Source organism: Lithobates pipiens, unplaced genomic scaffold (assembly GCF_037356315.1).
Source record: "Lithobates pipiens isolate NorthernLeopardFrog02 unplaced genomic scaffold, aLitPip1_a1.2 Scaffold_19, whole genome shotgun sequence".
In the NCBI taxonomy this organism is placed as follows: domain Eukaryota; kingdom Metazoa; phylum Chordata; class Amphibia; order Anura; family Ranidae; genus Lithobates; species Lithobates pipiens.
This window is the reverse complement of record NW_027507764.1, coordinates 500183536-500327714: the sequence shown is the minus strand read 5'-3', so window position 1 is coordinate 500327714 and position 144179 is coordinate 500183536. Positions and strand designations below refer to the sequence as shown.

General features: G+C 42.3%; 1 protein-coding gene across 1 annotated transcript; it reads left to right on the top strand.

The window, feature by feature from the left end:
- Nucleotides 1-36799: 36799 nt before the first annotated feature.
- Nucleotides 36800-111449, top strand: GDF6 (growth differentiation factor 6). The gene is made up of 2 exons (XM_077493063.1): nucleotides 36800-37146; nucleotides 103977-111449. The coding sequence occupies exons 1-2, from the start codon at nucleotides 36846-36848 to the stop codon at nucleotides 104846-104848; spliced, it is 1173 nt and encodes a 390-aa protein (XP_077349189.1). The 5' UTR covers nucleotides 36800-36845; the 3' UTR covers nucleotides 104849-111449.
- The last annotated feature ends 32730 nt before the right edge of the window (nucleotides 111450-144179 follow it).

The window sequence follows — 144179 nt, the reverse complement described above, 5'->3', positions numbered from 1 at the left end:
TGCCAAAAAAAAACCCAACATGTTGTTTTTTTTTCGCAAAAACGATTGATTTTCGAACAATTAGTAGTGTAATCGAACTAAAATAGTTTGACAAATCGACAGCGCATGAGCATGTTAACTGGTTCCCGACCGGCGCACACCGATGTACGTTGGCAGAATAGCACAGGCAGGCATATTGGCGTACAGGTACATCCAATCTTCAATGCCGCCCTGCCGGTTGGGACCCCCGTGAGTCCGGTCGCGGGTCCCGCAGACTCGATCGCCGCGGGCACACCCGCGATCGTCTCACGGGGCGGCTGAATGGAGGAAATGCCGTGTAAACAGCATTTCCCCATTCTGCCTAGCAACTAGTGATGCTGATCTCTGCTCCATGTGATTGGAGCAGAGATCAGCGTTCACTAAATGAAAGCCCAGCCCCCACACAGTTAGTAACACACCCCTAGGAACACTTAACCCCTACACTGCCACCCACTGGTTAACCCCTTCACTGCCAGTGTCATTGACACAGGAGTCACTGCATTTATATAGCAGTGATTACTGTATAAATGACAATGGTCCCAAAAATGTGTCAAAAATGTCCGATGTGTCTGCCGCAATGTCGCAGTCACAATAAAAATCGCTGATCGCCGCAATTACTAGTAAAAAAAAAAATAATAAAAAATTATTAATAAAAATGCCATAAAATTATCCCTATTTTGTAAACGCTATAACTTTTGCACAAACCAATCAATAATCGCTTATTGCGATTTTTTTTTACCAAAAATATGTAGAAGAATACGTATCGGCCTAAACTGAGGGAAAAAATTTTTTTTATATATTTTTGGGGGATATTTATTATGACAAAAAGTAAAAAATAATGTTTTTTTTTCAAAATTTCTATTTTTGTTTATAGCGCAAAAAATAAAAACCGCAGGGGTGATCAAATACCACCAAAAGAAAGCTCTATTTGTGGGAAAAAAAGGACGTCAATTTTGTTTGGGAGCCACGTCGCATGACCGCGCAATTGTCAGTTAAAGCGACGCAGTGCCGAATCGCAAAAAGTGGTCTGGTCTTTGACCAGCAAAATGGTCCGGTCTGTAAGTGGTTAAAATCCAACCCCGGAAGTAATTTAGTAATTTAGCCTCCTTATCCAATGCCATTATTACCAGCATAGCAATTGCTAGCTTTCTCTTCCTCTGAGCATCCATAGCTGGACCACAATCCACGACTATTGCAACAACTCCAACGACAGATGTATCGTGCACGGCAAAAATATCTGACGGGTTTCCGCTGGAGGATTCTCAAAGGTCGAAACCTTGTTACATCATTTCCGCTGCTTATATAATCGATCGAGGACAATTGTACTATTTATGTTGTTAACAATCACTAATATGTTGAATATTGGGCGACATCTATTGATACAATGTTGGCGTTCTCGCATGCACGTTCAACAAATTTTACAATTTGCGAATGTTTTTTCCGAACGATATTCTAACCGTGTATGGCCAGCATAAGAGTAGGAATAAAAATAGAGAATACATTGAAGGGAGAGGAAAAGGGGGGAAGGAACAAAGAAAAAGGGAGAGAAAGAATAAGAGAAAGAACGATGGCTAGAGCGAGGGATGGGGGAAAAAAAAACCAAGAAATTAGGATAGAGAGAGATAAAAGGGAAAGAAAGGAGAACAAAGAGAAAGAGTGGTACATCCAAAAATGTACCATAAGGGGTTTTAATACTGTACGAGTGGAAGGGACTCAGGGAACGCTAAATGTCCGTGGGTTAGGGGCGCAAATTACTTGTCTTGACTTGGGTGCTGACAACCCAAGCTACAAAAAGAATTTTACTGTTAGGGGTCCCCACAACTTGGGAAACTTTATCAAGGGGTCACAGAACTAGAAACCACTGCTTTAAACATTTTTAGTATGAAGTATGAACCCTCAACTAGGGAAGACAAACAGTACATACATTTACACACATAAAGAGATACTTAATGTAAACATCACATTGCAAAGGGGAACATTATGCTCTAAAGTTGAGACACTGGTATAGAATGCACCAAATGGATATAGCCCAAAAAGGCCCACTAAATCTCGGAAAGGTTCAATGTTCTTGCCCCATCCTTATACACACTAATGTCCCAGGAGTGCAGGGGGCGCTGTCTCTAACTTATCTCTCCACTCTATCAACTGTATTCAGACACCCCTTAGGTTATCTAGATGGCTGGGATGAAACTTTGTGTGTGTCACTCTCATTATCCTGTATATTGGTTATGGCCATCACCATTGGAATACACAACTTAGCTGCTCAAAGTCTAGATGGAAAAGTTTGGACTTACCTGAGTTGTCAGGTTTATAGCAGCACTTTCAGTATAGATCAACCCCATTCTCCTAAAGTCTTCACTGGGCAGCCAGCCTAACCTCTGCTTGACATCTTCAGTTGAAAGCTTGTTACACAATTGTCAATCTATCACAGGAACCCTGTTTACTGGAGGGGAGGGTAGAGGGATGGACTCATTGATGTTCTGCTCCTTCACTGCCCAGCCTCAGATGAAGGTGGTTTCCTAGATCAGTGTAGCCTGCAGAGAATTCCAAGGGTTGGCTCAGCTGTTTGGCAGGGGTGTCTGGATTACAGGATGGCTAAACAGAGCCACAATTCCATTGTCAGATAAAACAGCTCACATACAGTGGTTATAGAACAGAATCACCCCCTGTAAAATAAACACATTTTGTTGCTTTGCAGCCTGAAATGAAGACAGCAACAGTTTCTGTTTTATCCAGCTGAATTGACATCCAAGTGAAAGATATAAAACCAACATGACAGAAAAAAGCAAAAACAGCATCACAGAGTTGGAAAAAGGATCACAATCCCCCCCGCCCCCTTTATATGTTAGTATTTTGTTGAACAACCTCTTGCTTTTAGTCTTTTGGGATATGTACAGTGCCTTGAAGAAGTATTCATACTCCTTGACATTTACCACATTTTGTCATGTTAAAACCAAAAACGTAAATGTATTTTATTGGGATTTTATGTGATAGACCAACACAAAGTGGCACATAATTGTGAAGTGGAAGGAAAATAATAAATGGTTTTCAAATGTTTTTACAATTAAATATCTACAAAATATGGCGTGCATTTGTATTCTGCCCCCTTTACTCTGATACCCCTAACTAAAATCTAGTACAGGGATATGCAATTAGCGGACCTCCAGCTGTTGCAGAACTACAAATCCCATGATGCATAGCAAGACTCTGACAGCCACAAGCATGACACCCAGAGGCAGAGGCATGGTGGGACTTGTAGTTTTGCTAATTGCATATCCCTGATCTAGTGGAACCAAATGCCTTCAGAAGTCACCTAATTAGTAAATAGAGTCCACCTGTGTGTAATTTACTCTCAGCATAAATATTGTTCTGTGAAGTCATCAGAGGTCTGTTAGAGAACCTTGGTGAACAAACAGCATCATGAAGGCGAAGGAACACACCAGACAGGTCAGGGTAAAAGAATATCCCAAGCTTTGAACATCTCAATGGATCCCTGTTCAATCAATCATCCGAAAATGGAAAGAGTATGGCACAACTGCAAACCTGTCAGGTGCGAGTATGAAGACTGAGATGCTAAAAGGGCTTCCCTTGTGGCTAAGCGCAGCGCGCCCCTGGAGCTGGGAACAGGAAGCGCGGTGCTCAAAGAAGGATGGTTTGCTAGGTGCTTGCTTGTATTCAGATGAGCTGGTCACCGGGGGATGACTATAGCAGGCTGGTAGTACTAGCTGTACTTGTGGTGCTTGGTAAGAGGAGAAACCAGGAGCCAGGCCAGAGATCATACAGAGTTAATCAGTCCAGAAGCATAAACAGGGGCAAACTAAAGGTCATACACAGGAGACAGGAACGGAATTAAAGTCCAGATGCAAACCAGAGGTCAAGCCGGGATATCAGGGAGCGAGGTCAAGGCAAGCCGGGTCGATAACGGCTAGTCCACAGATCAGGATACAGGAATCATAAGGAACACAGAGAAGCTAAGATAATCCAGCAATGTCCTGTCTTTAGTGGCTGGTTTAAATAGGGTAGTTGGCGCCAGCATCTGTCACGCTACTTGTGCGCTAACGCACACACTTCATATTCATTAGAGCGTGCGCCAATCCGCAGTGCACGCTCACGCACACAACTGGACCTGGACGCACCTGGACTCTCTGTGGGCGCCCATGTTGAATCCAACATGGGCGACATTGATAGTCCTGCGACGACCGTGTACCTGACAAAACCTACCAAGACATGGCTTTCCACCTAAACTGACAGGACGGCCCAAGAGATCATTAGCCAGAGAAGTGGCCAAGATGCCCATGGTAACTCTGGAGGAGACCCAGAGATCCACAGCTCAGGTGCGAGAATCTGTCCATAGGACAACTATTAGTTGTGCACTCCACAAATCTGGCCTTGATGGAAGAGTGGCAAGAAGAAAGCCATTGTTGAAAGAAAGCCATAAGAAGTCCCATTTGCAGTTTGTCAGAAGCCATGTGAAACATGTGAAAGAGGATCCTCTGGTCAGATGAGACCAAAATTTTACTTTTTGGCCTAAAAGCAAACCACTATGTGTGGCGGAAAACTAACACGGCACATCACCCTGAACACCCCATCCCCACCGTGAAACATGGTGGTGGCAGCATCATGTTGTGGGGATGCTTTTCTTCAGCAGGGACAGGGAAGCTGGTAAGAGCTGATGGGTGGCCAAATACAGGGCAATCCTAGAAGAAAACCTTAGAGTCTGCAAAAGACTTTAGACTGGGGTGGAGGTTCACTGTCCAGTAGGACAACGACTCTAAACATGCAGCCAGAGCTACAATGGAATGGTTTAGATCACAGCATATATAGATCCAATTGAGAATCTGTGGCAAGACTTAAAAATTTCTGTTCACAGATGCTCTCAATCCAATCTGACTGAGCTTGAGCTATTTTGCAATGAAGAATGGGCAAAAAGTTTACTCTCTAGATGGGCAAAGCTGGTAGAGACATACCCAAAAAGACTTGCAGCTGTAATTGCAGTGAAAGGGGGTTCTACAAAATATTGACTGGGGGGGGGGGGTCTTAATACAAATGCACGCCACACTTTTCACATATTCATTTGTAAAAAAAATGAATAAAAACAATTTATCATTTTCCTTCCACTTCACAATTATGTGCCACTTTGTGTTGGTCTATCACATAAAATCCCAATAAAATAAATTAAATTTTTGGTTGTAACATGAAAAATGCGGAAAATTTCAAGGTGTATGAATACTTTTTCAAGGCACTGTATCTACTAACTTTGCACATCTAGACTTTGTAATGTTTGCAGGTAAATTTGATGGGGACTGTGGACTGCAGTAATTCCATAGATTTTCAATGGGGTTTAAGTCTGGGCTCTGATTTGACCATGCTAAGGCCATAACCTTTTAATCCTTCAACCACTGTGTGGTTATTGTTGCTGTGTGCTTTGGGTCATTCTCATGTTGGAAGGTAAACCTTCTTCCCTTTGACAACATTCTGGCAGATGGCAGCAGATTTTCCTCAAGAATGTGATGGTATTTTGCCCTCTCCATTTTTCCTTCTATCCTGACAAGTGATCCAGTTTCTGCTGCAGAGCAACGTCACCGTAATAGGATATTACCATCTCCATGCTTTACTGTAGGAATGGTGTTTTTTGGATAGTAAGCTGTATTGGATTTCCATCAAACATATCGTTTGGTGTTGAGGTCAAATAATTAAATTTTAGTCTCATCTGACCATAACACTTTTTTCCATATGGCCTCAGAATCTTTAAGGTGCGTTTTTCTTACTCAGTGATTCTGTTTTTTATTTAATTTTTTCTGTCATGTTGGTGTTACATCTTTTACTTGAATGTTATAAGTTGCAGTAGTAAATACAGCTGGATAAAACAAAAACTCTTTCTGTCTTAATTTCAAGCTGCAAAGCAACAAATTGTAATTTTAAAGGGGCAATTCTTTTCTATACTCACTGTATATGTTATTTTTAGTTGTGTATGAAGCAGTTGTCAAGAGTTTAGTTTTAATTATATATTTTCCGATGTTTCCACATCTTATTTAGCTGGTAGCCATGTAGTCCATTTACAATTACCTATGGTTCACGATATCCCATTTTGACTCTCCGCTTAAGATTTGCTCTTTGTTTGATCTTAGGACTCTTGGGTACAGGTTCAAAAAGTTCATCCTCAGTTAGTGTAAGATACAAAATATAAATGTTAACCACATTCCAATCTGTGCTCTTCTGAGTTATCTTATTGGATCATCCATAGTAGATATACTGTAAAGCCATCCAATAACGTTATTCAGAAGAGCACAGATTGGAGTGTGGTTCATATCTATTTATGTGCATCGTACAAATACTTATGACTATGAAATGCTCACTACACACAGGGGTTGATTTACTAAAACTGAAGAGTTCAAAATCTAGTACAGCTGTGCATGATAGGCAATCAGCTTCTAACTTCAGTTTGTTCAGTTAAAGTGGTTCTGCACCTTTAAAAAAAATATTAAAAGCCAGCAGCTACAAATATTGCAGCTGCTGACTTTTAATAAATTCACACTGACCTGTCCCAGGGTCCAGCGATGTCGGCGGCAGATGACGAGCGATCGCTCGTCTCTCTGCTGCCCCCGCCGCCATCCTCTGTCAGGGAATCGGAAAGTGAAGCATTGCGGCTTCACTGCCCGGTTCCCTACTGCTCATGCGCGAGTCGCGATGCACGTCTCTGCTTGTCCCCGCTGTGTCCTGGGAACTGTGTGTTTCCCAGAACACAACGGGGGGGGGGTCTGCGGCGGTCTGCGGGGGTCTTGTCCCGGAAGTGGGTGCAGATACCTGGATTATCCAGGTATCTGCACCCCTTCCCCCTTGAAAGGTGCCAATTGTGGCATGGGAGGGGGGGAGGGATCAGATGAGCGGAACTTCCACTTCAGGGTGGAGAACCGCTTTAAGCTTTGACAATAAAACATTGAAGCTGATTGGTTTCTATGCACAGGTACACCAGATTTTTCACTCTCTAGTTTTACTAAAGCAACCCCTCAATCATACCTTTAAATAAAACAATATAACATTTTCCCAACTAATCACAATATAAACTTTTATAGGTATAAGACAAAAAAATAATGAATCATATATACCGGTAAATGGATGATCTCACTGTATTGCTCTGCACTACTACTCTAATGTCGGATCTGTAAGATAGGTTGAATTACACAAATGTTAGAGGTTTATCTAGAGCAATCCTATGCACATTTCCCTTAAATGTGCAATTAGCATACACTATTAAAACTGTAAAATAACGGACAGTGAAAACGTCTTTATTGTGCACAGTCTAAGGTTTTAAATGACTTATTTCCCAAGTGGACAGTGGTTTAACTCTGAAGAATTTGTTTTGAAAGGTTCCTTCATTTAGAATCCATCTAGAGCTCCCTTTAACCCAACAGTGGCTCTATATAAAGAAAACAACAGTGGCAGATCTTAAAGAAAACCAGATCCGTCTCCTGTGACAGATCAGCTAATGGTGGTCAGAGAGGAACCAAGGCGGTTTCAGACTTGATGGGAGACCTTGTAATCTATCTATGGCTGGGCCGCTTCACAGCTCCACAAATTCATTACCATGTGAAAGGTTTCCTTCGACATTAGTTAAGACAAAAGCCACTTGTAAGAGCACATGAGCATGCTGCGGTCACTTAAATTAACCTGTTTTTCCAGCAAAGTGCACCCCATACAGTGCGTACATGTGCCACCCATGGGCTCGGGGTAGTGATGTGCAAATGCATGTTCTGCTAAAGTCAAAACATTTTAGTGGCTTTGCTTCTGCCTAATCTCACATTTATTACACCAATTGAAGGCACTGGGTCAATGTCTACCCATTGATATTACGCTGTAGATGATCATTGTCTGATCTGGCTTGCAGGCTTAGAAAAAGTCATATGACTGTGGACAATCAAGCCGATTGTGAACATTAGGTAGAAGCTGGCCACTGGGTGATTTTTCTTTCAAAAGAACTTTCTATAAACATACAAGTTCACTTTGCTTAAATGTGCATGTTTGCGGCTACAGTAGGGATGGAATATTGTGGGTGCTGGGCAGTCTCCGGGGGGACATTTGGAATCAGTTGGAAAATATCCTCAGCCTTCATCAACTTTTCCCAAGCAGGCTTGATCTGGGACAGGAAAGGGTTTAAAAAATATCTCACTCAGTATACCCACTAGGCTTGGTTTTGTACAACTTATGCCCCGTAACCCGTACATACGATCAGACTTTCCGACAAGCAAACCGTGGATTTTTGTTCGAAGGATGTTGGCTTCAACTTGTCTTGCATACACACGGTCACACAAATGTTGGCCAACAATTACGAATGTATTGATGTACAAGACGTACGTAACGTGATATCTCCATTAAGAACGCTAGTTATATCTCCGGCTCATACTTGAGCATGCGTGGCCTTTTGTCCGATGGACTCGTGTACACATGATCGGAAACTCCAACAACAAACATTTGTTGGTGGAAAATCAGGGAACCTGCTAGCCAACATTTCTTGGCGTAAAGTCCGACAACAAATGTTCGATGGAGCATACACACGGTCGGACTTTCCACCAACAAGCTCACATCCAACATTTGTTGTCGGAAAATCCGATTGTGTGTACAGGACATTACACTTTTCTAAATTCAATAAAAAGAATTAGCAAAAAAGAAAGTCATTTCACAATCTGAATGTAAATGGTCAGATTGGGCAAATATTCTCTAAAGTCTGTAGACACCTTGACATCAATGCAGAGGATCATGATCTTGTATATATATTAAATAGATTCTCTCGAATTATCACAATGGTCTCCCTGAGATAAGGAGAGCACAAAGCCCTTTTGACCAACATAGTTGTACATTCTTATGCCAAGAACAAATTGTATGAAAATCAAATATTCTCTTTGCCATCTAATGTCCTTGGCTAAACATGTATTCATTAAAATGTTTAAGGAGATGAACTGTCACAGACAATCAGTAGTGGATATAGTGTTTTACCTGCCAAAGGATTTGCGTATCTGTCAAATTTACATAGCCCTGACAGACATAAGAGATGGGTTGGTGACCTGACAATTTCCTACTGAAATTAAGTACTACAGGTTTGCCAGTTTCTTGCTACAGCTTGTGACTGGACAGTTAAGGAGCAGCATAAGCTCATGATTCTCCCTTCTCCTCCTGTTAGCATTTTCCTTGCAAATATATGTGCACTGCAGAATTCATGGTTAGCTCTTAGTACTGCCTTTACTTCTCTCAGAGTGCTGTTGCACAAGCTGATACCCCAGATACAGGTACAAAAACACTCAAATAATTATTACATTTTTAAATAATGCTTAAAATAGGTGTTTATTAAAATATCTGCCTAGAGTTCAGCATTAACTTTCACTTTAAATTAATATATATATATATATATAGGGAATAAAGAAGAGTTACGTGACTTTGAGCATGGCATGGTTGTTGTTGTCAGATGGCCTGGTCTGAGTATTTCAAAAACTGCTGATCTACTTGGATTTTCATGCACAACCATTTCTACGGTTTACAGAGAAAATTCTGAAAAAAAGAAAATATCCAGTGAGCGGAAGTTTCTGACACACAAAGTTTGAGGGCTGGATCTAAAATTTTCCAACAACAAAATCTGATTCTTTAAATTCCGATCATGTGTAGACGTCACCTCATTCTGTACGATCAGATTTTCCAACAACTTTGTGCGACCGTGTGTATGCAAGACAATTTTGGGCCAAAATCAGTCGGAAAAAAATCCAACGGATTTTGTCGCCGGAATGTCCGACCGTGTTTAATGGCCATTTGAGTGAAAAATCTGAAAGATGGGCAGAAAATTGTTGGCTGAACAGAGTCTACATCCAATTGTAAGAAGCAACTAACTATTTAAAGTGTAAGTAAACCCCCCTATCATTTTCAGCCAAGGAAGCTGCCATCTTTGCCTCTGTTTAATCTACAGCTACCATGATGCTGCACATGTGATCAGTTATGACACCAGCCATTGGATGGTTTGACAGTTTGGTTGAGAGCACAACCAACGGGAGTGTTACAATTCTGGCACGTGCCGGAAATGAAACTGTTTTATGGATGGGTTTACTTACACTTTAAGTATTCTGACACGCATCTGCTGTGGTTGTCAGAATACAATAGCCCGAGCAGGAGGTTTCTCCATCAGCACTGTATAGTGTGAATGGGGGAATCCGTTCCATTATTGTATGCAGGTTGTACAAAAATAATCCGTGTTTCTCTATTCAGCTTGTCTGCTGATCTTTGCTGCATGGAAGAGAGATCCGCCGTCATGAAATCTTTACAAACCAATATTCTACCATTCTTTCTAATGACAAAGTACGATTTTTTACAGTCTCTAATATTGTCATGCATCCACAATGTCAAAACAGAGACCAGGTTTGCCTAAGTAATAGGAGTCATAATGAATATCAGAACAACATGTGTATTTATATTTGGACAGGTGCATCTCAAAACTTTAGAATATCAAAAAGTTTATTTATTGCAGTAATTCAATTAAGAAAGTGAAACTCATACATTATATAGAAGTGATACACACAGAGTGATATATTTCAAACATTTCTTTCTTTTAATATTGATAATTATGGTTTACAGCTAGTGAAAACCCAAAATTCAGAATCTCAGAAAATGTGATTACATAAGGCTAATAAAAAAAAAGGATTTTTAATACAGAAACATTGACTTACTGAGAAATATGTCCACGTATAGTATAGTATGCGCTCAATACTTGGCCGGGGTTCCTTTTGTATGAATTACTGCATCAATGCTACGTGGCATTGAGGCGATCAGCCTGTGGCACTGCTGAGGTGTTATGAAAGCCCAGGTTGCTACAGTCCAGTGCCTTTTCTCCTCAGCCCAGGTAAGACGCTTCTGACATTGTCTCTGTTTCAGGAGTTGCTTGACACAAGGAAAGCAACAGTTGTAGCTCATGTCCTGGATACATCTGTGTGTGGTGGCTCTTGAAGCACTGACACCAGCTGTAGTTCACTCCTTGTGAATCTCCCCCAAAATCATGAATGGCCTTTGCTTCACAATCCTCTCAAAGCTGCAGTTATTTCTGTTGCTTTTGCACTTATTTCTACTACACTTTTTCCTTCCACTCAACTTTCCGTTAATGTGCTTGGATACAGCACTCTGTGAACAGCCAGTTTCTTTAGCGATGACCTTTTGTGACTTACCCTCCTTGAGGAGGGTGTCTATGACTGCCTTCTGGACAACTGTCAAGTCAGCAGACATCGCCATGATTGTGTAACCTACTGAACCAACTAAAAACTATATAAAGGCTCAGGAAACCTTTGCAGGTGTTTTGAGTTAATTAGCTGATTAGAGTGTGACACCATGAGACTATTACACTTTTTCACAATATTCTAATTTTCTGAGATACTGAATTTGGGGTTTTCACTAGCTGTAGGCCATAATCATCAAAATTAAAAGAAAGAAATGCTTGAAATATATCACCCTGTGTGTAATGAATCTATATAATATATATGATATATAAATATATCTCACTTTTTCTATGGAATTACTGAAATTAATTAACTTTTTGATGATATTCAAATTTTTTGAGATGCACCTGTATTTATATAAACATACCACAGTTTTTCATTAAAAAAAATATGTGGATTAGTAAAGCTCACTAGTCCTACTGACTTATGTAAAGGGCGAGTTTTAATGATAGGTCCACTTTGACTTGAGTATAGGCCTTTTAGGGTGAGGTTGCATGACAGCTTTCAGGCCAATGATTATTTGAATTGAAAATCACAGCGTGCAAATTCCTGAGTTGATAACTAATGTTGCACTGGGGTGCAAAATTTGGTGCAGCTCCGCATAGAAACCAATCAGCTTCTAGGTTTTATTGTCAAAGCTTAATTCAGCAAGCTGAAGTCAGAAGCTAACTCAGAACCATATATATATTACATCGCTTGCAATAGTGCAAAACAATCATCTAAATATAATTAAATAATGAAAATTGATTAATAAGAGAACATCCATATATTAGTGAATGGTGTACTACAATCAATAAAATTCAAAAGTGCACCAAAATTTCACGGTGCGCCACACCCCCTCCTGTGTCCCCACTCACCGGACAGAATGGCCCCCTAGGTTTTCACTCTAGGGGTCATTCAGGTTTAGAATGTTGGCCAGGGCCACTACGTGTGTTCCACCGACAACCAGCAGTGACGTTGTTTGGACTCGAAACCGGAAAATGTTGTTGTTTTTTGCCACATGAATAGCACCTTGTGTATAGCAGCTGCAACACATTTTATTCACAATTTCTGACTTCTAGCGTGAGTATATGTATTCAGAATATATTAATTTCACTGAAGTTAGAAGCTGATTGGCTAATATGCACAGCTGCACCAAATTCTGAGTGCTCCAGTTTTAGTAAATCTCCCCCACATTGCATTTTGGGACAATGTTCACATTACATATTTAACTAACGGCTATTGAAATCTGGTATTTCGTTTTGACTGCTTTTCATCACACTGGATTTACTATCAGTGTTTGAAATGACAGGTGAAATACTAAAAATAAAAGAAACTAAAAACACGAAAGAAAAAAATAATTCTTGAGTTCTTAAAAATTTTTTGGAGATGTCTCAAATCTGAAACTTGTAAATTTTTTTATTTTTTTTTTTAAATCAGTTTTTATTAGAAAAGGAGGTATATACAATACATACATCGAGATCCTATGAAAATACAATTACCAGCATACATCCAGAGGTCGCATATCAATCACCAATGCAATAGGAGTAGAAATGCCATGTTTCAACCAGCACATAAGAATGTATGCCTCCCTTCTGGTTTTACAACAGACAGAGTAGAGAGAAGAGCAAAGAAGCAGAGCAGAAAAGAGGGTAAAGAGTCAACGAAGAGGGAGGGGAAAAAAGAGGGGGGGAAATGTGGTTTGGGGTTTGAGGTGTGGGGGCCAGGGTATAAGAAAAGAAGTACCGTGAGCAAGTAAGTACAAATATATATAACCCCCACACAGCAGAAACACGTACAGTGCACCTTGTGTTCTCGTTGTCTCGAGGACAAAACAAAAAAAAAAAAAAAACATCAAACATAAGCGTAAAATACTTAAGTCACTAAAAATTACTTAATTAATTTACTTAGGCAGGTTGAGCCATAATTTCCGCGTATGCAGAGGTATATTTAAAGACAAACCAGCCGGACCATATCTTTGTAGACAAATCTGCCTTGCCTCTAAGGGAGAGTGTCATATCTTCCATATGGTAAATGTCGTCCACTAATAGAAGCCACCGGCGTAATGTCGGTATGGTTTTGGTCTTCCAATAGCATGGAATAAGGGTTTTGGCTGCATTAAGGAGATGCGGTATAGCAGAGCGCTTGTATGGTCCCACTGATTTACCCGTGCAATGAAACAAAACACACCAAGGATCATTAGGAATAACACAACCTTGAATCTCCTTAATCCAATATATAATAGCAAGCCAAAAAGGGCGTAACCGTGGGCAGTACCACCAGATGTGGGCATGGGTAGCTGGTTCTCCACAATCCCTCCAGCAAAGAGGGGATTTTTGAGGAAAAAACTTATGGAGTAAATCTGGGGAATAATGCCATCTAGTGATGAGCTTGTAGTTCATCTCCGCCACTTTAGAGGCTCCCGACGAAGTGTGGGTCAAGGTGAGGATATAAGTGATTTGATCCGAGTCCAACTCATGATGAAGGTCCCGTTCCCAGTTACGGATAAATGAGGGGGAGGCGGCAGACGACAGCGAGATCAGAGCATGATAAAAATACGATACAGGTTTTTCCACTGGTTGTGTTTCGGAGAAAGCTGCTTCCACAGGCGTTAGGTCAGACAGAGGTCTCAAAGGTTTCGGCAAGGAATGGACAAAGGCAGATAATTGCTGATGTCTCCACTGATCCATAAAGGAGATAGGACGATCTGGCACCATGGAGGAAAGGGGTAACACCCCTGCTGGCCCCCGGACCTGGTGTAGGTGAGGTTTCGGCCCCAGATTCCAAAGGTGGGGGTTAGAGTCCATGTTCCCCGGGGGAAAATAATTATGACCAGTAAGGGGCAGTAAGGGTGAATTATACAACCAACCATATGTCTTGCACAGCTGATCCCAGATCGTCAGGGAAGAGAGGGTAAGCGGTGAGGTATCGGGTGAAAGACGTCGGAATCTCCTTGGTATCCACATTTGCGTCGAGGGATCAGACCCACAAAGGTCCATTTCCAGCTCAACCCAGAGCTTAGTGTTTTTACAGAATGTCCAGTCCGAGAGCCTGGCCAGCACTGTTGCGCGGAAGTAAGATGTAAGGTCTGGCAAAGCCAGGCCACCAACGCGTTTGGGCCTAATAAGTAATGACCTGGGCAATCTAGGTTTCTTCCTCCTCCACACATACTTCGTAATTAAAGAGTTAACAATTGTGAAGAAACCTGGGGGGATTCCAAAAGGTAACATCTGAAACATGAATAGTACCCTAGGCAGCAGGTTCATCTTAACCACCCCGATCCTTCCCAACCATGAATGAGCAAGTTGTGTCCATCTCTGTATATCGGCACGCAATGTGTTGAGCAGGGGCATGTAGTTAGCCCTGAAAAGAGAACTTGAGTTAGACGTGAGGAAGATCCCTAAATATTTCATCTGCCTTGTTTGCCATTGAAAAGGGAAAACCCGTTTCAATTCTAACACTGTGCGCAGCGGGGTAGACACATTTAGGATTTCCGACTTAGCCATATTAATCTTGAAGTTGGAAACAACGCCATAAGCGGAGAATTCCGACAACAGATTGGGGAGAGTAATTAGGGGTTGCTGTATGAAAAATAAAATATCATCCGCATACGCGGCATATTTGTGTTCAGTACCACTATCCCATGAACACTCGGGTTCTGTCGGACTACAGAAAGGAAGGGCTCTAGGGAGAGCGCAAATAGAATTGGGGAAAGGGGGCAGCCTTGACGTGTGCCATTATACAATGTGAAAGGGGCACTCAACATACCGTTAACACGTATTTGGGCCGTAGGTTGGTTGTAGAGAGCGTAAATCTGGGACAATAGGGGGGCATTAATACCTAAATGGGAAAGTGTCGCTAGGAGGAACTCCCAGTCCACCCTGTCAAATGCCTTCTCAGCGTCCGTTGAAAGTAGAAGGGTGGGCCGGGAGGTCCTGCGCGCATACGCCATCAGGGACAGGGCCCACAAAGAGTTATCACGTGCCTCCCTCCCGGGAATAGAGCCCGTCTGGTCAAGTGACACCCACCGAGGGATCAAAGGGAGCAACCTACTAGCAATGGCTTTAGCATGGATCTTGGCGTCAACATTTAGTAGTGAGATAGGGCGGTAACTCCCACAGTCACAAGGATCTTTCCTGGGTTTAGGTATGACAGTTATATGAGCATGCAGGGTCTCTGGGCGGAACCCGCCACCAGTCGAGGTTGTGTTGGCATACCTAGTCAAATGGGGGATTAGAATGTCTGCAAATGAACGATAGTAGGCTACCGTGAAGCCATCCGGACCCGGTGCCTTCCCAGTAGCCATGGCTTTTAAGGCTGCATGTAACTCCGCAGGGGTGAGCTCCCCCTCAAGGGAGGCCAATGCGTCGGGAGACAATTTGGGCAGATTGGCGCGTTCCAAGTACTCCCTAATAAGTCGTGTTTTTGACCCCCTGTCCATGGTAGAGTGCTGAACATGGTAAAGGTGTTGATAAAAGTTGCGGAACTCCTCGGCAATCCCAGGCGTATCAAACACCGTGGTCGCCGAGGAGGACTTTATTTTAGCTATAAACGAGGCAGTGCGCCTCTGTTGGAGGGAGCGCGCCAACAATTTACCAGGTTTATTGCCCCATTCATAGAAACTATGGGCCAGTCGACGGAGCCAGTTTTTCTGGTCTAGGTGTAAGAGGGCCTTCAACTCTTCACGCCTCTCCGTAAGGGCACGGAGTAGCGCCAGAGTCTGAGAGGCTTTATGTTGTTGTTCTAAACGTTTAATTTCCGCGAGTAGGTCAGTCTGTCGTTGTGTGCGTTCCCTCTTCTTCCTGGCCCCTAACTCAATGAGTTTACCCCTAATATGAGCCTTATGGGCTTCCCACAACGTGCCCGGGGAGACATCAGGGTTCAGGTTATCTCTAAAGTACAAGGTAAGTTCCTCCCCTAAGCCCCTAGCGTCCACGTCGTCCGCAAGGAGACCCTCATTTAGTTTCCAATTCGAGGACTTAGGTGGCAGTGAGTCCACACGAATGGTAAGTGCAATGGGCATATGATCAGAAATAGGAGAGGTTTCTATTGTCGAGGAAACCAGGAAAGGGAGGTGTCGGTGGTCAATTAACATTAAGTCAATTCTGGAAGTCTGATGGACCGACGAGTAATAGGTGTAGTCTCGATCGCGGGGGTGCATGAGCCTCCAAGCATCCATGAGCTGTGAGTCATGCAACTGCTTACGTATAAACTTCAACCGTTTATGGGAGGTAGCCGCAGAACCCCTGGAAGTGTCCAGGGAGGGTTCAAGAGGTGTGTTAAAGTCCCCAGCAAGTATGACACACCCATGGGAGAAATCTCGCAACTTTTGCAGGGTGGAAGCTATAAAACTAGCCTGATCCCGGTTGGGGGCGTACAGAGTGGCCAGAGTACACGGCATGCTGCCCAGGGTACCCTTCAAGAATAAAAATCGCCCAGCTGGGTCACACAACATAGATTCAAAGATAAATGCGGTTCCCCTACGGAGTCCAATGGCCACACCTTTTGCCTTACCCGTGTCAGATAAACTATAGTACCACGTGGGGTAGTAGAGAGAGCTTAACTTAACCGTGGATGAGTGCGTGAGATGTGTCTCCTGCAGGAAGACTACATCTGTCCGTAGGCGATTCAGTTCCCTGTAGAGGGTATGCCTCTTTCCCGGGGCGTGTAGCCCCCTAACATTAAAGGAGATTAGGTCCGTCTTGGCCATTGGAGCAGGCACAGGGAAACCGCAAACATCAGCACACTACACAGGACGTGCTGCACGGGGCAGAATACCGCTTTAAACAATATTGGGAGGGGGGGGGAAGAGAGGAGGGGGGGACAGAGGAAAGAGTCAAAGAAGAAACAGAGAGAAAGAGAAGAGAAAGAGAGTGAACACAAGAGACAGAACGCAGACCCAACCACGAGGCTGGCCGCCTGTGCACGCAAAATCCTGCAGTGCCAAGCAGGGCACAAACCCAGCGCGGTGCCCCCACCCCCGAAGGGGCCGAGGTATAGGGACAGCGCGCCACGCAGCACCCCGCAGGTGTGCCAGCAGCCCATAACACAAATGAACATACGAGTGGTGAAATTGTGACAACTGTGACCACACATCATTAATCTTAAACCATGAACAACTAACAATAGCCATATAAGAACTGCAACAAAACAAATCTAAAATAAGTGTTAATATGAAAATGCAAATTAAAGTTGTAAGAGAATCAAAGTTGTAGAAGGATTACCCAGTCCCCAGGCCAACCGGGTATGGGCTGCACAGTTCATCCGTCTGGTAAGTATGGAAACCCAGATCAAAAACAGATCCAGGACTTTGCTGAAACCAGTCTCCAAAAACTCCTAGAAAACAAAACGCAGTAACAGTGTGCAGGTTGAGAAGTGCAGCCATCAAGATACCTAAAGGTAGGTAGGGACACCTGGGTCAACATCAAAATGGGGTAAGTTTAAACGCCTCCGCATGGAAAGAAAGGAAGCACGCCTTAGGCAGGGTGCATAGGGAGGCCGTCAGAAGATGCACGGTGCTTGCGATTCGCCTTATGCCAAGGGGCCTCCAGGCCATCTGCCACAGATGGGAGACATTCCTGCCATCCTGGGAGGTCCGGGGGGGTGATATTCAAGGATGCGCAGAACTTCTCCAGGTCCTCCGGGAACCTAAGGACCACTGACCTGCCGTCAACGGTCGCAATCAAGGCTGCAGGGAAACCCCACCAGTACTTAATAGATGCAGCACGTAACAATTCAGTGAGTGGACGCAGGGCCCTGCGTCTGTCTAAGGTTTCCTTAGCTAAATCCGGGAAGAAAGAAAGCATAGCGCCATCAAAGTCTAGCGGGGAGGCCACTCTGGCCTTCTGCATGATAAGTTCCTTATCCGGGAAATGATGCACCCTACAGATAACATCCCGGGGGGCGTCCGTGCCAAGGTTGCGGGGACGAAGGGCCCTATGGACCCTATCAATTTTCAGCGTATCTCCAACCGGGCGACCAAGGAGAGTGTTGAATATACCTGTAACGGATGGAAGCAGGTCCTCGTCTCCCGTCGCCTCGGGTAGGCCTCTAATCCGAACATTATGGCGGCGATTGCGGTTTTCCTGGTCCTCGAGTTTGTAGAGCGTCATCCGGTGCGCCACTGCCAGCCGGTGCGTGGACGTCTGCAATGCTCTAATGGCGGAAGCGTGGCGATCAAGTCGTTGCTCCGTCTCCTCAACCCTGAGCAGGACCTGCGAAAGATCCGAACGGACCGCCGACACTTCCTTCTTAATAACTTTTTCGAGATTCAGAAGCATAGCCGCCAGGTCCGCTTTGGTTGGAAGGTCGCTTACCCTGGACGCCACTCCGGGGAGATCAGGGTCTCCATCTTCCCCCTCCGAGCCACCGGAGAAATCCGGCGAGCCGGGCCTGCGGTCAGATCTGGGCTGGGAGGAGGGGCCTACTCCACTCGGCGTACCACGCGGTGTGCGGCCTACGCCAATCCGAGTGTTCCGTGTCGGCCGGTTCAGCGGACATGTACCGCTTAATCGAACTGCCAGTGCCCACTTTTCGGGACAGGGGCCTCCCCGATCTCTTCCCCATCATCCGCGGAGGTCGTTGTGCGGTATATTTAGGCTATAGATGCCGATAAACGAATGCCGGCGGCGGAGCTCCTACGGAACACGTCCGCTCTAGTGCATCGCCGAGACCACGCCCCCTGAAACTTGTACATTTTAGCATTTGTAGTCTACCCTAATATATTAGATATTTTGTTTTTTCAGGACTGATAATTTAATAGTAGATTTGGATACATATATTCATTTTTATTTGGAAGAAATTGTGAAAAATGTGAAAAAAATTAATTTTCCGGTAATCTTTCCCTACACAACTTTTATGTAATTTACCCACATTTATAACAAATTTAACTGACAAATTCTGCTTATTGAAATATCACGTGAGTGCGATTTTTATGTAAGGTGACAGAATAGTAAACCTAAAAGTGGAAGTTTGTATTTTACTTTTACAGCCTAGACTTTGGCAGATTAAAAATATCAGTACATTTTTAGTATAACATTATTAGGGTCAAGTCAGACTGGTGAGGATGCAGATTACCATGATGGTGGGATTTTCACACATTTGCAACTGTTAAAATTCTGAATGACATTGTATGGTTACATAGTCTGGTTGAACACAAGTGCATCTAGTTCAACCAATAAAAGGGGAAAAATAATGATACATTAAAATATACCAGGGGTCTCCAAACTTTCTAAGCAAAGGACCAATTTGTCCTTCAGGCTTCATGGGACAGGATTGTGGCCAGTGGGGGTTAGAAAATACCCCAGCATCAGTGCCCCATTAATGGTTTTAAAAAGAGAAATGGTGCCCCACTGAGAGTGTCAGTAGGAGGAATGGTGCCCCATCATTGGTCTTAATTGGTGGAATAGTGCCCCAAGGGCTAGATAAAGGCAACAAAAGGGCCAGATCCAGCCCCCAGGCCATAGTTTGGAGACCACTGCAATATAAACAATCCTATACCCACAGTTGATCCAGCAGAAGGCAAAAAAAACAGCAAAACATGGTCCAATTTGCACCAGCAGGGCAAAAGAGATTGTTCCCGATCCCCTGAGGGGAAATCAGATATACCCTGGATCAACTTTACTTATAAATATTAATATCCAGTTATATTATGTGCATTTGAGAAAGAATCCAGGCCCTTTTTTTAAAGCAATCTACAAAGCTTGACTGTCCCAGCTCTGGGGAGTCTATTCCACATTTTCACAGCTCTTATTGTGAAGAAACCTATTGGAGAATAAATCTTTTTTCCTCCAGACATAAAGTGTGCCCCCTTGTCCTCTGTGATGACCTTAAAGTGAATAACTCAACACCAAGTTCACTATATGGACCCATTATTTATTTGTACATGTTGATCATATCCCCCCTTAATCTTCTCTTCTCAAGAGAGAATAAATTCAGTTCCTCACATTTTTTTTAAGGATTTGGATAGATTGGTATGGGGTTTGAACCTATGGTAGGTTTTTATTGCTGTCGGTGTGCCCACGAGGGGGATTCACTATCTTTGTCCCAGTATTGATGTCAGGAAGCTAATACAGCTAGTGCTCATTCTCATGCAGCTAATGCTCATTCCCATGCAGCTAACACAGACAAGCTCGGGCTAATATCCAGTGTACACTGACAGGTATGCGGCACTGCGCACTGGCACACGCATCCACACACATTGGCGCCAAGCTACCTATTTAGAGGAGACTCGGTGTGTGCTAATTGCTGGATGTTCTTCAGCTTTCCTTGACTCTTGTTCCTGTTTGCCGACTGATCTTTCCATTGCTGACCTGGCTTGTTCCTGACTTTGCTCTGTAGATTCTGAATAACAGAAGCCAGACTCGAGTGGGAAACCAGCATTCGACTCGTCGCTGCAGTGCTGATCAGTGCATTATCACAGGGGGGGCTTTTCATGCACTTCTGATTGGTCCAATCCAACCAAAAAGCTGCATAGAAAATATGGAGATGAGCGAGGATTTCAAATCCCCGGAACGCTGCACCAATTGTCTGGGGCACTGACAGCTCAGCACCCATAAAGGTGAGTACAGCTGGGACTGAGAGGTTGGATGTACAGTGTTAGTTTTTTTCTGAAAAGGTGAACTAACCCTTTAAGGGCTTCAGATACGTGATCTGACACTTCCAGGTAGGAGGTGCGCATGCGAGCAGCTATCGGCTTGCTTCTGCTGTGACTACACGTAGCGGAAGCCGATCGGCGGGTGCAGGGTACTTGATGTCCTCTGGTACCCGCCCATTATCAGGCAGAGACGAAAAACTGTGATCTGCTTATGTAAACAAGGCAGATTGCCATTCTGCCAGCAGGGAAGGGATGGAGCAGTGGTGGACCCTCCATAGAGGGTGCACGGTCGCCCCCTCCCCTATCCATGCATCCAGCCCCTTGATCTACTTATCAGTGATGCCGGACCATGGATTCCAATGTGGTGGGGTGTTTTTTTAAGCACCTGATTAGAGCTAGGGGCTCTAATAGGCTTCAATAAAGGGTGAACTTGGAGAGCAGAGCATTGCGCTCCGAGCCCACCCAGAAGTGTGACCATAGCAAATTAATTTTCACTATTTTTACACTATAGTTCTTCCCCGCCAATCAGGAGGCAGGTCTGTGAGACCTGTTTCATGATTGGCCAAAGCATCAGGCGATCCTATTGGATGCCTAGTGCTTTGACCGAAAACACACGGCGGAGGAAGCTGGAGGAGCAGACATCGGACCACCTGCAGAGGGGTGGGTGTTGTTTGTTTGCTGCCCCCCCCAAAGAAGAACCCACCAGCCGCCACTGGGATGCAGTTTCCATCTCTTCCCCTAGTAAAAGCACAGCCATCATTACTAGTAAAAAAATAAATAAATAAAAATATCCCATAGTTTGCCAGAGGATTTGCTGGGGCATTTTCTAACCCCCACTGGCAACAGTCCTGTCCCCTGAAGGGGTTCCGCAGGTCAAGTGGCTAAATATTAAGGTTAAATACTGAGTGGTAGATTAACAGTAAAAGATTTACCTTCTGTCCTGAAAAGTAGGCTACTCTCCTGTTTTGTTTTGTTTTTGAAAGCCCGCGGTGTGTGAACACACTCCAAAAACTCCACCCGGTGCCAAAAAAAAGTGCACACACATAAAGCGTGATATACAAAACATGCAACCAGGGCTGGTGCAAGGATTTTTGACACCCTAGGCGAAATCTTATTTTGACGCCCCCCCCCCCCCCCCACTTTGCCCCTGTAACACATGTGACTTTACACATACACTGACCTACCTGACACATATACTTACCTACCTGATCAGGGTCAGTGATAGCCTATTTTGTGCCCTAGGCAAGACTAGCTAATTGGGGGGAGGGGAGAGAGGGGGCAGGAGGCAGGGCTGAGAGAGAGGGAGGCTGTGAGAGAAGGGGGGTAGGAGGGAGGCTGTGAGAGAAGGGGGGTTGAGAGAGTGGGGGCTAAGAGAGGAAGGGCTGGCTAATGGAGGGAAGGCTAAAGAAGGGGGCTGAGAGTGATAAGTGGGCTGAGAGGGAGGGGAGTTAAGAGAGTGGGGGCTGAGAGAATATGGAGGTCAGAGAGAAGGGAGGGGGCTTGGAGAAAGGGGGGCTGAGAGAATAGGGTGGGCTGAGAGAAAAGGGAGGGCTAGGAGAGAAGGAAGGGGGCTTAGAGAGAGGGGGCTGAGATGGGGGTGGCTGAGAGAGAGGGGGGGGGCTGAGAGTATAGGGGTGGCTAAGAGAGGGGGGATGGCTGAGAGAGAAGGGGGGGTGATCGAGGGAGGAGGGCTGAGGGGGGCTGAGAGAGAAAGAAGGGGGGCTTGGAGAGAGGGAGGTGGAGAGAGAAGAGGGGGAGGGCTGGGAGAGAAGAGGGGGGGGGGCTGAGAGAGAAGAGGGGGGGGGCTGAGAGAGAAGGGAGAGGGGGGCGGAGAGAGAAGGGAGAGGGGGGCGGAGAGAGAAGGGAGGGGGCTTGGAGAGAGAAGGGAGGGGGCTTGGAGAGAGAAGGGAGGGGGCTTGGAGAGAGAAGGGAGGGGAATTGAGAGAGGGGAGCTGGTAGAGAGGGGAGGGGAGCTGAGAGAGAAGGTAGGGGGGCTGAGAGAGAGGGGGGAGGGCTGAGAGAGAGGGGGGAGGGCTGAGAGAGAGAAGGGGAGGGCTGAGAGAGAGAAGGGGGAGGGCTGAGAGAGAGAAGGGGAGGGCTGAGAGAGAGAAGGGGGAGGAGGGCTGAGAGAGGGGGGAGGAGGGCTGAGAGAGGGGGGAGGAGGGCTGAGAGAGAAGGGAGGGGGGCTGAGATAGTGAGGGGGTGTTGGGGCGAGATGAGAGACCCCTAGCCCTGCTCCTGCAGTCCCACCTCTGTCCCAGTCTCTGTCTGCAGGTGTGTATGAGGACAGTACCTTCCATACCATGATGCCAGTCTCCTGCTTTGATCCGTCCATTTCCAGCGGCTCCTGCAGCAGCCTGCGCCTCCCATCCTCTGTGACAGCTCTGTGCCCCCAGCGAGCCTGTCCTCCAGATTCGTGCGTACGGCGTGCGTGCCTCACATCAGAGTGTGGAGAGGAACTTTGAGCAGTCCATGCTCCGGAAGCATAGGGTACGCTGCTCCTGGGGGAGGCGGGGTCAGGGGGCGAGGTCAAAGAGGAGGCGGTGCCACGGTGGAGCTCTTCTCCCGAGTCCCGGGCTTATCTGCCCTCGGCCAGCCCCTTGCTTTTCACTGGCATTAGCGATGGATGCCCGGTCGCCCACACCTCCCCAACTTCACACGTGACATCAGAGAGCGCCTTGGGGGTTGACATGACATGAATATGACATGGCTCTGTGGAGGACAGTGCGGAAATAAAATAGCCAGCGGCCGGCGCCCTAGGCGGCAGTGCGCCCTAGGCGGTTGCCTAATCCGCCTAGTGGTAACGCCGGCCCTGCATGCAACGGGGGTACACATAGTCCTCCAAATTTGAAGGACCTTGTCCTGATCCCCCGGGGCTCCAGACAGGGACTGGGGTACTTACACTTGGTCCATCTGGCCAAAACCAGACGGCCCTCATTCTTTGGAGGGTCTGCTGAAACAGACCCACCCAAGTACTAGGTGGGGCTCCCCTGAAGGGAGACACCATGAGAGAGGGTGAACTAAGCCAGAAGGCCATGTCCACCCCTTCCCAAGACCTTCAGGGCACGCTCGAGGACCTACACCCTACCAGTCACACGTGCAAAACCATGTACAAACAAAAACATGGCAAAGTGGCTCAAATAAAAGAAGTGGGGGAGAAGGAAGTGGAGAGAATAAGTGAAAGTGACTATTGTGCAATACAATGGCCAGCCCTTCGGCCAGGAATAGAAAATTCCTCTGGTCCCAGCCAAAAGGCCCGGCCCACGAGGCAGGTGTGAAAAAAGTGTGTGAAGTGCAGTGACCTTGGTGCCATAATTCAAAGTGACCCTCTCTCACAGTGAAGTTGCAGCACCCATGGACTGCCACTCCAGGGGCACACCACCGGCTTCTTTCGGGCCCGGCCCTCAGCTGGACCAGTGCTACCTCCGTCCCTGCCAAATAGTGAGCCTTTCTAGGTTTTCTCGGGGAGAGCCATAGACACCAAATACGGCCTCCACCGATACCAACCTTTCCAGGCCCCCATCTTTCCAGTGGATTTGCATGGCAGCACCCTGATCTCCTGGTCAGGGTGACAGCTCCTCCACCAGGCACTGACAGGAACAGAGACCAGACCAGTCCTAGCCAGAAGGCCGGGTGACCCAGCCTTCAGCCAGACCAGTGCAGCATCCATCCTCACCAGGAGCACCCTTCTGGCTTTCTCGGACTCAACCGAGTACTAGCCTCCAATACCAATGAGCACTCAGGTTCGGTCTCTGCCGATACGAACCATCTAGATGCCATCATGCCAGAGGATTTGCATAGCCCTCCCCGCTAGGAGCAGCACAGCACCTCCCCTGACAACTGATAAGAACAGATACTTAGCTTGATCTTATTCTCTCCTGTAGTGAAATGAACTTCTTATTCTGATTTCACTGCACATTGTGAGTTTCTCAAGCAAGTCAGACAAAGCCTGCCTCATTTCCTAGCTGGAGGATGTCCTGTTTCATCTAGCCTTGTCTTCCTAGCCTGACTATCCATGGTTCCCCACCCCCTTTTTAATTGTCTGATTTAGGTTCTTTCTTATAAAATGTGTCCATTACCTAGGACAGTTTGCATGCAAATACAGAGTGCTTCGGATGGACATCTAGATATAACCCCCCAGACTGCCCCCATGAGCCAGCTCACTGCTTGCATCAGGACTGGCTGAAGACCCTTGGGAGGAATATTAAAGGAGAGAGCTGTAATATTTTCAGAAAGCTATGTACGACACCCTGACAATCCTTCCCACCAGCCATGATCTGCCTGCATTGCACAGAGAAGCACAGAGACCCAGTGATGATGTCACCGGGACTAAAACAAGCTTTAGTGGTTCTGGGGCTTTGATTAGTGAGTTTAAGTTTTTTTTTGTGGTACTCTGCTAAAGATTTGGTAATGTGATTGTATTGGAAAAGTATTCAAATCATTTAACAAAAAAGTTAAAGTTATTCTAACAGAAAGAATTTTTCATTTAAATAATAACAAATATGTTATGCTTACTGGTTTTGCACAGAGCAGCGCTGATCCTCTTCTTTTTGCTTCCCCCGCCGGCGGTCCTGACTCCTCCCCCTGCAAGCCTCTTGCTATAGGAGCATTCGAACAGTCTTGTACTGAAGCCTGTGTCCATTCACACACAGAGCGTGGCTCCAGGAGAGCTTCTGCTCTAATGCACATTGCTGGATGGAGATGGGGCTCAGGTAAGTATATGGGGGGCTGCACCCAGAAGGTCTTTCACCTTAAATGATAAGTTCACTTTAAGAAAAAAAATAATTAATGCAAATTTTTGCCTGTTTTGAGCCTGTAATGCATTGCAGCAGGCATCAGCATATCGTGGGTGCCATGCAGAACTCCTACAGATTGTCAGTGAAAAGACAGGATGACTCAATGAACTACTAGAGTGCTCAACAGCAAAGACCGTCAGTACTTGTAGTTTATTCATTTACAGATCTCTGTGAATAAATGATACAACCATGTGGGAGGAGCCCCACACGGTTTTGCCCTTTTCAAATAGTGGCAGCAGGTAACGGGTGAAGATCTCTGGCCTGCTGTCACAGGGAGTGCGGAGAGCGGGGAGCTGCTGCAGGATTGGGAACATGATACATGTACCACCCTAAAAATGGGTGAAACATGTAACTTGTTCCCGAAATAAACTTATTCTTTAATGCATAGAATGCATTATGATGAATAAAACATTGAGCCTGCTGAGCCACTTTCATTTATTAATATGTGATTAATAAAGTGTGATCTATTATGAAATAGGATTTTCTTCTGCAATAATGATGTGGTAGAGGAACATCAGGGATAACAAACATCTCTAAAAGGCAGTTAAAGCAATTGTAAATGATCACCTTGTAAAAAAGAACATTTAGTTTAAAACAGAAGTGAAAGGCAAAACATTTGTGTATATATATAAAAAAAACATAAATACTTTCTTAAACTTCTTTATAAGTGATCACATTCCCTCTGTTCTCAGCTGCATAAGAGCTGGGGGAGGAGTCTGATCATTTGAGGAGAGCATACTGAGTTACCAGCACAGCTATGACCATGGCGTGGTCTGCTGCTTGGTGTGGTCAGTTTTTAATAGGAAAGCAAGGGGACTGGCAGGAACACCAAGGATGTCTCATAAAAAAACCAATACAAAGAGAACAGGATACTTTGTCATACAAGTACATACATGGTACAGCAGCCACATATCAGGAATATGAAGTGTTGGAGTCTGGCTACCCCCATGGGCATGTACTGGGGTAAAATTGTTTTAAAATCCACAATTTTTTTGGACAAACAAAACAGATAATGATAGAACATCCGTCCTATTGTTGGGGAGGATCTCCTGTCCCAATGACAGTCACCATTAAGACAGGAAGTTAGTGGAGGTCTCTCCAATAGGGAAACAAGGAGCAACAAAACACTTAAAAAGTGGAAAAAGGCTGCAACCACTGTCAGGATTTTATTGCTATCTGTGTCATTGTTGGGAGGAATGAAAAATGGCGGGGGCTCCCTTTAAACTATTAATATTCACTTAAAGCGACAGTTTCCCCTGTCAATTTCAGGTACATTGTAGTTGTCTGCTGCTAGACACCCTTGCAGCAAGTCCTACTCACTCATCTGTGCCATCTCCCCATCTCCCTGCTCCTTCTGAGGCCTTATTCTGCTCTAATGGGGTGGGGCTTCCAAGTACAGAGAAACATGTGACCTCTCCCATGTGACACTGTGCAGCCAATCGGCATCATTCAACACTGGGGCTCACTCAGGGTTGTGGTTGGCAGCTGCCCATGGTAAAAGAGCTTGGAACCATGAGTTCCCGAGGGTGGGGGTATTGCCTACCAAAGGGCATCATCACTCCACTCTAGATGAGTCTGTGAAAGCCTATTTAATTATATAATTGTAGCGCCGGTATTTTCAACACTGATGCAAGTATTTTTCTAAATTTAAGTTTGTCTAAAACTGCAGTCTGGTTCAGATTAATTGTGCTTAGGTTCTGACTTCTGTACCAGTTTGGCTGGTTTGTGCTAATTTCCACTTGACCGTGGGTGTCACTGTCACCACCAGTAAGTGTTGGAAATATAACAAGCCAAATGTATTGGGTACCCCTTTTACTCAGAAACAGCCCGGTGGGAGTGGTCTACCCACTGTGCATTCTGGGTTAGGGTATTTAAGGTACTGATGCCATTTTGAGGGGTCTCTTTTGGGGTTCATTTTCCCCCGACCTCGTGGCTCTCCTGGCCTGAGGTGTATGCTGCCTTAATCAATGTCTCAGGGCTGGCTGGCCTGAGGCTCCGCAACTGAAGGGTAGGCCCAGAGGCTCTGGGGCCTACTGATCCAGAGATGATCCTGTGCTGCCTTGCCTGCGGGGAGAAGCCAAGCAACTGGAGGATCCAGGGGAGGACTTTTCTGGGGAGGACTGAGCAATAAGGCTGGTGCCTCATGGATAAGCCTGGAGACTCAGTTGGAGGATGCATCCTGAGTTGCTTACCGTACAGTATCGTCGGGCCTGCTGAAAGATTCAGGTACTGTGGGGAAACTCTTTAATCTTTGCAACCACAAGCTTATCGTGCCTTCCTGTGGCAGAGGATTGCATGACAAGATCACTAAACTTATCAAGTCTGTGGCAGTGACTTTGTTCGAGCATCTCGCTGGCTGCTAGGTCAGTGAGAGAGGCCTATTCGGTGATTGCTGGATCCAGCTTGTGGAAATTGTTGTCATCTGGATCAAGGAGATACCTATAACCCGCAAAACTACGAAGATACCTGAATCCCCCTTACCCTCTATCTCTCTATTGCAAAAGCGTGTGTTGTTGTTAAACACCCAACAAAAGAAAAAAAGACTAAGTATCCGAGACATATTTTTTAATCCATTCTACGACGGTACCCCTAAGACAGATACAGTGAGCAGGTGAGGTAACGGTAAGCCTAATAAAAATTCAGCAGCTCCTTCGGTCAGTGCTACATAATAAATGTAAAAAGACTACAATTTACTGTTATATACAGCTTATATGGACTGGACTGAAATCAAAGAGCAACATTTCATATGTGACAAATTGGGTGAGAATTCTTAAGAGATCAGTGGGAAGCTCTTCGATCCAGCATATTTGTGAAGAGGTTTTTTTATGTTTGACAGGCTGGCAGGCACAAAATAGTCATGTGCACATTTAGTGTGGATGTGGCGCTGCTCAATCAACCACCAGGTGTGATATTTACTTGTGTGTATTATGTCTATAACTAAAAGGACCCCCAACAACAGAGGTCCTCTCAAATCCCTTCCTAGTTATACAGACAGTGGAGAAGGTATACAGGACAAATCATTAATGGCTGTGATGTGATATGTATTATCATAACATCATATAATGATGTAATTCTGACGAAACGCATAGGATGGAGCCTCTTGCATCATCATGTCACTTCTGGTTTCAGTCCATTGAACGCACAGCGTCCTGGATGCTACCTTTTACATGCTTGTCATTTCCCAGCATATGTAAGTTTATATTTAACTCTTCTTTATTAAAACTTCTTCTTTGTCTATTCACTTCCTGCATGAGCCTATTAAGACAGAGGACCGAGGGGAAGAGAAGTGATGCTGCATTCACCTAGGTAAATATTATTCAGAAAGACAAACTAACCCCATACTTAATCCCAAAAGCAAACATTTATCTTATTACAGTCTACCAGTTGTTAAATGTGATGACTGTATTACTTTTCTTTTTTAGGCTTTCTTTCCTTTCTTTACACTTGGTGATTCTGTCCGTAAGTCTTTCTTTTTTCTTTTTTTGCTAGTGCATCTAACACTCCCCTACACCAAGACAATGCTGCTGTCGAAAGGTGTCTCTGTTGCTCCTTCATCCAGAGTGGAGGCACTCTAATACAAGAGGTGTGTCACTGGCCAGATCACCAGGTGAAAACCAAGAGGAAAAAAAGCCTAAAAAAAAGAAGGAATGCAACCACTGCAAGAATTAGTAGACTGCAATATATTACATCTTTGGTTTTAGGTTTATTACCACTTTAAGCTGGCAACACACAGGGCACATTTTCTGAGTGGGTGGCTCCCAACTGATATCTCTCAATTGAAAAAATCAAAGGAGTCAGGTGGAAAATCTTTAGCCAGACATTGCTTGCATTCAATAATTTGAGGGGAATTTTCAGGTATTTTGACAGCTGGTGGGGCTGGCTGTGAGAATACAATGGCTGCAGTGGGAGATTCATCCATCCCTGGCTGTACAGCATGAATGGTAGATAATAATAAAAATAATAATATCAATTATAATAATAATAATTAAAAAAATTGAAAGTGCCATGTCCACCCATGCTTGCACAAAAAGGCGAACGCACATGTTGGTCCCGCACATACTTAAACAGTGATCGTCTCACACATGTGAGGTATCACCATGAACATCGGATCATGGACAGTAATTCTAGCACCAGATCTCCTCTCTAAATCTAAAGTGGTAACCTGTAACGGTTTTTAAAGCATCACCTATGGATAATAATATTGATGTTATTTGTCGATGTTGCATGGGCATGCACAATTTTAAAGCGCCCAATTGTAGTCTTGCCGAGGGCAGCACATAACTGAAATACACCACTGATGTATGGTATAAGCCCCATACAGTGATCAGGATCTATGGGGTATTTATGGTATGAGCCCTGTACAGTGATCAGAGTCTATGGAGTATGTATGATATGAGCCTGGCACAGTGATCGGGATCTATGGGGTATGCATGCTATGAGCCCTGCACAGTGATCAGGATCTATGGGGTATGCATGGTATGAGCCCGGTACAGTGATCGGGATCTATGGGGTATGCATGGTATGAGCCCTGCACAGTGATCAGGATCTATGGGGTATGCATGGTATGAGCCCGGTACAGTGATCAGGCTCTATGGGGTATGCATGGTATGAGCCCCGTACAGTGATCAAGATCTATGGGGTATGCATGGTATGAGCCCCGTACAGTGATCAGGATCTATGGGGTTAGTATATGGACAGTATAAGGCGTGAGCCCTGTAGAGTGATCAGTATATGGTATGAGCCCCATACAGTGCTCAGTATATGGTATGAGCTCCATACTGTGATCAGTATACGGTATGAGCCCCATATAGTGATTAGTATACGGTATGAGCCCCGTACAGTGATCAGTACGGTATGAGCCCCATACAGTGATCAGTATACGATATGAGCCCGTACAGTGATCAGTACGGTATGAGTCCCATACAGTGATCAGTATATGGTATGAGCCCTGTAAAATAATCAGTATACGGTATGAGCCCCGTACAGTGACCAGTATATGGTATGAGCCCCATACAGTGATCAGTATATGGTATAAGCCCCGTACAGTGATCAGTATATGGTAGGACCCCCATACAGTGATCAGTATACGGTATGAGCCCCGTACAGTGATCAGTATACGGTATGAGCCCCGTACAGTGATCAGTATATGGTATGAGCATCGTACAGTGATCAGTATATGGTATGAGCCCCATGGGGTGGTATGTATGGTATGAGACGCGTACAGTGATCAGGGTTAGTATATGGGGTGGGATGTATGGTATGAGCCCCGTACAGTGATTAGTATACGGTATGGGATGGTATGAGCCCCGTACAGTGATCAGTATACGGTATGTATGGTATGAGCCCCATACAGTGATCAGTATACGGTATGGGATGGTATGTATGGTATGAGCCCTGTACAGGGATCAGGGTTAGTATATGGTATGGTATGTATGGCATGAGCCTCGTACAGTGATCACTATATGATATGGTATGGTATGTATGGTATGAGCCCTGTACAGTGATCAGTATACGATATGGGATGGTATAAGCCCCGTACAGTGAGATCAGTATACGGTATGTATGGTATGAACCCCTTACAGTGATCAGTATATAGTATGGTATGGTATTTATGGTATGAGCCCCGTACAGTGATCAGTATATGTGATAGTATGTATGGTATGAGCCCTGTACAGTGATCAATATATGGGATGAGCTTCGTACAGTGATCAGTATACGGTATGGGATGGTATGTATGGTATGATCCCCATACAGTGATCAGTATATGGGATGGTATGTATGGTATGAGCCCCGTACAGTGATCAGTATATATGTGATGGTATGTATGGTATGAGCCCCGTACAGTGATCAGTATACGGTATGGGATGGTATATATGGTATGAGCCCCGTACAGTGATCAGTATACGGTATGGGATGGTATGAGCCCCGTACAGTGATCAGTATATATGTGATGGTATGTATGGTATGAGCCCCGTACAGTGATCAGTATACGGTATGGGATGGTATATATGGTATGAGCCCCGTACAGTGATCAGTATACAGTATGGGATGGTATGAGCCCCATACAGTGATCAGTATATGGGATGGTATGCATGGTATGAGCCCCGTACAGTGATCAGTATATGGGATGGGATGGTATGTATGGTGTGAGCCCCATACAGTGATCAGTATATGGCAGGGGTGTTGCTAGAGGGTGGCTTTTAGGGCTATAGCCCCGAATCTGGGGCCCATAGCCCTGAGTCCCTGCCTAACCAGAAGGTTGCAGTTGTGACTGCTGCTGCAGGTGAGCTAGCTGCATGAGACAGGCGGAGGAGAGGAGAGAAGTGAGTGGACGGACAAGCAGAGATGACATCTCTCTCCGCCCGCTCCACATCAGCGCTCTTCACAGCCGGGCCCCTTCAATGTGGGAGCAAGGCGCTGCAGGGAGCAGAGAGATGACATCACCTCTCACTGCCCGCCACACATCAGCGCTCTTCCGCCCTCACAACATGGTGGAGTGTAGGTCACATGCTTCCTGTCATTGTGGAGCTCCACTTTGCAGCCAGAACCCCTGGCTTCAATGTCGGAGGTGCGGCGATGAGCAGTAAGATGACATTATCTCTCACTGCCCACCCCACATCACCACTCTCCTGCCCTCACTAAATGGAGCAGTGCTGCCAGCCTGCCACCAATGCAGCGTCAATGCACATTTGGTGCCACTGGCTGGCATGGCAAGTGACAATCCACATCAGTTGGCAAGTGACAACCCACATCTAGTGGCCGGTGACATGGCAAATGACAATCTGCAAATGGTGGCAGGTGACGTGGCAATCTGCAAATGGTGGAAGGTGAGAGCAAGGTGACGGCAAGTAACAATCCTGCAAATGGTGCCAGGTGACAGCAAGGTGACGACAAGTAACAATCTGCAAATGGTGGCAGATGACAGCAAGGTGACGGCAAGTAACAATCTGCAAATGGTGGCAGCTGACAGCAAGGTGACGGCAAGTAACAATCCTGCAAATGGTGGCAGGTGACGGAAAGGTGACGGCAAGTAACAATCCTGCAAATGGTGTCAGGTGATGGAAAGGTGACGGCAAGTAACAATCTGCAAAAAGTGGCAGGTGACGGCAAGTAACAATCTGCAAATGGTGGCAGGTGTCATGGCAAGTGACAATCCACATCTGCTGCCAGGTGAAAGTGGCAAGTGACAATCCACATTTGGGGGCAGGTGATGGTGGTATGTAATATGTTGCATCTGGTGACAGGAAATAGGGCAAGTGACACGCCCAGGCTCCCACAGATTCTGCATTATGGTGAGTTGAACCACTTCATTATATATTAGAATGCAACAATAGAAACAATGCGCTTCAATCACCCTGACACCATGTTAACCATGGTGCCATGATGATTGAAGTGCCAACACCAGCCATTGCCCGTGAAATATGGCTTACCACCGGCGTGGGCCTCCAAAAAGGTTGGTGACTATGGGCTCTAGCCCCAGATCTTTTGCAGATCTAGCAACGCCCCTGGTAGGGTATGGGATGGTATGTATGGTATGTATAGTATGAGCCCCTGTACAGTGATCAGTATATGGGATGATGGTATGAGCCCCATACAATGATCAGTATATGGGATGGTATGTATGGTATGAGCCCCGTACAGTGATCAGCATATGGGTTGGTATGGTGTGAGCCCCCGTACAGTGATGAGTATATGAGATGGGATGGTATGAGCCCCGTACAGTGATCAGTATATGGGATGATATACAGGGCTCAAGTCCTGCGGGAACGCATGGGAACGGAGTTCCTGTACTTTTTCCACAACAAGAACTCAGTTCCCAGTCGTGTCCTGCAAGACTTTGAAGTATGCGAGCTGTGTCGCAGGTGCTACACCAGCAGCTGCCAACACAGCTCCCAATAGTAAGTGCCGCACACCTGACCATTCAGGCATTGCCAGTAGGGGGCCCCATGACAGCTTCCGCTTCGATCTACCTGTCAATCACAGCTAGTTGACGGATAGATCAGGTCTAGGTCTAGCTGACGGGAAGATCAGCTATTCTGCTCACAGGACATGCAGGGAGAGAGGTGAGCTGAGGGAGGAACATCAGTTTGGGGTGGTAAGCTGAGCCCAATACCTGGCAAAGTTTAATGCCAGGAGGGAAGTTTATGTGGAAATATGTGAAGGGTTGGCATAGCAGCGAGTGTGTGTTGGAGCCCTGCAGAGTTTGCAGCCCCCCAAGCTAACATACATCTCCTAAGCAAGAACACATCACTATCTCCCCAAGCATTCTGTCCAGATAATGTGCAGTTACTTTATGACCTTTCCGTTTAACCCTGTGTTATCCAAACTCTGTTCAATGAAAAGTGTAAACTCACCACATAAACACTCTATATACAAAATAACATTCCCCAATAAAGATCGGAACATGATCACATTTGCATGGAAGCACAATTGAATGAATGCTGATTATTCAGAGAATTACCGTATTTATGTCTATTGAGGACTTTTTTTTATGTACTAACAGTTAAGCTTCATACACACAATACGAAAATTGGATGAAAAATACCACTTCTGAAGCATTTGTGCATATGAGCGTATCATTTTTTATTTATTTTTGGTGGGGGAGTGAATCTTGGGTGGGAGTTCCCACACTTTTTTCCCCAGGACTTGACCCCTGATGATAAATATGATCAATATATAGGATGGTATGGGAAGGTATGAGCCCCGTACAGTGATCAGTATATGGGATGATATGGGAAGGTATGAGCCCCGTACAGTGATCAGTATACGGGATGGTATGGGATGGTATGAGCCCCGTACAGTGATCAGTATATGGGATGGTATATATGATCAGTATATACGGGATGGTATGGGAAGGTATGAGCCCTGTACAGTGATCAGTATACGGGATGGTATGGGATGGTACTAGCCCTGTACAGTGATCAGTATATGGGATGGTATGAGCCCCGTACAGTGATCAATATATGGGATGGTATATATGATCAGTATATATGGGATGGTATGGGAAGGTATGAGCCCCGTACAGTGATCAGTATACGGGATGGTATGAGCCCCGTACAGTGATCAGTATATGGGATGGTATATATGATCAGTATATATGGGATGGTATGGGAAGGTATGAGCCCCGTACAGTGATCAGTATATATGGGATGGTATGGGAAGGTATGAGCCCCGTACAGTGATCAGTATATGGGATGGTATGGGAAGGTATGAACCCCGTACAGTAATCAGTATATATGGGATGGTATGGGAAGGTATGAGCCCCGTACAGTGATCAGTATATGGGATGGTATATGATCAGTATATATGGGATGGTATGGGAAGGTATGAGCCCCGTACAGTAATCAGTATATATGGGATGGTATGGGAAGGTATGAGCCCCGTACAGTGATCAGTATATGGGATGGTATATGATCAGTATATATGGGATGGTATGGGAAGGTATGAGCCCCGTACAGTAATCAGTATATATGGGATGGTATGGGAAGGTATGAGCCCCGTACAGTGATCAGTATATGGGATGGTATATGATCAGTATATATGGGATGGTATGGGAAGGTATGAGCCCCGTACAGTAATCAGTATATATGGGATGGTATGGGAAGGTATGAGCCCCGTACAGTGATCAGTATATGGGATGGTATATGATCAGTATATATGGGATGGTATGGGAAGGTATGAGCCCCGTACAGTAATCAGTATATATGGGATGGTATGGGAAGGTATGAGCCCCGTACAGTGATCAGTATATGGGATGGTATATGATCAGTATATATGGGATGGTATGGGAAGGTATGAGCCCCGTACAGTGATCAGTATATATGGGATGGTATGGGAAGGTATGAGCCCCGTACAGTGATCAGTATATGGTATGGTATATATGATCAGTATATATGGGATGGTATAGGAAGGTATGAGCCCCGTACAGTGATCAGTATATGGGATGGTATATATGATCAGTATATATGGGATGGTATGGGAAGGTATGAGCCCCGTACAGTGATCAGTATATGGGATGGTATATATGATCAGTATATATGGGATGGTATGGGAAGGTATGAGCCCCGTACAGTGATCAGTATATGGGATGGTATATATGATCAGTATATATTGGATGGTATAGGAAGGTATGAGCCCCGTACAGTGATCAGTATATGGGATGGTATATATGATCAGTATATATTGGATGGTATAGGAAGGTATGAGCCCGTACAGTGATCAGTATATGGGATGGTATATATGATCAGTATATATGGGATGGTATGGGAAGGTATGAGCCCCGTACAGTGATCAGTATATGGGATGGTATATATGATCAGTATATATGGGATGGTATGGGAAGGTATGAGCCCCGTACAGTGATCAGTATATGGGATGGTATATGATCAGTATATATGGGATGGTATGGGAAGGTATGAGCCCCGTACAGTGATCCGTATATGGGATGGTATATATGATCAGTATATATGGGATGGTATGGGAAGGTATGAGCCCCGTACAGTGATCAGTATATGGGATGGTATATATGATCAGTATATATTGGATGGTATAGGAAGGTATGAGCCCCGTACAGTGATCAGTATATGGGATGGTATATATGATCAGTATATATTGGATGGTATAGGAAGGTATGAGCCCGTACAGTGATCAGTATATGGGATGGTATATATGATCAGTATATATGGGATGGTATGGGAAGGTATGAGCCCCGTACAGTGATCAGTATATGGGATGGTATATATGATCAGTATATATGGGATGGTATGGGAAGGTATGAGCCCCGTACAGTGATCAGTATATGGGATGGTATATGATCAGTATATATGGGATGGTATGGGAAGGTATGAGCCCCGTACAGTGATCCGTATATGGGATGGTATATATGATCAGTATATATGGGATGGTATATATGATCAGTATATATTGGATGGTATAGGAAGGTATGAGCCCCGTACAGTGATCAGTATATGGGATGGTATATATGATCAGCATATATTGGATGGTATAGGAAGGTATGAGCCCCGTACAGTGACGATCCTGCGCTCCGCTCACCTCCCCATGCAGCAGCTGGCCCGGGCCGGCCGGTGTGCGCAGTGTGGGGCGTGCACTAGGGGGCGTGCCGCTCGTCGCCCTCCCTACCAGCAGAGCCCGCAGTGGTGATGGTCGGAGGAGTAGGGCGCGCTCCCAGTCATTCCTCCGCTGGAGTCTAATGCAATGGATAAATCCCGGAGCACCCTCCATGCAGCTCTCCTTCTCTGCTTCTTCCTATGGGACATACCTTGTGCCCAGCAGGCATCCATCCCCAGCGGACTGACAGGGCAGCGCAGAGAGGGCAGCAAGGTGCTGGCAGCAGAGAGCCGGGAGATGGCCCGAGCAGTGCCAGTGGTGCCCCATGAATACATGATGTCCATTTACAGGACTTTCTCCACAGCTGAAAAACTTGGGATCAATGCCAGCTTCTTCCAGTCCTCCAAGTCTGCCAACACAATCACCAGCTTTGTGGACAAGTCCCGGGGTAAGCCAATAGCTAGCTGAGCTTTACTGCTGTCATTGTATGAGGATGTCTACTTCCAGGAGGATGGGGCACCTCTCCTAGGGCACACATTGGCATCACATTATCACCAGCTCTGTGCCTGATAGGAGTGAACTACAGGTCTCAGCAAGGCTGCCACCACAGCATGAGTGCCTAGAGTTCATGTATTGTGAGTTCTGCTTCTATAGAGGTGCGCTGCACTTATCATTGTGATCAGTCACTTACTGATTGTCTGCTTCACAAGCCCTGAGGACTACATATCCCAGCATGTCCTGCTGAGTCTATGCTAACATGACAGCTGGGAGGACAGGCTCTGACTGCAAGCGATATACTGTAATTATTGCTACTGTGGGCAGTGACAATCCGCTCAATAGGGGCTAATAGGTGTAGCACTGATCTTATATAAGAGCAATGTATACATGGCACAGAAATGGATGACGGATTCTATACCTGAGACACTCACATCACCTGCATCTGTAGAACTGTAAGTCCAAGCATTTCCATGCTGATCCCTAAACAGCAGAACAATAAGTGTGGATCATAGAGCTGCACTTTGTTCTATAGGGATTTCTATTAAAGTTACCAGGGGTAGATTGTGCAGCTGCACAGGGGCCCTATGGGACAGGGACCCATAGGACAGGGGCCCTATAGGACAATGACCCTATAGGACAGGGACCTGTAGGATAGGGATCCATAGGACAAGTACCCTATAGGACAGTGACCAATAGGAGAAGGACCCTATAGGACAGGGACCCGTAGGAGAGGGATCCATAGGACAAGGACCCTATAGTACAGTGACCCTATAGGGCAAGGACCCTATAGGACAGGGACCCATAGGACAGGGACCCCATAGGACATGTACCCATAGGACAGTAACCCATAGGACAAGGACCCTATAGGACAGGGATCCATAGGACAGGGACCCCATAGGACATGTACCCCATAGGACATGGACCCCATAGGACATGGACACATAGGACAATGACACCATAGAACAGGGACCCCAAAGGACAGGGACCCATAGGACAAGGACCCTATAGGACAGGGGCCCTATAGGACAGGGACCCATAGGGCATGGACCCATAGGACAAGGACACCATAGAACCCAGACCTCAAAGGACAAGGACCCATAGGACAGGGACTCCATAGGGCAGGGGCCTTTTTATATCAACGGGTGAAGGAGGTGTATGCTGTCTAATCCAAGCTGGAGAGAAAGGTGTAGCAAAGGATCTATCTATCTGAACCTTGGCATTAGTTGAATAGCAAATATTCTATCTATCTATCTATCTATCTATCTATCTATCTATCTATCTATCTATCTATCTATCTATCTATCTATCTATATATCTATCTATCCATATTCTATATATCTAAGGCTGGCCACACACTATACAATTTTCTTGTTCAACTTTCCTTTAGATTTATCAAAACCATATAATATGAGGTCAAACTAAACACTTTTAATTTGTATGCAATCAGGCAGGCCCTTGTGCTACATAGTTGAAGGTAAATCTAAAGGAAATTAAGTAAGAAAATTGTATAGTGTATGACCAGCCTATCGCTCTCTCTCTCTCTCTCTCTCTCTCTCTCTCTCTCTCTCTCTCTCTCTCTCTCTCTCTCACACACACTCTCTCATTATCTATCTATCTATCTATCTATCTATCTATCTATCTATCTATCTATCTATCTATCTATCTATCTATCTATCTATCTATCTATCTATCTCTTATCCATTCTATCATGTACAACGAATAAGTGTTTGCACCCTGGCATTAGTGTAATAGATTTGGAGGGGTTATGGTACTTGTACAAGGCTCCTTTGCTAACTGCTCCCCCCACTGACTTACTGTGTAGAGATCACATGAGATCCTTTCCATGAGAATGTACTTGTATGATTATAAGGGAATATAAGATTCAATGCAATATTAGTGAACTATTAATAAAAAAGGAATAAGGCATAACTATTCTAGTAATTCTTGTAATTCTAGTATACTGCCAGGTAGCTGATACAACACTGAATATTACTGTAGCAGCAGCACGGATACAATACCAGTATGATTCTAATACAAAGTGTAGCACTGATACAATACAATACCAGTATGATTCTAATACACGGTGTAGCACTGATACAATACAATACCAGTATGATCTAATACACAGTGTAGCACTGATACAATACAATACCAGTATGATTCTAATACACAGTGTAGCACTGATACAATACAATACCAGTATGATTCTAATACACAGTGTAGCACTGATACAATACAATACCAGTATGATTCTAATACACAGTGTAGCACTGATACAATACAATACCGAATACTAAGGCAATAACTGATACAATGTAATTCCAGTATACTGCCAATATAAAGTAGTATTTGATACAATACTGGATACTACTAAGATAAGAAGGCAGTAGCACTGATACAATGCAATACTGAATAACTACTAATATAAGGCAGTAGCACTGATACAACTGAATAGCAATATGCTACAATGGACTGTCCTCACTCCAACCCTGTGCCTTTGTTCAGAGTCTGACAGCTCTGTAATTGTGGCACTACAAATCCCAGCAATTCCACGCCTGCTCAGTATCAGTAGAAGCCAAGCCTGCCTGCATTCTCCAAGCTGTCCTCCCAGGTCCGATAATGCAATCAGCACCCTATGGTTCCCCAGCTCCTAGCAGGGTGATGGAATTGTCCCCGGCATGGCACAACCACTGTGCCGGCTCCTGATAACCACAAACAATGACTCTGGAGGGGAGGGAGAAGCTGATTGTTTTGTGCTTCACTCTTATCCTGCCGGAGCCCAGAGAAGTCTTATTTTTTTATCTAGTCTGGCTTTAAAACAAATAAAAGAGGTTCAAACCGAATAAGAACAAATATTTGCCAACTAGACGTATCTTATCAGTGAATTCATGAAGATTATGGGAGAATCAGCCATAGGAAATATAGAGGAGAAAAAAGGATTAGAAATAAATCTCCTTATATATGAGAAGTGATGATAAAATGTCATTATTACACAGGTGACAATAGAAGGAGAAGTTTAAAGGGAAGTGGTTCTACATTTTGCTTTACTAGAGATAGGAGATGATTTACTAAAGGATTGTGAATGCTCATATAGTACTGAATTTTCACTTTAATTAATCAATCACGAGTAGAGGAAATACAGAGACAGGAATGAGCTTTTCACATAATTGGCTTTTTGAAGTGAATATATTGTGTGAATGAATATTCCCAACTTCTTTTGCCAGTGGGCCCAATAGTGAACAGTACAAGCATACCCCACTTTTAAGTACACAATGGGGTTTATTTACTAAAGCTGGAAAGTGCAAAATCAGGCTCACTTCTGCATAGAAACCAATGAGCTTCTAACCCCAGCTTGTTCAATTAAGCTTTGGTAATAAAACCTGGAAGCTCATTGGTTTATATGCAGAAGTGAGCCTGATTTTGAACTTTCCAGCTTTAGTAAATAAACCCCATTGTGTACTTAAAAGTGGGGTATGCCTGTACATAATATTTTGCAGTATCATAAAGACATAGGGGGAGATTTACTAAAACTTTGTACAGTTATGAAAAGTAACCAATCAACTTCCACGTTTTTATTGTCAAGCTGAAGTTAGGAGATCATTGGTTACTACGTACAGCTGCACCAGTTGTAAATCTCCCCTATGAACTGTAAGTGATTCAGCAGGCATTGTGGTTGATTTACTAAAGGCTGTTCACTTTGCAAGAGAATTTTCACTTAGCTTAAATGAGTTAAAGCTTTGTTGACTTCCATCGTCCAATCATGTGCAAGCAAAAATGCAGATTTTTTATTTTGCACATGATTGGACATTCTTTGCAAAGTGGATTTTCACCAAATTTGACTAAGCTAAGAGAAAATTTCCTTGCAACCTTTAGTAAAACCAACTTCATATTTTTAAATTGAATACAGCAGCCAGCATGGGATTATAGAGTTTAGCCTGAAATAGCTGATTAGATAAAACAAGGAGGTGCATTTCGTTTAATAACAAATGTAAAAACAATGTAACAGATATTGTAACTTTGTAACAATATTTTACAAGTGCAACACTTAATATAGAAAAGAAATATTGTGGCTGGTTTGACAGTGAGCTCTCCTTGTAGGGAAGCAAGCCTTGCTTGTGTAAGCTGTGCCTGCAGCTGTATTACAAATGTGATTTATGTACAGGTCAAACGTTCCCAATGTACACAGCTCCATAAAGTACACACCGGATCATCCGAGATGCGACAACTCTTACACAGCCACAGACTTTTGATTTATAGATTCTGTTCCTAAAGTGTTCAGAGATTGCATGGTATCCGAAATTAATTCTAGGAGTGATTATATTTTATTATACTCTAATCCCAGTCGTAAAATGTGATACTCTCCATTGATTTGTATTTATTTCGTTGTTTTTTTTTTCCCCTGCAAGTCATTATAGGCAGACTAATTAACAGAGCTGTAATAAAAGTTGTAAATTCTTTCAATGCCCCTCTCTCCAGCCCACCTCTCCATAGGGGCTGCCCAGGACAACCTGATGGTCTAGGTGCAGCAAGCTGGGCTGTGTCAGTGGGGTTCATTAGCTGCTGAAAGCTCTGGAGAGCAAATTAACTTACTATATTTTATGTTGATTTTAGGACAAAACTCTGCTTTGAAAAGCCACATGGTTTCTTTGTAGTTATATGAGCCGGTTATTTAGTCTCAGTTTCCATTAAAAAAAAAAAAACTCAGTTAAGACTTGTTTGCCCAAAGGGCTTGCTTTGTGATGTGCTGGGAGACAGCCATTATCTTACAGGGGTAAAAAGGCTGAGACTACAATAATGTATGGGATTCGTGCTTCAATCAAAGGACGTCTGAGCATTCTCTTTTTTTTTTTCAAGTTTGTGTTTACTTTTCTTTTGTTTTTTGATTTTTTTGTTTTTTGGAGGCAGATGTATTTTTTTGACAGATGTCTTTTAATTGACCTATCATCGTTTCTATTCAGACCTAGTATAATATAAATCCGTTATGGAAGGATGCGATGTGTTATAGTAGGTTTTATTAAGTTGGGTTTTTCTATTGAGCTTTGTGGGTTTTAGACTATTGTGCAACCTCACAGAACTTTTTTTTTTTTTCTTTTTTTTTACAGGGCTGTAAAATGTCATAAACTTTGATTCATTATTTCTTAGATCGTTATAAAACGGTATTGAATGTTGAGATTTTTATTTTTTTTTCATAGAACGCTGAAACGTCCTAGAATGTTGAGTTTAGAACGTTATCAAGTGTCATAGAACGTTGTTTTGGTTTTGTTTCCGTTTTTTTTTCTCTCTCTCTTTTTTTTTTTTTTTTTTTTTATTGAATGTTGGGAAACCTCATAGGAGGTTGCAGATGTTGATATTTTTTAAGGGTATGAAATGTAACAGAACGTTTTCTTTTTTTTTTAATGGAATCATATGAGATGTAATAGAACTTTGTTGCTGTTGTTTTTTTTTTTATTTTTTTATTTTTGTGAAACTACGTGAGATATAATAGAAACTTCAAAGTACTTTATTTTCACAGACATGTTCTGAATCGTTATAGGACATTGGTAATTTTATGAAAAGTTGCAGAACATTAAAATCGTTATGAAACGTCCTAGAAACATCTAGTAACACTATGACATTTCACAACGTTCTATTAAAATATTTAATAGTTCTATGATATTTTATAACGTTCTATTAAATATCGAATAGTTAGTTCTATGATATTTCAGAACGTTCTATTAACGATCTAATAGTTCTATGATATTTCAGAACGTTCTATTAAAAGATTAACACTTCTATAACGTATCATAAAGTTAAAAATAGCAATTAGTTCTATGACATTTCAAACGTTCTATTATCTACCTAATAGTTCTACAACGTATCATTAAGTTCTATTAAATATCTAATAGTTCTGACATTTCATAACGTTCTATTAACTATCTAATAGTTCTATGATATTTCATAACGTTATATTAAAAGATCTAATAGTTATATGACCTATCATAACGTTCTATTAAAAATAGCAAATAGTTCTATGACATTTCATAACGTTCTATTAAATATCTAATAGTTATATGATATTTCATAACATTATATTAAAATATCTAATAGTTATATGATATTTCATAACATTATATTAAAATATCTAATCGTGCTAAATTTTCCAAAAAAAAAAAAGTTCCAAGACATTTCACAAAGTTCTAGAAAGACAACTAATCGTTTCAAAGCGTTGTATAAAAAATTGCATTGCATAACGTTCAATGTATATACAGCTAATTGCTCTATGACTTAATTGTATGAAAAAGCTATTTTCGTGCACTGGTATATGATGTCATAGAACTGTTTAAGATGGCTTCATATAACGTCATGAAACGTCATAAAACGATTCGGGTTTTTTTAGCACGTCATGGAACTTTTATTTATTTTTTTGTACAAAGTTATAAAACGCTATAGAACGATTTTTATGATTTATTTTAAACGTCATACACAAGAGGTTTACAAATAATATTATATGCTGTCATAGAAGTCTTTAGGTAGCTTCATAGAACGTCATCAAACGTCATAGAACGATTAGTGTTTTTTTAGAACGCCATGGGACTTCATTTTTTTTCTTTTTACAAAGTTATAAAATGTTAAAGAACTTTATAAGATGTTTTCTTACAACATTTTTTAAACATCATACACCAGAGGTTTACATAGAATGTTATATAATGTCACGGAACTCTTGGATCATTTCACTGAATGTTATGAAACGTCATAAAATGATCTATTCATAGAACAGTATGAAACATCATAGAACTATAAGATTTTTTTCTCTGGAACGTTTCAAACGTCATACAATATATATAGAACGCTATGTATTGTCATAGATTCTAGATCGTTTCATAGAACGTTTTGAAACGTCATATGACTCAATCAGATTAGAGTTCCTCATAAAACGTCATAGGAAATGTTTTCATAGAATGTTATATAATATCATAGAACTGTAGATGGTTTCATAGAAGGTTGTGAAACATCTCAGAACAATAACATTGTCATAGCTGGTTATGAAACATCATACAACTATTAGGAGTTGATTTACTAAAACGGAAGAGTGTAAAATTGAATGCAGCTCTGCATAGAAACCAATCAGCTTCCAGTTTTTTTTTTTTTTTATTGAACAAGCTGAAGTTAGAAGCTGATTGGCTACTATGCAGAGCTACACCAGATTGTGCACTCTCTAGTTTTAATAAATCAACCCCTTAGATATTTTCATCGAATGCAATGAACTGCCATATAACTATTAGATATTTTCATAAAAGTTATTGCATGTTATAAAACTATTATGCCCTGTACACACGGTCGGACATTCCGACCACAAAATCCGTCAGATTTTTTTTCGGGCGGATTTTGGCCGAAACTTGTATTGCATACATACGGTCAGACAAAGTTGTCGAAAAATCTGATCGTTCGGAACGTGATGACGTTTGTTCGTTGTGACGGGACTACGTTCAGGCTAGTAGCCAATAGCTTTGGTCTCGTAATTTGCTCTGAGCATGCGTGGCACTTTGTCTGATCGGAATTCTCTACAAACGATCGGAAAAATTCAGATCGAATTTTGTTGTCGGAAAATTTGAGGTCCTGCTCTCAAATTTTTTCCGTCGGAAATTCAGACGGAAAAAGTCAGGTAGAGCCCACACACGATCGGATTTTCTGACACTATAATCCGATCTGATCTTTTCCTTCGGAATTTCCGACCGTGTGTACGGGGGCTAACATTTGTGTAATTCAACCTATCTTACAGATCCGACATGTCGGGACTATAAACGGGCCAGTAGCCAATACCTTTCGTCTCTTAGTTTTTTCTGAGCATGCGTGGCACTTTGTCCGTCCTAATTGTCTACACACGATTGGAATTTATGCAATGGAATTTTGTTGTCGGAAAATTTTAGATCCTGTTCTCAAACTTTGTGCGTCGGAAATTCAGACGGAAAAAGTCAGATGGAGGCCACACACGGTCGGATTTTCCGACAACATGATCGATCGCACATTTTCCATTGGAAAATCCGACCGTGTGTACAGGGCATTAGGCTGCAATCACATTTTGCTTTTCTGTGAATACACACATTCTTACGTTTTTATGCCATACACATAGGGCAACACAGCATAAACGCAGAAAAATCACTCATGTACTTGTTGGAGCATTAAACTTTGTGTGTTTTTTAAATCATGAATTTTGCTTTATTACCAGTGTGCAGCAAAAGCACATTTTTATTGCTGAGTTTGGGGTGGCATTAACAATGAATGGCAACACAAGTGCAAAAGGTGTTTTTGTGCGTTTTTGTAAACACATGCAAAATCTCGTACTTTTATGTGTCCTCACAAAACGCTAAAGTACAAATTCTGCTTCAGACGTTTTCATAAAATGGTATATACAGTCATGGAACTACGGTGCTAGATTTTTTTTCGTAGAACATTATGAAACATCATAGAATGAAATGAAATGCCATAGAGCATTGAAAGTTTTTCCTCTGCAAACCAACAAAACATTGAGCTTATTTACTAAAACTGGAGAGTGCAACATCAGGTGCAGTTCTGCAAAGAAACCAATCAGCTTCCAGAATTTTTTGTGAATGCTTGATTGAACAAGCTGAAGTTAGAAGCTGATTGGATACCATGCACAGTTGCACCAAATTTTGCACTCCCCAGTTTTAGTAAATCAACAGTTTTCTTTTTAGAATGAGATTGGAATATGTGGTGTTGCTTGAGAGAATGTTCTTCTAGACTCTGCACGGCCACCACGACCCTTAAGCCAAAGCCTCACTTTAGCTCCTTGATTGTGATTTGATGTGTCACAGGCTGTGACCTCGTCCCGGACCTTCTGAGTTTTGCTTAGCATCAAGCCACTGATTGGACTATTTGAACTCATGATCTAATTGAGTGTTCATGTCATAACATATCAAATATTGTCTAGTCTTCCGTAATGAAGGGGGGACCAGCCTATGGCACGTCCCCAAGAACTTCAAGAGGACTTCGGCTGCTGTGAAGTCCTGGCTTCTTACTGCCCACCTCCCAGCTAATTGGTGAGGCCAGGATGCCTCCTTCCTGGATGGGGAGCTTCACAGGGAGAGGTGGCTGTCAATCCGTTTGTAGACAGATTAGCCTCCAAAAAAACGACTCAATTAGATAGGTTTCTTTTTTCAGGATGAGATAAAAGCTCTCTTGCATTTTTTTGATGGCCTCAATGAGCATTCTTTTGGCTGTGGATGGAAATGGGTCAGTTGCATGTGAAAATTGTCTGAGCATAAACATTATATCTGCTGCATGATTTGTGTGTTCTATGTGCATGAGCCCTGCCTTTGGCTTTATATTGCATTTTAGTTGATTATGTTTATTATTGGATTTTAGTTGATTATGTTTATTATTGCATGGTTGCCAAGTTCTTTCTTCAAGATGGTTCCTTCATTTTACAAATTGTCTCCTGTCCCATGTGTCTCACCGAATGTGATGTCAGGTAGGGGATACACATAAGTGGCACATGCAAGGGCACCGCTATTATTTCCTATGGTAGATAAGCGTCCTTCCAATTTTCCTGTAAATGTTCACAATATATTATCATGTAGGCAAAGTTAGCAGATGCCTACAGGCAGGGTTGTATGTAGAGGTCATGGCAATTTTAGCTTATTTGAAGATTAATGCTAATATTACAGGTGTGACCCCACAATAAAGTGGAACTATGGGGCCCATTAGAAATAAATATTAAACTTAATTATACAACCACTTTCTCTAAGTCCCAAAAGCCAGCCAGTGAAGTCCTCCTAATTCAACTTTCTGTGATGGGGTGCCAACTTAATGCTTCACTTCCTCTGGATTCAGAGTGGAGTGGACACTCTTATGTTGACTGTGCTTTGGTTGCACCACATTGTGATGAAAACTGTTGCACTGCCTCGGTTGCTGAAACCCTCTCACTGTGAGCTGCAGTGTCTGGGAAGAGGGGGCATTTAAGGGACAGATTTGTTTAGACCAGTGGCAGAACTGCCAGGGTCGTAAAGGTCACACTTACGACTGGGCCCTGGTGCTTAGCCACCGTGGGGAGCCCCTGCTGTGGGACTTTGAGGCTCTGTTCACACAGATGTGTGCCCAAGGTTGTGCAACTTGCTTGGGACTTGTTTACAACTTGCCTGCCACTTTTGTGATTTAACATTAAATGGCACTTAAATTGCACCAAAGTTGCAGAAAAAGAGTGCGGGAACTTTTTTTTTTTTTGTCGCAGAGACTAGAGTAGCATTGATTAAGACAGCACTTGTTGAAATGAAGGACCCTTGAAACAAAGCAAAGGGCCAGGGACCGATGGTCTGGAGGCCCTTCATGGTTTCTTCATCAGGGCCTTTAACCACTTGCAGACCGGACCATTTTGCTGGTCAAAGACCAGACCACTTTTTGCGATTCGGCACTGCGTCGCTTTAACTGACACTCCCAAACAAAATTGACGTCCTTTTTTTCCCACAAATAGAGCGACAATTTTGAAAAAAACGCATTATTTTTTACTTTTTGTTATAATAAATATCACCCAAAAATATATAAAAAAACATTTTTTTTCCCTCAGTTTAGGCCGATACGTATTCTTCTACATATTTTTGGTAGAAAAATAAGCGAATATTGATTGGTTTGCGCAAAAGTTATAGCGTTTACAATATAGGGATAGTTTTATAGCATTTTTATTAATAATTTTTTATAATTTTTTTTTTACTAGTAATGGCGGCGATCAGCGATTTTTATTGTGACTGCGACATTGTGGGGGACCCATCTAAATTTTTGACACATTTTTGGGACCATTGTCATTTATACAGTAATCACTGCTATATAAATGCAGTGATACCTGTGTAAATGACACTGGCAGTGAAGGGGTTAACCAGTGGGTGGCAGTGTAGGGGTTAAGTGTTCCTAGGGGTGTGTTACTAACTGTGGGGGGGTTGGGCTTTCATTTAGTGAACACTGATCTCTGCTCCAATCACATGGAGCAGAGATCAGCGTCACTAGTTGCTAGGCAGAATGGAAAAATGCTGTTTACACTGCATTTCCTCCATTCGGCCGCTCCGTGAGACGATCGCGGGGATGCCCGCGGCGATCGAGTCCACGGGTCCCGCGACCGGACTCACGGGGGTCCCGACCAGCACGGGAGCGCGCCGCCGGCGGCGCGCTCCCAATGGCAGGGCGGCATTCAATATTGGACGTACCTGTACGCCAATATGCCTGCCCATGCCATTCTGTCGACGTACATCGTCGTGCGCTGGTCGGGAAGTGGTTAAGGGTCTAGTTACAGTTGAGACTGTCATACAGGGGGCTTTAATTGTACATTAATGTTACTGCAAAACCTAATACCAAAATGTGCAGCTGGGAAGCTATCATTAAAATGTATCTAAGGCTATATTTTTTTTGTAGATTTGACTAGATTAGGGAAGGGTTTTATTGCTACCTGTGTCCCCACTAGGAATATTTACTCTTTTTGTTGCTCTAGTGACCATTTTCACCACGACTGAAAGTAAGGTATATGCTAAACTTTTGAGTTGTCTCCAGAACAGGAATAGAGGGGACACTTTCTAATGGGGACAACTATTTAACAGGGGATTTCCTTCTCTTTAGATGGAAATCCTTTCACTTCCTCTTGTATTGCATGATAGGAAGTGAAGGGATATTTTCTGAATGGGACACAGATAGCAAAATAAAACCCCAACAGGGGTTTCAACCATTCCATACTCTATCCAAAAAAAAAAAAAATGACTTAGCTTTAGATGTAGTTCGCCAAGAAGCAAGGGAAGAGCATGCAGAGGATATTGGGATTTTTATTAAAAGAGAGTCTTGTGACTAATCTCAGTAGATCATGAAATCCTTCTTTTTAGCTCTAATATGAAGTATTTATAGGTGGGCAGGCAAGAGAAAGAAAAGACAAAAATGCCAACGTTGTAAATGTTGTGTTTTGGTGATGCCTTAGCTGGGTACAAACAAGTGCCTTATGGTAAACACAGCCTTACCTAAAGGAACTTTAAGGACCACATTGGACAATGATAATTGACAATGTTTATAGGCACCGTGAGATTAAAATAGGTACCCGCATCTGATTGTTCTTTGGGGAAAAAGTAGATTGACCAGGTTGGATCTGTACATTTAGTTGATATTGGTCCTTCAAGATAAGGGAGGCAGCAGGTATGTATTTTCAAGGCATAGACCCTTGGGCCATTGCAATGCTTATGCAACTGTGAAAAATACGGAGGTCAGTGAGGGTGTGCATGATATGTCATTACTGGGACTGAGCGTATTCAAGTTTCCTTATAATAGAGATAGTATGCTGGAGAATGGGTGACTGAAATCCTTAAAGTGGTTGTAAACCCGATTTTTTTTCTGGCACAATATAGAGTATGGGATTTCAGCTCAACTGTGCCCAGTCTTGCCACAAAGAGTTAATCCATCTCTGAGCAATCCTCATATCTTTTTTCAGTGAAATAAAACGAACAAACTGTGAAAACTTTGTCCATTCTTCCCACTTGGTGTGATTTACAGGTGATTTACATAACTTGTGCACTAGCATAAGACATGCATTATTTTTTAATTCCCACCCTCACTCCTTTCTTCAGCAGCTCTGCAAGGATTGGTTGTTCCACACCTCAGCATGATTTGTCACGTGGGGACTTTTCTGGGTTTTGACTGGATGTTAGTGATCATAGCAGAAGTTCAGTGTAAGAAATACACAGGAGAAAATGCATGTTGATAAGGGGAGTGTAGAGGTGGGCGGTGAGTCTACTGACATCACAACTCCACCCACTGAGCCCTGGAAAACAGACCCACCCACAGAATCTGCAGTTTTTCGGGTCTCATAGCAGACAGAGGGGAGACATCTGACAAATAAGTATACATGCAGGAGGCATGTATATCCTTCTAGATAACCAATATTGCAGTAGTTTAGAAAGGATGAGAGTGGGTTTACATCCACTTTAACAAAAACGTATTCTATCCTTTTATTGTACATGTGTTTTTCTCATCACAAGAACTGAAAACAAGAACCACAGTAGCATCTGGCTCTTGTCTACTCCAAGGAAAAATGGGCCTTATAGTTGACTTTGATTTGTGTCCATCCATAGCAAGCGTTAAAAGAAGGGAGGGGCTGATTGTTTTTGGCCTTGAAAATGTCTGAATAAAGAAGTATAAATTCAACTTGTACTTTATGCTGATGAAGATCTATTTTCTTGCTTCAAATTCAAATGGTCCACTCCATTCAGGATCCTAGAGACTATTGGGCACAAGTCTGTATGACGTGTAACTAATGGCTCTTCATCTATATAGGCCCAGCAGGCATGTGCCACAGAGGCGGTAAATGTTTGAGGGAGGGCTGTAGAGTTTATTATAATTGGATGAAGTTTTCCCTATCATTACCTCTTCCTTGTTCTCTAATAAACGTCCAATATAGATCCAGAGATTGGACAAAATAGCAGAAGAGAACCTTACAAATATATAGAGGTCAATAACCTAACGTGTAGGACCATCATTTGCTTTAAAGTAGAGCTATAAGCAAAACTTTTTTTTTTCATTTTGGATAGAGCAAGGAAAGATTTTAACCCCTGTCAGATATTTTTCCCATTTCAAAGATTTCCCTTCACTTCCTGTCCCATAGCCAAACAGGAAGTGGGAGGAAATCGCTGCAAGTTAAGGGAATTCCTTGGGGACTCTCAGGCCACCAGAAGTATTCTGTCGCCATTGGAAGATTTCCCCTCTATTACTTTTCTGGGGACAACCCAAAATTTGGGATTTTCTTTTAATTTTACTTTTAATGATAATAGTAAACAGGACAAATAGAGACACGGACAGCGATAAAAACTGACAGGTGTCCTAATTCCTCTCTACTCTATCCGAAACTAAAAAAAAGTTTTGCCTTTAGTTTTACGTTAAACACTTGAATCCTGGAATGTTGCCCTACTAATTCTAAACTATATTTAGTAGGATTTTGCACAATTATTCAAGAAAAATGTCTACAGTTGTTTGATGAGATTAAGGCGGTAGAAATCTGCTTTACATTGAGCTCTTCCGAATGCTCTTAACAAAGTTTTCATGATGTTTAACTTCATTCAATCATTCAATAAAACGCTACTTATTTTATATAGCTTTAGCTACGGAATATGAAGATATCACATCAAGCGGTGTTGACACCAGTGGGTACAGTTGATTTTCTAAATTGGCTTAATACCTTTAGGGAATTCTATCACCATTTACAGCAATCATGACTCCTATGAGATGCTTGGCTGTCGGATTGTGGATCCCCCACCATATCTAATAATTGACAATGAACAGTGATTTAAAAGTGTACTTTGGATTTTTATTTAGGATGAACACATCTGGATGTTAATATCTGGGTGAAATGGTTCAAGTTCCTATGCAAAGTGGTGCACGTTTTGTTCTTCTTACACCCGAGTATGCATCCTTTGACACTGGCAACATATATTCCAGTTTTGTAAAGGTCATTGGATACAATTATTTTGGGCTACAGGGGTGCTCTTTTCTATTTGGGGTAATGTTGGAGGCTTTTCTGTGCGATTGACCAGCTTTTCCATAAGGAGACTGATATTTTGCACTTTTAATGCAAAGTGACAGGTTCTCTTAAAATAACATCTTCCCCCACCACCTGCATATTCTCACCTTCGTTGTGCCCTCTCACTACACTGCCCCTCTGGTGGAACCATCAAAAAATACCCTGTGCTTTTGGGTATAGGGACCACATGACCTCCTCCAAGAATGCAGCTCTTGGGCCTGAGCAGCCAATTGGCAGGCTCATATACTGTCACATGAGGAATTATAAGTCACATGTAAGTTTGAATACCATCTGACATGGAGCTTACACAGTATTAAGACTCCTGCCTCTGAAGTATGAACATGATGGTAGGGGAATGGGGTTAACGTTAGTATCAAGTTGCCCTGAATTATCAGTGTCCATCCTTTCTTATTGACGAGTTTCAACCTGCAGCCACTGTCCCCCTTTTGCTGATGCAATATGTTCATGTAAGCATATGCCACCATGTTTCAGAGGGTATTACATTTGACAGATTATTGTGCTGTTCTTTGATTTAACTAACTATTTGGAACTCTTTGGAACTTAATAGTATGTTGCCTCATGTTGCCTTGAGAATGCTCATGTCAAACTGCTAACAAATGCTGCCAGTTGGTAATTGATCTAACATGGCTGATACTTGCAGTTGTATGAATAATTGTGATTTCATTCATTAAAGTGTTACTAAACCCGAGACCCTGCTTCCACTATATCTGGTCTCCCACAGTACACAGAACATAGAAATGCAATCATTCTAGTAAATGTAAACTGTTAAATACCTTTTATCATCAGCAGTATTTAGCAGTCTTGTGACTTCTATCAGTGCCTGATTAAAGTTTGTAGGAGGAGTTTTCATACTGCACTGGCTGTCCTATCGGGATGCAGGACCCCTGACCCTCTGTCTGGACAGTGCTGATTGGCCCTGTGCTGATCACATGCACTCTTCCATTAAAATAAAAATAAAAAAACTCTCTAGCTTTACACACCAAACTGAGCATGTGCAGCCTGACTCCAGTAACTTTCTCTTATCCAGACATGTTTTGGAGTCATTGGAAGGAGAGGAGGATCTGTGCATACAGGATCACGCAGCCTGTTTACACAGTGCAGACGATTAACCCCTTAGGTTCCACAGTATAACAAGCATGCTTTACTGTGTATACAGACTGTTTTTTACTGTGGGTTTAGTAACACTTTAAAAGTAGAATTTCTTTTTCACATGATGCTATTATATGTCCCATGTAAAAACTGTGAAAAACAGTCTTAGTAGGCCCCATAACCTATGGTGGTTCTAATGCCTAGTGATGGGGAACTTTGGCACCCCTGATGTTTTGGAACTACATTTCCCATGATGCTCATGCACTCTGCAGAGTAGTTGAGCATCATTGGAAATGTAGTTCCAAAACATCTGGAGTGCCAAGGTTCGCCATCATTGGCCTAGGGCATGATTATTGCAGAATTTACACCTATCGATAGGAACCCTGCATTCAAAACTCATGTTTCTGCCTGTGTGTTTTTCATAAATTTGTGTGTGTTTTTTCACGTGACAGTGTAGGGTAGTCCATTTACTTGAATGGGCTGCTCTGCGTGTGTAAACATTTATGAAGAGTGTGTTTTTACTTTTTTTGTGTGTGTTTTGTTGTGTGACAAAATGCAATTTTTTATTTTATTTTTTGCATTTGGGGTGCCATTAAGGCCCCGTTTACACCTGAGCATAGTGGAAACTTGCATTTCTGCTACACTAAAAAAAAAGAGGCAAATTGAAGAACTCGCAGTTGGGTACCATTCATTCTAATGACACCCTAAATGTGCCAAAAAAATAGCCACTTTGTCACAAAAGTCAGCTCTAAAAAGGGGTACTGGCCCTTCATTGCTGCAATTTTCGTGCATAGAGCAGCCCGTTCAAGTGAATGAACTGTACACAAAGGAAGTTCTGCCTTTTGCTGCGGTTTTTGAGTGTAGCAGATACATGCACAAAAAAATATCTTTCTGCATGCATTTCCGCTATGCTCAGGTGCACCAATGGCCCTCCGGAGAAAGCACACTAGGACTGACAAGGGGAGCGGCTGCCCATTACAGCTAGTACAATCGGGTAGAAAATGGAAATGCGATTGGTCCATATCCTAAGGTGTCTAGCCAGGGTCATGTGATGGTGGTCACAAGATCTGCTGACCAAAAGCATGATCCATGGAGATGCTACGGCTTGTGAAGACACTAGTAAAAGGGCAGCACAGAAATAAAGTGGTTATCACTTCTGTGTAGCATCACCATAACTCCCAACTTTCTGAGATGGGAATGAGAGACACCAATTAGCACAAGTATGTAGGTATAGAGTACTGAGCATGACACCCAGGTGAACAGCATTTTCAATAAACCTTTGAGAAGGAGTTTCCAATGACATTTGGATCAATATGGACAGGGATAAATGAGCCCCAAAGGGTTAGAGTAACCCTGTTGCATATATTGCTAGGGATGGAAGGTGGAAATATTACTGATGTGTCAGACCATCACAAGTTTTCATCCACATCCTGATGGAGCCCTTGTTCTGCAAACTGATTTATTTGAGGGATAAGTATGACTTTGCTCTGGTTAGTTTCCCTTACATGTTAGATTTAATGAGATCATTTTAGGGGATATTTAAGTGCTGTTTTGCTTGTCTCCAAGCGTTTAAATAGGGGGAGGAAAACATGTTTGTACACCAGTTTGCTTTTCTTGTTATGGTCGCAAGATCAGACAGGACTTTAGCTTATTGTAAGAAAATTACTGTTGGCACATGAAGTAACTCATTAAAACGCAGATGGTGTTTGCTTGCTGGCCCCGACCCCCAGCAATGGAACTTCAGAGCAAAGCAGGACAATTAGGGGCTGCCAGAAGAAGGGGTGTGCAGGCTCAAGGGGAGCAATCTGACCATGTGACTGTCTAGTTTTGGGGGGCCCCATATGACACCCAATGCAGAAAATACTCTGCAGCTTCCTGATAATGGTAGGAGGAAAACTGTATACAGTATCAAATTAACCATAGTTATCAAGAAATCTGAAATAATAGACGCATGTAAACTGCATTTAGAGCAAAATATGATGATTGTGATGATTAATATACCAACAGTGTTTAAGTCCCAGAAAAGACTGACAAAATTATATTATTATTTTTTTATTATAATTACAATGATGACGATGATGATGATGATTATTATTATTATTAGTAGTGGTAGATGTAGTACAATTTTTATTATTAGTATTATTATTATTACATTTTTTGCATTATTATTATTATAATTGTCATTATTACTACTATAAACATCATCATCATCATCATTACTGACCAGACTGAAAACTATAGCTGAATATATTGTAGTATTAGCTAGATCACTTAATTCTGACATCATTATTTTATTAGTAATACGCCTATTTTTTAAGAAGTAATAACAACGATAAATATTAATAACAATAATAATAACAATTATTCATACTGCTAACAGTTATGGTCTGGCGGAGCCCTATCATCCCAGGTAGGTCGGTGTGTGTAGTGCAGTCAGAGGATCTGCTCTGCATGGAGAGGCAGGATGGATCAGCACACTGGACAGTCTTGTGGAAGTTTTGCCTATGGACTGTTGTGGTTGGCAGGAGGAAAGTGAAATAAAAGCGATGAAGTATTTTAATGGGCGAGAAGGGAATTCTGTACTGTTAATTATCCAGCAACCTTGTATTTAATTTGTTTGAGGCTTTATAAAATTACTAATGCAGTCCAGACGGGTGAGGAGAAGGAGCGGTCAGGAAGCTGCATAGTTTCTAATACACTAATGAGCGTACTGTACACTGTCAAATCATACTGTACACTGTCAGATCAAACTGTACATTGTCAGATCATACTGTACACTATCAGATCATACTGTTCATTGTCAGATCATACTGTACATTGTCAGCCCATACTGTACATTGTCAGATCATACTGTACACTATCAGACCATACTGTACATTGTCAGATCATATTGTAAGCTGTCAGATTATACTGTACACTATCAGACCATACTGTACATTGTCAGATCATATTGTACACTATCAGACCATACTGTACATTGTTAGATCATATTTTAAGCTGTCAGATTATACTGTACACTATCAGACCATACTGTACATTGTCAGATCATGCTGTACACTATCAGATCATACTGTATGCTGTCAGAACATACTGTACATTGTAAAATCATACCAGGGACATGCAGTCAGGGGAGGCAGGTGAGGCAGAGCCTCACCTGTCATGAACATTAAAAAACTAAAAAACAAACAAAAAAAGATCAAATTTGAGGGTCGTAGCTCTACGACCTGGGGGTAGGTAGCCGAAGACCTATACCACCACTGGTCAACATTTGGGGCTACTATCATCTATGGTTTCGGAGATGCAGGGCACCTTGTGCAGCCTGTCAGAAGCTACATACAGAGTGGCCAGTTGGCACACTGTTTGCAGCAGACTGAGAGGATAAGCTTTTGTTAGAGGCACTGAGCTCAATGGACAGCTTGGAGCCTTGGGCCAAAGGTAAAACACTATTGGTCCAAGTTGTCCAATAGAAATACTGCAGTGGAGGCTGTCCTCTCCCTGCAGTGTCATAGAAGGGGGCATGTGTCTATAAGACACATGCTTCCTTCCAGTCTAGCCCTCCTAACTACAAGGAAAAACATGGGTTTATGTATATAACATTTACCCACAATCCCATGTTTTTCTCACACAGTTAAGAGGCAGAATGAGAATCTGTTGCTGTTGAAAAGGGACTGTTATAACCAAGGTAAACCATATATTATTATGCTATATGTTATAAGATAATAATTTATTATTTATCTATTTACTGTGAAATTACTGGTTTGAAGTTATAATGTCAAACTTCAGTAATTAATCCATTAAGCCACCTGCTTGAGTAAAGTTTTTGAAAATATAGTAAAGTACCTTAAAAATAATATATAATAATTATTTGTATATTACTTACTTATGGTAATGAACCCCTTGCCACCCAGGCCAATTCTGACAATTCTTTCCTACATGTAAAAATCATAATTTTTTGTCAATAATGTGATACCCTTATGCAAAGATACCTATATACATAGAGGCTGTCCAAAAAAATATGACATGGTCTGGTCTAAGCGGTTGGCAGAACCCTCCACTGCGGCAGCAGATTAGGAGGCTTCTCTGAAATCTGATGACCTCCCTTGAAGTCTTGATGAACCAACCCTTGCTAACACAGCAACTTAAATGAGCTAGTTAACTATCATCCTACCCCTGGAGCATGAGCCAGACCAGCTCATTGATGATGGTATATTATGGTAGTCGCAAATGCTCTAACGTATCTTGGTTCTGTAACCATGCAACCCCTGCACGGGTCCCACCCCCGATGTTAGGCAGATGTTGGCTGTGCTGTTGTACGTTTGTATTGTCTATGTGTTTATAAAAAATAAAATAAAAAGATTAAAAAAAAAGAAATCCAAATTTTTTTGCTAGAAAATTTACTCAGAACCCTTAAATATTATATATAATGTTTTAGCAGACACCCTAAAGAATAAAATAGCGGTCGTTGCAACTTTTTATGTTACACAGTATTTTTTTTTTTGGAAAGAAACTGTTTGATGAATAATAAAAAAACAAAACACTAAAGTTAGCCCAATTTTTTGTATACTATGAAATATGATGTTAGGCCGAGTAAATAGATACCTAACATGTCACGCTTTAAATTTGTGCACACATGTGGAATGGCGCCGAACTTCAGTACTCAAAAATCTCCATAAACAACACATTTTTTTGAGGTTACCTTTTTAGAGTTACAGAGGAGGTCTAGTGCTAGAATTATTGCTCTAGCTCTAAAGTATGCGGCGTATGTAACCTGTGTGTATCTGGCCAGTGCCTCACCAGCCACTGACCTCACCACACATCCCTGGATGATATTGTGTACTGTCAGATCATACTGTACATTTGTTGGATCATGTTGCACATTGTTGGATTATACTGTACACTGTCAGATCATACTGTGTAATGTCTGATCATATTGTACACTGTCAGATGATATTGCACAGTGTTAGATCTCTGCTCTGCAGTTCACTGATATATATACTGTACACTGTCAGATCAGTTCATAATGTACTCATTGGTATCATACTGTACACTGTCAGATCACTGCATTGGCTGGCAGAACATGGATGTAAATACTTTACACTGTCAGAACTGTACAAATGTACACTATCAGATCATAACTGTAAACGCTCAGATCATTTTGCATACTGTTAGATCTGTACATACTGTACAATGTCATGTCGCAGATCATACTGTACACTGTCAGATTTTAATTTACATTGTCAGATTTGTACAAATGGCACGCTATAATAATGTACACCGGTCAGATCTCTCTATTGCCTGGTAGTTTTGGTGGTGAGTAATGAAAACTGAGGCAATTGGGAGCCAGCTGAATTTAGTTGTCATGAATGAAGCCCAGTATGAGTGTAACATTGTAACATTGCTGCACTTACATAGCTTTCTGGATCATTTCCAGCAGGTATGAATGATCCATGGGATTTTATTGGTGCATTGAACTAGAAACAACTGGGGAGAAGCTGAGATAATGCTCATTTGCTTTATAAGGTGAGGCTTTGACTGACAGATCCCAGGATCTCCCCCCCAGCTCATTTGCCCCGGGGCTGTGGGTACCAGAGGGGAGTAATCTTCCTCACATGATGGAGGGGGGGGGGGGGCTGCCTGCATGGAGGTCTAGTACTGGCAGCCAAGCCTTAGAGGGACAACATTTTAAATGTAAAATTCTATCCTGCAGTACAAAGATTGATGTCTTTTCACAGACAGGTATATCATTTTTTCTTTCTTTCTTTCTTTCTTTCTTTCTTTCTTTCTTTCTTTCTTTCTTTCTTTCTTTCTTTCTTTCCTTTTTTCTTTCTTTCTTTCTTTCCTTTTTTCTTTCTTTCTTTCCTTTTTTCCTTCTTTCTTTCTTTCTTTCTTTCTTTCTTTCTTTCTTTCCATTTTTCTTTCTTTCTTTCTTTCTTTCTTTCTTTCTTTCTTTCTTTCATTCTTTCTCACCCCCCCCCTTTTTTTTCTCATAAAAGATTTTATTTAGGAAAATGAAGTATACAAACAGATATAAGTGCAAATAGGATCTGATACATAACAGTCAAATGATATTAAACTTATAACGGGAGTCATACCGATCGTATCTGTGGGTTATAGCCATCAATTTTAGTTCTGCCTGCATAATTTATTTATATAGAGTCTTCTATAGACTAAAGAAGCTTTACCTGCCTCTGGGTATTAGTCTGATGTCTGCACTAATTGGGTGAAAAAGGTAAATAATAGAGTAAAGACAAGAAAAGAGGTGAAGTGAAATTAAATGTAAGGAGTAAGTATTATTTCCTATGGGTTGCTGTGATGCGTGTAAATTGCGGAAAGCGAAATGGATTCTAACGACTGATGTTTTCTCTCAGAATTAGGGTATGAAGGTAGTTCAAGTTGGTACTAGATAGTGAATTTAACCAAAACCGAATACGGTCCTGGGAGCTCTCTACCAGTAAGGTATAATCACTGGCGTGTAAGCAAGTTTTCATAATCCTGAGAGTATCTATAGGTGAACCAGGGAGACCAAGTCATGTGATAACACTCCACTTTTTCTTCTGATTGGGCCCTGGTGTCTTCCATTTTGCAAATATATATATATATATATGTTTGGTTTTTTGTATGTGCATTAGGATCTTAAGACCTAATCTGAGAGGAGCTGCATCCATTTTACCTGGTGTTCCCTACCACTCTTCTGGTCCTCTTATGTTCCCTGATAAATGATGGTTGGGTTCTAGTCAGCGCAATAGCTTATTCATTTTCTTTGTGTGTTCTTTCATATTGACGCATGTATTAAATGCACATCAATGTTTGTGTGCTGTGTTTTTTTTTTTTTTTTTACTTATTCCTTCTGTCTGTTGTTCATATGGTTGTTCACTAAGGTTAGTGAATTAGGTGAAGCATACCTCTCAAATTTGTGAGTTGAGAAAGAGGGACACATTATAGTATGAAATATATACACCACTGCCATGTTTTCAGTAACATGAACCATAAGGATTAATGCACAAAAATAATTGATTTAACCCATTTTTTTCTTTATTTTGGATTTTCAAAACAACCAATAGAAAAAATTTAAAGGTTTTGCAGTAAAACATTTTTGATAGTTAACCTATCTGGTGGTATGATTATGTCAGGTTTTTGATGCTGTAAGCAGTACACTGTTTTGCATGGAAATTTGGCATTTTATATTGTAGGCCTGTAATTCTAAGGAATAACTCACTTAAATCTGTCCAAACAAGAGTCTAGTGGACATCCCGGGTATCAGGGGCATTGCTAGGTCTACAAAAGATCTTGGGCTAGAGCCCATAGCAGCGTAGTAAAGAAAGTCATACGCTTGGGCTGGCATACACATGTATATACAGTTATATACATGTGTGCGTGTATATATATCCCCAAAGAGCCCCCCACTTACACCAGGGTCCAGAGAGAGCCCCCCCTCACATCAGGGTCCCCAGAGACCCCCCCTTACATCAGGGTCCCGAGAGAGCCCCCTTCAACAGGGTCCTCAGAGAGCCTCTCCCTTACATCAGAGTCCGCAGAGAGCCTCCTCCTTGCATCAGAGTCCCCAGAGAGCCCCCCACTTACATCAGGGTTCCCAGAGAGCCCCTCTTACATCAGGGTCCCCATAGAGCCTCCCCATTAAAATCAGGGTCCCTAGAGAGCCTCCCCCTTGCATCGGGGTCCCCAGAGAGCCCCCCACTTACATCAGGGTCCCCAGAGAGCCTCCCCTCCCCTTGGGGACCCCTGCAGAGACTTGGAACTATGGGCCCCACATTCGGGGCTATAGCCCCAAAAGCTACCCCCTAGCAACACCACTGCCAGGTATGATAAAGTTTGAAACACGTAATCATAAATTATAATATAATAAATAACTATAAATAATTAAAACAAATAATAATATGATAATAAAAACATTTATTTAATAATGTAATCAAATTAAAAACACTGAAATTTGCTCAGTTGCAGAATTGTCGCTGTCGTCACTTTCAGTGTTTGATGACTAATATCCCCACAAATCACTATCGCTCAATTCTGCAAGTGATTGTAATGTATTATCGCTGTTTTCTAGCTGGTCTAAAACCGCTTTTGACATAAAGGGACACTTTTTGGTTGCTATGGACATTCTCAAGTTTACAGGCAGAAAGAACAGTATATATAATATAAAACTGCAGGCAGGGGACTGGACAAAGCATTAGGGACAAAAGGATTGTGAAATAATTTGATACAGTAAAGTAATCTGTAAGATTACAGTGTACTGTGTGTGTTTTGTGTTTTTCACTTTTTGAGATTGGTGACGGGCTCTGTCCCCGTGCCTTGCGACACTCACAGGGAACGGAGCCCTGCACAGTGATAAATTGAGCGGAGGACACAGCTGGCACACACTGCGGGAGGACATCGCAGGATCTTGAGGACAAGGTAAGTAACTTTGCCTGGATCCTGCAATGCAATCCTGAGTGTGGCTTGGGGTTACCGCCTTTGGCAATGAAAATTCACCCCGAGTCACACTCAGGATTACCGATTACACACTAGGGAAGTTAAATAATTTATTTTTATACGAGGTCTGCCCAGAAAAAGTCCAGCCATTGTTAAAAAAATATGTATATATATATATATATATATATATATATATATATATATATAGATAGATATATATATATATATAAAAATACAGTTTGCGTGACATCGGTGTAACCTGGCAGCGAAGAAGAGTAGACTGGAATTCGCATGCATGAACCATGATGACTTCTCTGCATTAGTCATTGGGGTAGCTAGATACCGTTGAGTGAGCATGTGCACTGTGTGGCCATCACATTCAAAATGACTGAGTGAGTAGAACTACCAATCTGCATCAAATTTTGTGTTAAGCTTGAACATTCCTCGGCAAAAACGATTTGGATGATTCAGAAGGCCTTCAAGGCCGATGCAATGAGTGTAGAACACATAAAAGTATGGCACAAACACTGAAGAAGTGAAGAATCTGTTGAAAGTGATCCACGTTCTGGAAGGCCTGCAACAAGCAGAACTGGATAAGGTTAAACTTGATCGACGAAAGATCGGCGACTGACAGTGCGAGAACTAGAGACTGATCTGGGGATTCCAAAAACTACCGTGTCTGAGATTTTGATGCAGGTTCTTGGCATGAAATATGTTGTTGCAAAATGAGTTGCACGGCTTCTGCTACAAGAGCAGAAGGAACATCATTGCTAATGATTTCTTGGCTAATTGGTTTCAAATAGCTACCAATTTTTCATATTACATGGCTGGATACTTTGCAGACAAACCTCATACATCAGGCCAAAATGAAGGACAACTTAGGAAGAAAGAGTGAAAAGGGATTTTGTTCCAAAAGAGAGACAGTTGGGAGGTATGGGTGAAGCTGTGTTCATTTCGATCTTCCAATCATGTGCAAGTATATGTATATCCTATGCCTTTTTTTTTTGCACATTATTGGGTGTAAAAATATGAACACAGCTTCCCTTTGCTAAGTGAACATTCTCTTCTCAAGCCCAATATATTTGACTTTTAATATTCTACCATAAATTTTTAGGGGTTGGGTGGTGTAGTAAAATGAATGCATTTTTTGTAATGCACTGCCTTCTAACAGGAAGCCCCTCATTATGGAGCTGCTAAAGAATTGTAAGTCAAAGCAGTCATTTTGATATCTTGGGCTCCTAATAATATCCAAGAAGTCTACCAAACATTTATGTAAAGTATTTTTTTGTACTTTTTTGCTGTGTTATATATATCCATTTCTAGGGTCTCACCTTGGTGATAATCTATCACACAGTGCCTATAGCACCATTGCTGGCAGGCAGCAACAGGTACTTAAAGAGTTAGGCTTCATGCACACGAGGCATTTTTACAACTTCTCCTGAACAATTTAACTTGACAGATAGTAACCCACATTTAAAATATCTTTATTGCCGCGTTTACATGTCACGTTTAGCAGCGTTTTGCCGCATTTGCGTTTACAAGCGTTTAAAAAAAAAAAAAAAAAAAATATATATATATATATATATATATATATATATATATATATATCTTTTTTTTTTTAAATAGGCAAAAATGAAAAACGCCTGTAAATGAAACGCGGCTTAATGTGAGTTACCGCGTTTAGAAGCGATTGGCGCTTGCAATGCCTCAGCTTTTGAACCCATTTTTTTTGCATTACAAAAAAAGCCTCTAAACTCAACTGCCTAGAAACGACTATAAACTAACCTGTGTACATGTACTGATGAGATAACATAGAAGAGAGTTCAGGAGCAGTTGAAAAAAATGCCCAACTGCTCCTAAACATCCGTTTACCAGCAGCAGTGTACATGAGGCCTAACTGATAGTTTTCAGTTAACTGGCGGTAATTAAGACCAACTCTGAGCTGGCATACAGAGGTATGTCAGTACTCAGAGTTGGCTATGCTGGGAGTCTGCCATGTATGGGACATCTTCCCACAGGGCTTAATCTCAGGCCCATTTAACTGTTGGTTGGGACATTCCGTAGCCAAAAGCTAAATGTAAACAAAGGGGCTGAGGATGGTGGTGATGTCATGGTGATGCACATTTTGAGAAATGACTTGCGTCACTGGGTGGGAGGAGACTAATGGGAAACTGAGAGACTAGGTAGCTGTCCGGTCAGTGCTGCTGTTGAATGACACTATTAGACTGAATAGCGGGTATGGATCTGCCCACTGCCATGTGCTATGAATCATCAGTAAAGGATTGGTAACTTGTCTCTCAGTTCCCCTCTGCCCACTGCACTAAAATGCTCCTCACCCATGCTTCGGTCAGTATGAGATGCCCAGTGGCCGAGGAAGTGCACTGAGAAAGGTGTGTCCAGTATGGACACTCTGAGCCCATCTTATCCAGACGATGACAGATTCATGTACCGGTCTCTGACAGGTACATGAATTGGCCACAAGCACCAATTATTTCAGTGTGGTAGCCAGATGGAACTCAAAATAGTGTATATGACATCCTTTATGAACGTCTCCCACCACGTGTTGCGGTGGACTTCAGCAGAGCACATGTGCTGTGGATTTACATTAAAGTGATTGTAAATACTCAATTTTTTTAAAATATAAAATAACAAACTTAGACACACAGAGCTGGGCATGGGCCCACCACCTCCCTCCTCACTGGCTGTGATTGACAGCAGCAGGAGCCAATGGATCTCAATGCTGTCTCTGAGCCAATGAGGAGGAAGAGAGTCAAGAGAGCTGCTGCTCTCATGCACATCATTGGATCTGGCTCAGGTAAGCATAAGCAGGGTCTGGGGGGGATGGAGAGGAGAACGTTTTTTTTTACCTTAATGCATAGGATCTATTCAAGATGAATGGCACTGCAATGTCCATAAGCTGTGATACTGCAAAGGCCTGATGTGAGCAGGCTCAAACATTTTCTAAACTGGCTAAACCAATTCAGATAATATACATTTTTGCTCATTTTCAAAGTATAAAATGTTCAGAATATTTACTCTCTTCCAGAGCAATATATACATTATCTACCCTCTAGGGCAGTAAATACACACGTCTGCTCCAATACATATATAAACCTCCTTCCCAGAGCAGTATGTTTTCCCCAAAATCACTATATATAGTTACATAGTTACATAGTTACATAGTTAGTCAGGTTGAAAAAAGACACAAGCCCATCCAGTTCAACCTTAAAAATGCTATATAATTCCTTCCTTCCACCCCTCCATAACACTATACAGTATACTCCAGCCCCTTCTAATACACATTTCACAATACATCTCCATCCTTCCCACAGCAGTATATGCATCTCTTTCTTCCACCCCTTTCAGTATACACACCATTTCGTCACCCCCTGAATACATACACACCTTCTCCCAGCAAATATGCATTGCTCTAGTGCAGCCTTTCTTAACCTTTTCAACATGAAGGAATCCTTGAAAGAACTTTCAGAGTATGGTACATTAGCATGGTGGTCACTGGGAAGAATGCTCCTTACATTTGTGGCCATTATGGAGAATATCCTCTTACAGATAGCTTATAAGATTTTTGTTGTCAGTCATTACCAATCTAAGAGGCAGAAATAGTCCAGGGAATTGCTCAAAGAATCCCTAGAAACCTTTGGAGGAACCCTAAGGTTCTAAAGAACCCTGGTTGAGAAAAGCTGTTCTAGTAGCTCTTTACCTGTTGCAGAAGGTACTCTCCCATCTTCTTCTAATCCTGAGCTTACTCTCCTCTAGGGCACATATTATTATTATTATACAGGATTTATATAGAGCCAACAGTTTACGCAGCGCTTTACAATATAAAAGTTACAATACAATAAAATACAAGAAGATTAAGAGGGCCCTGCTCAGAAGAGTTTACAATCTAATTGGGTGGGGCAGGTGGTACAAAAGGTTGTAACTGTGGGGAATGAGCTGATGGAAGTGGTAGGAGATTAGTTGGAGACATGATAGGCTTTCTTTAAGAAATTCGTTTTCAGGGATCGCCTGAAGGTAGCAAGAGTAGGGGATAGCCAGACCAGTGGAGGTAGCGAGTTCCAGAGGATGGGAGAGGCTCTGGAGAAATCCTGGAGACAAGCATGGGAGGAGGATACGAGAGAGCTTGAGAGTAGGAGGTCTTGAGAAGAGCGGAGAGAACAGTTTGGGTGATATTTAGAGACAATATTGGTGATGTAGCTCGGGGCAGAATTGTGAATGGCTTTGTATGTTGGTTAGTATTTTGAATTTAATTCGCTGGGTGATTGGGAGCCAGTGTAGGGATTGGAGAAGAGGGGTGGCAGACACTGAGCAGTTGGTAAGGTGGATAAGTCTGGCAGCAGCATTCATGATAGACTGAAGAGGGGATAGCCTGTGGCGAGGCAGGCCAATAAGAAGGCTGAACACAATCTTCTAGTGTGGAAAGTGTCTAGTAGGGTCCTGCCCTGTGATGGATTATTTGCACATTCATAGTGCAGGTCCACACCGCACATATTCAGAAGATAGAAGTGTATGTGCTACAGTAATAGAGTGGAGGTAGGGTGTGCAGGGTGGGTTGGTGAGTGCTCCTGAGGATGGGCTACAATGAAGCAGTATCAGTCACACATAGGGATTACTATTGAAAACAGGTAAAGTTGGTCATAGATAATAAGATTTTCTTTCCACAGGTTGCAGGAAAGAAAATCACTTGATTCCCCCTTTAACACAGTCAGTGTTGGGTAAGGGAGCCGTCCCTGCTGGAAGAACACAGTAATTATTGCTAGCAGCTATAGCCGTTGGCAATAATCACGTCCTAAAAATGTGACCTACTGGTTGTACCCAAGCCGATCAATGGATCGACTGGGCTACAATCAGCCCGCTGATACGTGGTTTGATTCTTAGCAGTTCCTGCTGAACTATCTGAGGTCCGAACTGTCTATGGCTGGCTTAACATGAGGTTGATTTACTAAAAGCATATAAACTTTACACTTTGTAAATGTGCACTTGTACTCTGCAAGGGCAGTGAATCCAGGCATAGTAAATGAGCAGAAGCTCTGCTCACTTCCATCATCCAATCATGTGCAAGCAAAAATTCTGTTGTTTTTTTCCTTGCACGTGATTGGCTATTCTTTTCAAAGTGAAGCTTTACCTCATTTACTAAGCTCTGGAGCAACTGCAGTCTATTTGCCTTTAGTAAATCAACCCCTGTGTCTGCTAACTGCTACTAGTGGTGGGCCTAGAACAGTTGTTTTCTGTTTCCTTAGCTGATTCCTCCTTGTTCTTACTAGCCCCCTGCCCCAGGCCCCATATAGCAGCCTCAGGGGCTACGCTGCAGGTAGTTCTGCCATTGTGTAAAGGTGATTTTATCATGGTACATTCTGCTACTCAGTGCTGTGATTTTATGGTCACCATGCCTACACCTGGCAGATAGGGATTAGTGGGATAGAGATGTAGTTTAGCTCTTGGTCTATTTGATCAGGTTCTGTAACCTGAGTAACTGTGTTAATTCATTAAAGATGTAAGCAAAAAAAAAGTTTTTTACTTTTTCCCTTGCAAGTTTTGTTTTATTTATTAAAATGTAGCATTATTACCTCATTTACTAAGCTAACTGAACCATAGCAATGTAAACTCTAAGTGAACATTCTCTTAAAGAAGAAGTAAAGTCTTCTTCTTTAATTGTACCTACAGGTGAGCCTATAATAAGACTTACCTGTAGGTACTGTAAATATCTCCTAAACTTGCACCATTTAGGAGATATTTACTATATACCCTGCCACCGACGTCATCAGCGCATGCACACTGAGGCTCGGTTCACACAGGACGCGGCACGACTTGCAGCGCCGCGACCTGCCGCGACCTCAGCGGCAACTTGCAAAATGACTTCTGTATAGAAGTCAATGCAAGTCGCCGGAAGTCGCCGCCAAAGTAGTACAGGAACCTTTTTTCTAAGTCGGAGCGACTCGAGTCGCTCCTATTAGAACGGTTCCGTAGTACAGAACGGGGGCGACTTGTCAGGCGGCGAAGTCGCCTGGACAAGTCGCCCCTGTGTGAACCGAGCCTGAAGGAACAGCCAGCTCATGCTGTTAGTTCAAAGCCTGTGCTGTCACCAACGGCTCCCACTCGCATGTTTTCTGCTATAATACATATCCCAAAAAAATATAAAAAAAATGAATTTATGCATCAGTTTAGGCCAATATGCATTCTACATATTTTTGGTAAAAAAAAACAATAAGCGTATATTGATTGGTTTGCGCAAAAGTTATAGTGTCTAAAAAATAGGGGTTAGATTTATGAAATTTTTATGACATGGCAGCTGTCAGTGATTTTTAGCGGGACTGCGACATTGCGGTAGACAGATCAGACACCTACCTGACATTTTTAACACTTTATTGGAAACCAGTGACATTATTACAGTGATCAGTGCTAAAAAAATATGCACTGTTATTGTACTAATGACACGGGCAGGGAAGGGGTTAACATCAGGGGCGATCAAGGGGTTTACTGTGTTCCCTGTTTGTGATTACTAACTGTATGGGGGACTGTGTGACTGAGGAACACACAGATTCGTGTTACTGCTTAGCAGGAAGACAGAGCTCAGTGTCATCTCAGTGTCAACCCCTTACAGAACAAGGATCTGCCTTGTTTACTTCGGCATATCCCCGTTCTGTCTCTACAGGGAACGATCGCGGGCGGCCAGCAGACATCGAGTCCGCCGGACCCGCTGATTGGCTCCCCCACTGGCTAGTGGGAGCTGGTCCATGAAAGCTAGTGCATGAATCACCAGTATGGCGATTTGCGCTGCCGAGCCACCTTGCCGCAGTACATCTGCGGCGGGTGATCGGCAAGTGGTTAAAACGAAGCCCTGCAGCGTTGTGCTGTCACCACTGAGAGGGCTTCCATCTTCCGGTCTTTTTTCTGGGCTCAAGGCCACTGGCTACAAAAGTGGCCTTTGGACACGATGACTTCACTCCCTTGTATGCTGTTTACGGCACAGGCTCCGGCGCGGTATGCCCGACCTTCAGAGCACATGTGACTGTGATGTCACCGGCTGCATGCACTCTAATTATCTCATAAACAGCGCAGATTTTGGAGATATTCACAGTACTTACAGGTAAGGCTTATTACAGGCTTACCTGTAGGTAACTGATGAAAAAGTGGGTTTACTAGCACTTTAACAATTTAGGGTTTTCTTGTTTTATCTTGGATCTAAAATACCTGTATTATATCTTTCTATGGCACATGCCAAGTTTTTGTACCACCTTTTTAAATAAAATAGTTTGTAAACAAAAAAAACAATTTAGTGTTTTGACCTCAGTCAGCCAGTGATGTTTTAGCAGAAATCCATTATTTTTATTTGCTTTGCACATGACGAGTATTCAACCTGAACACCTCCTTTATTATGTTAGGGGAAAAGGTGAAACTGCTCACTTTTAATACACAGAATTGCATACCTCCCAACATTTTGAGATGGGAATGAGGGACACCTACTAACAAATGTATGTAGGCATAGGACACGCCCCCTGCCACACCCCCTTAAAGGAGAATTAACCAAAAAAAGGGTTAATTAAATCCACAAGGACTTTTGTTTACCACTACTATTCCTTTGTATTGGCTTTTAAAATGTAGAAATGGAGCAATTTAGAAATTGGATGAAAGGTTTAGCACTGGGAAACACTTGAAAGATAAAATAAAATATACAACTATATAGATCAGACTAAAATGAGGGACAAATGAGGAGGAATGAGGGACAGAGGAACATTGCTCCGAATCAGGGACAGTTGGGAGCTATGGAATTGTTTAATAGCAACCGATCCTATTCAGACATAAGGTGTATAGTATTTCCTCTTTTGCAGTCAAATTTGAAAAAACCCCATTATGCGTTTGTTATGTGGTCCCATTCATGCAGCATAGGCCAAAGTATACAGTACACCAAGGATCCTTGTAATAAAGTCCAAATGTTTACTCTGTGATCACATCACAGTGTTAAGTGCAAAGTTTTGGTGCCACGCAGGAGGACCCCTTCGCCAGGCATATGATACATGGCTGATAAAGGGGAGATTCTTGATACATGGGATTCATACAGCATACCTACTGTACATTTAAAAAAAAAAAATGTCTTACTTTTAGGATGTGACTTAGGAAAAGGTGTCATGGCTGACTGCAAGCATTTCTGAACAAGTTAAGAGTGAGTCTGTCCCAATAGAAAGGAAAAGCACTGGCTGAGCTTCCTCTGGTTAACATACAACCAAGAAGGCAAGCTTCTGAATCTTTAACCCTTTGTTAGGACAGACAGTGGGGAAATCTAAACCCAGTCATAGATGAATTGAACCTCGGCCAGTTTAGCAGGGACCGGTGTTCTGCCGAGAAAGTTCCCTCCGGCGGATAAGGACCCCCTTGTACTGCGCAGGCGCAGCGCTTGCGCAGTACGAAGCACAACAAAGCCGCCGGAAATAGCCGAAGATGAAGACAGTGAATCAGCTGTACACTGCGCCTGTAACAGGCCCCTTGCAGGCTCGCTTCGCTTGCCACGCTTCGGGCATGGCCTTGCTGCGCTCAGCATATTTTTATTCTAACTCTATGTCCACTTGGATGGTGGGGCTCAAACCTGGACATAGGTTAGAATGTAGTGTGCAGGCGCAGTGTACAGCTGACTGACTGTGTTCAGCTTCGGCTATTTTCGGAGACTCCGTTGTGCTTCGTACTGAGCAAGCGCAGCGCCTGCACAGTACAGGGGGGGTCCTTATCCGCCGGGGGAACTTTCTCTGCAAGACACCGGCAGAGATTCAATCCATCTATGGGCAGACTGATGGAACTGAAGTCGATCCATCAATCAACTTCAATACAACCAGCCTGCTGGATGTTTTGCATGTGATTACTGCTGGCTATAGCGACTAGCAGTAATAATTGTTTTCTGCCGGCAGCAGAATACAGAACACAATAGTGCAGCAGGAGGGATTCCCTCATCAACACTGACTGCGGTTGCTGGAAAGAAAATTGCATCATCAATGGTTTGCTTAAAGTGGTTGTAAAGGCAGAAGATTTTTTATCTTAATGTATTCTATGCATTAAGATAGAAAGCCTTCTGTGTGCAGCAGCAGCCTCAGCACCCCCCAATAGTTACCTGAGGTCCCTCTCTGTCCACAAATTTCTCAGCCATCCGAGATTCTCCTCCCTGAGTGGCTGAGACACAGCAGCATTGCCATGGCTCCTGATTCTGTCAATCAAAGTCAGTTAGCCAATGGAGGGGGGGAGGGGGGAGAGGGGATGGGGCCGAGTCAGGGCTCCATGTCTGAATGGGCACAGGGAGCTGTGACTCAGCTCGGGTGCCCCCATAGCAAGCTGCTCACTGTGGGGACACTGAACAGAAGTGAGGGGTCAGGAGCAGCGAAGAGGGACCCGAGGAGGGGAGGATCCAGGCTGCTCTGAGCAAATCCACTGCAACAGAGCAGGTAAGTATACCATGTTTGTTATTTTTATAAAAAAATAAAAAAACTAGCCTTTGAAATCATTTTTATTTGTAACTGATAATAAGATATGCCAGCATAGACAACCAAATCTTAGTTATCAGAAAAGAGCATTGAAGTAGACACAGAAATGTCTTTTTTTTAAAGTTATGCTGTGTGAATAAGAACATGTTTATAAAATGTATATAATGTATATGTGATGTATCTAAAGTAGGCGTTATCCCAATGTGGCTGTAAATTTGGGGATACACTTTAACCCGGTCATACATGGAGTGAATTTCTGCTGATTCGTCATGAAATTTCGAGGCACGGGTGGTCCTGTTGGCATCACTCTGCCCGATATCCTACGATCTTAAAATCAAAAGTGTTGGGAAGAAAAGTGTCAGCTGTACAGCGACTAAAACCAATTAGCCACGGCCCACTGTTTATTTTGTGTATTTTCATTGATTTTGATGTATTTTGAAATTTGAGCCACAGGTGCCAGCTGTCACAATAGGTAGTAAATAGTAAATAAATACTATATATTACTATACACTATAACTACACATACTACAAAAAGTAAAAAAACAAAACAACAGAATAATACATTCAAAAAAGCATGATTTGACTGATGACTCAAAGCTAAGTGCTTTGAACCCCCCCATATATATATCTCTCTATATATATATAAGTGCTCGATATAGATATATATCTAACTATATCTATATATATATCTATATATATATAGATAGATAGATATCTATCTATATGTATGTATCTATATATATATATATATATATATATATATATATATATATATATATATATATATATATATATATATATATATATAGTTAGATCTCTCTCTCTCTTTCTCTCTCTCTCTCTCTCTCTCTCTCTCTCTATATATATATATATATATATATATATATATATATATATATATATATATATATATATATAAATACATATTGGCTTAAATGTAGGGGGTTTTGAGCACTTACCTATGAGCCAAATAAATCTTTTTTGAATATGTATATAAATCTTAATAGTCTTAATAAAAAGAGTAAAAAAAGTTTTTAAAACTTTTTGAAGAACCCTTGTAGTATTTGCTATTCTTGGCTTTGGAAGCAAGGTATCCTTTTTTTTTTTATTACTTTTTTTTTTCAGGGTAATGTCCTTTTCCCACTACAAGAATACAATAGCCAGCAGTGGGAGATGTGTCCATCCATGCTATTTAGTGTAGGGCTGAACAGGAGAAATCTAAGCCCCTGTACACAAGGTCGGAGATTTCAACAACCAAATCCGTCCGATTTTGTCCGTCGGATTTTGTCCGTCGGATCTTGTCCGAAACTGTTGCATACACACGGTCGGACTAAGTTGTGGAAAAATCCGATCATTCAGAACGTGATGATGTAATTTCGTTACGATGGGACTATGTTCAGGCTAGTAGCCAATAGCTTTGATGTAGGAATTTGATCTGAACATGCGTGGCACTTGGTCCGATCAAAATTCTCTACACATGATCGGAGTATGTCCGATCGAACCAGTTGGTCGGGAAATATTTCCAACATGTTGGAAAATTGGGTCCGACGGATATTCCGACGGAATCAGTCCGATGCATACCACACACAGTCGGATTATCCGACAACACGGTCCGATAGGACACATTCCGACGGATTCTCCGACCGTGTGTACAAGGGCTAAGAGTATATGGCCAGCCTTAGAGTTGCAATTACCAATGAAAGTCAGGGATCTTTGAGATCTGTAGGGATCTGAGGATCAGCGAGGTGCTGGTAGTTATGATCTCTGACTTCTTTCTGCAAATCCATGGAATCTGTAATGTAGTAACTCCAGTAAACATCACTTCTGGCTTACCACAGTGTCCACAACGAAATATTAATGGATAAAGTTCCTTGTGAAACAACCTTTGTGTGTTTTCTTAGTCTAGAGGTGGAATTATATGAATGGTTCGCAGGCTCTGTTAACACAAGTATTTCTGCTCTGCTTCTTCACATGTGGTTTCAAACAGCTTGCTTTCCTGGCAAATCATTCCTGAAAGTGCGGTTTTGGAATAATTTGAGTTAAGATTTGAACTCTGATGAGTTGGCCCAGAGCCCAGTACCTGATCTGCTGCTCTATGGAAAATAAAAGGGGCTCCTGTAGCCTTCTCCGACCCCACAGCCTCTGTAGCCATCACACGTGGGGATCACGTGACTTGTCCAAATACCCCCTTCCTCCCAGAGCAATTAGACTGAACCCCAGAGAGGGTAAATCAACACTTTCTGCTAAATCCCTAGCTTTTAGGGAAGCATACTACTTGTGGTTACAATATATTAAAACATATTTATTGTTAGAAATGATTCAATTAATTCTCCAACAAACCTTTACAATGCACAGTTACCGTACTTTAAAGTTCATATTAAATGGAAAGCTGTTTATATCCATATGGTTTAAATGTGTGTAGCAACTCGATAATAAAAAACTAAATTATCACTGTTATTATTATGTAATTATGGATTATTATAAATTACCATATTAGGTAAACTAGGAATTATACACCATACTCATAGCTCCCAACTGTCCCTGATTTGGAGCAATGTCCCTCTGTCCCTTATCCCTCCTCATTTGTCCCTCATTTTGGTCTGATCTATATAGATGTATATAAGATGCACTTTTTATCTTTCAAAAAGTGTTTCCCAGTACTAAAGCTTTCATCCAATTTCTAAATTGCTGCATTTGTAAATTTGAAAAGCCAATATAAAAGAATAGTAGTGGTAAAAAAAAAAAACATTTACCTCCCATCTCAAAAGGTTGGGAGGTAAATGAACTCAAGGCAAATATCTAAAAACACAATTGAAATACATGTAAGGGAGCTGTTTTACCTTCTAAAGCAGTGGTCTCCAAATGGTGGCCCTAGGGCCGGATGCGGCCCTTTGCTTGACTTTATCCCACCCCTGAGGCATTATTCCTGCCACTGACACCAACAATGGGGCACTATTTCTCCCCCTAATACCAAAGATAAGGCATTGTTTACACCCACTGGGCACAGTTTGACGCCCTAAAGTCTGAAGAACAATAAACTGGTCCTTCCTTTAAAAAGTTTGTAGACCCCTGTTCTAAAGAATTTGCATTACTGTCCATCCATTCAGTACTACAACTTACACAGCTCTACCACATAGCATATCCTGTTCTGGCATGACAGAAGACAGAATTTGTCTCTTCTGCAATAAAGTAACACTTACAGGTCTTGTCTCTCCCCCAGCCATTTAATGGACAGTAAAGGAGAAGCAGCAGACTGATGAGCTCATCTCTCTGCCACTCTCCTTTTAGCATACTCCTTGTTAGCCCAACTAATCTGCTCCTTGCACCTTGTTCCTCTCCAAGTTTGAGCTCTTCTTATTGCAAAAGGCTGATTGCAGGTCGAGTTTGGGTACTTGCTCTGCTTTCAAGAAAAAAATACATTTGTAGCCTCAAAAAATGACTCTTGCAATGAGATCACCTTCAATGCAACGGTCTGGCAGACTCCAAATATATGTGAAAATGGTTTGGGCGGCACAGTGATGTAGTGGGTAGCAGTAACAAGGGTTGTAGTAGCAGTAACAAGGGTTGCATGTTCTCCCTGTGCCTTCATAGGTTTCCTCTGGGTACTTTGGTTTCCTTCTACACTCCAAAGACATGCTGGTAGGTTAATTGGCTTCTGTCCAAAAAATTGGCCCTAGTATATGAATGTGAGTTGGGGACCTTGGATTGTGGGCTCCTTGAGGGTAGGGACCGATATGAGTGTGCAATGTATGTGTGGAGTCCTGTGTAAATTGATGGTGCTACCTTAAATAAATAATAATAATAATAATAGATGAGCATCTTAATGAGACACAATGCATATATATATATATATATATATATATATATATATATATATATACATATATATATATATAATATATATATAGGGACAAATGTAGATACGTACGCACACTCATTCTGGATGGACTGGTGTATTTATTCAACCTTACTAACTATGGAAGTATGGTTCTCTGAAGCGAAGCCATAAAGGCTTGGCCTATCATTGCAAAATGTTTTGATAGTGTTCCACTTTAAATATGTAATCCTGTAAACTAAAAGAAAAAAAAGTGGATTTGTTCTTTGCTTTTCATGTTTGAAGATTAGTCCCACCCCTTGTCCATTGAGTATGTAGACAGTGGGATTGATATACCAAAGGAGTAGGATCTGTTCACTTTTAGATTTCATTCACACTAGATGCAGTGCAAGAACATGTGCAAAATCGGGCGCACTTTCCTTTACCGCACAAAAATGTACTGCTCTTTTGCAGACATTTGGGTAGCATGATTTTGCAGTGTTGTGCATTTTGGTGTGGTGTGATTTCAAAAAAATCATTCCTGCACCATCTTTTGCACATAGGGCAGACCACTGAACGTATTGGGCTGCCCTAAAATGCGATGTGAGGGAATTCGTGGGAACGTGTAAAAAAGCGTGCGAGCAGACACCTCCTGTTGTGAACGAGGCCTGAATACCCAATAATGTGCATAGAAAAAAAAAAGGAAAAATGTTTTGCTTGTACTGTATATGAATTGGTATGCAGTGTGAATGCATCTTTATGTTATTTACTAACATTCACTTTGCTAGATGAACATCCTCATTTAATAAATCAGTCCTATTGCAATGATGTATTAAACCTGAAAATCTTAAATGAATAAAACATTACAATAATTATTATATGACAATATGTGATTCAGATCACTTTTGCATTTTTTATCATTCATCTTACCAACATGTAGATGGATTGTGAAATATTCAAAAGGTGATTAAAATGTAATTACTAAGTATCTTTCAAGGGAGAGACCATTTAATGCAATTATTTATTCATCATACTTCAATATTTAATTTTTAGCTTGAAAATGTGATGAGAAAACAAGTTTTACAAGTTTTTGAATTAGGCTTGAATTGGGCCGTAACTCAGAATTTTGGGGCTCTGGGCACAGCGTGTGTAATATTAGCTCCCCACCCAATGAAAGCAACAAACAATTAGACCATGCCTTGTTATCATTGAATAGTCGTTGGGGGTCATCTGCATAAGAAGTGCAAGCTGATCACTTATACATAGTGAATGCTTACTTTGCAAAGTGAATGTTTATACACAAGCCCCTTGCAGCCCCATCTTCTTCCAACCCCAATGTGTGGGTGGCTTGGGGTGGGATAGATTGCCTGATAATGTGACCACTTTGATTGGCTGTCACAGTGGTCATGTGATTGGGATCCCATCCTGCCTATTCCTGATCATTACCTATGACAGTTCGGTCACTGAGATGGGAGGCAAGAGGTTAAATCCCTGGTGCCCAACACACGGCCAGCCAGCCCTCTTTGTGTGACCAACAGGCTATTGGGCACTATATAGAAAGAAGAGTGGCAGCGGGGTGCAGCGGGCTGGAATGCTTTCTGTGTTCTAGCACATGACACTGAAAGAGAGACTTAATATGGGTGGTTACATTTCATTGCCAGTGACCACCAATGCGGGGGGGGGGGGGTGTAGGCATACATTTCACTGCCACTGACCACGAGTGTAGGGGGGGTTAACTTTCACTGCCAGTAAAAGAGAAGAATCTGGTTGGTCGCACATCCAATGTGTGAATGTAGAGTGGTGAGTCTGTCTTTAATATGTCTAAATAAAGATTATTTAATTGGATGTGTGGCTGGCCAGATTTGTCTCTTTTACTGTTAGGCCTGTAACAAACATGCCCAGTACCTGCTAATGTGTAGTGGAGGTGATACAGGTGGAAACCAACCTAGAGCGGTGATTATCTTCTATATTTCACTGCCATTGACCACCAATGCAGGGTTGGGGGGTTAAAGTTCACTACCAGCAACCACCAATGCAGATGGGAGGGTGATGGGGGTTAACTTTCACCGCAACTGACCACCAGTATGGAGGGTTACATTTCATGAGGGGGTATGATTGCATCCACTGACACCAATGCTGGGGGTTATTATTGTGTCCACTGACAGCAACATTGCGGGTTATTATTGCACTCATTGACATAAATGTTAGGGGTTATTATTGCACCTACTGACACCAATGCAGGGGCTATTGTACGCTAGCTTGTTCAGTATGCATTGCGATAAGCTGCAAAAAATGCAGCAGGACCAATATTTTGGGTGTTTAGATGTGAAAATGAACTGCTGTTTTATGACCCACTGTTAGCCCTTGTACACACAGTCGGAAATTCCGACCACAAAATCTGTTGGATTTTTCCAGACGGATTTTGTCCGAAACTGGGGTTGCATACACACGGTCGGACATAGTTGTCGGAAAATCCGATTGTTCGGAACGTGATGATGTTCGTTCATTCCGACGGGACTACGTTCAGCCTACTAGCCAATAGCTTTACTCTCGTACTTTGATCTGGGAATGTGTGGCACTTTCTCCGATCAGAATTCTCTACAAACGATCAGAAAAAGTCAGATCGGATTTTTATTGTCGGAAAATTTAAGAATTTCGGAATTACCGACCGAAAAAGTCCGATAGAGCCCACACATGATTGGATTTTCCAACAATATAATCCGATCGGACTATTTCCGTCTGAATTTCTGACTGTGTGTACAAGGACTAAGTGTCGGAGGTGCCACTTCCCAGATAGCAAGCAATCATGCTGCGAGTTTGATAATGATTTGCTAAGCTATTGCTAGACTTGCCAGGCTTCACAAGTTTGTTGCACAATTGCAGCAATTCTGCATTGCATGACTCCAGATCAACTTTCTTTGCAAATATTTTGTAAGTCTGCTGCAAGTTCTGGTTCAGTTATGTTGTGTAATAGTCATCCCACCACAGGGGTCACTGTGGCTGAATGTTCATGCTGTAGACTTGCAGAGCTCTTGCTGAAGACTCACCACTGCAACTTTGCTCTTGCTAGAGACTTGCCATGCAAATTTGCTACAGATTGGAAAAGTGTCAACTAGAACTTGTGCTTCAAGCTCTGCAAGTGTACAACTTGCAGTGAAAATGTGCAGCAAGTTAATAAGACTTACAGTTCAACACTGCCACATATTTGTGGCAAGTTATTCTTGCTATCTGGGTTGAGGCCTTCTATCATTTTCTAGTTGACCACCATTGATATACACAGTCCTGTACTGAGTTTATCTACAGTGATTAAACATGTAGTTATCATTTGAGTACAATCAAGGAGGCACAGGGGCAGTGTCCAGCTCCACTGTCTGCAGCCTGTCAAAGGCTGAAAAATACACTATAGAGCTGGATGGGTCTGAATGCTGTACTTAGTGTTCACACTTTTAGGGATGAATTCCTGGAATGCAGAAAACCTGTGATCCAGACATTCGTCCCTGAATAATAGGAACCTAAACATGAGCACCACTCAATACAACGTATCTCCAATTAGCCGCAGTGTATTTCAGTCTGCCATTAATATTGACAGGTTGCAAACATTGGGGCTGGATTGCATGGACAACCCCCTGTGTGCAAGGGGCCTTAGGTAATCCCTAGCCTCAGATTATGCTAGGGTAAACAAGAAAAAAAACGAAAAAAAAACACTTAAGCCTCATACACACGATCGAATTTTCGAATGGGAAATGTGTGATGACGTGTGTACGCTCCATCAGACTATCGTTGGCCAACTTTCCCGGACAAATGTTGGATGGCAAGTTTATAAATTTTCCACGGACAAATGTGTGTTGTCGGATTTTCCAAGCGTGTGAACACAAGTCCGCCGGACAAAAGTCCAAAGTACAAACACGCATTCTCGGAAGCAAGGACGAGCCAGAAGCGGTTGGTCTTGTAAACTAGCGTTCGTAATGGAGAATTCACATTCGTGTTGTGGCAAATTATGAAATCTCCAAATGCAGGGCACAATTCTCTTCTTCTTTAATAGGATAATAATGAAGCTGCTTTGCTGGTGATACTAATGGAGTTATTGCAAACAATTTTCAAAGGCTTTTTTTTTCTAGCGATATCAAGAATAATATTATTATGCTTTTTTTTTTTTTATTTGGGCAAGTTACCACAACACCATTATCCTGTAGTTTTTAAGATCAAAGATACAACTATGTTGGTGCCCCTTGTCAATTTTACATTGTATTTATTTAAATGTAACTACCTACCTACAAATAGCAAAAGTATTATTCTAAACAATTTTTTTTATTGTGCATTAAAAAAAGAAAACAAATAAAATTAGACATGCTATCTGCTAATAGAACTTAACCAAAAATATAGAAAATATACCAAATCACATCATTATTCAACCCAAAAAATAATGTCAAAGCAGTAACTCCATGCCCAATAATAAATAACACATTATCTCCTCCGATTCCGGAACATGGCTGGTTGATGAACGGCCGTACAGAAACAAACTGAAAAGCACGAAATTAAAAACGCAAACTGAAAAGCTCTAAATGAAAAGCGCTAAAAGAAAAGAGCGAATCAACATTCACCAAACTTCTACTAATGCGAAATTAGCAGAAGAAGACCAAAGGGTGGCACTAAAGAGCTGAAAAACAACATAGTATGTCACTACGTTCGTAGTTGTTGGCCAACAATTGTGTGCCGTGTGTATGCAAGACAAGTTTGGGCCAACGCCCTTCAGACAAAATTCCACAGTTTTGTTGGCCAACAATCTGATCATGTGTATGGAGCTTTACACCTGATGTCCAAGTGCTCCTTGGAGGTGTCTGTGACATCATTGAGCCTCCTGAGGAATAGCACTGTAATATGCAGGATGGCATCGTCATGAGACTTGGGATCCTTAGCTTTCCCAGGACCCAAGTAGAAGGTCCAGTGATGACACCAGCACCTACAGGAAGCACCAAGGCAAGCGCGTTGGAAGTCAGGGTTGTGCTAAGGACTTTTTTTCTTATGATTTTTTATTTATTTATTTATTTTTTAATCTGGCTCTGGAGGCTACATAATAAACTGTTTTTTATGCAATGCCCCCTTTAATGATTTTTTTTTTAACAGAAGGACCCTTTAATAAATGTAGTTGCCTTCCCAAAGCCACATAGGAATAACAGTAGTGTTATAGAGGTTGTTGGATAAATGTCAGGATTATCAAGAAGTAGCTGATAGTAATTACATGTACAAGGCTTCCTCTCTAACAGGTGCAATGGAAGCTGACAGCTTTGTACAGCTTCTGTAAGCTGAACATTTTCATCAGGGATTTTTTCTCATCATATGATACTGCTTAAAAGTGGGATAAAAGTAGCCCATTACTGGCTGCTCAAATCATATGCTTGACTACTATCATTATGAAGACAATGGGAGCTTCAGTGAGTGTGGCAGAGCAATCCTTTGCTACTGGTGAACACATTGCATAACACCGTCCTGGTCAGGCCAGAGCTGCAGTGGCACTTGGCACCTGCAAACTGTTAAGCTGGCAATTTAGCTGTCATTACTGGGGACAAAGGGGGGGAAATAACACATTTGTTACTTCCATGCCAGGGCTGCAACTAGCAAGATTCTAGTGGCTCTCACATTGCCAGCGTCTGGGATTTGTAGTTCCACAGATGCTGTAGAGCATAAGTAACCTGTGCTACTCCCATTTATTGTAGATACCCAGGTGACCACCGCTGGAAACTATAGTCACACAAACCTTGGCAGTGCCCAGTGCTAAGATTAACTGCTTTACAATGTAACAGAGTGAAGATAAAGTTAAAATGTAAACACTAACGATGAACTCCTCTTATTTGCTCCCTTTTGTTCTGTTAAACATACAATTGAAAGTGTTTTGCTATACTGTATCTGCTTTATACGTGCAGATAAAATATGTGTTGATTCTGCCAAAAATCAATGCTTAATGTAGAATATAGTATTATTATTATCAATAATATTATTGTTATTATTTTTATACAAGATATATATATATATATATATATATATATATATATATATATATATATATATATATATATATAGCGCCAACACATTTTGCAGCGCTTTACAATATAAAGGGAGACAGTACAATTACAATACAGTTCAATACAGAAGAAATAGGAGGGCCTTGCTCACAGAGCTTACATTCTAAAATACAGTTTCTCTTTTAGGTAAAACCTATCACAAATCTGAGCGATTTAAGTTGTTCATATTAGGTATAGGGAGGTGTATATTCAAATTCCAAACGTGTCTTTACGTTGGCTAAATGAAATCTGTTATAAAGCTAATGCTGACCTAATTCCCCAAAATGCTAGTTGTTTGGCAGTCATACTGCTCCTCTGATTTCAATGCTTTTTGACTACTCCTGATTTGCATACTTGTTTTGGGTCAATGCCCCAGGAAGTATTGAAGGCAGAGAAAGCCAGACAGATAGCATTTTTAGAGGAGGGTCGGCAGTGGAAGCCATTGTCCCCCTTAAGAGATTGTTTCCTTTAAAGGTGAATTTCTAGTGAGTACTAAAATTGGAACTGGTCTTAAAAGAAAAGAGAATGTCTCATTTTTAGTTATAGTGGGACTGATGAAAGAAAGGTGAGGAATATTCAATCCTTGTTTGATTATTGGACCGCAGAAATGGTGGCTGGAAGTTGGTTGATATGGGCCCATACACACGGTCGGAAATTCCAATGGAAAAAGTCTTATCGGATTATGTTGTCGGAAAATCCGATTGTATATGGGCTCTATCAGACTTTTTCTGTCGGAATTTCCGACGGAAAAAGTTTGAGAGCTGGAAAATCTGATCAGACTTTTTCCGATCGTGTGTAGAGAATTCCGACAAAGTGGCACGCATGCTCAGAAAAATTTTTGAGACGAAAGCTATTGGCTACTGGCCTCTTTATAGTCCCGTCATACGTGGTTTTCGTCACCTCGTTCTGAACGATCGGATCTTCCGACAACTTTGTGCGACTGTGTGTATGCAAGACAAATTTCGGCCAAAATCTGTCGGACAGAATCCGAGGGATTTTGTGATCAGAATGTCTGACCGTGTGTACAGGGCATTATACATCAGCCCCCAGGTCCCTTCTCCCAATAGGGATGGGTCAAACTCAAACCTAAGCTGTCACACGATCGCATCCCCACCAGCCCAAGAAGCTGTGGATGAGAGTCCCCCACCCCACAGCTCCAGGTAGCAAAAGGTTGGGAATACTGGTAACATCATTGGCCTAATATTGCCTTTTTAGTGGGTGGTTTTGATCCACCAACCTCTGGGTTATGGGCCCAACCCGCTTTTGCTACACGCTTCTGCACTTTTGAACACCTGGTGTGGTAAAACTTGGTTTTACCACCCGCTAGTCCGTAACAGTGCTCTGTTCTGCCGCTACTGAAAGACAAAAGGATAGGCGGTAGGGTACTGAGTAGGCTAGCACATGGGAGTTGCTCTCCCCCCCAGCCTACAACAGTGCTACTTGATGGTGTCACCCCTTTTGCAGTCTGCACCCCCATAGCGATGGCACTGGCCAGGAAGCTGAAGTTATACTTTGAGCTCAGTGAGAGCTGATTGGAGAGATGAGACACACCCCTTCACACAGCACCCAGGACACAGAGCTGAGGCTGTCAATAACCTACTACTGTGCGCTGGAGATCCCTCCCCTGTCACCTTTTTTCTCTTGGTGTCAGGAAAACATGTCAGAGGTGACTCAAGCAGATAGCAGAGGAATGGGGCAAGAAAGAAATGACACTTAGTCTGGATTGAGACAAGTTCACACTATAGAAAGAAATGTTTTGTTCACATTTCATGACTGAGATTTACAACCACTTTAAAGTAAGGTACACACACTAGTTGCATTTAAAAAACACATTCAATGGTGCAATAATAAATAAAAAGCTGCATTAATGATGGCTTTTATATCTGTCTGGATCTCTAATTTTTCATCATTAGTCAAATTATTGTCCATGATCTGAATTTATAAATACACTCTGCAGTGATGTCACCTGTATTATTGACACAGATAATGAAAACTTTGACACCTTTATAATATTATGAATGAAAAAAATGTTTGTTATTATGGACAGCACCACTTGAGAAGATAGTACTATAAAATTATATTTATAAGCAGTATTTGTATTATTAATAAAAGTAATAATAATAACAACAACAATAATTATAGTAATAATATACAAACAAGAACCTGCTCAACACAGATTGTAATCTAAAAAAAGATATACAAATTGTTAATTGCCATTGCATGTAGATTTGTTAAATTGAGATTGTTGCTTCCAAATTGTGTTTTATTATGGATTTCTGGATTTTGATTGTTATGGTATTTTTCTGTTTGAATGTGTGCTGTATTATTTTGTTTTATTTTGGATTTTTTTTTGGTTTGTTTATTATGGTATTTTTCAGTTTGGATGTGTACTGTCTTATTTTATTTGATTATGAATTTTTGTTTTTTGTTTATTATGGTATTTTTCAGTTTGGATGTGTGCTGTATTATTTTGTTTTATTAGGGATATATATTTTTTGTTGTTTATTATAGTATTTTTCAGTTTGGATGTGTACTGTCTTATTTTGTTTTATTATGGATTTTGTTTTTGTTTTGTTTATTATGTTATTTTTTTCATGTGTGCTGTATTATTTTGTGTTCTATACTATTTTGGATGTGTGCTGCATTGTTTGGTTTTATTATGGATTTTTATTATGTTATTTTTCAGTTTGGATGTGTGCTGTATTATTTGTTTTTGTTATGGATTTATTTTAGTTTTATTATGTTATTTTTTCACGTCTGTTGTGTTATTTTGTGTGCTGTACTATTTTTGGATGCGTGCTGTACTAGTTTGGATGTGTGCTGTATTATTTGGTTTTATTATGGATTTTTATTATGCTATTTTTCAGTTTGGATGTGTGCTGTATTCTTTGTTTTTGTTATGGATTTATTTTTGTTTTGTTTATTATGGGTTTTTTTTTTTTTTCACGTGTGTTGTATTATTTTGTGTGCTGTATTATTTTGGATGTGTGCTGTACTAGTTTGGATGTGTGTTGTATTATTTGGTTTTATAATGGATTTTTTATTTTATTTTATTATTTGGTTTTATTGTGGCTTTTTATTATGTTATTTTTCAGTTTGGATATGTGCTGTATTATTTGTTTTTGTTATGGATTTATTTTTGTTTATTATGTTATTTTTTCATGTGTGCTGTATTATTTTGTGTGTTGTACTATTTTGGATGTGTGGTGTATTATTTGGTTTTATTATGGAATTTTATTATGTTATTTTTCAGTTTGGATGTGTGCTGTATTATTTGTTTTTATTATGGATTTTTTATTTTTTATTTTTTTTTTAAGTTTGAATGTGTGCTGTATTTTACAGCGTATGCTGCAGAATTCTTCAGATTGCAATCCCAGTTCATGGTTTTTGCTGCTTTTGTTTTGAAGTGTATTTTAAATATGTGCGGATAGATTGGCTAAATGTTTTCCATCTGGACTGAGTTCCAGAAAATGAGACTTGTCTTAAGAAATAAATGAGGGAATCCGGCGGTCTCCCCGGCATTGCCCGGCATCAGAGCGAGCACTCCCGGTATAGAGAGCAGGCTCAGCCCGGCACACAGCAGGCTCAGCCCGGCAAACAGCAGTCTCAGCCCGGCACAGAGCAGGCTCATTTATCACCATTTTCCTTTTTTTTTTTTTTCTCACTCCCCCATGGGAGTCTTTTATTAGATGCCGATTTTATGTGCTAAAATATATTTCTATAAAACGTCAAGTCAAGTGTGTCTTGTTTATTAGAGTTTCCTGTGGCATACATAGGTCAGAGCTATAAAATGGAACATTTTATATGATTTCCCATAGAGAAGTGAGGGCTCCCTGCTTGTTCTGTATCCCCCCCCCCATACTGTATACAGGCAGATTGCACTTCTCCCCCGACACCAAATATTTCCATCATAAAGCCAGAGAATAAAAGGGAAAGTTTCTTCATATTTCTAGATGGATGGGAAACTTTCCTTCTTCGGCTTTCCTTCTAAGAGCTGAGAGTAATAAGGATTTATTGATGGACCTGCAATTCATTATTATATAATAGAGAATAATTTATTACAGATACATGCACACTGGATACATTGGAGAGAGTTCACATAGCTGAGCTTATAGAGTTATAAATTATGTAACCAGAAATAACAGGAGCAATCGAGGAAAATCCTCCAACTATCCAAACAGCTAAACAGCAATCAGGACTGGATATAGGAAATTCTCATATTATAGGAAACAACACACACAGTACACGAAATAATGAGAATAAGCAGTACAAAGCAGTCATGACAATAATCATACTAATACAAATCCAGAGGATAATAGTGCTAATAATATTTGTATTAATGGCAGTATTAATAGTATCAATGCTACTATTACTATCATTCATAATAATAATAATAAAAAAATAGTAATAATAATAACAATTGTAATAATGATAATAATAATAATAATACAATGATAATATATCTGATACAAATCAGATTTAAAAAAATAATAATATTTATGGATGATAATAGTGATAATAATAATAATGCAATAATAGTATACTAATACAAATCTGTTAAAAAAATAATAATATTTAGGGATGATATTAGTGATAATAATAATAAGGCAATGATAGTATACTTGATACAAATCAGAAAACGTTTTATAATATTTAGGGATGGCAATAGTGAGAATAATACTAATGCAATGATAGTATAACTGATTCAAATGAGAAAAAAAGTCATATTATTTGTGGATGATGATAGTGATGATAATAATCATAATAAAAAGTAATGATAACATACCTGACACAAAATCAGAAAATGTTTACATTATTATTATTATTATTATTAATAATAATAATAATAATAATAATAATAATCATAATAATAATATTGTTATTGTTATTATAATTATTAATAAGAACAACAATAAAGTAATGATACCATTAGGTATATTAGGTATGTATACATGATAAAAAAAAATCAGAATCATCGTCACCATCATAACATTATTTTTATTATTGTCCAATGGTGGTGGGTCTGAGACCCCAGTAGTTATCCTTTTTTGTTCATTATTTTTATTATTGTCATCATCATCATCATAACATTATTTTTATTATTGTCATCATCATCATCAACAACAAAGACAAAGTAATAATAATATAGTTGATACAAAATCAGAAAAATGCCACAATATTATTATGAATAATAATAATCATCATCATAATAATAATCATCACAATTTTAATATTATTATTATCAACAACAACACTAAAGTAATATTATTAGTAAAAATAATATCAATGTTAATTTACAATTATGAATATTAATAATAATATTACAACTAATAATGATACAAAACAAAAGAATTTATATAATAATAATAATAATATTAATGCTGATAATACTACTACAACTACTAATTGATGCTATTGTGAAAAGTAATAATAATAATAATAATACATAAACATATTAGAAAACTGACAGTTATTATTATTATTATTAACACTAAAATGATCTTGTATCAGATCTCCTGAGGGTGGCATTGCCCGGATTGACACCCCATTTGGTATATATTTCTCTGATTGTATATGGCCATGCCCAGATTGGGGTGGAATGAGTGATGGGAAGATTTTTGGACCTGTGGATGTGTGGGATTTTGCCCATCTCCTCCTCCTGATGGGGGAGATTGCTGGAGGCAGGCTGGGGGTGTCACAATGCCCTGTCCCCCCCTGCAGCTCTTTGTGTCCTGGACATCATTTACATTCAGCGATGACATTGGCAGACAAGCTTTGTTTAACCCTCCGCTGGCCAGAGGGCAGAGCTGCTGCAGTGCAGGTTGTGCTGGGCTCAATAATCTCAGCTGACCTCCTGCAGGATGAATGTGCTGATCTCCCCATGTACTGATCTCCCATAGACTGGTGGAGGAGCAGAGTGCTAGGAGAAGGAGAATGAGTTTATTTGTATATTGTGGGCTGTAAACATTTTACTAGAAGAGCCCCCCTCCCCTCCCCCCTCCTCTGGGACTGGTATGTGTTGTGTGCTTTTATCAGCATTCTCTGTCCACATTGAGCCCCATTATGTGTGCTCTGCCATGGAGGATTAGCTTCACCTGTGTTGACTCTGCTAAGTGGCCATAAAAGGTGAAAATGCAGCTTAACTCTTATATTGACTTGAAGTGAACCTGTGCTTGGTGTGTGAAGGGCAAAGCTAAAGTGTAAAACCCCAGCCCCCAGCTATTTTTATGCTGTTTGTAGCACTGGGGAAATTTCCCTTCACTGCCTGTCCCTGAAACACAATAGAAAGATATTCCCCAAGTAAGGCCCACTTGAAGCCCCCAACATCACGTAATGGCTGCACATAAAATTCAGACAATATTCATTATCACAGACAGCAAGCACACAACATGATAAGTCAAAGACTATAGGCATGATACAAGAGATGGTCAGAGACTGCTGTGGACAGTGCAGATTTCCTATAAGGCACTGTAGGCATGTCCCTACAGGTGCCCTTCATGGAGGGGCATCCGCTATGGTGGTGTGGGGGACCTGCCAGAAGGGTGACACCATCAAGCAGAGTTGCTGACAGGGGGGTAGCACAGGCTCTCCTGTAGGGGGCCCAGGCACACAGGGGGCCAAACAGTAGGGAAAACCAGTTGTGAGAAAGACAAGAAGGGTGATTGGTGCTGGGGGAGCAATCACAGGAACGATGCCCAGTTTGCAGATACGATACAAGAGATGGTCAGAGCCTGCAGACATGATACAAGATATGGACAGAGACTGAAAACATGATAGAAGAGATGGTCAGAGGCTGCAGACATGATACAAGAGATGGTCAGAGACTGCAGACATGGTACAAGAGATGTTCAGAGACTGCAGACATGATACAAGAGATGGTTAGAGACTGTGGACATGATACAAGAGATGGTTAGAGACTGGGAACATGATACAAGAGATGGTTAGAGACTGCGGACATGATACAAGAGATGGCCAGAGACTGCAGACATGATACAAGAGATCGTCAGAGACTGTAGACATGATACAAGAGCTGGTCAGAGGCTGCAGACATGATACAAGAGATGGTCAGAGACTGCAGACATGATACAAGAGATGGTCAGAGACTGCAGACATGATACAAGAGATGGTCAGAGGCTGCAGACATGATATACGATATGGACAGTGACTGAAAACATGATAGAAGAGATGGTCAGAGACTGCAGACATGATACAAGTGATGGTCAGAGACTGCAGACATGACACAAGAGACGTTCAGAGACTGTGAACATGATAAAAGAGATGTTCAGACACTGTAGACATGATACAAGAGATGGTTAGAGATAGCAGGCATGATACAATAGATGGTTAGAGACTGCAGACATGATACAAGAGATGGTCAGAGACTGCGGACACGATACAAGAGATGGTCAGAGACTGCAGACATGCTGTAGGAGATTGTCAGTGCTTGTAAACATGCTATAGGAGTTGTTGGAGACTGGTGACATCTTTCAGTCATAGACTGAACACATACCGTATATACTCGAGTATAGGTCGACTCGAATATAAGCCGAGGCCCCTAATTTACCACAAAAAAACTGGGAAAACTTATTGACTCGTGTATAAGCCGAAGATGAGACATGCAGCAGCTACTGTTACAGCTTAAAAGAGTGGAAAAGAGGGTCAACAATGCCCATCTGCAGCTGCATACCTCCCTGCATACCTCCCTGTGTACCTCCCTGTGTACCTCCCTGTGTCCATTGCAGCCTACCTGTGTCCTGTGCATGCCTCCGTGTGCCAATCTGCAGCCTCTGTGTCCTTCTGCAGCCTGTGTCCTTCTGCAGCTCCGTGTGCCATTGTGTGCCATTTTGCATGTATCAGCATGTCATAAAAACATGCCAGGATTCAAAAGCCGCACCTCTCCTCCTCGTCTGTGACAGACGGCGGCCATTCCACTGTTCAAAAGCCGCGCCTCCCTGTCTGTGATAGGCGGAACACTCAATTTCCCAGTAGTCAGTGTTCCGCCTATCACGGACATCCTCTCATCCTCGTCCGTAGTATGAGGATGAGCGGATGTCCGTGATAGGCGGAACACTGACTGCTGGGAAATTGAGTGTTCCGCCTATCACAGACAGGGAGGCGCGGCTTTTGAACAGTGGAATGGCCGCCGTCTGTCTGCACGACATGCTGATCAGGTAGGCAGACGGCGGTGAATCGAGTATAAGCCGAGGGGGGCACTTTCAGCCTAAAAAAAGGGGCTGAAAATCTCGGCTTATATACGGTATTATATGAAGTTGCTAGAAATCCCTACTACAGTATAGCAGGGCAAAATGGTGCCAGATGGCCACATGTGGCCCCCGGGCTGCAGGTTGGGCACCAGGGATCTAAAGGGAAGGGGAAAGTGATACAGAAAGTAATAACTGTATGGGGATGTGTTGTTGGTTCAGTTCACACCACACGTAGGAAATGCTGCCTTTTCATGCAGTGCAGCTTGTTGTGAAGCACTAAACTGCATGTGTCCCATAAAGATGAATGAAATCTCTTTCTGTTACGTTTCAATGAAATAAAAAAAAGGAAAAAAAAAGATAGCGTAAGACATTCTGGCAAAGCGTCACACCGTCCCTTTTCCACATATACCAGGGGCCATGCATTATACAGAGATGAAGTATACATGTAATTGAAGGCAATGGTACAGATAGAGCATTGTTCACATCTTGGTTTTTGACAGATTTGCTCAGGTCTGTTTTATTTGTCAGCTTTTATGCATTATGCAACCCGCAGAAGTCAATGGTAATGCATAAATACATATGTATGATGGGTTTTGCTTACGGTTCCAGTTCCTATTAGTAAACTTAAATAATTTTTTATTGGCCAACATGAAAGACATTAAAAATGTGCATCAATACATTTGAAAAACACACATCAATGCACACTGAAAGAGGAGGTAAAAACGCATGAAAACAAATGCAAAGGTGTGAACCTAGCCTTGTGTGTGCGCTGCTGGTGTGTTGGCAATAAAAACCTGACATATATTTCAGGGTTGCCAACCCCCATGACTTTTTTTCTGACAAAACATGGAAAATGTATTGATTGAGCACATTTTATACTGACAACCTGACATATGACAGAAGTGCCAATTATAAGCTAACACAATCAATATTTAAACAATAAAACAATATATAAACATTAACAATATGAGCAATACTGATAACAAGTAATCTGCATGGCTTTAGAATAAAAAAAAATAGCATGACAAAATGTGAGCAAGACTAGGATTATAAAAGACTTGGGGCACGCTGGGGTAGGGCAGAAAAACAAGCTCTGCGGCACCCTTAGCACACTAAAAATAATCTCTGACTAGTCTCTGTATGAGCAGCACACATACAGTATACCCCAGTTCTTCTACTCCTAATTATTGTACCACAACAGACAGTCTCGCAGACACACATAAACCTCAGGACAAATGATAAAAAAAAAAAACATTTCCATTACATATGTTTTTATGCACACAAAAAAGATTAGATTTTGTCTTACTGAGTAAACCTTTAAGAAGAACTTCATTAAAACCAACAACTGTTGAGACAATGAACACCTTAGTTAGGGCTATGTACAACATCATTTTTTAGAGTGCAGGGGTCAGGAGTAAGTAACAACAAAACAACACATGGAGTGCAGCAGGATGAGACCCACAATGACATCAGAGCCCTCCCTGTACATCAAAGTCTTCCTTAGAGCATTCCTCTATACTTCAGGGTTCCCAGAGTCCCTCCTTACATCAGAATCCCCCTTGCATCAGGGTCTCCAATATTCCTCTATATGCCAGAGTGCCCAGATTCGCCTCATTGCATCAGAGTCCACAGAGTCCCTTCTTACATCTGTGACCCCACAGTTCTCCCTTATGTCAGTGTCCCCAGAGTCCCCTCTTATATCAGTGTCCCCCCTTACATCAGTGTCCACAGAGTCACACTTTCATTATAGTTCTCAGTGCCCCCCTTTACATCAGAGTGCCCAGTGTCCCCCCTTATATCAGAGTATTGAGCATTCTCTCCTTACATTAGAGTATCCAACATTCCCCCCTTACATTAGAGTTTCCATCTTTACCAGTGTTCCCTCCTTACATCAGGGTCCCCAGAGTTCTCCCTTACATCAGAGTCTGCAGAGTTCCTCCTTAAATCAGAGTCCTCAACATTAACTCCTTACATGAGAGACCCTATTATACCAGTGTCCCCACTCCCCCTTACATCAGTGACAGAAAGGGGAGAGAGGGGAGAGGGAGGGGACAGAAGAGGGCAGCAGGAAGAGAGGGGGAGAGGGAGGGGATAGAGAGGGAGGGGGATAGGAAGAAAAGGATGGAAGGGTCTGGGAATGCTTTCCCCATGTTTCTAGTGGGCAGGGCAGTCCATGTGAACCTAGCTAAGAGTCACTCTTAGGCCGCGTACACACGGGCGGACTGTATGGCCTACTTAGTCCGCCGAAACACATTTCAGCGGACAGTCCGCTCGTGTGTGGGCTTCAGCTGACTTTTTCAGCGTGCAGTCTGGCGTACTAAGTATTTCGGAATTTCCGTAATTCTGTCCGTCATACTTTGGTTTCAGCGGACAATCCGCTCGTGAGTAGGCTAGTTCGACGGACTAAGAATGGCGCATGCTCAGAAAGGATTTACACAGCGGAAGGTTGCATTGCTGTGTATTGGACTTCCTATTTCTAGTCCCGTCGTACGTGCTGTACACGTCATCGCGCAAGCTTTCGACGGACTGTTTGTGCATCCGTGTGTGGTCAAGTCCGTTCATTCGAAAGTATGACGGACTGTCCGTCGGATTGTATGACGGACTAAGTAGGCCATACAATCCGCCCGTGTGTACGGGGCTTTACTCTGAATTTCATATAGTGCAGAAAAGACCTAATGTATGTACAAAAAGCAGACACATGATAAAGCCATGTACAGTGCAAATACAGACCTCTAACTAGAGCTAATTTATCTCCTCTTCCATAATGCACTCCTGTCCTGTATTTACACCTTAACCTGATCTGATCGCACAGTGGCCATGCCTTCAATCCAGCAAGCTGCACCAAACGCTGGTGTAATTTTTATGATTATGGCAGGCTGGTGAATGGTGACGTAGGGGAAGGGGAACAGGTTGCAGTCAGAAGGTCTTATTGGCTGCAGGTGGTGGAGATAGATGCCTGTGATTTCTTATAAGGCACCATCCCGTACCTATAGAACATGCATTTTACATTCTCCTGACCCCCACAGAAACATGGGGAAGGAAAGGAGACCTTTAGAGATATTGTTAAAGTGGTCGTAAACAGCTGTGAAGGAGGAAAGAGTAGTGAGGTTAGGTGCATATAAGGGGGTCAGGGGTCTTGCATAGGCAGGTTAGAGTGTCTCTTAAACACGTTACAGTGAGTGCTGGGAGGCAGGTACGTTTGTTTTGGCCTTGAATGTGCATTGGGGTGCCATTAAAACGAATGGCAAAACATGGCAAGTGAATGGTGAAACGTACTATACATGCACAGAGATTTGTTGTAATGTGTTATGCCACGTACACACGATCTGAATTTCCATCAGAAAAATCTTGGATAGTTTTTCCGATGGAATTCCGCTCAAGCTTGTCTTGCATACACACGGTCACACAAAAGTTCTCTGAACTTTTGACCGTCAAGAACGCGGTGACGTACAACACTACGACGAGCCGAAAAAATGAAGATCAATACTTCAGGGCATGCATCGAATTGTTTCCGAGCATGCGTAGCAATTTTGCGCGTCGGAATTGGTACAGACGATCGGAATTTCCTATCGGAAATTTTTCCAACCGAAAAATTTAGAACCTGCTTTTGCTGGCGGGAATTCTGCCAGCAAAAGTCCGATGGAGCATACACACGGTCGGAATTTACAACCAAAAGCTCTCATCAGACTTTTTCTAGAGGAATTTACGATTGTGTGTATGGGGCATTAATGTGCAGTACAATTTGCAAATGAAAATGGATAGGGGCCTAAAAGTGTAGGCATATATCTATACATACAGCTGAAATGCATAGATCTGAACTATCGTACTGAACAAAAATGTTTAATTCTGTTTAGCGAGTTTTCTAATTCATTCATCTCTGCCAGACACTGTGCGATGGGACATTGATAAAAAGGTCATCTTTAGGCTCCTTTTACATTAGCACATCTCCAAAGCCGCATGGTTTCCAGTGCGACTTTAGAGCGTGACTTTGATGTGACTTTTGGTGCAACCTTGATCTGACTTTACATTCTCTGGGCCAAAGTCACAACAAAAATCAGATAAAAGTAGTGCAGGAACCTTTTCTGAAGTTGCAGCGACTTCTGTAGTGTCAGTAGGAATAGCTCTCATAGAAATACACTGCATTTTACATGTGCAGCTACTTGGGGTCTCACAAGTTGCACAAGTATGAAAGGAACCTAAGAGGCCATAATCTTTTATTGCTGATAAAATTGAAATAGCAGGAAGAAAAAAGACCACCAATGTGTTTTGGGGTCCAAACAGAACCCCTTTATCAGGGCCTGAATAAATGAAAAGGCTTCCTATAAGACTGAAAAGAAAAAAAAAAAGGCAATAGATGACCATTTGTTTTTCTTGATTTCAATAAAAACAATGCAGCTTAGTCAAGGTTGTGATTGGATAGAAAGAGAACGGTTCCTCATCTCTGTGTACCCTTCTCCAATCAGCAAGCTCCATTTATTAGATTACAGTAGAGTTTGACTGGCTTGCAGTATTGTTGCTATCTCTTCCAGTTGGAAACTGCTGTGTAGGAGATTATAATGAGGAAAGTGGAAAAATAGCACTTGACCGGTAGGGTTATCTCACTGGTATTGTTATCTTAAAGTATTGATATTGAAGTAAATGATATGGATCGTGTTATTATTTAATTTTTATAAAAAAAAATTTCAACCCAATTAATTAACTAAAATGGTAGGATTTATTATTCCTGTTCTCATATTTGTCAGAGGTTCTAGTATATTGATTATCTACTTAAAGAGAAAGTAAAGTCTTCCTCTTTAATTGTACCTACAGGTAAGCCTATTGTAAGACTTACCCATAGGTACTGTAAATATCTCCTAAACTTGCACCATTAAGGAGATATTTACTATATATTCTGCCGCCGATGTCATCGGCGCATTTGCACTGAAGGAACAGCCTGCTTTTCAATACTAATGGCTATTTGGTATTTCGTTTTTAAATATGACCCGAGGGGATTTTATATTGGATTGGACTGATATGGAGATGTCCTTATGTTTCTACAACATGAAGGGACCCCCCCAAAATTTCACTGGATACTTTTTGGGTTGCCCCCCCTGGCTTTTATTGGAATGATGTTGTGTCTGGACCTATTAGGCTTATCAGAAAAGTACTATTTCAAAAACATTTAAGGCTTTTTTTGCACATTTCTGACTGTTGTACCAAGGGTTGGGTTTATTTTCAGTGCTCCTCGGTTCTTCTACTACAGTCTGCTAAAGACAGCAGCGATGGGCCTCATTCAGGAGGCTTATGGGCAGTGGCACTAGCTAAAGAGCTCTAATGTAAGAAGCCAGTGAAAAAGTTTCAGCTCTATTGCATTCTTTCTAGACAGAAAAAGTCCACATGTAACTAACCTTTCTGTTTTTAGTTTATGTTCAAGAGTTAAACCACCAGTTTCTGGTATCTCTCAGACTCCACTGGTTGTGTTTGGGTTTCCATGTCAGCACTTTGACTGTTATGGGGGAGTCCCATTCTTCCTGCTGAATTTATAATTGATTATATGCTATAGCATTATGCACTGTGCACACCTCACTGAACAGGAGGAAGTCATTTGCACAGGCGACTCCGTATCTTGCTTGATTTGCATTGTTTTGTTACATACATAATAGAGTGTTGTACCTTGCCTTGTGCCAAATTTGTGTCCAAATCATTTGGTGGAGGGGGGATTATGGTGTAGGGTTGTTTTCAGGGCTGAGCTTGGCCCCTTAGTTCCAGTGAAGGAAACTCTTAAGACGTCAGCATACCAAGACATTTTGGACAATTTCATGCTCCCAACTTTGTGGGGACAGTTTGGGTATGGCCTCTTCCTGTTCCGACATGACTGCGCACCAGTGCCCAAAGCGAGGTCCCTAAAAACATGGAAGAGTGAGTTTGGGGTGGAGGAACTTGACTGGCCTCCACAGAGTCCTGACGTCCGTCTGATAGAACACCTTTGGGATCAATTAGAATGGAGACTGCGAGCCAGGCCTTCTCTTCCACATCAATGCCTGACCTCACAAATGCGCTTCTGGAAGAATGGTCAAACATTTCCATAGACACACTCCTAAACCTTGCGGACAGCCTTCCCAGAGGAAGCTGTTATAGCTGCAAGGGTTGGGCCAACTCAATATTGAACCTTACAGACTAAGACTGGGATGTCATTAAAGTTCATGTGCGTGTAAAGGCAGGCGTCCCAATACTTTTGCTAGTATAGGGGGTTATTTACGAAAGGTAAATCTACTTTGCACTGAAAGTGCACTTGGAAGTGCAGCCGCTCGAAATCTAAGGGGTAGATCTGAAATGAGTGGAAGCTCTGCTGATTTTATCATCCAATCATGTGAAAGATAAAATGCTGTTTTTTATTTTCCTTGCATGTCCCCCTCGGATCTACAGCGACTTTACTTCCAAGTAACCCCATAGCGTATATGTAATGGAGCAAAGCCATTGATCACTGCATAACGTTTGCAATTTAAGCAATATCTTTTGTTGGTTAACTTAAGTATATATGCATTGGCCGGGTGGGAGCCGTCTACTTCTGATAGGACGTTCAGGAACGTCCTTCAGAAGGAGCGGGATCGCGCGTGCGCGTGCCCGCGCAGCGGCGCGATCCCGATGTGCTCGTGTCACCCGGACACGCCACATCTCAGATCGGCAGGAGGGCTTTGTAATTGGCCCTCCTGATCACATGACGGCCGTGTCCAATCACGGCCGTCATGTGATGAAAACAAACAGCCGGTTGCTAGGCAATCGGCTCCTCCTCTCCTCACACAGAAGTCATTGCTGAGGAGAGGAGAGCAGATCGCTGCAGCCGGCTGATGATCAGTGAGTATGAGCTGTTTTTACAGCTTTTTACTCACTGATCATCAGTCTAGTGTAAACACACAACACACCACACAGTGTAAACACAGTCTCCACATATGTCCCCATAACACACATGTCCCCAAAACATACATGTCCCCAAATAATAAAAACACATGTCCCTAATAACAAAAACATGTCCCCCACATATGTCCCACTAAAATCACATGTCCCAATGATTATGTGCACACATATGTACGTGATCACACAAACCAATTATTATACACTTAACAGATTTTTTTTTACCAAAAACATGTAGCAGAATACATTTTGGCTTAAATTTATGACAAAATTTGATTTTATTGGATTTCTTTTAAAATAGAAAAAAGAAAATATTGTTTTTTTCCAAATTTCCGCTTTTTTTGCGCTTATATCGCAAAAAATAAAAAATGGAGTCGTGAATAAATACCACCAAAATAAAGCTCTATTTGTGCGAACAAAATGATAAAAATTTAATTTGGGTACAGTGTAGCACGACCGCGCAATTGTCACTGAAAGCGCTAGAGCGATGAAAGCTGAAAATTGGGCTGGGAAGGAAGGGGGCAAAAGTGCCCTGTATTGAAGTGGTTAAAGATTCAAGCTTTTGGAACCTTCCTTATGTCCCTACATACAGTATGTGTACAAGCAGCCCATGACCTATGGGTATCCTTGGTTGATCATAGACAGGCTGAACTCCAGGCAGACATAGGAATCAACATCTTGTAATTCCCTGTGAAGTAGAATGCATGCAAATATACAGACAAGCAAAATCGTGTGTTGTGTTTATCAGTCTACTGCCGTCTTTACTGTCTAATTATGGGTTGTGGGTTTGGAGGTGACCATAAGGTATTGCATATCTGCAGACTGCAGTGGAGAAAAGTCAGGGCACCAGGCAGGTAGATTGACAAAAGTACAAATCCTCTAGCAGATAAAACTGTATTTATATTTGTACTCCATCTGTGGTTTATATTTTTAAATATTCAATCGAGAAAGGAGAGTATATATAATTGTATCTGTGCAGACTGAATGGAGACAGATTGCAAAAAAACATTTTTGAAAGTAAAGCAAAAGAATTGTTAACAGTGTTTGTGGTTTTTGTTCGGGAAAGTCTATTTCAAAATCAAATGTTAAAAGTAAACAAAATTTTGAGGTATCTTTGTATGACATTTGCCAAGTCATCAAATGTACTGAGAATTTTTGTAGGTATGTTCGTTAAAAAATTCTTCCAGTCCATGACCATCTTTAAATGGGATTCCATGGGTCACTTTAAGTTACAGTGCCTTGAAAAAGTATTCATACCCCTTAGGCCGCGTACACACGGGCGGATTGTCTGCCCAACTAAGTTCGTCAGACAATCCGACAGACAGTCCGTTCAACTTTTGAATGAACGGACTTGACCACACACGATGAACAGACAGTCCGCTGAAAACTTGCGCGATGACGTGTACAGCACGTACGACGGGACTAGAAAAACAACGTCCAATACACTGCAATGCAACCTTCGGCCGTGTAAATCCTTTCTGAGCATGCGCCTTACTTAGTCCGTCCAACTTGCCTACACACGAGCGGACTGTCCACTGAAACCAAGTTTGGACGGACAAAACCAAGTTTGGACGGACAAAATTACAGAAATTCCGAAAGACTAAGTCCGTCAGACTGTCCGCTGAAAAAGTCCGCTGAAGCCCACACACGAGCGGATTGTCCGCTGAAACACGGTTCAGCGGACTAAGTTGGGCAGACAATCCGCCCGTGTGTACGCGGCCTTAGTCTTTTTGGGGATGTCTCTATCAGCTTTACACGTCTAGAGTAACATTTTTGCCCATTCTTCTTTGCAAAATAGCTCAAGTTCTGTTAGATTGCTTCTCTGATTAATGCTCTCCTTCCCCAGCCTGTCAGTTTAGATGGACAGCCATGTCTTCATAGGTTTGTAGTTGTGCCATACTCTTTTCATTATCAGATGATGGATTGAACAGTGCTCTGTGAGATAGTCAAAACTTTGGATATTTTTTTATGATCTAACCCTGCTTTAAACTTCTCAACAAACTTTATCCCTGACCTGTTTGGTGTGTTCCTTGGCCTTCATGATGCTGTTTGTTCACTAAGGTTCTCTAACTAACCTCTGAGGGCTTTACAGAACATCTGTATTTATACTATATTTATAATATATTAAATTACACACAGGTGGACTCTATTTACTAATTAGGTGACTTTTGAAGGCAATTGGTTGCACTAGATTTTAGTTGGGGGCATCAGAGTAAAGGGGGCAGAATATAAATGCATGCCACACTTTTCAGATATTTATTTGTAAAAAAAATTTGAAAACCATTTAGCATTTTCCTTCCACTTCATTATGTGCCACTTTGTGTTGGTCTATCACATTAAATCCCCAATAAAATACATACGTTTTTGGTTTTAACATGACAAAATGTGGAAAATTTCAAGGGGTGCATAGCTGCCAACAGTTTCCCGGGACATTTACAGGTTTTAGACCCTTGTCCCGGTCTTTCCACGTCCTGGGCCAACCACCGGCCGCAGCTGCCGGCTGTGAAGAAATGGCCCCCGGGATCTCTATGTGGCTAGCAGGTCTTTTTTCTGTGTACAGAGCAGAGGGGAGAGGCCTCCGACTTGGGCAGCTAATCGGCTTTACTCTTTAGTGTACTATCAAAGCAATTAACTTGTACACTGATGCTCGTTAGCTGTCTGGGTCGGAGGCCTCTCCCCTGCACTGCACTTTACACAAGGAAGAGACCTGCTAGCTGGAGGACAATCCCATGGGCACCGCAGAGCTGCCGTCCACCCCTTCCCCCCTCTTAGTGAGCTGACAACCAGCAGGGGGAGATGCTGCAGGCACAAGAATGTTGCAGGTGAGTGACCATCATGGGGTGATCTGCTGGATGGTCTGTGTGTTCGGGGGTACAGAGTGCTGTGTTGGAGGTGCACATCAAGGGAAGTCCTGTACCATGCCTGCACCCTCTCCTGTACCATGTCCTCACCCTCTCCTGTACCATGTCCGCACACCCTCTCTAACAGTCTCCTGTACCATGTCCGCACCCTCTCTGACCATCTCTTGTATCATGTCCTCACGCTCTCTGACCATCTCTTGTATCATGTCTGCAGTCTCTGACCATCTCTTGTATCATGTTTGCACACTCTCTGACCATCTTACTTTCTCTCGTTTTCTCTCTCCCTCTTTCTCCCTTTCTTTCTCTCTCCTCTATCCCTCTTTCATCTCAGACTCCAACCACACGCCCACACGCCCATTAAGCCACGCCCTAAATGTAGTCACACCCATTTTTCGATGCAGCTCATTTTTTCTCTCGGCTACGCCGCACCTACAAATTAATGTCCGCCCCTAACTAAAATAACACTCTACCTATATACAAAAAAGTGTGCCTATTCATTTTTTCAGAATGTTGGCAACTATGGGGGTGTGAATACTTTTTCAAGGCACTGTAAGTCCCAGCATGCTAAAAAGAACTGATAACAGGAAGGTTGTATGGCAAATCAATACATTGGTACATCATTTGGGGTGCTCTCTGCTGATTAACTACCTCCCACCCGCCGTATAGACAAATTAAGGCAGCTTTGTTGTTCTGGTTGACTGCTTGATGCAGAGTGGCGCAACCCCGACTCAGGATAGACTTGATGACGCTGCTCTTTACCCATGTGATCAGCTGTGTCCAAACAAGGAAATGCCAGTTATCGCCTCTCCTCGCCTCACACTGACAGAGTGTGAGGAGAGACGAGCCAATCAGTGGAATTTCTTGCAGGGGAGACCTGTACAGATAATCAGAGCACTGATCATCAGTGCAGCCCCAATAATGCCCAGCAGTGATGCGAGTCTGTGCCCATCAGTGAAAAATTAAAAAAAACAGCTCTAATTGTGTAAAAAAAATTATAAAAATGTCATTTGGATCCAACATTGCATGATCGTTCAATTGTCGTTCAACGCGTGACAGCGTTGAAAGCTGACCTGGGCAAGAAGCATTAGCTTCTGTGTGCACCGATTGGCCAGCAGGGGAGCCAATCAGCAGGTCTGACAGACTCGATGTCCGCCGGCCGCCCGCAATCATCTCCGCAAAGATCTCTGTTCTGACAGGGGATTACACTGAGATCCTACCTTTCTGCTATGCAGGAAGACCGATCGCTGTGTTATCCCAGGCAGCCCAGAGAACCCAGAGAACACAGTTAACCCCTTGATCGCCCCTGATGTTAACCCCTTCCCTACCAGTGCCATTTATACTGTGTTAGTGCATATTTTAAGCACCAATCACTGTAATAATTTCACTGGTTCCCAAAAAAGTGTCAATAATGTCAGTTAGGTGTCCGATCTGTCTGCCGCAATATTGTAGTCCCGCCGCCATTACTAGTAAAAAATAAATAAATTATAACAATGCCATAAATCTATCCCATATTTTGTAGACGCTATTGCTTTTGCGCAACCCAATGAATATATGTTGATTGGGGGTTTTTTTTTTTTACCACAAATATATAGCAGAATACATATTGGCCTAAATTGATTAAGACATTAGATTTACATTTTTTTTATTGAGAATGTTTTATAGCAGAAAATAAAAAATATTGTTTTTTTCAAAATTTACGGTCTTTTTTTGTTTATAGCGCAAAAAATAAAGAGGTGATCAAATACCACCAAAAGAAAGCTCTATTTTATTTGGGTACAGTGTTGCACGACCGTGCAATTGTCAGCTAAAGTAACGCAGTGCCATATCGCAAAAAATAGGCTGGTCAATAAGGGGGTAAAACCTTCCGGGCTGAAGTGGTTAAAAGTGATCACATGCTCTCTGTCCTCATCTGTATAAGAGCTGGGGGAGGAGAAACATCAGTACACTGAACTTCCATGTGGAAGGCTGTGCAGGGAGGGGGGAGAGGGGAGTGTCAGAACAAGTCTGATCATTGGAGAAGAGCAGTCTGAGTTCCCAGCATAGCCAGAGATTTGACCACAGTATGTCCATCTGCTTAGTGTGGTCAGTTTTTTAATAGGAAAGCAGAGGGACTGTCAGGAACAACAGGAATTTCACACAAAGGAAGCAATACAAAGAGAACAGGATACTTTTCATACAAGTACATAGTACAGCAGGCACATATTAAGAATATGAAATATTGGGTTTACATATTCTTTAAGCCCTAGTCATACCTGTGCATTTTGTTACATTTCAGGAGTGAAGAGCTGAGTGTTTTAGACATGTTTGACATGTCGTTTGTGTGTTAACATTCTTCCCTATAAAACACATGTTTTGCCACAAACCACACCAAAGATGTAGCCAATACAATTTTTGTAACGCACCACATCCTTAAAGTGATTGTAAAATCTAGTTTAAAAAAAAAAAAAAAAACACAAACATGTTATACTTGCCCCCTCTGTGCAGTTGGTTTTGCACAGAGCAGCCTGGATCCTCCTCTTCTTGGGTCCCTCTTGGCTGCTCCTGGCCCCTCCCTCCTATCGAGTGCCCCCACAGTCAGTAGCTTCCTATGGGGTCACCCGAGCTGAGTCACAGCTTTGTTTGTCCATTCAGACATGAGCCCCAACTTGGAGCCGCCCCCTTTCTCCCCAGATTGGCTGACTGACTTTAATTTACAGCCACGGAAGCCAATGGTGATGCTGCTGTGTCTCAGCCAACCAGGAGGATGTGTCCCGGATGGCTTAGACATTCATGGTCCTCATTGGAGAGAGATGGGGCTCAGGTAAGTATTTGGGGGGGGGGGTGCTGGGGTGCCTGCTACATACAAAAGTTTTTTTTTTTTATCTTAATGCATAGAATACATTAAGATTAAAAAATCTTCTGCCTTTACAACCACTTTAAGAATTCTAAAATGCACCAATGTGCATAAGGCCTCATTCATCTCTTTATCTATAAGCAATGTGAAGATATTCATTTTCAAAGTTTACAAACAAGCACTGTTTTTTATGAGAACAGATCTTGGTAGGCTAACAGCCCACATGGGTGCCTAATGTTTTGCCTGAGTCTGGATCAGATCTGGATCCCCTGCTGTTGCAAGTCAGAATGGAAAAAGGATATAATATATATGACATCTGTATTAATTACAATTTTTCCTCCATGGTGTAATAGAGCAAAAGTAAACCCACGTGATCCCTATGGATGACCAAATGTAAGTGGAGGGGCATATTATATCCTCTTATATCCTCGTAAATCCAGTCAGGTCAGTAAAAAGTAAACCTAGATGCAAACTTATTGCACTGGGACCACCAAACACGAATGGACCCACATGTGGGTAGATGTAGGCATACACATATCTGCTTTCACCGGTCACCCATAAGGATGCATTGCAGTCCATTTTCAGTCTGTGTCAGGGGCGGACTGACCATTGGGCCACTCGGGCACTGCCCGAGGGCCCCATGACACTAGGGGGCCCCATCAGGGTTGCCAGCCTCAGTAAAACCAGGGACAGTATGTAAAAATTTGTGTTTTTTTTGTTTTTTTTACATCTGTCTCTGAAATGTTCTTTACCGACATCCTTTTGGTCTAAAAATCCTGAGATCATAGCTGCCCCACCTCTCCAGTACCTTCTCAGCCAATAGAAACATGTCTGTGTATACTGTGTGATTGTATACTGTGTGTGTGTGTGTGTGTATACTGTGTGGCCCCATAATCTCTGATTGCCTGGGGGCCCCATAATCTCCTATTGCCCGGGGGCCCCATGAGTTGTCAGTCCGCCCATGATCTGTGTAATTATGGGTCAAACATGGACTGCCAGAACATCTGCGTGAAAGGTAAATACTGACTGAAACCAGGCTTTAGAGCCTAGAGTCTTTCTTGTGATCTTTGAGAAGGAATAACTTCACATTAAAAACAGTTAGGCCGCGTACACACGCGGGGACTGTTCGCCCAACTTTGTCCGTCAAACAGTTTCAGCAAACAGTCCGCTCAAAATTAGCATGGAAGGACTTGCCCACACACGACGAACGAACAGTTTGCTGAAACCGTGCGCGATGACGTGAACGGCACGTACGACGGGACGGAAAATACAACGTCCTATACACTGCATTATAACTTTCGGCGTGTAAATCCTTTCTGAGCATGCGCGGAACTTAGTTTGACGAACAAGCCTACACACGAGGGGACTGTTCGCTGAAACAAAGTTTCAGCGGACAGTTTTACGGAATTTCCGAAAAACCTTGTTCAGCGGACTGTTCGCTGAAACTGTCCGCTGAAAGCCCACACACGAGCGGACTGTCCGCCGAAACACTGTTCAGCGGACAAAGTTGGGCGAACAGTCCCCGCGTGTGTACGCGGCCTTAGGGAGGTCCGAGATGGCTTATTGTGAAAGTGTTTCTAAAGGCTCTAAGGCATTCTATGCTTTAAGTTAAAAAAAACTTTTGGGTGCAGCTCCCCCCAGCCCCCCTTTATAGTTAACCTGAGCCCCATCTTGATCCAGTGATGTGCGGTGAGAGCTGCGGCTCTCCCGGCTCTCTCTCTCCTCATTGGCTCACACAGCAGCGGGAGAAATTGTCTCCTGCTGCTGTCCATCACAGCCACTGAACCAGTGAGGAGAGAGCAGGGGGCAGGGCTGAGCCGTACTCTGTGTGTGTGAATGGACAAGAGGCTTGCTATTGAGGGCACTTGGGAGGGGGGAGGAGCCAGGACCAACCACCAAAAATTAGAGGGCATGGGCTGCTTTGTGCCAACCCACTCCACAGAGCAGGTATGTATAATGTTTTTTTTTTTGTTTTTTTTATTCTTTCCTTTAGAATAACTTGAAGCTATTTTACTGCTTATTAAGAATATGCAAATAGTTGAATGTCCTTAGTTTGGGTACAGGTGCACTTTTATGTCTGTTATATCACTAATAGGTTAATGATTAATTGTTGAAGCATCTGTTTCTTATGTAATTTATAAATAAAGCTGTAAATATTTTAGGCAGTCTCTAAAACAGATGGTGGCAGTATTTGAGGCTCCAAAAATGTTATATTCTCTTCACAACTCCCATACATAATATTAGTCTAATTCTTTCATGGCGCTACAAGTCCCAGCATGCTGCTCTAGGCCTTGTAGTTCCACAGCAGTTCTAAAGCCAGGGTTTATGGTGCTGTGGAAGCCTTTGTTCCTTTAGCTCGTTATTAATTGTTAACACTTTTTTTATTGTGATCTACAAGACTTTGTGATACAAGCATGGTCTTTGATACAGTAAGAGGACTGAACTATATTTAGAGATAATTAGATGAAGAGCCTTGAAGTTCCTAGTAGTTACAACAGGTAGACAGGACACGTTCCAGACTGTTAAGTGAAACTGACAGCATTTTTTTCCTTTTATCTTGCAGACGATCTCTCCCATTCTCCTGCTAGAAGACAGAGGTATTTGTTTGATGTATCAACTTTGTCAGACAAAGAAGTACTAGTGGGAGCTGAGCTAAGGATCTTTCGGAAAACTCCCATGGAGCTGGCAAAAGCCCCCTTGGGGCTGTACCACCTGCAGATTTTGCCTTGCTCATCTAAAACCCCTTGGGATTCCATCACACTGGACCTACGGGAAACGACTGTGCCAGGGTGGGAAGTCTTCGACGTGTGGAAAAGCCTGGATGACTTGAGAATCAGAAAGCAGCTTTGCTTGGAGTTAAAAGCCATCTCAGCCACCTCGGGACTTGAGGTGAACCTAAAAAGTTTAGGTTTGGCTAGAAAACCCAGATCGCAACAGGAGAAAGCTCTTCTGGTGATATTCACCAAATCCAAGAAGAAGAACCTTTATAATGAGCTAAAGGAGCAGGTTCATTCTTCCAAGGGGCTGGAAAAAGAGGCCAGATTTCAATTTAAAACTAAGAGAAAAAGAAGGACAACTTTTAATAGTCGTCATGGAAAACGTCACGGAAGGAAATCTCGACTTAGATGTAGCAAAAAGCCATTACACGTGAACTTTAAGGAATTGGGCTGGGATGATTGGATTATAGCTCCCTTAGAATATGAAGCATATCACTGCGAGGGAGTCTGTGATTTTCCTTTAAGGTCTCATCTAGAACCCACCAACCATGCAATTATCCAGACCTTAATGAACTCTATGGACCCAGGATCTACTCCTCCTAGCTGTTGCGTCCCTACCAAATTGACTCCTATCAGCATTCTTTACATTGACGCTGGTAATAACGTGGTCTACAAACAGTATGAGGATATGGTGGTAGAGTCCTGTGGCTGCAGGTAGCAGATGCTAGTTTGGTGACTCTCAGTCTTATCGGAATTGATAGGATGAAAAACAACAAAAAGAACTAAGGGACAAGAGCGGGCTGGTCCAGGACCGAGTTGTGTAAAATTTCAGGGGAGAAGTGGTAACATACGTCTGGCCCCTCCTTTTACCCTAGCAGGATATATCATACGCTGCAAGAAAGGCACTGATCAGTGACTGCATGGTGTGCACTGTGCTTTTCACAGACACTTTACATATAAAGCTACACATTTCTAACCACGGGTGAGCAAAGAAAGCCACGACCACCTTTAATTGGGTCATATTTTCTATAAATCCTCCAGATGGAAGGCAGTTATTATCTGATCCTTCAAATAGAGTTAAAAAAAGCAAAAAAAAAGCAAAGAGAACTTGGTTAGAGCTTTGATTGTCATTTGTCTGATTAGAGTTCACAGTGAGTTCTCTACAATAGTCTCATGTTCCTTGTAAGATGGCGGGAGGAGGTGGAAGCGAGTCTGATGGTGGCACTTTGTTATCCCTCCCCATTAAATCTGATGGAACCCACACCATCCAGATCTAGCGGTGGGAGTCACGTCTGGCTAGAAAAGGATTATGTTGCTGCTTTTTCTTTCTGTTGATTTTTGAAGTGTACACAAGATGCAGTGACAGGCACCTGTTCAAACTGAGCCCATTTAAGATTACAGGAGAGTAATAGTCTGTTCTTTTCATGGGCTGGCATGCGGAGAGTAATGAGAGCAGCCAACAAGCATACAAGCCCCAATAAAAGTTTTTTTTCTTTTCCCAGCTACCTTCCTTATCGTAGCAAGTAATCCAAAGGATGATCCACATCACTTCACAGGCAGAGGTCACTTAGTAGACACAATGACACACAGCTGAAAGAGAAGGAAGGGTGAAAACTGAGATATTAAGGTGAATTGAGTGTCTGACGGGACAAAGAGAAAAAATTGTTTCAAAAAGTGGGACTTTTAAGGCACATCGTATTACATTAAAATGCTTTTTTTTTTTTTTATTACAGTCAACTTCCATAAAATACTCTTCATTTTGTTGTACAAAATACCATAGAACAATACAAAACAGATATTAAAAGCATAGTATTGAGTGAACAGTATATGATGTCACAAGATACTAGGCCTCTCCGTCCAACCTTTTAATTCCTTAGCGCAATTATACCAGGATAATGTATATATCATTTTCAACAATTTTTATATTTCGGTGTTTTTATTGAGTTTTTCAGAAACAAAAAGAACATACAGGAAAAAAAAGAAAAAAGTATACGTAAAGTGGTTGTCGAACATCGACATCCGACATTATATGCTTGAGGAAAGAAGAGCATCAAACATCGGATCACAAAGTGTATTAACTCTCTAAAGTTTAGATAATTTAAAGAAGGAAAATTTTCCAGGAGTCTACATGGTAAGACCTTTGGTGCCAAGTGGTCCAAGGTGCCCGGTTATTGATGGCAGAGGACAGGTGGCCTTCAGCCATAGCATACTGTACATACGTTCAATTTTCAACAATTCTGATTACTTTTGTACAGATGTTTTTGTGAAGGAATAAATACACCGCTGAAGTGGATAATGAGACAAGTTGGGCCACAAGAAACCAGTATTTTGTGACATCATATACTGTTCAGTCACTACTATGCTTTTAATATCTGTTCTATGACATTTAACAACAGAATCAAGAGTATATTCATGGTTGTTGACTTTAACCACTTGCCGACGGCAATACGTATATATGTAACGTTGCAATTTGCAAGTGGTTTACCGGGATTATGGTTGAAGATATCAGCCATAACTCTGGTATAATTTTTTTCAGCTGGCGGCTAGCTTTCTCAGGAACCCAGTCCGAGTGGCTCATAAGCTGCTGGATGGGTTTCCAAAGTGGCAGGAGGGGACGTCCCGCCCCCCCCCCCCGTCGCTTGCTGTTGTTTCTCGGGCTTACCGTTTGTGCCCGTTCTCCCGAGTAACGATCCAACGGTGCGGCCGTCTGTTCCCAAAAGCAATCAAAGATTCTTTATCAACAATGATATATAATATAATATAATATATTTATGACCTTGGAGGACCGGAGAGATGTCATGACGTCACTTCTGGTACAGGCTGGAAGTACTTTTTTTTAAGCGAAAGATCCAAAAAAAATGCTTTTGCTCTTTTGCCTTGAAAGGTAAAGAAGAGATTTGGGATCTTTTTGACCCCTGATCTCTCCATAAAGAGGACCTGTCATTCTTATTTCTATTACAAGAGATGTTTACGTTCCTTGTAATAGGAATAAAAATTATCCCAAAAAAATAAAACATAAATACAGGGACAGTGTAAAAACAAAAAGTTAAGTAAATAAGATTTTTTTTTTTTAAAGCACCCCCATCCTTCCGTGCTCACACGCAGAAGTGAGCGCATACTTAAGTCACGCATGCATATCTAAACAGCATTCGAACCACAAATGTGAGGTATCGCCTAGATTGAGAGCAGTAATTCTAGTGCTAGACCTCCTCTCTAACTCTAAGTCCTTGTACACGCGGTCAGACATTCCGACGGAGAATGTCCATTCGGACCGTGTTGTCGGATAATCTGACCGTGTGTGGGCTCCATCGGACTGTTTCCGTCAGAATATGCGACTGACAAAGTTTTAGAGCTGGGCTATAAAATTTTCTGACAACATGGTCCGATGGGACTTTGTCCTATCGTTTGTAGAGAATTCCGATCGGACAAAGTGCCACACATGCTCAGATCAAATTCCTAGACCAAAGCTATTGGCTACTAGCCTGAACGTAGTCCCGTTGTAATGAAATAACGTCATCACGTTACCTACGATCAAATTTTCAGACAACTTTGTCCGACCGTGTGTATGCAGCACAAGTTTCGGACAAAATCCGTCAGACAAAATCCGACGGATTTTGTTGTCGGAATGTCCAACCATGTGTACAAGGGCTAAAAGGTATTTAAACTGTCGCCTATGGAGATTTTTAGGTACCGTAGTTTGTCCCCATTCCACGAGCATGTGCAGTTTTAAAAGTGTGATATGTTAGGTATCTATTGAGTCGGCGTAACATCATCTTTCATATTATACAAAAAAATTGGAGTAAATATTGTGTTTTGTTTTTCTTTAACCCATTAAAGTGCATTTTTTCCAAAGAAATTGCATTTGCAAAACTGCTGCGCAAATACCGCATGACATAAATAATGTCAATGGTCGCCATTTTATTCCCTAGAGTCTCTGCTAAAGATGTTTGGGGGTTATAAGTAATTTTCTAGAAAAAAAATACTGATTTAACTTGTAAAAAAAAAGTGCCAGAAAAAGCTTGGTTGGCAAGTGGTAATAATTTAATGTAATATGATGTGCCTAAAAAGTCCCACTTTTTGAAACAATTTTTTCCCTTTGTCTCATTACATATTTAAATGGGGATGTGGCATTACTTTTTTATACACATTGTACAATGAGTGTCTGACAAATCATACATAAGGCAGTGCAAGGCATGTTATATTTAATTCTTTATTGATCTGACCTAAAGTGTATTTAAACCTGAACAATAAGCTTCTCTTATTCGCTCCTCTTTGTTTTGTTGAATATATCAATGCAAACATGTTGGATAAGTGCAAAAAAAAGATCTATTTATCCTACAAGAAATCCTGTGAGCTGTTATGCTGTGATCTCTGCTTCTGCTGTACTGAAATCCCATGCAGTGTTATCAGCCCTGCCCAGTTTACCTCTGTGAACTACATAACAGATCCCTCATATTATGGAGATGTGAAAAGGTGGAGGTGTCCTGTAGTCCAAATTAGGAACGAGCAGTTAGTAGTGAGTAGGTGACAATGCTGCTCCTCTATAGATAGTATAGTAAGCATTGTCATATTAGGACAGGAAGCATGTTACTGGCAGGATCACCAAGTGAAAATAAAGAAGACAAAGCCTTAAAAAAAAAAAAAAGTAAAAACAAATGCAGCCACCACATTTAAAAATTGGTAAGCTGCAATATATTAAATTCTTGGGTTTAGATACACTTAACAAAGTTGCTACAGGTTACTGCACTTATCTTATAGTCACTGTAATCTACACCAAGCCACTTTGTGTAAAACAATACAAGCTTTTCCCATGGATACTAAAAGCGTACTCCTTGTTTTTTGACATTCCTGGAAGATTATTAGCCTATGAGAGCCTCAGGCAAAAGAAAAAAGAAGAGAGATTTGTGCAAAATGCTAATTACCGGTTTGGTGGAATCAAAATTTCAGTTTAAAAGATCTTCAAAGCAATATATGACTTACAGTATGACAAAGAGCTTGTCCACATGTGTTTTTTTTTTTTTCATTGCTTTTAAGAGCTGGTAGCGGTTTAATGAGAACTGTCTGCATTACACCCAGCGAGCAATCACATTCTTCCTTGATGACAGCTAGAATTTCATTATCTGTATTTGACTGGTGATATTAATACCACCAACTGGCATTTAGGGTACAACTGTAACCAACCAACTTTTTTTAAATTTGCTACTGGAATGGACAATGAAAATTTCAGCCTTGTGATTATTATTTGCTGTATTTTTACAAAGAAAAAAACTCCATTAGACCTTAGAGGCACTTAAAATATAGATTAGGGGTGGGGGGTTACTAAGACTGGAGCACTTGGAATCTGGTGTAGCTGGGCATGGTAGCCAATCAGCTTCTATCATCAGCTTGTTCAATTAAACTTTGGCAATAAAACCTGGAAGCTAATCGGTTTCTATACAGAGTTGCACCAGATTTTGCACTCTCCAGTTTTAGTAAATCTCTCCCATTGAGTCTCAAGTGAAATCTTCAATGTGTTGCTTCTTGTCAGGTTTTTTTAATTGTTCTGAATGCATCTGTGGAAGATTAGAGCTGGTAGGTGAGTATTTTGTAGCCAAAGCTACAATTTCCATATACCAGTGTGTTCCAGCATAATCACTCAATTACAATACAGTGGAAACTTGGTTAATGAGTAATGCGGTTAACAAGCGTTTTGAAAGACGAGCACATTTTTTAAAAACATCCTGACTCAGTTTGCGAGTGTTGTCTTGCAAAACGAGCAGAATTCAAGCTAATGGGGTGTGCAGTGGCCAGAGGTGCGGGGGCGCCGGTGACACTCAAAACGATTCAAAGACGTTTGTAAATACTCTGTTTCCAAGTGTTTCCGAGCCTTTCCAAGGGTTTCTGGGTTCAGCAGAGCTGTCCCCGAGTATTTCCGAGGCTCTCTGGCGCCCCCCACCTCTGGCCACATATTGCATGCAAAAGAAGTCAACGCGGAACAAATTATCTTCATCTCCATTGACTTCTATGGGGAAACTCGCTTTGATATGTGAGTGCTTTGGATTACAAGCATTCTCCTGGAATGGATTATGCTCATAATCGTAAGGTTCCACTGTATATGTTTACCAAGTTTACCACGTACCACCTGGAAACTGTCACATCTCAACTATACCCTGAAATGTTCACATGTATCACCCATACCCTCTAAATCCCAATGATTTATGGAATTCCATATACTATTTAAATTACCAGAACCAACCAATCCAGTTTGGTTCCCTGAAGATTTAGGGCTCTAGGCATTGAAAGGTGATGATGAATCTGTACATTTTCTATATGCTTATTAGTACCCTTGAAATTCCACAAAGTGCAATTTGATACTGAGCAATGATTGGCAAATGGTAATTATAGGGACTTTGCCTCTGCCTTTACAGCCACATTGCGAGTCGCTTTTGCAGGCAAAGCTTTCTGAAAGTGTCAAAGCTTACTAGCTACCTCCAGCCTCTCACACATTCCTATTGACCAGTGAGGTAGCCCTTCTGTAGGTAGGTAGGGCAGTAAGCCAGAGGTGGGTAGGAAGGGGCAGTTAAGCAAGTACAATAAAAGTGAACTCCTCCTTCAAAGCTGAATTCCAGGAAAAAATAGAGTTTTAAAAGTTAGATTGGGCCAGCGTAGTTACCTCTAATGATTGCTCTGTAACATCAGGGGGGCTGCTTGGTATGCTCAAATGGTCAATGATTATCCATTCCACATACAGTCTGAGGTACGATCTTCTGGGTAGTGATACTGTGATTTTTTGTTTCTTACAGTAAGTATAGCATGTCGCTCACTCTTCACCTCCTCCATTCAAAAATGTCTTGTATCCTTTTCAGAGAAACTCTAAAACTTGATTGGACATCCACACATCTTTTATATCTTGTCCAATCACAGAACATCTTGTATTTACTGAAAAGAATACCAGATATTGTTGTGAATGAAGGAGGTGATCAGCAAGTGTCCCGCTAGTCTCTTTCACTCTTTGTCGGAATCTGCCTGGAAGGTCACAGCCGAGACTGCATGTGGCATGAACTACTACTGACAATTCAATCCCCAACAGTCCTCCAGATCTTACAGGGCAATGATTAGTGACAGGGCTTTTTTTCAGGGGGAAAGTGTGGGGAACACAGTCCTGGCACCTCCAGCATTGAATGTATGTAAGGCAAGGGATCCTGGAGGGTTTATGGATGCAGGCTGCTGGGTGATCTAATGTTGCTGGTGGGGAACTATTGTTGCTGAATGGTCAACTGTCACTGGGGGGGATCTATTGTTGCTGGATGGGGTATTTTGTTGCAGGGGTGTCTATTGTGTGGGGGGATCTATTGTTGCTGGATGGGGTATTTTGTTGCAGGGGTGTCTATTGTAATGGGGGGGGGGGGATCTATTGTTGCCAGCTGCAGTGGATACATTTTACTGTTTTTCTTGTTATCATTATGTAATTCTATACAAATTACTAAGCACCACATAACGATACTTGGTTCTGTATTCTCTAAAAGGGAAAGTACTGGGAGGTTGGTAAAGGGTGGAACCAATGAATGGTGCTCAGAGGTGGGTAGGGGGTGACTCTGAAGGGGAGTACCAGCACATTTGACCAATCCAACTTTTAAAAATCAATTTTTCCTGGGGTTTAGCTTTAAACAGACATGATGTGCTTGCTAGGTCTTTTTTTCTTTTAATTAAAATACAGATCTGTTATGCCAGCCATACATGTTGGTAGCCTCCTAGCAAATGGAATGTGACTATATAAACCCCCCACTGTGTGGATAATGAACCTTTCATTACTACATTAACCATACAACATACACCACAGAATAATGATATAAAATGGCAACAACATTTTATTCTTTGTTTTTCCTTAAAAAAAAAAAAATTTAATTTAAAAAACTGTTTTGACATGTGTCGCATACTGTATATACTGAAGGTATACATTCATGATTTAAGTGAGTATTTTTTTTCAGACCCTGCTTTGCTCTTGCTGATTTGCTGGATCATTTACTAACGCTAGCTTTTTATTGGATAGACTTGGTTGTGGCAGTAATGAAATCCAAAGAGAAAAGCTTCCAGAGTTAATATTGCATAGCTGAAAATATTAAACGTTATTTACAAGAAGTGACATCTGACGGGTACGGTATGCACTAATGCCTAAAAATGCCCCAATGCCCCAACGTGCTTCTTGTTTGTACGAAGGCATCCCATTTGCTTTATGAAGAGGCCTTTAATGAGGCTGTGCATGCAGTAAAAAATACCTGCACTATTTTTTGCATCACAATGCACAGAGCATTTCTGTTTGTATGTTGCGATTCTCTATAGAGCAGGCCAGTTTTATTTTATTGTATATGTGCAATGGGGTGCCATTTAAATTGAATGTATACATGCATCACAATGCATTTGTGTAAATTCATCCTTAAAGTGAGTTCCACCCAAAAGTGGAATTTTGCTTTAAGCACTCATTGCCCTGTTACATGCCACATTTGCCAGAATATTTTTTTTGGGGGGGGGGGGGTGGGTACCTTCTTTTGAGAGGGACTTCATGTCCCACTTCATTCTTCCATCTTCTGGCTGCCTAAGAGACTCTTCCTCTCCCCCTAGGTGGCTCCTCCCTCTCTGCAATCTTCTGGGACATGTCACAGGTCCCAGAAGATTACTTGGCCACTAGGAGAGCACAGTGCGACTTGCGCATGCACAGTGCACGCCCGGCCATGAAGTCACAAGCTGTCATGGCAGAGGGCCCATAGTTGCTATGATGGTGCCATGGAGAGGAGGGGGAGAGGAGCGAGGCCTTGGGCGGCCACATTACTGGACCATGGGACAGGTGAGTGACTGTTTATTAAAAGTCAGCTGCTACATTTTTTGTAGCTGCTGACTTTTAATAAACTGAAAAACAGTGGAACTCCGCTTTAAAGGTTTAGAACACCTTTACCAAAAAATTGCTTACGCAGGTAAAGTGCACCTGTAGATAATGAACTGTTCAGCTTTGACTGAGGATGAATAACGCCCTTGCTATAAGTGTAGGCCATTTACGTACCTCTTAAAGTCTGGCTGAAAAATTCCCTTAGATGGCATCATCCCATCTTGCTTTGCTGCTGGGATGTTGCTAAGCCACTCCCAGCCATTACTGTATGCCCCCCACCTTCACAGAAGTGAATTTTGAAATCCCAGCACATGTGTGGTCCACCTTCTCCTCCATCTCAGCATTTATGAGCTCAGTGCTACAACGACAGAAAAGAGATGGAATGCAAGGTGGTTGGAAGTGTCTTAGCAACAGCCTAGCATCAAGGCAGAATGGGATGATGCCATCATAGGAGGTTTTTCAGCCAGGCTTCAGGAGGTAGTTCAATTACCTATAACCATAGCAAGGGTGTTATTAAACTGGTCAACGCTGCATAGTTTGCTTTTATTTACCGCTGCCCCTTAGCTGCGTAAGCAGTTTGTTCCTAGACATTAACTAACCCTTTAATGTCTACCAAATGTTCAAACTGGAATGAGTTTTATTTGAAGTAGGAGCATCCTTTGAATCTGTCAGAAGCATCACTGAGGTATGACTAATTGAGAACGTGTTTTTCATAACAAGAAGCAACACTTGAACATTTTTACTGGTAACATTAGACAATTCAATAACCTGTACCAACATTAAGGGATATATATTATTGGGTAACATGTTGGTTAAGTTGTTCTTTCTTAAAAATTTAATCCTACCATGAAAAAAATGTGTCAATAATACATGAGTGTGTTCTGAGACTGTAGGGACAGGACAGGATGTGATGTGAATATCTAATATGCTCTGCACAGTGCTGCATTCAATGTTGGATCTATATACATCTAGAAATAAAATAAGAATTATTCATTATTATTATAATTAATATTGCTTTTTCTACCTCCAACATCTATAGCAGTGCTGTACAAAGTGAGGACATACAGGGATTATGACAAAGGAAATGGAACATGCACATGTACGTGATATTAATAAGAAGCCAAAAAATGTACTAACTAGAAATAAAAGGGATGAATTGCTGTTTGGTTGCCTACAATAGCATGGCTGTCGGGGGAGTGAAGTTGTGCTTTTAGAAGATAGCAGGTTTTAAAAAATTTTGTGTGCAAATTTACTTTCCATTAATTTCTATACTGGTGGACAAATCCTTTAAGTGGAACCCACACCAATATTTTTTTTTCCAGTCTTGGAAAGAAATAGGAAGGATAGGTGTCTATGAGGTTGGTGGTGAGACTTCCCCAATGTGGTTGATTTTCTAAAACCGTAGAGTGCAAATTGGTGCAGCTCTGCATAGAAACCAATCAGCTTCCAGTTTTTTTTTTTTGGGGGGAAAGCTTAATTGAACAAGCTGAAGTTAGAATCTGATTGTCTACTATACACAGATGCACCAGATTGTGCACTCTCCAGTTTTAGTAAATTTCCCCCAATGGGAAGAAGAGGAAAGCCTCCCCTACAAGGACACATATGAGAATAAGAACACAAGAGGGGTTCTTCTCTTCCCTCTTCTTATTTAAAGGGAAACAGGTTTTTCTGTAGTTCCAGCCTAAAGTTCATGTAACTGGCAAAATAAATGTTTATCTATAGCAATAAAAAAAGGCAGCCAAGATGTAGTTGATCACTTACTGAGGTCACAGTGTCCTGCATGCTCTGTTGCCGACTGGAAGGTGTTGCGTGCCAACAGATCATATTGGGTTGTATTTATAGTGCCAGGAAAGATGGAGGAAAGAATTGTCCCACAGCGTATCTAAAGCCAAGCACTTTTTCAGATTTTGGCATTCATTTTGTATATAAAAAGAAAGTATAGTTGGTTGTAACAGCTAAAGGGCTTTCCCTTTTCTTTTTTTATTATGAATAACTGACTGGCTTCACTGACTTCTCATCTCTACATTGCCATTACTTGTGAATTGGAACTTGCGATAGATGCAGGTTTTAAAAGGGTGTTATTCAGCCCCATAACCTGGCCTACTATACCAGCCTGTCTTACCATTAAGCTTTAACCCACTTATTGGATACATGCCATCATAGCAACTTTAGGTAGTTTGGTTGCTAACATTAATGTTACAGTAAACCGGTCGATTACCGAGACAGTACAGAGAGCAAAGGTAATCTGAAAAGAGTTATAACAACTTGTAACCAATCATGTTGTTGGTTACCCTTGTCAGAAAGTCTTCATTGGTTGTTTTCATTTTCTGCTCTTTCAATAAAATGCTCATTGCACTGTCTATAATCAAAGCACAACATGCCTTCTGAAAGAGAAGCCTGGTAGCGATACCCTGAGAGCTACACAGCTAGCTCTCACAGCCTTATTACCTAACAGCTCTTTAGTAATGGGAGACACATAGAACTACGACACATCCAATCTAAAATATACAAAAACCTACACCTAAACACCTACAGCAGGGATATGCAATTAGCAGACCTCCAGCTGTTGCAGAACTACAAGTCCCATGAGGCATAGCGAGACTCTGACAACCACAAGCATGACACCCAGAGGCAGAGGCGTGATGGGACTAGTTTTGCAACAGCTGGAGGCCCGCTAATTGCATATCCCTGACCTACCACATCACTCCTGACACCCCTGCTACACAGTATTAAGCTCCAAATTATTTCAGGTGCACTTTACATTATGTTTTTTAACCTGGTTGGACAGTTGGATCAATATATTGAAGTTACTGCATTAATCAAGTCACCTGGATAGGTCACATTTAGTATGATGATGCCTTTATCCATCCAAACGTTTAAGTCTCTATCACTTCAAAGAGTAGATATGTGATTAGCTACCCATAAATTGCCTTAACTACCTATAACTTACCACAGACATGGCATAGTGGTTATATGTACATATACACTATATTGCCAAAAGTATTGGTACGTCTGCCTTTACACGCACATGGGCATGTAAACAGTTCCATAGACACTCCTAAACCTTGTGGACAGCCTTCCAAGAAGAGTTGAAGCTGTTTAGCTACAAAGGGTGGGCCAACTCAATATTAAACCCTATGGCCTAAGACTGGGATACCATTAAAGTTCATGTGTGTGTAAAAGGTAGGCGTCTCAATACTGTTGACAATATAGTGTAAATATTACATACATATAGTATATAAATAGTTTATGAATTGTTTTAAACCTCTTAATACCCTTATCTCAGTGTAAAGCTAAATCTGCCTGATGGACTCTCTACCCCGAAGAATGATCTGCTGGGGATTTCTATTGCAAGCTTAAGGTATCTTTAGGCTTCCCTAAGATCTCCAGATCCTGAGAAAACCATTCGTTTTGAGGATCTAATGTTTCTGGGTACCATTACTTTTATCATAAGTATGGTCTGATGTTACTCCTACCCCAACCTCAAAGAGTGCACTTCTGAGTTTCAATAATCTTAAATCACATCTGCTAAATAAACTGTATCATTCATATCTGGTTTCAAATGATATACTGGTATACTTGCTACATCTATAGAATATGAACGGCTAAAGCAATAATGTAAAATGCACATGTTTTCTCTTAATGCACTGTTGTTCATGACAATGTTGTAAATATTTGTTTATTTAAAAGAGAATTTGTTTAGGCCAAGCGGAAATGAACAACGGCATTCCATGTGAAATAAACAAAAAAAAAAAATTCCCTCTGACGGAGGTCATGTGATCTAGAACAGGCCACTGGCGCTGGAGGGTTAATGTAAAATAATAATTATAGTTTTAAATAATAATATTAATATGCACTCAAATGTTAAAATGTGTAATATTGTTTTTTTGTAAGTTTATTATTGAACTGTACAGGGTTAAACATTAATCAAATATTTCAGTGGTTTAGTGTTACTTTTTTAAAAATAATACTTTGTTTCCTGTGCCACTTTTGGATTGAAGAGTAATTGTCTACCTCAATATATTTCACGTATCTGCAAATTAAAAGGAATTCTGAGGCAAATCAATATTCAAAACCATTTTACCATACATTGTACTGGATGCTATTCAAAATATTACCATACTATTAAACTTTTCTTTGATATAAAATGTTATTTGTGTGTGTGTTTTTTTTTTTCTTTTTGTGATTTCAGTGGTGTAAGGATAGTTATGGACTCAACATATTGTATGGTTGACCTATCAAAAGTATCCATTGTGCATCTGAAAATACCAAACATCAAAGTATATCTAAACCAGCTTTTTTTATTTATTTATTTTATTTTTAGGCAATGGTTAAAATTATTCTATGTGGAAGTAAGGGGAAATTTATTCAAGGAGGGAGGAACTCCTCATTTAGACAGTTGGGTGCCCCTTTAAAAAAATGTCCCATCATTTCCTGTTTTGGCAATGGCCAGGAGGAAAAAAGAGCCAATAAATTTCCCCAGAGCGGACACAGGTAACAGAAAGGAGTTTTCAGCCTTCCTACTCTAGCCACAACTTTAGCTACACCTCAAAGTATATGTCAACTCTTATTATGAATATCTCTTATTTGGTCCATTTTAGTCTGTTGAATATAGCACCAAGAGTGTTTTATTATACCTGTTATATAAGATACCTGTTCATCCTGCCAGATATATAATCTCTAAAATTCTATTATCATGGTCAGGGGTCAGGCTCGGAGACCAGTAGCAATAGCAGTAGAGAGGCTTCCACCGACCAGCTGGATAAATACAGATGCAGGTCAACCTGGAGGTTGATACGGTCTCACCTGTGGTGTGGGGTCTAAGCACTAACCAATATTCACCCTGAGTTCCTGATGGTGGAGATGGGGTTTTGCTGAGTATTAGTACTGGGTTGCAGGCCTCAGGATTGCCCCATCAGAGAGTGAGCAATAGCAGATATAACGGGTAGGGATCAAGCAGAAACATAGTCAGCAAACAAGCCAAAAGTCGGCAACAAGTGGTAGCAGGTTGGGATCAAGCAGAAGCATAGTTAAAGCGGTTGTATACTGCAATTTTACACTTTTACCTACAGGTAAGCCTATAATAAGGCTTACCTGTAGGTAAAATTAATATCTCCTAAACCTGTATGGTTTAGGAGATATTCCCTATCCATGCAGCCGCTGACGTTAGCGGCGCATGCACTCTGAATGCCCCAGCTGAAAGTCCGGCAGCGTTGCTGGACCTTGCCGGGAAGAAAACTCCTGCGTACGTGCGCGGGAGAGACGTTATCGCGGCTCCAGCCACTCACACTGCCAGAGCTGCGAACCCGGAAGACACACCGAGGGCAAGATGTCAGCTCCCTCAGCGTGGACCGGGCATCGATACGGGGGCTTCGTTCTGAGGTAAGTATTTGATAATGAGCTAGTAAGCGCCGCAGGGTTTTTTTTTTCCTTTTTTTTTTAATAAGCGGGTTCACTACCGCTTTAAGGAAGAAGCCAAAGACCAGTATTAAGCAGTAGCGAACATACAGATGGCAGCAGAAGTGATACAAGCAAGATAGTGGCTAGAGAGAACACAATAAAAGGGCATAACAATCTGGCAAACAGGAAGTGCAAAGGCATGGCTTAAATAGGAAGTTAATGGGAGAGGCAAGGGGTTCAAGGCTCAAGAGAAACAAGAGACTAGGCAAGATTGTGAAGAGATCAGAGAAGGAGCTGTCCAGCATCTCAGGTGGCTCAGCAAGAAGAGCTACTGCCTGATGCAGCAGAGGTCAAGGGCTCAGATCCTGGTCCTGATAAAAAATCGTATTAAACGGAAAATCTTCTTTAAATTAGGGGTTATGTTAAAGCAATTCTACAGGCAAATTGCTAAATATAGTTAAATACAATGATGAAGTACATACTGTACATTGTATGTTTACCTACCTAAGGATTTGCAATTCTGCACAGTCAGCCTTGTGTGATATTCACATATTTTTAATATTGCCCAGCCAGACAGGTGACACAGGTACAGTACTATAGATCATTTTTCTTTTTAAGCAAGGCAGCTTCCTGTGTCACCTCTCTGCCTCTTTATTGGATAGTGAATTAGTGCCATCACCGCTGTTCAGTGATCAGGGCGGTTACATACTATAGCAACTCAGGGAACAATATTGCTAAAGCAGGCAGTTGCAAAGGGATCCTACTGACTGAGAAAGTTGGGTTTCACATGAGCCACTGGCCAAAACTACAAAAGCTCTGGCAGGTAAAACTGTGTACCCATATGCAAGACTTCCCATTGGCAATACATTTTGACGTAAGTTCAGGTTATGGCAAGGGTTAGGTTTACTGGTACATTCAGGTTAAATCATTTCTAAAGCCAAGAGCAAAAATTTAATATTTTGCTGCTTACTGATGTCTGCATTAGTTTTCTTTGAAGTAAAAAAAATGTCTTGGCAATACATTTTATGGGTCTTTTAGGGATATTTTCAGGTGAGGAGTTATTTATGACCATTGTATTTCTAACATTCTCAAATTCTCAGACTGGGCTTTATATAGTTTATCTGTCAATGCACATGCTGCCATTTTTATGTTCAAAAGTCATTGTGCTTAAAAGTCATTGAGCATTAGTATTAGCAGGTGGCAGAAGCAATACTTAGGTAGGTTGACATTACATTATAAGCTGCTTCAAGACTTGCTGAGAACTTTTTATGGTAAAGAAGACCATTAATATAATAAATCATGAATCAAATCATTATGTGTTCAATACGGGTTGCTACAGGAATCCAGAAGCGCAATTCATATATTTTGTAAATAATTTATTTTTCTACAGACGTTACAGACAACATTGACTAGCTGCCATTTTTCATGGATGTCTGTAAATTCCTGGATGTTTGCCAAATCTGCAGGCTTGTCCTGCTTATTCAGAACCAATGGTTTCCTGGTCTGCTGCCCATTTTATTCAATATTTATTTTGTTGTCTTGGACCCAGCCTTGGCTGATTTTCCACTTCCTGCCTCCTTAGGCAAACTGTATTCTGTCTCCCATCTCATAACCCAATTGACTGTCAAAATCTAGTATCACAATAGCAAGGTCAGATGTCAAAGCCACATAAGACATGCCAAGGGTGAAGGCAGAAAGGTTGAAAGAGACAATTTACCTACTTTGCATTAGAACCTCTGACTTACAGAGCAGGAAAACCCCTTCCCCTGCTAGGTCCCTCTATTCTATACAGTGACTAAAGTTGCCCATAGACATAGGAATAGTCTGAACAGGTGATATTGTTTTTTGTATGGCAGCAAAAGATGACTGCTGATTGACAATTCTCATGATTTACAAATCAGTTTGCTAAGTGAGCATTTGTCAGATCACCCAATTGCTTCTTCCTTCAACATTCACTAAACGTATGCTTAACTAAGCCAAACATATATGATCAGGACCCTGATGGCCAAAAGACATGGTTCCTGGTCTTCAGAAATGACCACCCTCAAATATCTATGGCAATTTTTACATTCTATTTTATTTTTTAACCACTTACAGACCGGACTATTTTGCTGGTCAAAGACCAGACCACTTTTTGCGATTTGGCACTGCATCGCTTGAACTGACAATTGCGCGGTCATGCGACGTGGCTCCCAAACAAAATTGACGTCCTTTTTTTCCCACAAATAGAGCTTTCTTTTGGTGGTATTTGATCACCACTGCGGTTTTTATTTTTTGCGCTATAAACAAAAATAGAGCGACAATTTTGAAAAAAAAAAAAGCATTATTTTTTACTTTTTGTTATAATAAATATCCCCCAAAAATATATATAAAACATTTTTTTTTCCCTCAGTTTAGGCCGATACGTATTCTTCTACATATTTTTGGTAAAAAAAATCGCAATAAGCGATTATTGATTGGTTTGCGCAAAAGTTAAAGCGTTTATAAAATAGAGATAGTTTTATGGCATTTTTATTAATTATTTTTTATTTTTATTTTTTTTACTAGTAATAGCGGCGATCAGTGATTTTTATTGTGACTGCGACATTATGACGGACTCAGTTTAGGCAACATTGCAGCGGAGACAGATCGGACATTTTTGACACATTTTTGGGACCATTGTCATTTATACAGCAATCACTGCTATATAAATGCAGTGATTCCTGTGTAAATGACACTGGCAGTGAAGGGGTTAACCAGTGGGTGGCAGTGTAGGGGTTAAGTGTTCCTAGGGGTGTGTTACTAACTGTGGGGGCTTGGGCTTTCATTTAGTGAACACTGATCTCTGCTCCAATCACATGGAGCAGAGATCAGCGTCACTAGTTGCTAGGCAGAATGGAGAAATGCTGTTTACAAACTGAGGGGTATATAGCAGCCAAGCGAAAAGGAGTATAGTAAGCTCTGTTTAGACATTTCACCTGGATAAACCTATAGTTCACTGAAACCATATTGGTAACATAATGGCGTAAACACTCATCCCAGTCCTCTTCTGACAATTTTGGCATATCAGCTTGCCATTTGAAAAGTAGCTTCTCAATCTTACAGAGTGTGCAATGAATGAATGAATGAATGAAATACTTATATAGCGCACAATGCGAACTGAATCGCCTCTAGGCGCTGTGGCGAGCTTTGATCATCTGCTAAAAGAGGAAGGTCTTGAGTTTTTTCCTAAAAGCCAGGTGATTTTCTTCCAGGCGGATGTTGATTGGTAGAGCATTCCATAGCCGAGGCCCTTGGACAGCGAATCTCCGATCCCCCTTGGATTTATACCGGGCTTTGGGCACGAGGAGGAGGTTTTTGTTGGCTGATCGAAGACTGCAATGGAGAGTCGAATGTATATTGATAACAAGGGTTTCCCCATCGCTCTGGACATCAAAAGACCTTCCAGGGGGTCAGAGTCCAGGGTGATAGGAAACTACAAGAGCACTGCATGTCTCAGCTGGAGATATCTAAACAGCATCCTAATGGGCAAGTGGAATTCCACCTTAACTTCTGCAAAGGAACATTTTTTTTTACATTTTTTAATAAAGGACTTGTGGAAAACATGTGTTGTGTCTTTACTCATGTTTTACACTTATTTTGTGAATGGGTGGTGGTACTATGTAGGATGAGGGCCGGGATCTGGGGGCCCCCTTGTTAAAGGGGGCTTTCAGATTCCAATAAGCCCCCCATCCGCAGACCCTCACAACCACCAGCCAGGGTTGTGGGGAAGAGGCTCTTGTCCTTGCTGGCTAGCTAGCTGGCTAGCGCACAGATGGATCCATAAGTGATGTAGTACACTGAAGCAACCAAGATGAGTAGAGCCCAAACATCTGTTACTCTTTGTGTTGTTTTTTGGGATTGGATGTCCTTGTAGATGCTCATTTTATGGGAATATTTTGGGGGTTATTTACTAAAGCAAAATCCACTTTGCACTGAAAGTGCACTTGGAAGTAAAGTTGCTGTAGATCCGAGAGGGACATGCAAGGAAAATAAAGAACAGCATTTTAGCTTGCACATGATTGGATGATAAAAATCAGCAGCGCTTCCCCTCATTTCATATCTACCCCTTAGATTTAGAGTGACTCCACTTCCAAGTGCACTTGCAGTGCAAAGCGGATTTGCCTTTCGTAAATAACCCCCTTTGTGTAAGGACACAGCCTACCAGAACATGACTCCTGATTTTTTCATGATAACTACAGATAAAAATACTCTATAACCACCCCCCCCCTCTCCATGCTAAACGGTGAAGATGGAGAAATGTTGGATGTTGAGTGGGAGGATGCTCTCAGGATACATCATACACAACTCACAGCTCAACATACATGGCTCACATTTTGGCCACATCATTGGGAACAGGTTCAAAATTCACTCCTTGTGTGGCCAGCTATAGTGTAGATGTAGTACACTGGGCCACTCTACTGCTTAAGGGGTTTGATTTACTAAAGACAGATAAACTGTTTGCTTTGCAAGGGAAGTTGTACTTTGCAAGGGAATTTTTCACAGAGCTTAGTGAAAGAGGTGACATTTTGCTGCTCTCCATCATCTAAATCAATGGTCTCCAAACTGCCGCCTGCGGGCCAGATGTGGCTCTTTGCTTGCCTTGAGTCACTGTTCCTCCTACTGATATGAGGCATAATTCCTTCCACTGCCACCAACAATGGGGCACTATTTCCTCCACTGTCACCAACGATGGGTTACTACTCTTTCCACTGACACCAACAATGGGGCACTATTCCTTCCACTGACACCAACAATGGGGCACCATGTCTCCCACTGACTTTAATGATAGGGTGCATTTCCTCCTCCTACTGACCACAAGTGCTATGCATTTTTTTTTTACTCCCACTGACCACCAAGCCTGGGACATTGTTTACTCCCGTTGATGCCGAGGAATTTTCGACTTTCACTCAAAACAGTCCTGCTGCCCTAAAGTATATAGGATAGTAAACTAGCCCTTTGTTTAGAAAGTAGCTGTTGACTGTGGGGGCACTCGATTGGAGGGAGGGATCAGGAGCAACGAAGAAGGACCAGAGAAGAGGAGGATCGGGCCTGCTCTGTGCAAAAGCAACTGCACAGAGGAGGTAAGTATCAGTATTTGTTTTTTTTTAAAGTGAGATTTTACAATCACTTTAAGCCCTGGTTCACATTGATGCTACTTTGAAATCGCTCTAGTTCAAAGTAGCAAGGTCAGCAGGATTTCAGGTGTTTCTTGATAGACATCTGTGTGGCTTCATGCACAGATGTCTATTGAAGTCGCATCTGAAATCGGCAAAAGTAGTGCAGGAACTACTTTTGCAAATCGGTGCAGTGCCGCAAAATCGGTGTCGCACCAATTGGAACCCGTGACATTGCCTCCAATAGGCCGCATGACAAATCGCTCCAATGGGCTGCATGACAAATCGCTCCAATGGGCTGCATGACAAATCGCTCATGGTTGGTAAGAGGGAGGGGGCTTGAGTTGTCATGTCTCCCCTCCCCCCCTTTTTTTTAAGGGTAAGGGGGGGGGGTTGTTGGAGGATGAAGAGAGGGGTGAGAGAAATTTAGAATCTAAGACATTTGAGCGTACTTTGGAGGATTTTTTAAATGTATAATATGCATATTCTAGGAATGATACACATGTTTGTGAATGATATGTTATGTCTTTTTTAAAATAAAATTTTAATAAAAAAGAATGTAAAACAGAAACAATGTGAAGATCGAAGGAGCCAGGTGGGAAATTGTCGATCAGCTACAGCCACTGTTTCGATATTCTGAAAGCCACCCGCACTAGCAGTCAGACTACAATATACTGCAGAGCAGATTGTCCATCTACTCTGTTTAGTGTGGATGGAAGCCACAGGCCGAACAAGGGAAATCTATGGGTGTGTATGGTCAACTTTACAGCTGGTTACCTGGATGGCATTACTAGTTCACTGATTGCTTTTGCTGCCTATGATGTTGTTTCAGCTGCTGTATAGATATATGCGTTACAATATAACCACTTTATACCATTTCTTTAAATGTAATTAATGGGGAAGAAAACTGCAGTGTTTGTACAACACGGTAGCCATTGTGACATGCTGAAAAGACCGATTTAGGATCTTGCCTGTAGTGTGTATAAAGATAAATTACATTATTGTCAGCTTCATTGAAGCTAATTGACTCTATTCAAAGTGTCTAATCCCAAGAAGCTGTTTTGTATCAGTGAAACCCTCTAGTGCTAGGTACTACTCAATTTAATGTCTGCATGCCTGCACTCCTAGAGCCCCTCAACCTGTCCGAATGGCAGACCTCCTTCTGTTATCATTAGTGCTCTAATCACGTTCTTTATACATCACACAATTAACAACTTAAAATGTTTAGAGATATTTTCTAAAGGGTGAAAAAAGTACAGATCTTTAAGCCCTATAGCACATTCCTTTGACTACTGTGAAATTTAGAGACCTGCTATTCACTTTTGCAGATAAACTGTGCAGAGCAATAAAGGAAATGAGAAACTCTTGAAACTTCTTCACACAGGCTGGCCATTGTCGATGACTATCTGTCTTTCAGAAGCCCATCAGCAATTGAATAATTGTTTGTTTCAAACTTCTGCACCATAAATCTCTGCAGTTTGAAGGAAATCTGGACAGGGAGGAAAATGGAGGCTGCCATTGACTGATCCAATGGCAATAATACTATCTGAGTCACAAACCTTGAAAAGGTATGTAGATCTGTTTTTTTTACTTTCCTTCCATTTTTTTTACTACATGCATGTGGTAGGTCAGTAACTCTGAAAGTGTTGAAGCTAGAGACAGCCAGGCAGCAGCATTATCATCATTTGGAGATCAGTAATGGAAGTCTATTATTATTATTATACAGGATTTATATAGTGCCAACAGTTTACATAGCACTTTATAACTTAAGGGTAGACAGTACAAATACAATAGACTTTAATACAGTAGAAATCAGAGGGCCCTGCTCCTTAGAGCTTACAATCTAATGCCGCGTACACACGGGCGGACTGTATGGCGTACTTAGTCCGTCGAAACACATTTCAGCGGACAGTCCGCTCGTGTGTGGGCTTCAGCGGACTTTTTCAGCGTGCAGTCCGGCGTACTAAGAATTTCGGATCTTTCGAAATTCTGTCCGTCATACTTTGGTTTCAGCGGACAATCCGCTCGTCAGTATGCTAGTTCGACGGACTAAGAATGGCGCATGCCCAGAAAGGATTTACACGGCGGAAGGGTGCTTTGCTGTGTATTGGACTTCCTATTTCTAGTCCCGTCGTACGTGCTGTACACGTAATCGCGCAAGCTTTCGACGGACTGTTTGGGTATCCGTGTGTGGTCAAGTCCGTTCAGTGGAAAGTATGACGGACTGTCCGTCGGATTGTATGACGGACTAAGTACGCCATACAGTCCGCTCGTGTGTACGCGGCATTAGAGTGAAGATCAAAAGATACAAGAGGTAATAACCGTGGAATTGAGAATATAAATGTACAGTTGTTAGGTGGGGGGGGGGGGGGGGCAGATAGGCTTCCCTAAAGAGATGAGTTTTCACGGATCGTCTGAAAGTGGATAAAGTAAAGAGAAAATTGGACAGATTGGGGTAGAGCATTCCAGAGGCTGGGAGAGAAGGAGAAGTATTGAAGGCAGGCATGGGATGATGTGGCAAGGAGTTTAAGAGCAGGAGGTCTTGGGAGGAGCAAAGAGAACAATTAGGTTGGTATTTTGAGACTAGATTAGTGATGTAGCTGCGGGCCAGGTTGTGTATGGCTTTGTAAGTTATAGTTAGTATCTTGAATTTAATTTGTTGACTGAGTGGCAGCCAATGGAGGGATTGGCAGAGGGGTATAGCAGACACTGAGCAGTTTGTGAGGTGGATGAGCCTGGCAGCAGCGTTCGTGATGGACTGAAGTGGGGATAGCCCATTTAGAGGTAAGCCAATGAGGAGGGAGTAAAAGTGGTCGAGGCACGAGATGACCAGGGAGTGGATTAGAAGCTTTGTGGTGACATTGGTTAGGAAAGGGCGTATCTTGGAGATGTTGGGAAGGTTGAGATGGCAAATTTTTTGACAGCGATAGGATGTGGGGCCAAAAGGTAGTTCAGAGTGCAGGATTACACCTAGGACCTTGGCGTGGGGGGGCAAGTTGATAGTTGAGCTGCTGATATTGACAGAGAAATCAGGGGAAGTGGCACCTAAGGGAGGAAATATCACAAGCTCGGTTTTGGATAGGTTGAGTTTGAGGAAGTGATGTGACATCCAGGCTGATATGTCTGCTAGTAAGTTGGTGATGCGTGAGGAGACAGATGGAGAGAGCTGTGGAAGTGGAGAGTTAAGATTTGGGTGTCATCAGCATAGAGATGATATTTAAAGCCATGGGAGGCAATCAACTGACCCAGGGAGGTGGTGTAGATAGAGAAAATGAGAAGTCCAACAACAGAACCTTGGGGGACCCCAACAGAGAAAGGAAGAGGAGAGGAGGAAGTAGAGTTGTAAGTGACACGGAAGGAGCAGTGGGATAGGTAGGATGAGAACCAGCGAAGAGTACAGTCACTGACACCAAAGTCTATATATTTAACGTAATATATGTTTCACCTAATCAGATGAAGACACTGTTGGGGTATTTTGACAGATGGTTATTCCCCCCAGTAGTCACCAGATTACCAGTCATTGATGGGCAGTTTTGCCACAAGGAATAAAGACCTCTACCAATATGGCCAAATCCATAGAGAGACACAGTGCAGAACAATGAAGAAAAAAACATCCAAAAAGTGCAGGGGCTTTGATTTGAGTTTGTACAATGTACTGAAAGGACAAAAACATTCGGAGAGCTCACTGGTTTGTGTTAAGCTGGCCAGACATTATACAGTTTTCCAAAACCATATAGTATGAGGCTAACCGCCAGTGGGTATCCAGTGAGTGCCCCAGCAGGTTACCAGACATAAAAACATGCAGTAATGGAAAGAGCAACAGAACAAAAATAAACAAGTTCAAATAAATTTATTAGTTTATACTAAACAAAAACCAACACATTTCAGAATTAGAAAAAACTCCCCCTTGATCAGGGCTACAGGTAAACACAATGAAACATAAATGTAAATGTGACTGATACAATCATAAGTCTAACAATGGCCTCCATATGTATCTTTCAGGTTTAACCTCACACAGGTTGCAATATACATTTTTTTTTCTTGTTCTAAGTACAGCATTTTAAGTATGTATTCTTTGAGTTTTAGACACACTATTATTTTTATGTTTTGATTTTTTTTTTCATGGTTGTTAGATTAAGGGTTTTGTTGTACCATTTATGAGATAGCTGTTTTTAATCCTTTCACGCTGACCGTACGCAAATTTGCGTTCATGGCTTGAAGGGGTTATACCGAGATGATGTACCATTTTTTAGAGCTCTTTAGTGATAACAACCAATGCGGCTAAAAGCCGCTCGGCTGTTATCCTAAAGGAGCGGGAGGGGACACCTTCCACCGCTCTTCCCTGGCCTCCAGTCCCACGAGCCACAAGCCAGCGTGCCGACCGGCTAGGCTGAGACCCAAAGAAAGCCGGATTCGGCTGTAATTGGGTCTTCGATGTAAAATCCCAGAAGTGACGTGACAATGCCCCTTCTGGTTTACTCAGCTGCCAATGGCGCAGATTTTAAAAAAAGTACAATATTCAGAATCGACAATTTTGGCGATCTGAATGCTTTTAAGTGCAAAGGAGGGATATGGGGTATTTTAGACCCCCGAACCCTCCATACAGAGTATCTGTCGCCACCTATTACTGTCACAAGGGATGTTTACATTCCTTGTAACAGCAATAAAAGTGATCAGATTTTTTTTTTAAAGAGACAATGTAATAAATAAATAAATAAGATACTTTTTTTTTAAAGCGCTCCGTCCCCGCGTGCTCGCGCAACAAAGAAAACGCATACATAAGTAGCTCCCACAAATGTAAACAGTGTTCAAATAACACATGTGAGGTATTTCCACGATTGTCAGAGTGAGAGCAATAATTTTAGCAAATTCTGCAACTCTAACCTGATAACCGTTACATTTTTTTAAAGCTTCGCCTATGTCGTTTTTTAGGTACCGTAGTTTGTTGCCATTCTATAAGTGCGCACAATTTCAAAGCATGACATGTTAGGTATCTATTTACTCAGCGTAACGTCGTCTTTTACATTATATAAAAAAATTGGGCTAACTTTACGGTGTATTTTTTTTTTTTTAATTCATGAAACTTTATTTTTTGAAAGACTGCTGTGCAAAAATCATAAAATATTGAAACGGTCACCATTTTATTCTCTAGAGTCTCTGCTAAAAAAATATATATACAGTGTTTGGGGGTTCTAAGTAATTTTTTAGCAAAAAATATTGTTTTTAACTTGTAAACAACAAATGTCAGAAATAGGCTTAGGCATGAAATGGAAAATTATTAACCACTTGAGATCCGCGCTATAGCCGAATGACGGCTACAGCGCGGACCTCCTTTGCTGGGACTACGTCTATTGACGTCGTCCCGTGCACAAGCGGCCTGCGCGCCCCCTGAGGGGCGCGCGAGGCGCGCGAGGCGCGCTCTGTGATCGGCGAGTCTATGAGACTCGCCTGATCACTGATCCGAGCAAGGGGTCAATCCCGACCCCTTATCACGTGATCAGCTGTCAGCCAATGACAGCTGATCATGTGATGCAACGGAGCCGGTAATCGGAGAAAAAAAAGAGCCGATCACCAGCGGCCGTGATCGGGACATCAGTCCCGATCACGGCCAGCCCTGCCAGTGCCCACCTGCCCCCTGCCAGTGCCCACCTGCCCCCTGCCAGTGCCACCTTAATAAAACATAAGTGCCCCCCGTCAGTGCCACCCAGCAGTGCCCACAGTGCCACCCAGCAGTGCCCACAGTGCCACCCAGCATTGCCCACAGTGCCACCCAGCAGTGCCACCCACAGTGCCACCCACAATGCCCACAATCTGCCTCAACAACGGTGCTGCACCCGAGTGCCACATATCCGTGCCCATCAGTGTCATCTACCAGTGCCCATCAGTGCCCAACAGTGCCGCCCATCAGTGCCCAGCAGTGCCACCTATCAGAGCCACCTATCAGTGCCACCTATCAGTGCCCATCAGTCCCATCTATCAGTGGTACCTATTAGTGCCCCTTAGTGCCACCCATCCGTGCCACCCATCCGTGCCACCCATCCGTGCCCATCTTTGCCCATCAGTGCCGCCTTATCGGTGCCCATCAGTACTGCCTTATCTGTGCCTATCGGTGCCACCTTATCTGTGCCTATTAGTGCCGCCTTAACTATGCCTATCAGTGCCCACCAGTGCAGCCTAACAGTGCCCACCAATGCAGCCTATCAGTGCCCACCAGTGCAGCCTATCAGTGCCGCCTCATCAGCGCACTTCAATGAAGGAGAAAAATGACCTGTTTGCAAAATTTTATAACAAACTATTAAACATGATTTTTTTTTTTTTTTTTTTTGCATCTTTTTTTGTTTGTTTAACAAAAAATAAAACTCCCAGCTGTAATTAAATACCACCAAAAGAAAGCTCTATTTGTGGGAAAAAAAATGATAAAAATTTCATTTGGGTACAGTGTTGTATGCCCGCGCAATTGTCATTCAAAGTGGATCAGCGCTGAAAGCTGAAAATTGGTCTGGGACTGAGGGGGGTTTAAGTGCCCAGTAAGCAAGTGGTTAAACAACTTTTTAACTTTTTTTTTAGATATCTGTGAAATAATGACGAATTTAATTAACTTGTATTGTTTTATCTTATGTATATTTATGCTAGTTGTATCCACAATGGTATAATGTATGTACTGACCATATAGCATCTGATAATAATAATAATAACGATAATAATTCCAAAAATGAACCTATCACACCCTATCTTTTACAGTCTGATATTTCTTTGTCTTTATTTCTATGCATGTGTACATGTATGTGTATATGTGTGTATACGTATGAAATTGATGGTTTTCTATGATTGTTAGACTTTTGATTATCATACAATCCTATAAATCTCAACATCAGTGTTACAGCAATTTGTAGCACATAAAATAAAAAGCAGTAAATAAACACTCTGCAACAAGAGACAGAACCTCTGTATAGTATTTCAGTAAGCACCAAACATAATAAATGGAGAGTGAGGGATCAGAAGGGACAAGGAGGGAAGAAAGAAGAAAAAAGATAAGGGGAGAGATAGGTGGGAGGGGGAAGGGCGATCCACGTCTCGTTCTTCCCTCTACCCAGCGTCCAAAATGGCTGTTTCTTTAGTATAAACTTGAAAATTTGAGATTATAAAATAGAAACAGCTGCACCTCATAAAACTGGTACGTGTATATTTTTTTAAAAAACATCCAACAGCTACCAAAATGGTTTACCTCTATAAAACACCCCAAGATCATTTTATAAGTATAAATTAACAGCACTTAAATATACCAACAATATATATTATAAGAAAACAATAAATTAAAGTGTAATATCAAAAACGTCTCTGTTTAGCACATTGATTGATACAGAGATTTGTTGTTTATTTATTTGTATTTGATATTACACTTTCATGTACTGTTTTCTTATGATACTATGGGGGTTATTTACTAAAGGAAAATCCACTTTGCACTGAAAGTGCACTTGGAAGTAAAGTCGCTGTATATCCGAGTGGGACATGCAAGGAAAATAAACAACAGCATTTTAGCTTGTACATGATTTGATGATAAAATCAGCAGAGCTTCCCCTCATTTCAGATCTACCCCTCACATTTAGAGTGACTGCACTTCCAAGTGCACTTACAGTGCAAAGTGGATTTGCCTTTCGTAAAATAACCCCCTATGTTATATATATTTTTTTGGTATGTATAAAGGCTGCCAATTTATACTTTTGATAAATGAATTTGGACTATTTTATCCTTTGGTCTGGTGCTCCTACCATTACTGTGTGTTTTTTTGTTACTAATAACTACTACTACAGAACAAGGTATGTATTGCCGGTACTCAGAAGACGATAAGCTGCAGAAAGCCTTCAGGTAATATTGGTGACTTGTCCTTCAGCTTCTGCTTACCTTTAAAAAAAAAGGTAAAATATTGTCCTGTCCAGAAAAGAAATCAACCAACGGTCACATTACTGTCTATATTTTTCAAGCATTACAGCCACACACTGCACAGCAAAATTACAAAAGTAACAATAAAACTTAAAGTGGTGTTACCATTTAAAAAAAAAAAAAAAAATTAAAAGTCAGCAACTACAAATACTGCAGCTGCTGACTTTTAATAATCGGACACTTACCTGTCCAGGGGTCCAGCGATGCGGGGATCGAAGCCCCGTTCGTCTCCCCCTCCATTCGGTGGCGCCGGCATTGTAACTGTGGATGCCTGGCTGTAGCTTCACAGTCGGGCAGCCACTGCGCATGCGTGAGCGGCGCTGCGTGCCGTGATTGGCTGTGCAACCATCTGGGACCTGTCACGTGTCCCAGATGATTGACAAGAGGGAGGGGGCAGAGCTGAGCCCTTCCTGAGCCAAGGGGAAGTGATGTCACAAGCCCAGGCACTGAAGCCGGAGGCAGACTACGAGGGACTCCCTTACAACAGCCATTTAGAGGTGAGTAAAAAAAAAAAAATCCAAATTTGTATTTTTTTTTTTTTTTTTTTAGGAACATTCATGATTTTTTTTTTGGTGCAACCCCACTTTAAAGAGGAACTGCAGTCTGCTCACATAATTTGTAATAAAAACATCTTTGCCATTCGGAAGCTTTCCTCCAACCACTTATTATGCATATTATTTTTTATACACACACACACACACACACATATATATATATATATATATATATATATATATATATATATATATATATATATATATATATATATATATATACTGTGATTCTGTACTTACCAAATATGCTGCAGAAATCTCCCTCCACTGAGTCTGGCTGCATCCATTTTAACTGTGGGCATCTGAAGCTGCTGCCTGTTCACTTCCTGGATTCACGCAGACACACTTCCAGCTCTGTAGCTCTCATTGGCCCTCTTATGACTTGCCTCCCCCCCTTCCTTTCAAACTCTCACAGGAGTGAGAGAGAGAGAGAGAGAGAGCTGTGCATGATGTCATAAGCCTAGGCTAATGACCAGAAAAGATAAAGGAAATGGGCTGTATAAGGTATTTACTGGCAGAAAAAAAATGTTTTACTATACAAAGTTAAAACAACGAGGGCAAAAGATTTAATAGATGGAAAGATGAAAAAATAACTGAAGTTCCGCTTTAATGTGTGAACTGCTGTGGGTGTAAACATAGTTGTAAGTGTCATAAGTAGCTTTTTTTTTTTTTTACAAATGTTGCATTTGAAACAAATTCATTTTAGCTGGTATTTAAGCATTTGCATTGATGTCCTTTAATTGTTTACTGACAGCAGTTAGATGAGTGTGTTTGCCCTAAATATGACTTGGGAGTAGTGATGGCCGAACGGTTCGCCCGGCGGTCGTTTCGCGGCGAATTTCCGACATTCGCGGTCCGCACGTTCGAACGCCTTTTTCCGTCGTTCGCCGCGGCGGACTTACGTGTTTAATGTATACAAGAGCTTTAACCTTTGGTGACACGTTTATCATGTGATACAGGACAGCCAATTGAGACATGACAGCACATGGACACTTGTACATTCCCCCTAACCTATAAATACACCCGATCCGGTGGCCATTTTACATTCTTTCTTCTGTTAAGATAGGGACAGGTTCCTGTGTGGAGTAGGGAGAGATAAACCACTAGCTATTTGGTACACAAAAGTTCTTTTCAGGACTGGTATAGGTGTTAGGTGTTGATAGGTTTGCTGTGCTGCTGATTCTTGCAGCAGCCTGAGTGTCTTTTGTTAGTTTAGAGAAAGGGAAAGGACGGTGTATGCTACAGGGACAGCCAGATTAGTCTTTCATCATCATCATCATCATCATCATCATTAGCTGTTACTATCAAGGTCCACAAAAGAGCTGTTCCAGTAACCACTAATCGTTCTCTTTTTTTGCCAATTTGTATAGGGACAGGAAGGAAGCAGTGTTGTCAGGCAGTGAGGGTAATTTTAAAGACTTGCTGTTATTATTAGTTCCACAAAGGTTCTTTTCAGGACTGGTATCAGTGGTACAGTAATAGGCTTGTACATGTATAATATTCTTTCTTCCAAATATAGAAAGGATATTATACTTGACTGCTGCCCTTCTGCTGCAGTCTGCTAAACATTCACAACTCACTTGTTCCACAAAAGTTCTTATAAGGACTGGTAACTTGGTATAGGGTGCTACGGTACATAGGCTTGAGTGCGGTACAGTCTGCTGTTCTGTAAGGACCGCTATCGGTCCACAATAGATAGGGTTGACGTGCACCACTGCTGACCGCTGCCCTATACTGCAGCAGTCCTTCAGCGGTATAGGGACTGACGTACAGTCTGCTAATCACTAACACACAACCTGCTTGTTCCACAAAAGTTCTTATAAGGACTGGTAACTTGGTATAGGGTGCTACGGTACATAGGCTTGAGTGCGGTACAGTCTGCTGTTCTGTAAGGACCGCTATCGGTCCACAATAGATAGGGTTGACGTGCACCACTGCTGACCGCTGCCCTATACTGCAGCAGTCCTTCAGCGGTATAGGGACTGACGTACAGTCTGCTAAACACTAATACACAACCTGCTTGGTCCACAAAAGTTCTTATAAGGACTGGTAACTTGGTATAGGGTGCTACGGTACATAGGCTTGAGTGCGGTACAGTCTGCTGTTCTGTAAGGACCGCTATCGGTCCACAATAGATAGGGTTGACGTGCACCACTGCTGACCGCTGCCCTATACTGCAGCAGTCCTTCAGCGGTATAGGGACTGACGTACAGTCTGCTAAACACTAATACACAACCTGCTTGGTCCACAAAAGTTCTTATAAGGACTGGTAACTTGGTATAGGGTGCTACGGTACATAGGCTTGAGTGCGATACAGTCTGCTGTTCTGTAAGGACCGCTATCGGTCCACAATAGATAGGGTTGACGTGCACCACTGCTGACCGCTCACCTATACTGCAGCAGTCCTTCAGCGGTATAGGGACTGACGTACAGTCTGCTAAACACTAATACACAACCTGCTTGGTCCACAAAAGTTCTTATAAGGACTGGTAACTTGGTATAGGGTGCTACGGTACATAGGCTTGAGTGCGGTACAGTCTGCTGTTCTGTAAGGACCGCTATAGGTCCACAATAGATAGGGTTGACGTGCACCACTGCTGACCGCTCACCTATACTGCAGCAGTCCTTCAGCGGTATAGGGACTAAGAGTTTTGTCACAGGGTCATTTAAAAAATGACATGCAGAGGAAGAGGCAGGCCCTTCCGCAGGGGTGGTAGGGGTAGGGCAGGAGCAACAGGCTTGAGCCAAAGTGGGAAGTTGCAGAAGGTGCGTTCAATTACTTTAAAGGATGCACCAGACTTGGTTGAGTGGCTCGCTCAGCCTTACTCTTCTGCACCCTCCTCATCCTCTCGATCTGCACCCTCTTCTTCACTCTCTGCTATGTGCACCCCCAAAGACACTACCACCAACAACACGACCACCACCACCACCACCACATACCTTCCGCTTGAGTCACTGGAATTATATTCCGATCCATATCAAGAGGACATTTCTGATGCGCAGCCACTCTTGGTATTGGATCAGGAAGAGGAGGTAGCAACAAGCGCTACTCAGCAGTCTGACGCCAGTACCCAGATCAGCCCAAGGAGGAGGTTGGTCCCCGGTGTTGCTGCCTACTCCGAGATCTCTACTTATAGCGGTGGGGAAGGTGACGTTGATGATGACGTGTCTAGTGATGTCACGTGGGTGCCCACAAGAGAGGAAGAGGAGGGGAGTTCAGAGGGAGATATGGACCAGCAGATAGGGAGGAGAAGCAGCAATGACTTACATTGCACAGCAGGGACAAAGCAGACTGCAAATGTATCAGGAGCGAGTCATCGACCATGTACGGTCACATCTGGCGCTCCCAGGACACCGGCACATGGCTCCGCAGTGTGGGCTTTTTTTAACGTGTCCGCTGCTGACAATAGCGTTGCCATCTGCAATCTTTGCAGTCAACGCGTTAGTCGCGGTAAGCCCAATACTCACCTAGGGACGACCGCCTTAAGAAGGCACATGAGCAGCCATCACCGAGCCCAGTGGGAGCAACGGAACACACAAAGCCACACTGCAGGCTCTCACCGTCCAGCCTCGTCTTCTACTTCTCCTTCTCCTCTCTCCTCACAATTGTCCTCCACTCCACCTTCCATCACGCCAAGCTCACATTTTTCTGCAAAAAGGCAGGCTTCCGTGGGCCTAATGTTTGAGCGTAAAAAAATGATGATGCCGGATAACCCTCTTGCCCAACGGTTGGCGGCTGGCTTGTCAGAACTCATAGCCCGCCAACTACTGCCATATAAACTGGTGGACTCGGAGGCCTTTCGCAAATTTGTGGCCATTGGAACACCACAATGGAAGGTCCCAGGAAGGAAGTATTTCTCAGAGAAGGGCATCCCAGAGCTATATGGCCATGTTCAGCGGCAAGTGAATGTATCTCTGGCACACAGTGTCGGTGCCAAGATACATCTGACCACAGACACGTGGTCTAGCAAACACGGGCAGGGAAGGTATATCAGTTTTACTGCCCACTGGGTGAACCTTCTGACGGCCGTCAAGCATGTAACCCGTGGCACCCGTGTAGATTTGGTTTTACCGCCACGGATTGCATGCAGGCCTGACTCTTCTTCTCCTCCTCCTACTCCATCCTCCTCCCTCTCCTCCTCAGCTGCCTCCTCCTTTTCCGCTGCTAGCGTCTCTTCCACTGCACCGCCCAAGCTCCCCAGAACCTATTCCACATGCCAGGTGAGACGTTGCCATGCCGTGCTGCGTCTGTTGTGCCTGGAAGCAAAGAGCCACACTGGCCCGGCACTCCTTTCAGCTTTGCGTTCACAGGCAGATGAGTGGCTAACACCGCTCAATTTGACAGTTGGTAAAGTGGTGTGTGACAACGGTGCCAATCTGCTTAGCGCATTGAAACAGGGCAAAATCACGCACGTGCCGTGCATGGCACACGTCTTAAACTTGGTCGTGCAGCGATTCCTTGTCAAATACCCTGGGGTCCAGGACATCTTGCGGCAGGCAAGGAAAATCTCGGCCCATTTCAGAAGATCTTACACGGCCATGGCTCGCCTTGCTGACATTCAGCGGCGACACCATCTGCCGGTCAGACGTCTTATTTGCGATTGCCCGACGCGATGGAACTCAACCTTCTATATGCTTGATAGGCTGCTCCAGCAGAAACGTGCAGTTAACGTCTACCTGTATGAACTCTGCGAAAGAAACGGTTCTGGGGAGCTGGGTTTTTTTTCACCGCGCCAGTGGCTGCTCATGCGCGACACATGCAGACTTCTGCGGCCATTTGAGGAGATCACCAAACTGGTCAGTCGCAGCCATGGCGCCATCAGTGACATGGTACCTTATGCCTTCTTTCTGGAGCGTGCATTGCGTCGTGTCATTGATCAGGCTGTGGAGGAGCAGGAGCGGGAAGATGAGGAAGTCGCAATGCTGGATGAATTCCCAGGGGGGGCTACTCTATCTGAGACAAGTCAACAACAGGAGTCTGATGAGGAGTCAGAGGAGGATGGTGCCGGGGCGGATGAGCAGGAGCAAGAAGAGCATGCTTTAAACCTTTCTGGGATCCCTGTTGTGCGAGGATGGGGAGAGGAGAATGAAGAGGACGACATTATCCTGGATGATGAGCAGGAGCCAGGCCACCACACCGCTTCCACTTTAGTGCAAATGGGGGCCTTCATGCTCCAGTGTTTTAATAGGGACCCCCGTATAAAAAGCATGAGGGTCAAGGACCAGTACTGGGTGGCAACGTACTTAGACCCCCGGTACAAACACAAAATGGCGGAAATGTTACCGCCGTCGCAGAGGGCTGTCAGAATGCAGCACTTCCAGGCCTTGCTTCGAGAAATGCTGCATTCTGCTTTTGCGTGTGCTGGCAGAGGAGCAATTCCCACTCCCAGAGAAGGATTTGCGGGTACCAATCCAACAGCGCCTGCAAGAAGAGGCCGGTTTGAAGATGTGTTGGTGACTTCGGATATGAGGTCATTCTTTCAGCCGACCCATCGACAGGTGTCATCCGGATCCAGCATCAGGGAACGCCTAGACCGTCAGGTGTCCGACTACATTGGGTTAACGGCCGATGTGGACGCTCTGAGGAGTGATGAACCCCTAGACTACTGGGTGGGCAGGCTTGACCTCTGGCCAGAGCTTGCCCAATTTGCAATCGAACTGTTGGCTTGCCCCTCATCCAGTGTCCTGTCCGAAAGGACGTTCAGCGCAGCAGGGGGGATTGTGACCGATAAGCGTACTCGCCTAGCTCACCACAGTGTTAACTACCTCACATTTCTAAAAATGAATGAGGCATGGATCTCGGAGGAATTCAACACATGTGACCAGTAGACCATGTATATGTCTATAAACTATTTTTTTAATCAAGCACACAGACCTTCTTAATTCATTTGGCTCACTTCCTTGACCCAAAAAAGCACACCGTACTATATGCCCCTACCCTCCTCTTTGAAGAGGTTGAGCGGTGTCATATTTCTACTGGGGCTGCTTATGATATCCCTGTGCTGTGCTGACTTCCTCCTGGGGGTTCTTATTATGAAGGGATCACACTATCCCTGTGCTGTGCTGACTTCCTCCTGGGGGTTCTTATTATGAGGGGATCACACCATCCCTGTGCTGTGCTGACTTCCTCCTGGGGCTGCTTACGGTGCTGCTGTCAGTGCTGTATGTCACGGTGCTGCTGTCAGCGCTGTATGTCACGGTGCTGCTGTCAGCGCTGTATGTCACGGTGCTGCTGTCAGCGCTGTATGTCACGGTGCTGCTGTCAGCGCTGTATGTCACGGTGCTGCTGTCAGCGCTGTATGTCACGGTGCTGCTGTCAGCGATGTATGTCACGGTGCTGCTGTCAGCGCTGTATGTCACGGTGCTGCTGTCAGCGCTGTATGTCACGGTGCTGCTGTCAGCGCTGTATGTCACGGTGCTGCTGTCAGCGCTGTATGTCACGGTGCTGCTGTCAGCGCTGTATGTCACGGTGCTGCTGTCAGTGCTCTGTATTACGGTGCTGCTGTCAGATGCCTCTATCACGGTGCATGTGTCATTCCGGTATGTCACGCTGCTGGTGATCATCTCCTGCACCCTCTTCTTTGCCTACCCTGGTCCCTGACCTTCCCTCTCCTCCATTGCCTTCATTAACTCCATAGTCCTGAATTGTTAGAACAATTTCCCAAATAAAATAAAAATGCTTGTAGTTATCGATCCCAAATTCACCTCATACATGTATTATGTCATTGTCCAGATGGTGGGACTACGTTTTACCCCCTAATAATTACCACGTGGCCGCAAATTCGACATGAAGGTTTGCAAAGTTCGCCTCCCATTGAAGTCAATGGGGCCCGCGGCGAACGGTCGGTTTCGCGAACGTTTGGGTCCGTTCGCATTTCGCGTTCGCGAAACGTCCCGTCGGAAGTTCGTCCATCACTACTTGGGAGTTACTTCCAGAATTGCAGTTAATAATTTTGCAAATCATTCATCCCGTCCTGCCTCTAATGACTCATCTTCCAAGGTACCTCCACCTCCTTGTGTTTTATCCATTCCATTCATGCCATCTTTGATCCCTCAAAGGTTCTGCTAATGTTTTCTGGAGGTTTACAGATACCTATGTCATTTTTAATTATAGGCTTGTAAAAGGTGTTCTGCTCTTTCATCTACCATTTCATTTTTTTTTCTTGGTAAAATATTAAGCAAAGGTCATACTAAGGTTTCTTAATGAAGGAACTACATTATAATTCTAAGAAGCAAAAGACTGGTTACTGCAGAGTGTCTGGGTTCTTAATGGGGTATCCATATACCTTTCGGGGTACGGGACTGAATATCTAAATACTTAAAGAGGAAGTAAATCCTGATGAGTTTACTTCCTCTTTCATTCCCTGCAAAGGCAAAGCATAATGGACTACAATGCATCGCATAGTAGCCCATTATGTGTCACTTACCTGACACAGGAGCCAGCGATGTCACCGCTGTCCCCTGTCGTCTGGCGCATCCATCTTCTCGGTGGGGTCTCGCAGCTCCGCCGCTGTCATTCGGCGAAGCCGCGATGACGTCACTCCCGCGCATGCACACGGGAGCCGACACGCGCGGCATCTCCGTCGTTGACGGTGCCGCGCTCAGTGCGCCTGCGCGCTGCTGTCTACGGCGCATGCGCCATAGACAGCGGTGTCTGTCTTCGGGCAAATATCTCCTAAACCGTATAGGTTTAGGAGATACTTCTTGGACCTACAGGTAAGCCCTAATCTAGGTTTACCTGTAGGTCAAAGTGTTTTGTAAGGGTTTACAACCACTTTAAAAAAAGACTAAAATCATAATCTCTGCATTACTGAGCCTGAAACTGAGGTGGGGAAATTGGTTTTATGTGTCAGATGAGATGCGGGGTAACATTGTCAGTAACTGTACCTCAATTCAATTTTTAAAGGAAAATTCCGGGTATGGCATTTTTTTACATAGTCGAATTGATCCAGCATGGATCAATGTAACTCTGCATGTACTATATCTGTGGAACCCCTCTAGAAGGTGGAAAGGGCTTTAGTAGACATCTCTACTCCAGTCATCTCCACTCACTTTCGAGTCCCATGTTGAACAGCAGCCCTGCAAAAAAACAGGAAGAATATCACTCTGCATGGGTGCCAATTCGAGAATCCTTTCCATTTTCACAATGAATGTAAAGCATCCTCTGATTGGATGAGGTGAAGAGGCAGGACAATGACATCCCCCAAAAAGGATGTGGGGGGGGTTTGTAAGTAAGCAATCTGGAAGCCACCTTTATAGGAAGCCCCCCCCCCCCCCCAGATATCTGCCCTGACCTCTGCCAATGAGTACAGGGTACATTAAAGTGGTTGTAAACCTTAGCCATGAAATATGAACAAAGCATATCCCTCTATAGTATGTATTTCTCTCAATTAAGAGCCCAGAGTGTCATTTCTGACTGCTGCTTTGTTCCTCTGTTATCAGCATGAATCAATTTTGACAAGTTTTACTGACACCAAGAGAAAAATGGTGACGGGGAGGGACCTCAAGCAGATTGATAGCCTAAGCTCTATTCCTGTGTGCTGTGTGAAAGGGGGGGGCCTTCCCTCCAATCAACTTTCAGAGCTCGCCTCACTGAGTTTAGCAGAGTGAAACTTCAGCTCTCCTCTCCCTCGTTTATAAAAATTCAGCACTTTGAACAGATGTAGAGAAGATACGATTGCAGATAGACAGGTACAACTTATGTAGGAGCCCAGCAAAGAGACGGCCAGCAAAGAGACCACCCAGCCCACTAAAGAGACCGCCCAGCCCAGAAAATAGACCGCCCAGCCCAGCAAAGAGATCGTCCAGCAAAGAGACTGCCCAGCAAAGAGACTGCCCAGCAAAGAGACAGCCCAGCAAAGAGACCACTCATCCCAGCAAAGAGGCCACCCAACACAATTCGCAGACCACCCAGCCCAGTCAGGAGACCACCCAGATCACCCAGCCCAGTTCACAGCACAACCCCATTCAGCAGAATTTTGCTCACAACAGTAACAGACCAGTCCAGTTTACATGAGGCTAGTGAGGAGTAGGAGGAACGCCTGGCTACCTACCACTATCCATGATCAGTCGATCAGATACCGTGACACACTGCTGATCTCTCGGACAGCACTGAGAGACGGGGCAGAGCCATGGAGTACAGATCACTCCGCTCTCCGCGTTCTCAAGCTGCAGCCATTCGATCCCTGAGGGCAGTGGCAGAAGGCTACATAGAATGAGGAGGAGCCGGGGCTACATACAGGATACAAGGGATGTACTCTGCCGGAGGTGCCCCTGTGTTTGATCCCTCCATGGGCAGCAGGGTATTCCAATGCGTTCCGCAAGAAAAAAAGCCCTGGATATGTGTAAGGGTTTACAACCACTTCAACCACTTTAACCCCTTTATGCTGACTTAACACATATATACGGCCTTCTGATTCAAGTGGTTGTACAGGGGTGATGCCTCCAGCTGCAGGCAAGCTTCAGGCATCACCCCTGTAATATTTTTTAAAAGTTGGCTTTTTTGTAATAACAACCGATGCGGCTAATCAGCCGCTTGGCTGTTATTACAAGCAACAGAAGGGGACATCCCCCCTCTCCCACTGCCTTACATGGGTCCCCCGGGCTCTCCCATTCCTTTGAGAGGCCTGAGCGACCAGCCATCGTGTCCTGGCTGGCCAGAGACCCGAACAAATCAGCTTTCATTGGGTTTTGGATCTAGTATCCCGTAAGCAATGTAATGACATCACTTCTGGTTTACTGAAGCCTTAAAGTGGTTGTAAAGCCTTACGGACCACTTTGATCTACAGGTAAGCCTAGATCAAGGCTTACCTTGATCTAGGTATGCGCGGGAGTGACTTCATCGTAGCCCCGCCCAATCACAGCGTCGGAGCCACGATACCCAGAAAGAAGATGGATGCTCCGTGGAAGAGGAGACAGCGGTGACATCGCTGGCTCCTGTGTCAGGTTAGTGACACATAATGGGCTACTATTGTATATTACTATTGCACTATGCATAGTAGCCCATTATGCTTTACCTTTGCAGGGAGACAAAGAGGAAGTAAACCCATCAGGGTTTACTTCCTCTTTAAAGGCACCAGATTTAAACAAAATGTCAGTATTCAAAACAGCCAAACTTGCCATTTTGAATGCTTTTAAGTGCAAAGGAGGGCTTTGGGGTCTAAGCCCCCATACACACGGTCGGAGATTCCGACAACCAAAGCCGTCAGAGTAATTCCGACTGATTAATTCCGGAAGAGGTCCGGAAGTGATGTTGCATACACACGGTCGGACTAAGTTGTCGGAAAATCCGATTGTACATAACGTGATGACGTTATTTCGTTACGACGAGACTACGTTCAGGCTAGTAGCCAATAGCTTTGGTCTAGGAATTTGATCTGAGCATGCGTGGCGCTTTGTCCGTCGGAGTAGGCTACACATGATCGGAGTATGTCCGATCAGAGCATTTTGTCTGCAAATTTTACCGGCAAGTTGGAAAAATTGGTCCGTCAGATATTCCGATGAAAACAGTCCGATGCAGACCACACACAGTCGGAATATCCGACAAAATGATCCGATAGGAAACTTTCCGACAGAATCTCCGATCGTGTGTACAAGGGCTTATAGACAACAGATCCCTCCATAAAGAGAACTTGTCAATGGCTATTATTTTTTTTTTTTTTAATGGGACAGTGTAAAAAAAATAAAATCAAATAAAATAAATACGATTTTTTTTTTTAAATCCCTCATACATAAGTTGCACCCACAAATATAAACAGTGTTTAAACCACACATGTGAGGTATCTCCGCGATCGTTAGAGCAATAATTCTAGCACTTGACCTTCTCTGTAACCCTAAACTAGTAACCGTTAAAATTATTTAAAATCTTGCCTATGGAGATTTCTAAGTTTTGTCATTTTTCATCATTCCACGTGTGTATGCAATTTTAAAGCATGGCATGTTAGGTATCTGTTTACTCAGCATAATATCATCTTTCACATTATACAAAAAAAATGGGCTTTTTTTTTTTTATTCAGGAAAGTGTATTTTTTCCAAAGCATTGTGTTTTGATGCCGTTTTTTTCGGCGTGGGCGTTCCCCTTAAAATCCATACCGAACCAAAGGGCCTGGTATGCTCTTGGAGGGGGAACCCATGCCGTTTATTTTTTTTAAATTTGGCATGTAGTTCCCCTTCAAGATCATCAGAACACAAGTTGCATGCCAAAGTCGCATCAGTCAAGACGGTGATCCGACTTTGGTCCGAATTTCAGTGATATTCAATGGGCTGAAGTCGGATCAAAGTCGGACCAAAGTAGTGCAGGGAGCATTTTAAAAGTCGGATTTGTCTTACCAGTGTGAACCCGGCATTAGTGTAGGCATTTGTTTCCCTGATTCAGCAGTGAGATGGATTTATCCTGATTTACTTATCTCTGAAAACATGCAAATTAACTGGATCAAGTCCTCCAAAGGACAGTTGTTATTTATACTGGTTAATACCCCCTCTGTTCAGAAATATAGATTGACACCATTCTCTTAATAAGATTGTGACCCACAATTCACATTTATTTTTACCTTTGTAGACAATTTTCAACAATTTGAGAAGAAATTGCACAGGGTAATTATATGTGTAAAGGTTAAAATTATATTGGCATATATACAGTCAGGTCATAAATATTGGGACATCGACACAATTCTAATCTTTTTGGCTCTATACACCACCACAATGGATTTGAAATGAAACAAATCAGGTGGACGGTGTAGGAATTACAACAGTTTGTATATGTGCCTCCCACTTTTTAAGGGACCAAAAGTAATGGGACAGATTAACAATCATCCATCAAACTTTCACTTTTTAATACTTGGTTGCAAATCCTTTGCGGTTAATTATTACAGCCTGAAGTCTGGAATGCATAGACATCACCAGATGTCGGGTTTCATCCCTGGTGATGCTCTGCCAGGCCTCTGCTGCAACTGTCTTCAGTTCCTGCTTGTTCTTGGGGCATTTTCCCTTCAGTTTTGTCTTCAGCAAGTGAAATGCATGCTCAATAGGATTCAGGTTAGGTGATTGACTTGGCCATTGCATAACATTCCACTTCTTTCCCTTAAGAAACTCTTTGGTTGCTTTCGCAGTATGCTTTGGGTCATTGTCCATCTGCACTGTGAAGCACCGTCCAATGAGTGC

What these genes read in the sequence shown, in the direction of transcription:
- GDF6 (XM_077493063.1), top strand. Translation starts at nt 36,846, where the DNA reads ATGGATAAATCCCGGAGCACCCTCCATGCAGCTCTCCTTCTCTGCTTC. An exon ending in CTTTGTGGACAAGTCCCGGG is followed by an intron (nt 37,147 to 103,976) that starts GTAAGCCAATAG and finishes TTTATCTTGCAG; the next exon opens with ACGATCTCTCCCATTCTCCT.